The sequence below is a fragment of the Microcebus murinus genome, chromosome 14 (assembly GCF_040939455.1).
Source record: "Microcebus murinus isolate Inina chromosome 14, M.murinus_Inina_mat1.0, whole genome shotgun sequence".
Classification (NCBI taxonomy): Eukaryota; Metazoa; Chordata; class Mammalia; order Primates; family Cheirogaleidae; genus Microcebus; species Microcebus murinus.
In genome coordinates this window covers 34,895,329-35,039,507 of record NC_134117.1, presented here as the reverse complement: position 1 = coordinate 35,039,507, position 144,179 = coordinate 34,895,329, and the positions used below count along the sequence as shown (strand labels likewise).

The window sequence follows — 144,179 nt, the reverse complement described above, 5'->3', positions numbered from 1 at the left end:
AGCTTCCTGCACTGGGCCACCAGCATTCTAATCTAGTCACAAGGGGCTGACAACACCAGTGATTGTTAGCAGGGAACCCTGAGAGGGTGGGGAATGCAGTTAGATCAATTGCAGCAGAGTAGGTTCCAAAGCGAACTAGGCAGGTTGAATTTCTTCGGCCGCATTTCATGTACCCTCAAAGCCCTATGTCAGTGACTCTTATCTGCAAAGAAGCATCATTCAGAGATGGCCCTCCCCACCTCAGCAACTTGTCACTCCAGCCCTTTCTAGCATTTCATCATCATCGTTTTTTTTTTTTTTTTTTTTTGAGAGACAGAATAATTTCCTACACACATACAATCTACCACAAGATGCTAGTCCGTTCCTACAGCCAAAACTATTGGGTGTTTCTACTCACAGCCTGCTTTCTTTACTTGTCTTTTTCTTTCTTTAATTTCCTCCTGTGTCCACACCAAACATGCTGGGCTATACTATATGCTAGAGAGTGTGCCGTTCCTTTTTGGGCCTCCAAAAGGAGCTGTTTACAACCAATTCTCTATCTCTGGCTTTGCTCTACCAACCCTCTCCCTCTGCCATGTCTTCCTTATCTGAGTATTGGCTGAGGCACTTTTCTCCAGTACTCTGTACTCACACTCCTACCCCTGACCACTGGCCCTACAGGTTCATGAAGAAGCAGGAACCCTCAGTTTGGGCTCCTCAGCAGTGAGGTGGTGTTTCCCATCTGCACCACATGTCATCTGAGCTTCTCCAATGCCATTCCTCTGGAAAAAGAGGGACACAGAGGAGCCTGTGCTTCTCCTTTGGACCTCTTGCATGTACTGTTACAGTGAATGAATAGAGACTTCATCACCACTGTAAGTTTGGCTCATTGTTGTGGCTGAGTACTTTGACACTTGGAAGCTTAACAACATTACGTAGGCCATCCTGGCCACACAGTCATTCACATCCAACAGGGTGGCTCTCACGATGAAATGCTCCTGGGTCAATTCTGAGTGATGGAATGCTATTGTCAGAGATGTGACAAGGGAATGCACCTTCATTTGAATGTCACAGCCATGATACCAAAAGATAACCTGGTATCATGTGAAACCTCTCTAGACTTTGGTGAGTGTAAACACAACTCCAATCCCAATGTCTTAGTTTGTGTTAATCCAGCATCCTTCAATGATATCTATACATTTCTGATCTGACTTCCCCATGGTCCCTTATCTCCTGCGCTGACATGAGGCCTAGGCACTTTTGATCAGATCACAAAATTTATCTTCTTTCCACTTTGCACCAGAAACCCATTCTCATCAAACATATTATATTTTTTTTTGTTTTTTCTGGCATTTATGAGGTCATGGAGAGCTCTTTACTTCTCTGGGGACCCCCACTGTGCAAAGTGCTTGCTAAGATATGCTTGCCAGCCTCCAGTCCAGAGGCTTCTCTTCTAGGGAGCAGCCCTGGCTGCCCAATCTGCATTCTCCAGCTCCCCTGGGAATTCCACTGGATAAAAATGACTAGACTTGATAACACCATGCTTATTCTCAGTGACCTACATAGCAGAGTTGTGGTGGGGATATTGTTGAGGAGACACAACCTGCAACCAAAAATAATCCCAAGGAAACCCAATATTGTTTCTTGTGTTTTTTAAATGTCACAAGAATGATTCTTGCTTTCTCCCCCATTCGGTTTCCCCTCACACCACAGATTTTCCCATTTCTCTTTCTCCAAGCTCTGTGAAATGTTTCTTCCATATCTAAGGCACATGTTCTTCCCTGTTTTCTCCATATTTCCCAGATCAGAGGGGAAGAAACTAAAAAAGAAAAATTCTCATTAGTGGTTGAATTTGGGAAGGATGTGGCCAAATCTTGAAAAACTTGCACACTAGTAATTTGTATCTTCTTCCAATTATAAAAAGTGGTCAATGCTGAGCAAATAGATTGACCAACTGGAAGAATAGTGTTCATGTCAAGACAACAGTGTGGGTTTAAATCTCAGCTCCACAACTGTCTAGACATTTGATGATGGAAAATTTACTTACTCTCTCTCTAAGCTCCTGTCTTCTTCCATAAAATGAAATAACACCTAAATTTAGTATTTTGCTGGTGGGACTGCCAACTAGTACCACCTCTATGGAAAGCAATATGGAGATATCTCAAAGAGCTACAAGTAGAACTACCATTTGATCCAGCAATCCCATTACTAGGCATCTACCCAAAAGAACAAAAGACACTCTGTAAAAAAGACATCTGCACTAGAATGTTTATAGCAGCACAATTCACAATTGCAAAGATGTGGAAACAACCCAATCACCTATCAATACATAAGTGGATTAATAAAATGTGATATATGTATACCATGGAGTTCTGTTCAGTCACAAAAAACAATGGTGATATAGCACCTCTTGTATTATCCTGGATAGAGCTAGAATCCATTCTTAGTAGTGAAGTAGCCCAAGAATGGAAAAACAAACACCACATGTACTCACCATCAAATTGGTATTAACACATATAGTAATAACATTAATTGGGTGTCAGACAGATGATAGAGGGTGAAGGGGATGGGTATATAAACCCCTAATGGGTGTGGTGCACACTGTCTAGGGGATGGATCCACTTGAAGCTCTTACTGGGGGGGGGGGGGAAGGACAATATATGTAACCTAAACATTTGTATCCCCATAATGTGCTAAAATAAAAAAATTAAAAATAAAATAAAATATTTAGTATTTGCACCTGGCACACAGGGAGCACTCAACAATTTGTAGACAACCTTCTCCTTGGGCAAAGCTAAATTTTTAGCTGGGACCCCTTACTTTTTGTTCCTGGCTCCCATCCTGAGTTCATGAAAATGCTCCATCTCCCTACAAGGTTATTAGTGGTTCAAGTAATTATGTCCTCCTATTCTGCTCCATTATATGGAATACAGGGAATCATGTGGTCTTTCCTCCACTTTTGAGTCCTTTTAAAGAAAAAGCCAGCAGTGGAGTGTAAACAGACAGAAGATGAAAGTTGCACTGACTTTAAAACCTTCCACCTGCAGGTGAATGAATTCTATTCTTTTTTGAATGCTGTTTTGTCAAATCAATGTAGAATACAGTTAGAGAGTAATTAAATAAAATAGGACCCAGCTTACTAATTTAATACAGAGGTTGAAGCCAATTTGGTTGCCATTGAATCCTAAGATAAATTGTTCTCTTGAGTGGGGTCTAATTGTTCCATAGCCAGTTGCCATGATCTGAGGAAAATGAAGGGAAATTTTAAGCTAAAAATTATGTTTGCTATGAATTTTCCATTCACTGAGTCACAGCTTTCTAACTAGCATGAATAAATCACTATCTCAATTCATTTCTCTAGCTTGCACATGTTGACAAAATGAAAAAGAGGATTTTAGGGAAAGTAAAGATAGCCTTTAGATAAATTAAGCCTTACTGAATTTAACAATAATTACATTCCATAATTTCCATAAACCTGTCAATATAATTCTTCAAAAATATTATTATAGGAATGGCAATATTCTGACATAGTAAAATAACAGATGAGGTTAGCTTATGCTTGGTGATATATAAAATACTCTCCTTCATTATTTGTAATATTTTCCTCCCATATAACAATAACCTCTAATGAGAGTATAGAATTTACCAACTTTTATCTAAAAACTACCAGATTTAAAAAAAAATAACACAGTGATAGAGTAAAATTAATGAGGGAAGAGGATGCAGGTCAGGAAGAGAGGCCTGGCCAGAAGAATTCAGACAATAAAAGTTAAGATTGGAACATGGTAATAAAAGTCTCATTCCTGAACAAAGCAAGATCTGAAATATCTAGACAGATTTTCTACTTAGATCTGTACTAATAGATTAGGTCTTAAGATTTTCTCAATGTCACACACACAGACACACACACAAGTATGCTGGGAAAATAGCTGCACCTGAAGATGTCTTGTCTCCTCATCACATCATAGATTATAGTTAAATCAGCATTAGTAATGTGCTGCTCAAAGCCCCTTCAGGCATATTACTCCTTCTTAGTCTACCATATTAATTACTGTGATGAAATGAGTTAGTAGCCAAGATCATTAAAATATAAAAAGATAAGAGAGATGCACGTCAGGAATTACACATACCAACTTCCTTCAGGAATCTACATGCTTATGTAGATCAAGCCACCTTAGTATCAGGACCTGAAGGATTCACCTGGCCTTTTGTTTTGCCAACTTTTCCTTATATGGAACTTCTTTCTGTTCTCCGAAGAGAACTCTGTCTTCTCAGAGCTTTCTGTCTGTTTCTTACCCCAAAAATCAGGAAGCTGGGTTCTGCTATCTTTACCTGGTATTCTTTTCCTGACATAGTATAATACGTAGACAGAGGGGGCAACTGACTATTATGTGATTAGGAAGCATATGATTAAGAGATTTGTTCTAAGGCAACCTCCATCTCCTACACACCAATACCTCAAATGATGCCACTGGAATCGCTCCTTAGAGTTAACATTCACCTGTCTCCACCTGACCTCAGAGGGTCAACTCAAGAAATTGTCAACCCAAATAAATAACTGATAAAAATCTCAAGCCATGGAGGTTTAATAAGCCAAGGTTTTTAGTATGCACCCAGGAAAAACAGGAACTCTAGACAAGCTGTGGCTGTTGTCTTAAAGGGGAAGTTGAAACTTTTAGCATTTTAAAGGCATACAGAGAGAAAGATAAAGGCTGCGGGGAGGGGATCTGGTGAGATAGTTGCTACATTCTTGTGATGTCCAAGAAATTATAACAGGAAGAATGGCTGAAAAGGGGTAAAAATGTTTTCTGTCCCTCTAAAACTTCCCCCACTATGTTTGGAAATTGAAACCTGCATTCCTGCCTCAGGCCAGTGGTCAGGAGGGCAGGGGAGTGTCCTTTGTTCTTTGTGCCACAGGAGATGGCTTAAGGAAATTATCTGGGGAAGGTCAAGAGATTGTCTTAGCTGAAGATGGGATGAATCAGAACCATCAACTATAGCTGAACAGCAGTAGCCTGACACTGAAAACCTCCCTTTTAAAAGCTCTGTATTTCTGCTCAGAGGCAGGACATTGGTACTTTAAGATGGGAGTCTGACAACCTCCTCATTTGCTGGCAAATTAATAAACTTCTCTTTACTTCTCCTCAAACCACTTGTCCTCATTCTTCGGATGCAGCCTTAGGGACAAGTGCCAAGCTTCTAGTAACAAAATCTACATTTTACAAAATAAGGGAATGAAGGAAACATCAGTTATGTAGATGTCTCCAGATGGGTGGAAGAATGTCTAATTCTGTCTTGTCTCCAGTTCTGTTACCTGTAATATAAACTTGTAATTCATTATTAGTGTGGAATCAGATAGACTTTAGTTTTAGTTCCTAGACATAGCTACAATTTGCATGTCCTTGCTTATGGGATGTTAGCAAAAAATTTATTTAATGAATTATTTGTAGGGCCAATTCTTCACAGGTGCCCGAGGCTATAATTTTCATTTGACAAAGTGTTACTTTATTTTTTTTCACTCCAATGTAATGGGAAACTTGAAATAGGTGAGATTATGACTTTAGGATGTCAGAATGAAGGGAAAACTTCCCCTTTGCCCTTGGAAGGTTAACTGAAAAATCAACTTATTAGGTTGGGAAAAGGAGGAAGGAAAACAGATGCTTTGTCTAGGGGTTTCCACTGAGAAATAGATGACATTAGGAGATGTTTTGTCTACTAGGAGGAACAAGTTGACCAGAAGGGGGGTTTCCAGGAAGGAATAAATGATGTGTCAAGGGATCCCCAAGGACTGAAAAGATGTTTGGGTTACGATAGTGAGTCTCCAAGGAATGACCAACCAGAAAAAGGTAGACATGCCACAAAGTGGAGAAGTGATCAAGCCCACAAATGAGGGTCTCTGGAGCATAAGTACAAGTAAGGTGACAATATCCTCAAGTGACTTAACCTCATTCACATAGTAAAAATCACACCCATCCGCACCATGACAGTTTGCAAATACCATGACAGCCCCCAGAAATCGCCTTACAAAGATAGAAATTGCCTTACAAAGATAGACTATAACCTGACAGAAGGAGTTAGGAGTATAGGTGGCAGAGCCACTGCTCACCTCTGAGGACATTTGAAATGTCACAAAGAGAAGTAGACATGGGTAGTTGTAAAAGAATCAATTTCTATAATAGATCCTTGCATGTTTTTGCCCACTTCTAATTTTTAAAAACTTCAAAAATATATTAATAGAGTAAAACCCCATATGTCCTTCACCTAGATTAAGCAATTGTTCACATTTTGCCCCATTTCTTCCTTTCCTCCTCTCTCTCTCTCCACACACAGGCACAAGTGTTTTATTCACAATTTGAAAGTTTCAGATAGCATATTTATTACTAAATATTTAAACATGCATCTTCCTCTTCTTTTTTTTTTTTTTGAGACAGAGTCTTGCTTTGTTGCCCAGGCTAGAGTGAGTGCCATGATGTCAGCCTAGCTCACAGCAACCTCAAACTCCAAGACTCAAGCAATCCTCCTGCCTCAGCCTCCTGAGTAGCTGGGACTACAGGCATGTGCTACCATGCCTGGCTAATTTTTTCTATATATATTAGTTGACCAATTAATTTCTTTCTATTTATAGTAGAGACGGGGTCTCGCTCTTGCTCAGGCTGGTTTTGAACTCCTGACTTCAAGCAATCCGCCTGCCTCAGCCTCCCAGAGTGCTAGGATTACAGGCATGAGCCACCGCACCCGGCCTAAACCTGCATTTTGTAAGAATAAAGGCATTGTCCTATATAACCACAGTGTCATTATCTCAACTGAGTAAATTAATGTTATTTTAATATCATGTAATATTCAAATTTTTCCATAATTGTATCCCCAAAAGTTATAACTTTATTGTTTCATTTTTAAAAATTTAGGATCCAGTCAGAATTAATGCACTGCTCTAAATACAATAGTTCCCTCTTATCCACAGTGAATACATTCCAACACCCCCAGTGGATGCCTGAAACCACAGATAGTACCAAATCTCAAGCCTTCACTTTCTGCTTTCATTGAACCTTGAGGTCAGGCAGAGATGAGAGAGTAGAGCCTTCTCTGGTCTTTCTTGACATGTGCACAGATCTGCATATGCATGTTGCCTTCCAGATTCCCAGAAATGTGTAAGTTTTTCAAAGCTTGTTATGGTTCTGAATGTTTGTGTCCTCCAAAATTCATGTTTTGGAACCTAATGCCCAATCCCATAGTACTAAGAGGTGGAAATTTCAGGAAGTGATTAAGTCAAGAGAATCCTTTCTCATGAATGGGATTAGTGATCTTTTTTAAGAGGTATCAGGGAGCTGTTTGCCCCTCCACCATGTGAGTAAGCACTCACCCTTTATTCCATGTGAGGATGCAGCTAGAAGGCATCATCTATGAGGGACAGAGTCCTCACCAGACATCAAATCTGGTAGCACCTTGATCTTGGACTTCCCAGCCTCTAGAACTGTGAGAAATAAATTTCTGTTGTTTATAAATTACCCAGCCTAAGATATGTTTGTTATAGAAACCCAAAAAGACTCAGACTAAGCCCATTTTGGACACCTCATTTCTGTTTTTCAAGTATTTTGGTCTCTTGATAGCTCTCCCTGGTATCCTTATCCCAGGCAACTATGAGGATGAACAATGCCTACAGGTTGTCTCTTACAAAAACACCTGGTAGAGGACTTTTTGCCCAAATAGAATTCTAATCAGTCAAATAAAGACAGGCTTTGAAGATGGAGCTTCTCAGGGAGCTGCCACATAGGTCAAATAGTGACAATTCTCTTGGATACAGCTTTTTAGGTAGCTCCAACCCCACTCTTAGGTTCATGGCTGCCAGGCTTCCAGTTGTCAGAGTTATCATAGTTGTGAGGCTATTGGTTGTTATGACTACCATAGAGACGGGGAGGAGGTGAAGGGAATAGGATAAGGTAAAACTCCACAAAGTTCTCTGTGCCTACCACAATTTAGTTATTTTTCTTAAACACTCCTTGGATTATTGCAAGCCTTTCATTATTTCTAGAGTTCTGAAAATTTGCTGTTGGCAATTTTTTACCAGTGTTCTAATTGCTGTTATGGACCAGATTTGGGGACATTCTTACTCCATTATTTCTGAACTGGGCTTCCATGTTAGTTTTCTCAGGCTACCATAACAAAGCACTACAGACTGGGAGGCTTAAATGACACGAATTTCTTTTTGCACAGTTCTGGAAGTTAGAAGTCTAAGTTCAAGGTGTTGGCAGGGTAGTCTTCTTCTGAGAACTTTCTCCTTGGATTGTAGACAGCCATCTTCTCCCTGTGTCTCCACATCATCTTCCCTCTGTACATGTCTGTGTCCTCTTCTCATAAGGACACCCATTATATTAGATTAGGGGCCATCCTAATGGCCTCATTTTAACCTAATTAACTCTTTAAAGACCCTATCTCCAAATACAGCCATCTTCTAAAGTATTGGGGCTTAGGACTACAACATATGAATTTTTAGGTGGATAGAATTTAGCCCATGATACCTTTCATCCATGTGGTTTTTCATAGATTTAGTTTATTTTCACCACTCTGTTGCATTCTCGGTATGATTATATTGCAAATAATTTATCCAGTTTTCCATTGGTAACTTATTTTTCTTAGTGTTCATCATAAATTATAATGGATGGATATTCTTGTAGAAGATTTTTGTCATGCATAAACATGTTTTCTAGGTATATACCTAGGAGTAGAATAAGTGGGACATATGTTCAACTTTAATAGACAATGTCTTGCTTTTCCAATATAGTTGTACCAATGTTGTAGTGCTATTTCATGGTGGTATTAATTTATTTCCATGATTAATGAATTTTATTGCATTTTCATACATTTATTGGTCATTTTAATAGCATGATTGTGAAGGACTTGTTCAAATCTCTGAACATTTTTTATTGGGTTACCAACTTATTTGCTGGTATTCTTAATTTATTTTGGATTTGAACTTTTTGTCTATTCATGTATTGCAATTATCTTCTGTTCTGTGACTTAGGTTTTCCCTTTTTTAATGTTATGTCTTGTTTTTTAATGAAGTTTTTAGTTTGAATGTAGTTCAATTTATCTATCTTCCTCCTTTATTAGTGCTTTTTATTTCTTGTTTTTAAAAAATCTATGCCTGCACTAAGGTCATGAATATATATATATATATATACACACACACATATATATATATATACACACATATATATATATACACACACATATATATATATATACACACACACACATATATATATATACACGCATATATTCCTACATTTTCTTCTTGAATCTTAATTGTTTCATCACCACAGTAAGATCCACAACCAAAGAAATTGATATTGTGTATGTTGTGAGGTAGGGGCTTATATTTTTTTATTTTCCATGTGATCATCCAATTGATCCAATACCATTTCCTGACTATATCACTGCTCCACTGAGCTACATTTGTCATAATTCAAGTGTCTTTATTTCTGTGGGTCTGTTTCTAGACATTTATTCTATTACATATTTCTATTTGTCCTTATTCCAATGCTATATTTTCAATGACTCAAATTTTATGATGTTTTGGTTTTTTATATTTCCACATAACTTTACTAACCAGTTCCTCAATTCTCACACAACTATCATTTGGATTTTAATTGGTATTCTAGTGAATTTGTAGATAAAATTGAAGAAATTGATATCTTTAAAATAAAAAAGCTTCTAATGCATTAACCTGATATATCCCTCCATTTATTTGTCTCTCAATAATGTTTGATCGAATTTTCTATACTTATCTGAAACACAATTCATTAGATTTATTCCTAGATATTTTATGGTTTGATACTTAGCAATTGATAACATATATATTTCATTTGAACTGCTTGTTATCTACAGAAATGCAATAGATTTGTTAATATTGTGCTTATATTTAACATTTTACAAACCTACAAATTCTGTAATTTATTCATAAAAATGTTTCATGTGTGCACAATTCTGCAAATAATGGCAGTTTTATTTGTTCTTTTCCAATTTATTCTTTTAGTTCATTTTCTTGCTTTATTGCACTGGGAAGGGCACCAGAAGAGAAATGATGATTTTTTTGAATATCCTTTTCTTGTTCCTTATCTAAGAAGAAAGTTGTCCATGTCTCACCATTGTTTGATATTTATTGGATGTTTTTCATGCATTCATTTTTTTTTCATATTAAGGAAGATCTTTCTTGTCCTAGTTTGCTAAGAAATTTGATCATGAATTGACTTTTAATTTTATCAAATGTTTTTTCTGCATCTATCAATGCAGAAAATTATATTGCTCCCTTTTTACTATTAATATGACCAACTACACAGGTTAAATTTTAAATATTGAAAATAATATTATATTCCAGAAATAATTTGTTTTAATATTTGCTTTAATTTCTTCTACATTTGATTTCTATATGAGAAGATATTAATTTTTTTTCAATTTCTTTAAGGGTAGGAAATGAATATTTTTCTACTTTAGAGTCAGGGTGGTCTTTTTTCATGAATTTCTATATTTTCTGGACATTTTCAAATTTATGCCATACAGGTGTTCATAATAATCACTTATTTTACTATCTGAGGTATCTGCAATGATGTTTAATTTTTTAATTTTTTTATTCCTGATTTTGATCATCTGTAGCTTTTCATTTTTTCTTGAGAATTCTCAGTAGAAGTTCACCAATTTTACTCATTTTTGAAAGAAAGTTTTTGGCTTTGTTAATCCTTTGCTAATGCATGTTTCTTTTCTATTTGGTTTATCTTCCTTCTGTTGTCCAAGCTAGAGTGCCATGGCATCAGCCTAGTTCACAGCAACCCCAAACTCCTGGGCTCAAGTGATCCTCCTGCCTCAGCCTCCCAAGTAGCTGGGACTACAGGCACCCGCCAGAACACCTAGCTAATTTTTTTTTTTTTTTTACTTTTAGTAGAGATGGGGTCTCTCTCTTGCTTAGACTGGTTTTGAACTCCTAAACTCAAGCAATTCTCCAGCCTCGGCCTCCCAGAGTGCCAGATTACAAGTGTGAGCCACCGCGCTCTGCCTAATACTAACTTTTTAAATGGATGTTTATATCATTGATTATTATGCTTTTTTGCTTTTTTTTAATATCCATTCAAGGCTATAATATTGTCTCTAAGTTCTTTCTTAACTTGTCAACTGAAGAAACGATGGAGTTTATACATTTGGAAAGGAGAGCTTTATTTCTCACAAAGAGTTGCAGCCTGCAGGGCAACCATTCTGGCAGGCTGGGAAGCACAGCCCACAGCAGAAGCTGAGAGCATGTACTAGGAGGAAGAGACAATAGGCACAGGAATTTATGCTGAGTAGGATGGTCATATATACATATTTAACAAACGATAGGAGGAGATATGAATATTTATGAAAGGAGGAACATGTGCATCTGTAATTGAGCTTCATGACCTTTCATAGGTTGCCATGTACAAAAAATGACAGCCTTAGCATGATCCAAGGGGTTTGGCCCTCTGACATCAAAATGTGAAACAGAGGACATGAAAATCTTCACTGCTCATCTTCCATAGAGTGGTCAAAATCACTCCATGGTCAGTGGCCTCTACTCAGGAAGGAATGCTTGTCAGTTGTGCCAAAACCACAAAAAGGGAGGAGCAGCATGAGACAGTTGATTGAAATCAGCAATGGAGCAAACCTTTCCAAAGGCTTGTTTAGCCCTTAGGGAAGAAAGACTCATGATGATTTTCAAGGGATGGGTATAATGAGGTGTGTCTGACCTCCCATCCCATCGTGGCCAGGAGCTGAGTTTTGAGGTTTCTCTGAAGTTCCCTTGGCCAAGAGGAGGTCTGTTTAGTGGTTGGGGGTTTAGTATTTTATTTCAGTTTCTCAGACTGCATACCACAAGATTTTAATTTATCACATTTCCATTGCCATACAGTTAAAACATTTTATAATTGTTTTGTGGTTTCTTTTTAAATCCATTGGTAATTTAGAAATGAAATGCCTGATTTTCAAACATATGGAGATTTACTAGTTATCTTTTTGTGATTGCTTTCTAATTTAATTCCAAGAGGTCAGAGAACATTTGCAAAATACTTATAATTTGTAAGACTTACTTTATGGCCTAGAATTTGTCTATTTTGTGTAACTTTTATCTGTGCTCTTAAAAATAGTTTATATTTGGCAAAATATACCCTATTTGGCATATCTTTACTAATTTCTTAGTCTATGCACATTCAGGCTAGGAAATTAAAATTAAATTCAATTGAAGATGGCAGAATATCCTGGAGGTTCTGGCAGAGGCAAATGCAAAACCACTCTAGAGGTATGCTTCTGCAAGAGTTTCTCAGAAACTCTTTTTTTCTCAGAAAAAACTCAAAAATCCCTAGAAAAGATGAGCTCACAATTTTAAAAACATTTAAAATAATTTAGGAGAAAAAATGCACCACGGAATAATCAGCAAATATCAAATAGTGATTAGAGCCCCATTACTTTTAGATGATGGAAATTTTCAAAAATAAAATATAAAATAAGTATGTTTAAAATGATTAAAAGACAAAAGTGTAAAAATTAAATCTCCAAGAAAAATACAGGCCATTTGGGGAAAAAATAGAACTTCTATAAATAACAATTAAAATTGAGAATTCAATGAATACTCTCAACAGCATGTACATGTAAGTAGTAGATTCTCTTGGTCTTTATCTAAAAATGTCTAATTTGTCTTTGCTTTTATGTAATTATTTGGCTGGTTCAGAATTCTAAGTTGAAAATGATTTTCACTCAGAACTTTGAAAACATTATTCCATTATTAGTCCAGTGATTCAACACTGCTGAAGAAAGCACTAACACTTAAGTGCACATATAGTAGTAACATTGATTGGGTATCAGGCAGGTTGGGGATGGGTATATTCACACCTAATGGGTGCTGTGCACACCATCTGGGGATGGACACGCTTGAAGTTCTGACTTGGGTGGGGCAAAGGCAATATATGTAACCTAAACATTTGTACCCCCGTAATATGCTGAAATAAGAAAAAAAATTTTTTTGAAAAAGAAAGAATTGGTTATCTGGAAGAAAAACCCTCCACAGAATTACTTAGCAGAGAAAATCAAAGCTTTGGAGATTATAAAAACTAATTTTAAAATGTAGAAGTTAAAGTAAAAAGGTTGAACATTTGTCTAATATGATTTCCAGAAAGGGAAAAAGAGACAATAGGGAAGAGATATTATAATAGTTAAAGATATAAGGCTAAGAATTTTCCAGAATTACTGAAAGAAATAGACTTCTCAAATTAATGAAGTTTTGAGGATGATAACCATAAGGAAATCCATGCCACAGTTGACCCTTAAACAATGCTGGTATTATGGGTGCCAACCCCTATATAGTTGAAAATCTACATATAACTTTTGACTCCCCACAAACTTGACTACTAATAGCCTAAGGTTGACTGGAAGTCTTACTGATAACATAAACAGCCAATTACCACACATTTTGTATACTATATATATATCATATACTAAATTCTTACAATAAAGTAAGCCAGAGAAAAGAAAATGTTACTAAAAATATCATAAGGGAAAGAAAATGTATTTACTATTTATAAAGTAGAAGTAGATTATCATAAAGATCTTCATGCTTGTCTTCAGTCTCCATGTTAAGTAGGCTGAGAAGGAAGTGGAAGAGGAGGGCTTAGGCTTGCTATCTCAGGGGTGGCAGAAGCAGAGGAAATTTGCATATAAGTGGACCTACACAGTTCAAACCCAAATTGTTCAAGGTTCAACTGTATTGAGGTGTTACTGAAAAACAATAAAGACAGAGACATTTTTAAAAGCAATCAGACACGAAAGAGAGTTTACCTACGAAGAAACAAACACTGGGAAATAGCTCATTCTCAAAAGCAACTAAAGAGGTAAGAAAATAATAGATGAATATGTTTGGATTGTGGAGGTAAAGTAAATGTGATCCAAGCGACAATCCAAAGGGTGTTTATTCAAGAAAAATCACTGTATCACATTAAGGACAGAGAGCTTTGAGGAGCTTTAATTTGCCCTTTTCCCATCATCTCCTTCCCATCTCCGTGGTAATCTTACAATACCAATTATATACCCAGTTCATTATTATAACAGAGTGAAAGAAAATTGTAGGCATTCTCAAACAAAGACATAGGCAGTTTATCACTTACATACATGTGTCGAAAGAGCAAGGAATAGGTATGTTTCAGGAAGGAAGGTTTTTTGTTTTTTTTAATTCAGGATATTATGAGGGCATAAACATTTCGGTTACATGAAATGCATTTGCCTCTTTCAAGCCAGGGCCACAAGTGTGTCCTTCCACCATAGCTGTGGGTTTACCCACCCCACCCGCTCTACCTTCCACTGGTGGGACTGCAAATTAGTACAACCCTTGTGGAAAGTAATTTGGAGATACTTCAAAGAGCTAAAAATAGAAATACCATTTGATCCAGCAATCCCACTACTAGGCATCTATTCAAAGGAAAAAAAGACATTCATTCTATAAAAAAGACATCTGCATTCAAATGCTTATAGCAGCACAATTCACAATTGCAAAGATGTGGAAACAACCCAAATGCCCATCAATACATGAGTGGAAAAATGTGGTATATGTATACCATGGAATACTACTCAACTACAAAAAACAATGGTGATCTAGCACCTCTTATATTGTCCTGGATAGAGATTGAGCCCATCCTTCAAAGTGAGGTATCACAAGGATGGAAAAACATGCATCACATATACTCACCATCAAACTGGTACTAATTGGTCAACACTGAGGTGCTCATGTGGTCGTGAAACTCACTGGTTCAGGTCAGGTGTGTGTGTCGGGGGGGGGGAGGTTTTGACAGTGTGTTTTATGTTATTTTGTGTTTATGGCTAAATGTTTCAAAGTTAAAACAAGAAACCCTCATAACACCAGATTGCAAGCTTTCATAAAATAATGTCTACAGTTTATTCTACTTTGTAGACTCAAGCTGGTATAATTTCTGGTATAATGTCATGACCCAAAATTGTTTTTAGTTTGTGTTTGTTTTTATTGAATTGAAACTAATTTAGAGAGTAATATTGATGGCAAAATCATTGGATTCAAGTTACGGTAGTCCTTCAGTATTTCCTAGAAGCTTTTTATTGTATTACACAAACACACAGAGACACACAGACACACACACATTTGTTAATGTAGGATAGTTATCAAAGTATTTCATTTTTTGACTTGGATTTGTGAAACTGGTATGGTGAATTGCTTATCAGATTAGGATATTCCATGCCTATTTCCCTTCTGCATTTCCACACCTAATTGCTTGGAACAATTAGCAGCCTAATTCCCTTACTTTCCTGTAAGAAAATAGGCATAGTTTGTTTCTGTTGGTTCCTTTTCCTGCCATACACACCCACTCCTAGTAGAGCTGGTCTTCAGCCAGGCCTAGACAAAGTCTTTCCAGTCTTTAAGCTTTCAAGATCTGAAACTTTGAAACTTAAAAAAAAACAAAACTTCTGAATGTAAGTAAGCTAATATTATACATATGAGAGTTTCTCTAAAAATTCAAAAGAGCAATGAGGAGTGAGGCCATGAGTAGTGTGCCTTCGTTCTAAGAGAGAATCCCTTTTCATGTATTGGGGTTGTGGAATGTGAAAGAAATTCTTTTAGTGGCAATGCCAACATATGCAAATTTGAATTTAATTCCTTAATTTAAAATAATATTTTTAAGCAGAAAGCAAATCCAGGGTATTAAAGGGATACAAACTTTAATGAAATGCTTTTGTCTATCAAAAAATGTTATTTTAATAGTATAGTATTTTTACATTCCCAAGGAGGATAACTTTTATGAAAACCCACAGGAAGTGCATTGTTTTTTCCTCCAGTAATAAAAGTTCAAATAAGTTAATCTTTGCATGTGCCTCTTGCAGGTGAGAGTCATTCTATGAAATTTCATTATCAACCCTCAGCTCTTCTTAAAATTGACTAAGATAATAGTAAATAATTATTAGACACTTAAACAGTGACAGGTATTATCCTATGCTCTTTACATAAATTTTCTCATTTAATCCTCATAAGAACTCCATGAATTAAGTACTGGCTTATGTCCATTTTAGACATTTGAAAGTTGAAGCATCTAGAGATTTACAGGTTGCCCATTATCACACAGCTAGTAAGTGGTTGACCAAGAATTTGCACTCAAATCCATCTGACTCCAGAATTTGTGTTCTTCATTTTAAGTTTTATTTTATTTTTAATTGACAAATGATAGTTACATATATTTATAGGGTACACTGTGATGTTGCAATACATGCATACATGTGGAATAATAAATCAAACTAGTTAGCATATCCATCACCTCAAATATTTTGTGATTTTTTTTGTGGTGAGAGCATTTAAAATCCTCTCTTTTAGCTATTTAGAAATATATAATACATTATTATCAACTATAGTCACCACACCGTGCGATAGATCACCAGAATTCACTCCTCCTATCTAACCAAAATTTTGTACCTGTTGGCCAATGTCTCCCCTCTCCTTGTCTCCCTCCACCCCCACTCTCTAGTAACGGCTGTTCTACTTTTTACCTTCTACTTCTATGAGTTTAACTTTTCAAGACTCTATGTATAAGTAAGATCATATGGTATTTGTCTCTCTCTACACCTGGCTTCTTTCACTTAACATAATTTCCTCTAGGTTCATCCATGTTGTCATAAGTGACACAATTTCTTACTTTTGTATGGCTGAATACTAGTCCATTGTGTATATATACCAATTTTTTTTTAAAAAAAAAAAATTCATCCATTAATGGACCCTTAGGTTGTTTCCACATCTTGGCTATTGTGAATAATGCTCCAATGAACATGGGAGTATAGACATCTCTGATTTTAATTCCTTTGGGTATATACCCAGAGATGGGACTGCTGGATCATATAGTAGATCTATTGTTAGTTTTCCAAGATGGCTGTACTAATTTACAATACCACCAAGAGTGTACAAGGGTTTTCTTTACTCCGCATCATCACAAACTTGTTATCTTTTATCTTTTTGATAATAGTCAATCTAAGTGGTTTGAGGTGATATTTCAATGTGGTTTTAATTTGCCTTTCTCCATTGAAGTGCATATATTTCTGAATAATTTGTATGTTTTAATTTTGAGAAATGGTCCTTTGCTCATTTTTATAGGGTTATTTCCTTGCATACAGTTGCTTGAGTTCTTTGCATATTTTGGATATTAGTCCCTTATTCAATGTATGACTTGCAAATATTTTCTCCCAATCCGTAGATTTTCTCTTGACTCTTTTGTTTCCTTTGCTGTGCAGAAGCTTTTTAGTTTGATACGATTCCGTTTGTATTTTTGCTTCTGTTGCCTGTGTTTTTGGGCTCATATACCAGAAATCACTGCCATGGAGCAATGGAAAATCTCTGTGGCTTTGGTCCATAAATTTTTACATAAATTTTCTCATTTAATCCTCATAAGAACTCCATGAATTAAGTACTGGCTTATCTCCATTTTAAACATTTGAAAGTTGAAGCATCTAGAGATTTATAGGTTGCCCATTATCACACAGCTAGTAAGTGGTTGACCAAGAATTTGTACTCAAATCCATCTGGCTCTAGAATTTATGGAAAAATTTATGGACCAATGCCATGGAGATTTTCCCCTATGTTTTCTTCTAGTACTTTTTTAGTTTCAGGTGTTACATTTTTAAGTCTTTAATCCATTTTGTGTTGATTATTTAATGAGGCATAAGGGTCCATTTTTATTCTTATTCATGTTATTATCCAGTTTTCCCAACGCAATTTATTCAAGAAACTGTCCCCATTGTGTGTTCTTGTCAGCTTTGATGAAAATCAATTGACCATAGATGTGAGTGTTTATCTCTCAGCTCTCTATCCTATTCCATTAATTGACGTGTCTGTTTTTATGTCAGTATCATGTTGTTTTGATTACTATAGCTTTGTATTATATTTTAAAAACCAGTAGCACAGTGCCTACAGCTTTGTTTTTTTTAGTTGAGATTACTTTGGCTATTTGGGGTCTTTTGTGGTTCCATACAAATTTTAGGGTTGGTGTTTTTTTTTTTTTTTTTTGCTTTTTTGAGACAGAGTCTCAGTCTATTGCCTGGGCCAGAGTGTCATGGCATCAGCCTAGCTCACAGCAATCTCAAACTCCTAGGCTCAAACAATCCTTCTGCCTCAGCCTCCTGAGTAGCTGGGGACTACAGGCATGCGCCACCATGCCTGGCTAAATATATATATATATATATATATATATATATATATATATATATATATTTTAGTTGTCCAGCTAATGTCTTTCTATTTTTAGTAGAGACAGGGTCTCACTCTTGCTCAGGCTGGTCTCAAACTCCTGAGCTCAAACAACCCTCTGGCCTCAGCCCCCCAGAGTGCTGGGATTACAGGTGTGAGCCACCGTGCCTAGCCTAGGGTTGTTTTTCTATTTCTGTGAAGAATAGCATTGGAATTTTGATTGAATTTTGGATTTTATCGAATCTAATGATTGATATGGTAGTATGGATATTTTAACAGTGTTAATTTTTTCAGTGCGTGACACAGGAGACCTTTCCATTTATTTGCGCCATTTTCAATTTCCTTCATCAATGTTTCTAGTTTTCAGTATACACATCTTTCACTTGGTTAAATTTCCTCCTATTTTTTCTGATGCCATTACAAATGTGATAGTTTTTTAAATTTCTTTTTCAGATAGTTCATTGTTAGTATCTGGAAATGTTATTGATTTTTGAAAGTCAATTTGTATCCTGTAAGTTTACTGAATTAGTTTCTGAGTTCTAACACTATTTTGGTGGAGTCTTCAGAAGTTTTTTATATAGTATCATGTTGTCAGCAAACAGAATATATGCTGTTTCTATGTTATGCCTCTCATCCCCCAAACTATCATTTTAGCTGTCAGACTAGCTAGGTAAGAGCTTCAAGGAAGAGGAAAATGATAATTAAGATTGTATACTAAGTTTGTGGTATACCAAAATATCAGTATAAACATCAGGAAACTCAATCAATAAGGCAAGTTGAAGACATTCACCTAGTTGTAAGAAACTCAGATTTTAGTTATACTATGAAACATTAAAGAGACATTGCCTAAATTTCCAAATTGGAATGTAAAACTTTGCTCTATGGATCTTTAGTTGGTTCTGGCAAAATTCATACCAAAGAAAATAAAGTAGACTTCGAGACATAAGAATCCCATGTAACATATACTACAATCTTTAGAATATCAAAGGGTAGTAGTAAACTTAAGCACTCTTCAAATCAAATACATGTTTTCATTTAGATGTAGTGATATAGGTACAATTGCCTAGGGTGTAGTTGGGCAACAGAACAAATATAACTAGATGATATTTATTCAGAAAACATAAAGTCATCACTAACCTAGATCAAAGAATGGTGTCTGGGGAGACACAGAATACAAAAGTAAGTTAAATAGATCTGTGTGCTATCCAAGAAATTTACAATCTTGAGTTTATAATAAAATGAGTTAACTGTTGGCAGCAATCTAGAGCTGTATGTTAGATTCATTGATATGCTGGTAATTATCACACAAGTAGTACAATGAGCAAAAGGTGTTCAAAGAAGAAGGAGAAATCACCTATGGTTGGGAATATTAGAGAAGAATCGTGGTAACATTTGAGCCGAGCCTTGAAGGGATGGATAATATTTGGAGAGGAGCTGTAACAATGAAAATCCAGGCTTTAAGGAATAATGCAGACAAATGCATCCTTGTAACTAAGTACCAAGCCTTAAATGAACCCTAACATGCCCATATTAAATGTCTCACTACTTTTTTCATTAATGTATTTTACCAATTTTTTATAAATCTAACCAATTAATCTCTATTGAATGTGCCTAAATGTTCACAACATTTATTTATTCAATTAATTCTTTCCACTATGTGTCAGGAGCTGTGCTATGCCCTAAAGACAGGGAGAAGAATGCCCACCTCCTGTCTTCAAGGGAGTTGGTTTGTTTAGCAGACAGATAAGTAAGCACATTGTTAATCACACACATATATATTAGCATAATCACATAATTTGAAGTTTCCTGGATTTGGGAATAAAAAGTCATGTCTAGTCTATAAGAAAATAATTTTTAATGACCCCCCCAAAGAATCTATTAATCTTCAAGTTAAAAAAAAATAGATCTAGAATATAAAACAAATGGGGGTGAAGGGCAAAGGAAGCCAAATATCTGGAGTTAGTGGAAAAGAAAAATGAGTCAGAAAAGATACTAAAAGAATTTGGGGAGAGTTTTGGTTTGAGTAGAGGTGCATTGAGAAATAGCCAGAAATTCCTGGGATTGAGACAAAGATGATAGCCAAAAAAAGAATTCATGTCAGGAAAAGTGTAAAGAGCCAAATCAAATAAAATAACTAGCAATACCATCTATTCCAGGAGCTGTTATGTATGTGCTACCTTATAATGTGATTTATGGAATGGGAGTTTAATGCTAAATAAATGAATTCTATATGACTATGATCATACATTTAGAAAATATGACATTTCTTCCTCCTTCTAATGGCAGAGCTGAAGTTCACTAATGTTAAAAATTTAAACTTTTAAAATCTATGAAACTGTTATATTTTTAAGTCATAGGAACTTTGTCAAAGCATAATATTTTAATACTCCATATAAAGCAAATGGTGACCAAATAAAATATATAACATTTTGTACCCAATTATCCACATTGGAGAAAAAGAAGTATCTAATGGTAAATAAACAAAATGCACATTAACATAACAAGATTGGATACTGCCAGAAGACAATTTTTTGGCTGCCTATCTGGCAATGACCCTGAATATTCATATTGCATGGAGGTCTGCCCTCTAGTCACAATTGATTAAAATGGTGATGACACCTGACTCAAGACATGTCAAACAGGATCTTTCATTCAAGAATTTAAAATTAGGATTCAGTGGCTCCAGGGAGACAGCTCCTGGAACTTGAAATAAGAGGCCAACGTGGGCCAGGCGCGGTGGCTCACACCTGTAATCCTAGCACTCTGGAAGGCCTAAGCAGGAGGATCGCTTGAGCTCAGGAGTTCAAGACCAGCCTGAGCAAGAGCAAGACTCCATCTCTACTAAAAATAGAAATATTAGCTGGATATGGTGGCACATGCCTATAGTCTCAGCTACTTGGGAGGCTGAGGCAGGAGGATCACTTGAGCCCAGGAGATTGAGGTTGCTGTGAGCTATGATGATGCCACTGCACTCTAGCCCAGGCAACAGAGCAAGACACTGTCTCAAAAAAAAAAAAAAAAAAAAAAAAAAGGTATAAGCAAGACCATCTTCTTCCTGCACAATCTAGGAAAACAACCTGTTTCCATACTTTTTCTATTTCTAGAGCTACCTACATTTCTTGGCTTTTGGCCCCTTCCTCCATCTTCAAAGCCAGTAATCACATCACTCCAGCCACTGCTCCCATCTTTCCTTCTCCTTCTCTCACTCTCCAGCTTCTCTCCTCCATCTTTTATAAAGACCTTTGTGATTACACTGGGCCTAATGCAGGATATTATCTCTGTTAAGATCTTAAATTTAATCACAACTGCAAAGTCCCTTTTGCAATGAAGGGTAACATATTCATTGGTTCTGGGGATTAGGATGTGGACACTTTGAAGAGACCATTATTCTGCCTACCACATATGGTACAGTGACTTAATCCTAGCCCTGAATCAGTATACAGGCATCAGCTTTTCAACATTGTCACCAATGCAAAGATGCTAAGGAGGAATGTGTCATAGGTCTCATTCTTTATGATGACTGCTTTTTGTACATAATAATTCTAGAAGTCACCAGCACAGAAGAGAGTACTGTGTTTCTGATGCACATAATAATTCTAGAAATCACCAGCATAGAAGAGTATACTGTGTGCCTAGAATATACGCCCTTCTCCCCATTCCTCACCACAGGCAATTCAGATTGGCTTACAATTCAGGCATTCAGCAAGCACAGAATGATTATGCAACTTCAAAAGAACAGGAACCCCAGCAAATGGAAAACTGCAATGCACTGAGACTTTAGGAAATAGTACAGACATATCTAAAGAGAGTGACCACAGGAAGGAACTGTATCATGTTAGCAAATCCACTGAGTGCTTAATTTCACTTCTTGTTTTATCATTAGTTTGATTTCTTCAATTGGTTACAAATTTAAATTGTTATTTTGGTTCCACGAAGGGAAGGAAACGTCCATGTGTCTATTCCACTGCAGTGGGAAGTAATGACATTTCTAAATGATTTCATGGTAATAACTGAGAGCTGACACAATCATTCTTTTTTAACAAATACATAATGCAGGCTAACTTGGTGCCAGGAACTAAGGACAGAACTAAGACCAGAACATTCTGTCCATAATCTCATAGTCTAGAAATGCTCACAATAGTCATGTGAGACAGATGTATCTCTCACCTGTAGATAAAAGAATAAAGTCTCAAAACAATTAAATAACTCATGCAAGGACATACAAGCTAAGAAATGACAAGGCAGGAATTCGAGCACAAGTCCACCTGAGGCTAAGGCCCAGCTTCTTCCTAACACACAACATGGCATTCTCCTGGCCTCAGACCCTTTTATTAAAAATACTTCATATTTTGACATTTTGGTTCATATGCTATCAAATGATTATATTGAATAAGACAAAAAAGTCATGACCTTGTAAAAATTTATAATTCCTTTTTTAAATCAATCATACGTAACGGGGCCTTAGAATTCTAGTCTGCTAACGCCTATTAGCCACAGTTATTGTATATTCAACCCACCTTACACCGATCACACAGTTAATGATTGAGAATTACTCAAAAGAATTTTCTAGGCAGCAAATGCTGTGGAGCTCAGAGGGTGTACATAAAGTCATGACATGAAAGAGCTCAATGAAAGCTTCAGGAAGGAGGTCAAATTTAAACTGAGTCTAAAGGGTGGATCAGATTTGGATAGACAGAGTAAGAGCCGCCCAATCAAATAAAGAGTAAAAGGCAAGAAAGATAAGAAGCCCATTGCCTTTTCAAAGGCTGTGAGACAATTAATTTGGAAGGAGAGAGTGATATGCAAAATGGAATGTATGAAAGTCTTCCCAATCCTTCCAGACAACTTATCCTTCCCTCTTTATGTTCCCCTAATATTTCCACCATACAGTTATAATTGACATAAACAATCTAAGGACATACATAATAGTAAAATAATTAGGAAGTAATGAGTTTTAAAATAGATTTCCTTTTTCTTTTCTAATTTTTTTGTAGAGACAAAGTCTTGCTATTGCCCAGGCTGCTCTTAAACTCTTGGCCTCAAGAGATCATCCACCTTAGCCTCCCAAAGTGCTGGGATTACAGGCATGAGCCACTGCGCGAAGCCTAAAACATATTTCTACTGTGGCATTTACACATTGCATCATATTAATAATTGTTTGTGGTATCTTGCTGACTGTTTCCATGGAACTCACAATAGGAGAGAAAAAAAGTTATGGATTGATTGATTGATAGAATCAGTGAATGAATGAATACCTCCTCCATTAGCTCTGAACTCTAACAATAAAGCTTGTGTCTTACCCATCTGTGTATATCTGCATATAGGTTTTCAGTAAATATTTATAAAAATGATTCATTTAGTCATTCTTCAAGGATTCTTCTTCCTTTTTTTCTTCCCTTCTTCCATCTTCCCCCTTTTGAAGCCCTTCCTAATCACTAGCCAGACAAGTGTAACACACACCTGCAAAGTAGGCAACCTTCCCCTCTGCAACCCTTCCCCATGCACAGGGTACTATTTAGAATGGTGTGCTGCAGCCACTTCATATGAGATCCTGAGAGCCGGTTGTGAAATGTTCAGGAATTTTGCAAGCCAGTTGTTAAGCCTCATCATTATTAAAATATAGATGATATAAACTTAAAATGAAATAAATTATATTTCCAAACTCATTAATTCCTAATTATTTTACTATATTTTACTAGTATCTGTGTCCTTGCAATTATTTATGTCAATTGTAACTGTATAGTGGAAATATTATTGTGAGCAACTGTGCATCTCTTCCCAACTCCACATTCAGTGATGTCACATGGAGAGCTTGAAATAGTGCAGGAAGTATTTACAGTACATAAATTGGCAAACACTATAAAACAGAGTGTGATTTATCATTTCATTGTCTAGACCAGGGGTCAGCAATGTTTTCTGTAAAGAACCATTAGTAAATATTCTAGACTTTAAAACCATTTTCCAATTCAGCAACAAAGTTGCTCACATACTGATGAATGAGTGAGGTTCTAGAATATGACTTCGCTGTTCCACTATCACGTTATTCATTGATGTATAGAAGAATATCAATAAACATTCATATCAGAACTACATTCCCTTATCAGTTGTAACCAGTGGTTGACTAGGATACCAGAGTTCAGCAAAAATCAATAAAATCATTTTATGACAGTCAACTGGTTATATGGAATTCACAACAAAAATATTGCATATTTTATTATTATTTGTAAATTATGTGCTATATATATTTTATATCAGTAAAACTTATAAAAAATGTATGTACATATATAGGTGGATGTACTATTCCCCAGATTGCTGGTTGTTAAAGATTTACCAGCACACTGGAACTATCATTCTACACAATAATTTTCAATTGTTTATATATATATATATGTATATATATATATGTTTTCTTTCATCTCAAGATTTTGAGCATCTTGAAAGCAGTGATCATAACTTATTTATTTCTTCAGTCTTAGACTCGGCTACAAGGTTTACTTTTATTAGCTCAATAAAGATGTGTTTTTGAAAGTAATTGTATTAATGATCATAATGACAGCAACTTATATATATTGAGCCTTTACTATGTGATAAAGAGAGTGCAAAGTACATCACATACTCCTTTAATCCTTACAACAACCTGTGAGGTAGGTGGTATTTTCTCTATTTTATAGTTGAGGAGACTGTGATTTGAGAACCTAAGTAGCTTGTTCAAAGCAACACACTTAATAATCAACAGAGCTACGACTTGAAACCATACCATTTTGTATCTCAACCTGAGCCCTCAATGATGACCTTGGAGCTTCCACACCACCTCCCATTTGTACTATTATTTGCTTAATATTTTTTCTTTAAATTGACTCACTTCTTTCCTTTAAATATATTTAGCCTCATTTGTGAAATCACAGGTTGGATAATCTGCCTATGTTTTTCTAAATATATATTAAAATATACACACAACTATAAAATAGAAATGTTTCACCTTTCATGGCATACTGTTGGAAACAATGGTCTTTTCTACCCTGCCCTGAAAAATGGCATCTGTGAAAACATCTATTAGAATGCTTTGTGCCATCACCGTATGCCATCTGAGAAATCTCTTTCTCTGGTCCATGGACTCTTGGTCTTCCAGGTAAATGAGTTAGATGGCTAAGATTTCTCCTAAAGGCCAGTGGCCCTGGTTTGTCAACAGGGAAGATAAATATTATTTGGGACATTAGATTGGTATTTGGGTTTAAGAACAAAAAGGAGGTTGTTTAGCATGCTAGCCAAGCCACTGTCTCAAGTCTAAATTACCAGGACTCTCAGGATTATGGTTTACACCCTCAATTAGATAAAATATTTAAATGCCATTTTGTTTTTCCTTATTCTTTGTCCTCAGCTCGAATTCAATCTCTGTTACTTAAAAGATAGAATTTAGTTATATCTGAGTCTCCTGGTCAACTGTCACCTCATAGAACCCCAATCTCAAAGGACTATCTAAAAGACAAGCTTTCTGAAACCAATCCCATGCCTAACACAGACACTCTGGGAAGAATTAAATTAAATTCTAAGGAAAACTAAAAATTGTTTATGAAATAGCTGAAGTCTTTAAACAAAAGTTCTATCCAGGCAAGCTTTGTTACCATTTGGTCTGCCATACTTAATCCAGTCATCTGTTATGCTCCACTCTCCTGCAGATTCTCTTAGAGTGGGTTAAAAAGCAAGTCAGCATTCTAGAATAGCGTGGCCTTAAAGGGAAGAGGTGGTGTTTGATCACTCACCCTGTCCCTCGACCTTAAGAAGTCATCATCCCTGCCAGGAAAGACATTTCTAGTTTGTTTAAACTATCAAAGATTAAAAGATTAGACAATAGCTTGGAACTTAAATGTGGTTTTGATGAAGAAAACCCAGTGGTTAAAGAAAAATGCTCACTGGATATGGATAGTAGAGAAAAGGAAATTATATTGACTGCTCATCAGCTTCAACTCTCCAATATGTCTCCGATTTAGTGTGTGTGACCAATGTGATCAGCTCAGAGTCCCTGTCACCTCTGAGTAGGCTTCCTCAAGAAGACTTCAGTGATGCTCCCAAAGAAGCTCAGGCCAAATCCCCTTAGCTGCATCACCCGGGGAATAAGACTCCAGTTTGGCAGTTACCATATTGTAGCGCTATTGTTTTCCCGTCTATTGCTCCCTCCAGGAACAGCTTGGCAGGAAGAATGATGTCCTATTTACCTTTATAATCCACTTCCTAAAACAAAAGCTGGCACAGTGTCCCATGAAAATGTTACTCCCTGAAATGCGTGAAAGTAAACTAGGGACCTTCAGAGAGGGCTGGATGTCTTGTTACCAGTTTTATGCCTTGTTATAATTTAAAAGTCTTATCCAATAATACTGTGAGAATGAGGAGGGAAAAATGATTAAAATTATTTGTCCAGTGAAAAAACTGAAACACAGGGAGGTTGGCTTTGACCAGTCACAAAGATGGTCGGGGGCAGATTTAAGAATAAACTTCCAAGCTTAATGCAAATTTGAGTCCCAATCATGACATAAACTTGGGAAATTTAGGAGGCCAAAGAGAACATAAGTTTGATAATCCATAGATCACAGAAGTTGTGAATGTGAGAAGCCTGGCTTAAAAAGAATAATCAATAATTTTAGAGAAAATAATGATGAGTAGCTTTGTTTGTGTTGCCTTAGGTATTCAGATGCCTGAAATTCCATAAGGACTATCTCAAGGACTAGGTTCCATTTGCTCTGCCTTAAAGCAAAATGATTATTTTATCCTATTAACAAGGATTGATTTATCTGATTACCACATTCCTTTGCTAATACTCTTGTTAGCCATTGAATAGAGACCAGGAATACAGAGAAGAGGGGTAGGAAGGTGTGGCTCTGTCTAAGATAAGAATTCTCAATTGTGGATATGAATCATCTGAGGGACTTTTAACAATACAAATGCCTAAGCCACAAACCAGAGTATTTATATCAGAGGCTTTGGGAGTTATACCCCAGCCATCCATATTCTGAAAGCTCTTTAGGTGACTGTAATGTGCATAGAAAATTGAAAACCACTTCACTCGTGAGGCTTAGCATTCATTTAGTGGGTCACAACCAACATTTTATAAAAGAAATGGAATGGGAAAAAAATGACAATATTCTACATAATAAAGGTAGGATATGTTTTGTAAAACTTTTATTTCAGTTGTGGGGTGTGTGTATGTGTGCATACAATGTAAAATATGCTTACTATATGTTGTGGTTCAAAATGTTCAATAAAAACTGATTTGGGTGGATAAGACTCTGTGGTCATGAGTTCTAGCAGGCAGAAGCATCAGGGCAAACAGGTAGGAGGGGCAGTGTTCTCATTTCTGTCTCTATTTCACATAGGACCAGGTTTGTGGATCAGCCATGCTTCAGAAGATTAGAATCACAGAGCTGGAAGGAGCTTCCTTTTTTAGTAAATTATCCTAATTTCATGGATTCACAAATTTCCCTAAGACAAAAGATCAGTCTTAAGTTGGTAGTATAAGGAAAAATTCATGATTCAATGCAAAACTGTGCATTGTCTATAGCATGCTATTCCAGGATATCTTCCTCTAATTCTATGGAAGCTATTTCACAACTCTTAAAATTATGAATAACTGATAGAAATTAAATCCTTATCTATAGACTGGCAAGTTCTGTCCTGTTCAGTAGAGGTTTAATTGACTTCCGTCCCAACTTGGGAGACATTAGGGTTGGTTCCCCATGCACACTCATTTCAGCATTCCTTTATTTAGTATAAATCTATGCTTTCATGACTTGTCCTCTGAACCATTTATTACATTTGTGTAATTCTAACTTTATAAGTTAAATAAAATATTTAACAAGAGCCATGATTTTATCCTTTTTTTTTAAAGTCAACTTTTAACAATGATAATGCTCTCTGTAGAACATGACATGTCTTTTTACTTTGTGGCATTTTCTTTTTGTGGGCCAAGTCGCCACCACTTCCTAACCCCATACCACCCTACAATCTGCCATAGTCCAGCCACAAACAGGATCTGAACTCACCACAGATGTTGGGCCTGAACCTAACCCAAGAAAATCATGCCTATGGTTAAGTAATACCATGACGTACCTATGGTTTCATGTGAAACAGAATATGTGCTGATGAACTCTTAGAAATCAAATTAAACTCAACTTTCAGTACACTTTTCTAGTCATGTGCCTTACTCATTTCAACAAATATTTATGAAGGACTTCCTTTTCTGGCACCGTGATAGAATAGATACATTGAAAAACTTCCTATACCTAGAAATGACAGAAAAAATAAACCAAGCATTTTTAAAAATGCACAGCTAAGCTTAAGAAAAATAGGACAAATGGTGCTGGAACAATTGGACATCTACATGCAAAAAAAAAAAAAAATGAATCCAGACATAAACCTTACACCCTTCATAAAAATTAACTCAAAATGGAGCATAGGCCTAAATGTAAACTGCAAAGCTATAAACTCCTAGAAGATAACATAGGAGAAAATCTAGATGACCTAGGATATGGTAATAACATTTTAAATATGATACCAAAGACAATCTATAAAAGACATAACTGATAAACTGGACTTCATCTTAAAAACTAGTCTGCAAAAGACACCATCAAGAGAAGGAGAAGACAAGCCACAGACTAGGAGAAAATATTTGCAAAATACATATCTAAGAAAGAACTATGTTCTAAAACATACAAAGAACTCTTAAAACTCAACAATAAAACAAACAACGCAATTTAAAAATGAGAAAGATCTGAACAGACATCTTACCAAAGAAGACATACAGATGACAAATAAACATATGAAAAGATGAACAACATCATATGTCATTAGATAAATGCAAATTAAAACAAGATTGTGATACCATTGCACACCTATTAGAATGGCCAAAATCCAAAACACTGACAACACCAAACACTAGTGAAGATATGGAGCAACAGGAACTCGTTTGTTACAGATGAAAATGCAAAATGGTACAACTACATCTGAATGCAGTTTGGCAGTTTCTTATAAAACTAAGCATACTCATACCATATGATCCAGCAATCTTGTTCCTTGCTATTTACCCAAATGAGTCGAAAACCTATGTTCTTATAAACACCTGCACACAGATGTTTATAGCAGCTTCGTTCATAACTGCCAAAACTTGAAAGCAACCGAGTTGTCCTTCAGTAGGAAATGGATAGAAATACCATGTTGAATACAGACAATGGAATATCACTTAGCACCACACAGAAATGAGCCCTCAAGCCATGAAAAGACATGAAGGAAACTCAAATGCATATTACTAAGTGAAAGAAGCCAATTCAAAATGGCTAAATACTATATGATTTCAACTGTATGACATTCTAGAAAAGGCAAAACTATGGAGACAGTAAAAAGAGGAATGATTATCAGGGGCAGAGATTACTATGGCAGAGTGACTACCAGCATAAGCAGAGCACCAAGGATTTTTAGGGCAGTGAAACTGCCCTAAAACATAAACATATATTTATTTATAATAAAATTCAAAACAGCTTATATAATCTGTCCTAAACTTTGTGCATGGCTAAATAGGCTTAAGTCATCACTTAGGATAGAGCAAGTAAACACAATCAATAGTAAAATGCTGAAAACTTTCCCTTTTAGATCGGAACAAGACAAGGGCACTTTGTATCATCTTTTCTTCTCAACACTGTATTAGAAGTCCTAGCCAATGCAGTAAGAAAACAGAAGGGTTAGAAGGAAAAAACAAAAATCTCTTTCATTAGATGATGAAGATTTCTGATTTTCTATAATCTTAGAAAACCAAAAGAATCTTTAAAAATTATTTGAATTCATAAGGGTGTAGCTGATTAAAAGAGCAGAATAATAAATCATTTGTGGCATTCAAGATAACATGAATAACGTGCACTGGCAGACACTTGTGCAAAGATGGTCATGGCAGCATGTGGAGCTCGAAGCTGCAGGAAGTGTTACTTGCTGCCCAGGGAGTCGTTCATAGCTCAGGTATGGCACGAGCCGTGGGAAGCCATTAGAATCTTTCTGTGTAAACTCCCAAGACTTAATTCACCTTATCCTTGTGGTATTTCCTATTGCCCAAGAAATAAAATTTTCTTTGTGATTTCTCTTAAGTCCTTTTAGTCTCAGTCATTGCCTCAGGCTACAGGCTAAATATTTTTTTATTGCTAAATCCTGAATACTTAAGATGTTTCTTTCTTTATTTTTTTTTTAATTTTTCATTAACAAACTTTATCCAGTAACCCCAGAGTTGGTTAGGAAGAAAGGAAACAAAGATGGACAGAGTGCCTCTTTCATGTAAGATGCTGTACTGTACACTTTTACATTTGTATCTCAGACACATAAAAGCCCTGTAATGATAGCATTAATATTACTAACAGCTAAAATTTATTGATCTCTACATAGAATAATTCATTTTATTTTCACTCAAGCCTTATAAAGTAGGTGTATTTGTCTCCCCATTTTACAGAGAGAAATACTAGGCTTAGAGAAGTTAAGAGCACAACTGGGAAGCCATGTCGTTTATATTTGAGCTCTTGTTAATCCTTCCAATGGCCATGCTTTTAACCATGATGCAGCACTGTCTACCTGTAAATTAGAGAGCATTATCTCCATTTTAGAGATGAGGGTATAGGTGCAAAACGTGCTTGGATCACACATTTAAAAAACCAGGATTTAAACCCGACTGTGTCTAACTGTCAAATCTGAGTGCCCCACCTAGCAGCACACCTTGCTGATGCAAAGAATTTTTCCATTCAGGTTTAGATGTGGGACTAACTTCACTATGTTGTACTACAGAGTCTGGGGCCATACTGAGGCTAAATAAGAATGAACTGGGATGAGCCCATACTTCATTATGACTAGAAAAGCCTGTCTGGCCCAAACACTGTGAGAGGGCCCAGTAGGGGAATCTTGGTTTTTCAGACAGGCTGGTCATGAGCATATGCCTTGTGCTCTATGCTTGTCTTTGCTCACTTTCTTCTGGATTCTTCTTGCAAGAGAGTGGAAGAAATTGCTGTTTCCCTTCCTGCATTGCTTCTTTGGGTTTCTCTTTCACTTTGGGTTTCTAATCTGTGACCCAACCAAGGACATGGGAGGACACAAGGCAGGGTAGAAAGTACTTGAGTTTTTAACAAACAGGCCAGGAATTCAATACTCTCCACATGATCTATTCTAGGGTCTCCTCACTCTTTGGATGGTCCTAGCACCAGCAGGATCAGCAAGGTGCTTACATGGTAGTAATATTCATTGGGTGCTGGTCGGGTGAGTGGTGGGTAAACTCACAACTAATGGAGGCGAGTGCACTGTATGGGGGAAGGGCATGCTTGTACCCCTGGCTTGGGCAAGGCAAATGCATTACATGTAACCAAAATGTTTGTACCTACATAATATCCTGAAATAAATAAATAAAAAAAAAATACTATACTGCATAAAAGAAGCCAAACACACACACAAACACACACACACACACACGCACAAAGAAAGAAATGCCCAGACCTACTGAATCAAAACTGCATTTTAACAAGATCTCCAAGTGATTTGTATGCACACTGAAGTTTGAGAACATGTGGTCTACAGCATGATAACTAACACTCCAAGTCCCAATTTCTTTGTCTGTAAAATGGGAATGACAAGCAGGGCATTTTAGAGGCTGATAATAAACCCAAAGCGCCTAGGACAGAATCTGACTCTCAGTAGGTATTTAATAAAAAAGATTAATTACAATTTTATGGTTATTGGTCCCAGTTCTCTCAAGACACTAGTCCATTATTTGGAAACTTCATCTGTTTTTCCTGCTCTACTGGATTTTTTCAATAACATAGAAACATGTTTAGGCCTAAACCCCTCTCCTGATCCTACCTCATCACCATCATAGCCACATTTCTTTCTCTCCTTCCCTCTACAGCAAAGCATCTCGAAAGAGTTATCTTGACACACCCTCCTTATCCCTCTCCTTCCTTTATCTCCTGAACCCAACACTCCGCCAAAGCAACTTACCTCCAGGACATTGTTGATCACCATGCTGCTCAATCCAAGGGTCACCTCTGAGGCCTCATCTCACTTATCAAATGTATCAGAAGCACTTTCTGCCTTAAAAACCATCTTCCTTTTGATTCTAGAAAACCACACTCACCTGATTATTCTCTTGCATTCCTTGCTATTCCTTTTCTTCCTTTTGCTGCTATCTCTCTTTTATATTTGTGAATATTGACATGCTGTAGGGGTCAGTATTGAGGCCAATTTTTTTTTTCTCTGTCTATAATCTCTGTTGACCTCATTCAATCTCATTGCCTTTAATTATGTCATCTACTGGGCGATGACTTCTACATCATATCGGTAGCCTGAACCCTTCCCCTTCCTCTCCCCCCCCCATGTATATAATCAACTACTTGCCATCACCAGAAATCTGCATAGCTCATTCCTTCACTTCCTTAACCTCCTTACTCAAAAATTCGCTTTTGCAGTGAGACCTACCCTGGGCATCCTAAAATTCTAACTGCCCTTCCTCCACACAAAAATTTACATCTTCCTTTCTTGTTTTATTTTTTCTTTTTAGCACTTATCACTATCTACTGTAGTATATATTTTAACTTATATACCTTACTTATTATTGCTCCCTCCTCCACCCCACTTGAATGTAAGATCCACTAGACAAGGATTTCTGTTTTCTTTATTCTCTACCATATTGCCTGTGCCTAGAATAGTACATAACATATAGTTGTTGCTCCAGAGTAACCAAATGAATGCAGGATCCCATTCTATAGTTGAATCAGGATGGGTGTGCCCAAGGTCACAGAGCTAGTCAATTGCAAAGCTGTCTGACACCAAATCTCATCCTCATACTCTATATTACATGCCTATATTACTGCCTCTATTTGAGTTTTTTGTGTGGTCACTTTCATTCTTCAGCTGTCACTTTTGTAAATGATACAAGTGATACACCAGGGGACTCGGTGCTATCCTCTTGAGCAAGGCTACATTCTCTACCAAGGCATGTTAACACACGGTCAAATGATTAGGAAATATGAGGATGACATCTCGCCTGAGGCATGATGTTCCTAAGAGGTCTGTTTCAGGGAACTTGAATCAGAGCAAAAAGGGAAATGAATAATGTTTCCCTTTCATTCCTTCCTGTCACCCCCTCTTTCCTCTGCCTCCACAAACAGTTCTAGGCTATTCTTCACACAGAAAGCATAGGAAGTGGAGTGTTGTCACATATTATGGCTCCTCTAAAAATAAGGTCTGGTTTAAAGCATCAGGATACACACTTGCTTCTTTTCTCTGAATAATTAGAAGTAAATGTCCTTGTCCTTTCCTGCCACTGTAGATGCAGGAACAGGGCTCGTGGGAAGTGAGTATAACTCGTGCTAACATGTTACTCCTAGCTCTGCCATTTTCCAGCAGTGCTGTCTGGATTTCTCTGAGTTTTGTTTTCCTCATGTCTAAAATGTGAATAATAGCACTACTGTGGAGCGTTGCTGCAAGTATCGAAGACAATGTACACAAAGAGCTTAGAGCAAGGTTTACAAGCTGTTATGAAAGTCAACTTTCTTCTGATTGCAATAAAGGATTTGTTGCTGCTTATTCATTCCACCAGGGAAGCACATGGGTTGGTTCCCCTGGGGAAAAGCAGTGACCGAGCTTTATGGAGTCCTGATGTGTGCCATGTTGCTGTAGGGGTGCTTGGCACTATTATCTCTAGTTCTTACATGATGCTGTAAGGTGCGTGGAATTAGCTCCATCCTAGAGTTGAGGAAACTCCGGTTCAAAGTTGGCAAAGAACTGGCTCTGGGTCATTTAGTCACGAAGGGGCAGAATGAGGATTCAAACTCAAGCCTGACTCCAAAGAGTCCCTTACTTGCCCCAGAGCAGCACCCCCATCAGCCCACAGGCCCACACGACACCCCTCCACACCCCGCCCCACACACAATTTGCTCATAATAGACAATCCCAGCCTTGGAAAAGTATCATCACCCAAACAGGAAAATGTATATCCAATGCATTAAATATACTTTTCTAAGACATTTTATATCCATTTTGTCCTCTCCATCCCTGACCCCACTGCCTGTTCTGATGTCCCTACCTTTCACTTGAACCGTTATAATTTCTTCCTAACTGGTCTCTGGGCCTCCAAATTCCCAACCATGCAACTTATCCTCACGTTGCTGTTGGACAGGGCTCACGGAACACAGAGGGGCCCTCTGTTGCTCTGAATTCTTTGCTAGCTCCCAACTGCCTACAGAGTAAATCTCAAATTTCCCATCATGACAGTCAATCATCTTTCCAAGCTCACCTCTTGCCACATCTATCATATCCCCTTTGCTTCTGCCATAGTGAGTTCCCTATTTTTCCCCAAATGTGTTGAACTCAGTCATACTTGTCCATATAGTTCAATAAACTGAAGTGCTATTTTCTGACCTGCAGAATCTTTCTCATATTCAAGTTTACCCTTGCATATGGGAGTATAATTAGGGACAGATTTTCTGGAAAACTATTAAGCAAAATATATCAAAATACTCATGAATATCTAAATCTTCATCTCTCTGCTCCATTTTTAGGAATTTATCCTAAGGACAATTTCAAAGATGAATACAAATATGTATAATGCTGTTTGTGTTGCTAATTCTTTCAAGTTGTACATAATCTAAATTTCTAACCAAAAATAATTTATTTTAAAAATGTATAAAGTATGATACATACATATGATAGATTACTTCTACTGTGTCCTTAATCATGATTTTCAAAATGTTTAGTGCCATGAAAATGTTCTCACAGTATAACAGGTGGAAAAATGTAGATTCAAAACAGTATGTATACCTTATAATTCCAATTCTGTTAAGAAAAAGTATAAATACACATTTATGTATGCATGTGTATGTTCATTAAATAGACTGAAAATATAAAATATATGCCAAATATAAATATTGATTCTCTTTTAGTGTAGAGATTGTATATTATCTTAAATTTCTTCATTGTATTTTTTTATATTGTCAAACCATGTGATGAGCATGTATTCATTATACATAGAAAAAAACTGTTAAAAGTTCCTATTCACTTTCAAGCCCCAGGACATAATCTTCTGAAAACTTCCTTAATTCTTCTAGTCTGAATAAATCCCTCTTCTTTTGAACTCCCAGAGTACCCTTGCTCCATTTTGTCTTGTTGTACAGTGAGTTATTTATATGTCTTACTCCACAGCTGGACTGCAAGGGTCTCAGCACAGGCTCTGGGTTTTCCTCACTGGGAGCAAGCTTTGCCCACTCCAGAGAGGACTTAATGGAATATTTACTAAACATTCCAACAAGGAGATCTTTCTAAAGCATCTTTATAGATGTCACTTTATAAACGATTTGCTTAAGCCTGAGACTCATTGGAACAGAAATAGAAATGAGCTTCTGCAAGAAAACATGTGGTATCTGATGCAGAATTGGAATGTCTGGTTTCTGTTTTTAACTTCCTATACCCTTAATGTTGTCCCCAGGGCAGCCGTGAGCACAAGTTCCCCACAGCCAGGCTGCCTTCACACCACTGCCTCAGCATCCATTTCTCCAGGGGTCCCAGCCCTCACCCTTAAAATGACAGGCCCTTGCCACATGTGATTTGAATGAGGATCTTTCTGGATCTTAGACACTTTCCAGGAGAGTTTCTTGTCCTAATTGTTTGAAGTTGTTTCATCAACAATGCTATGATTTTCAAACTGTCTTGGAAAGGGTAAGTTTTCAAAGTCACATTTCTAGCAATCCTTCTAAGTCACTTACTTCATTTTAGTGAATTCTTCCATCTGACATGGGGAATCCTTTGCCGTTTTTCAGGATATATACTAACTTATTTAATCCTGTCTAAACTCTGACTTCAAGCCCTGATGGATTTTTATGGTATGCTAACGTGAACTAACTATGAGTGTTCCTGCATAGTCTTTGAATTTGATTCTTATATATTTCCTTATAAGGACCAAAAACACCAAAAAAGAAGAATTTCTGAGAAGATATCCCAGGAGGAAAAGGATCAACAATCCTAATGCTCCTTGATTTTGCTTTCTCTGGGTTTCCATCTCAATCTCTGTTTTGATCCCTCCAGCTTTTTCACGTATCTCAGGTGATGTGGCGTAGTGGGTGGATTTGGCATTATATCTGCACGGAAATCCTGCCTCCCACACTAGCTGTTGGGTTTTGGGAAAATTATATTATGGAGTATCAGTGCTTTCATGTAAAGAATGGGAACAATAACACCCACTGGGTATTGAGACGATGAACAAGAAAAGCCTAACGCTGTTCTTCTCACTATGCGTGCCTATGTCAAACATTTATTTGGCAGAACAATTTATCAAGATTTGCTTCATGTTTTGATGTTGATGCCACCAGAGATTTAGAAGGAAGGGTCCCTCCCTGCCCCCTTCCACTCCGCAGCCTATAACCTATGTCCTCTTGACAATCTCTGAGCACCTTCCCTTTTCATTTACTCACTGGCTCTTCTTCTGAGAAGGAAAGTGAACAGCTATTTATAGTATTCCAATCTAGATGTTATAAATACTTCACGAAAGAACTTAGTCACATGTCCCACCAGTTTTCAGGAAGTTTGTGGGTGACTCTGTTTCCAATCCATCTATGAAAATTAGTTGAAACACGAGTCTCGTCTGTTGCTGATTGCGCCATCAATCGGTATTACCGGTGGAAGGGTGGCTGAACCATCCATATAGAGAGCAACAATTTTCAAACTTTGTTCATTGTCACATTCCCATCACCTAGAAAATACTGGCACATAGCCAGAATTTAATAATGAATCAATCAATAAATGAATAGGCAAATGTATTTTTTGACAATGTACCTCTATGGGTAAAACCAAATGTGAGCAAGCTCCCCCATGTATGTACTTTACATATTTAGTTATTATATTTGTGTATTCTTTTATTAATATATTATGTATACTAGAAAATATACACAAAACCAGAAACTAAAAATGATAAGATTAAAAAATAAGTAAGAGTAGAGGTTCTAATATTTTCTTCTCATGTTCCAACAGTCCTTCAGGGGAAGCAGAGGCAGGGGAGAGAGATATCTAGTATTTGAGCCAGCAATGACCCCAAACCATCATTCCACCTCTCATCAATCTGTGCCCAGAAGCTTAAGCATCCACAGTCTACAGATTTCTCACTCTCTTCCTCCCTGCCCGTAGTAAGAAACCAAAGGCCTTTGCCGAAGGTTAGGTCCTGTACTCCTAATATTCACACAGTATTCCTTCTCTGGGAAATCAGCAGGAGGAAAATTATATACCTTCTCAAGAATACATATAGGACTCTATGCTATCTTTTGTTTCTTTCAAAGTGCCTAGGAAATGGTCAAAAAGTATATCACACACACACACATTAGGTACTAAAAATGAAGGACCCACTATAGCATCACACCCCCTCAGCTCCTTCCCCTGCTAAAGAAGAGCAACTCCCAGGAAACATAAAACAGACATCTTTCTCTCTGCTGCCTATGGCCCGGGAAAAGCCAATCTTCCACTAATTCTTCTTGTGAATCTTCTAAATCAGGAGATTTCTTACCTTAGAAGTCTGAGATGATCATTGTCACAGGAAAGGGAGGGCAGCTCTTTAGGGGGAAAAATCATTGCAAGAGAGAGACGAGGGGCAAAGAGGCCAAGAATCACATGGGGCTGGGTGTGAAGGAAGTTGGTACTGAGCTGAAATTGAGAGGTAAAGAGAGAATCTTCATGATAGCAATGGGTTAAAAGATATCTCAACAGCAAAAGCAATAAGAAACAAGAATTTTATAAAGGAATGGGAAATGAGAACCTCGCTGTGGGATATAAATTGGATCCTCAGAGATGTTTTACAGGAGACTTTAATAAGCATTGGAAATGCCTTGAATCACTTTCAGATGGTGTTTCTTTGCGTGAGACTCCATGCTAGACTATGTGAAGCCCCAGCTTTTATTCATTTTATACAAGTGGTAGAGAGGCCCGAAGCTTTTGTTCAATTTTTTGAGTAGTTTAATAACATAGTACATCTGAGACCAAGCCAAATATGACATCCCCTCACTTTGAAACAGACACATAGTGGCTCAGTGCCACCACTTGTTCACTCATGCTGGCCAGAATGGCGGATATATTACTGTATCTGTGATAAATATTTATAAAATCAAATGTATTGATTAATAAATTCTATTTGATAACCAAAGGGAAATCCTTTCAATTCGGAGGTGTCCATGGTTAGGAAAAATACAAAATGGTGGCCACTGGTGATAGAAAACTTTAAAATGTGCCAGGCAGTCATTTAAACCCCATGGCACTATCGATCGAGCAGATCAATTATTTAAGCAGCATGGAATCTGGCTTCTGGGATTCTGTTTCATGTTTATTGTAAGAAGGATGGTTATCCCAGGGAAACTTCCTAAGGGCCAAATAGCAGAGGAGACACATAAAACTGGAAAGCCCCCAAAACCAGACCCAAGCATGTTGTACCCAGATAGGCACTGTAGGCAAAGACCCGATATTAATAATTGGGCCTATGGAAAGCACTAATTCTATAGGAAATAACACCTAGCCTATTTCTTTTTTTTTTTTTTTTTTTTTTTGAGACAGAGTCTCCCTTTGTTGCCCAGGCCAGAGTGAGTGCCGTGGCATCAGCCTAGCTCACAGCAACCTCAAACTCCTGGGCTCAAGCAATCCTCCTGCCTCAGCCTCCCAAGTAGCTGGGACTACAGGCATGCGCCACCATGTCCGGCTAATTTTTTCTATATATATTAGTTGGCCAATTAATTTCTTTCTATTTATAGTAGAGACGGGGTCTCGCTCTTGCTCAGGTTGGTTTCGAACTCCTGAGCTCAAACGATCCGCCCGCCTCGGCCTCCCAGAGAGCTAGGATTACAGGTGTGAGCCACCGCGTCCGGCCACACCTAACCTGTTTCTAATTTGTTTCTTTATGTAAACATTCGCTTTATCAAAGGAATGTTTAATGTTCTCACATAAGCAAGGAGGTGTGTTCAAGTCCTGTGTGATTTATAAGAGCAACAGATAAATAGTGGTAGATACATAGATTAAATAAATGATCAATACTAAAGTATTTTACCAGCAGTTAAAAAGATTAAGATAAAGATACAAACACTGACCTAGAAGATCTCCAGGTTATATTACTATGTCGGGCAGGGAGGGGAGAGAATCAAATTGCAATAAAACATGCTTAATAAGATTCTAGTTATGTTTTCAAAAACCACAAAATAATACTCTACACTTCTATGTAGAGAGAGATAAGAGGTTGTATAGATAGGAGGTTGGATCTTATGAAATTGCTAATATTTGATCATTGTGATCTACAAAAGCAGAATTTTTATATGATCCATCCTAATAATTGTAAAGGAAAAGATGTAGAAGGTTGTCTGTCAAATAATAACCATGCTTATCTCTGAAAAGCAGACTGGGACTAAGAGTCAGTACCCAAGGTGACATTTTTTTTTTTTTCATGTAATCTAGAACATTTGTAAGCCAAGGTGACATTTTGATTATCTGAACTGTTTGAATTTTTATTGTGTGAAGTATATTTGCATTATTTACATAATTACTTCCATAAAGGTGAAATTAATATTTAATTATAAAGGAAGGAATAAAGACAGTCAAAAACGCAGGAAGAAAAACAGCATGTGTCCTGGACGTCCAAAAAAATTGGGGAGCAATAAGGAGAAGGGAAAAGGAAAGTTCTGAGGACAGACGGAAACACTGAGTAAAGGATGATGACTCAGGACAATTTTAAGGAAACATTGCTATAATCATTTCTTCAGTTTTTGCTCTCCACTCCTGAACCTACTTCAGATATTTTCTTGCAAGATTAAAAAAGCATATAAACTCAATTAATTGGAAAAGTAATAATAAAAAAACAAAGACACAGAGGCATATGATTTCGGTAGGCAAGAGGGAGCCAAAGTTAATGAAGCAGCCTAAGATCAGTGCTGTAGGGCATTTCAAACAGATTGTTACATGAGTCACACATAAAATGCTAATTGTCTCCCAGAGAGGATTAACTATGGTGGCAAGACAGAGAACAGAATCACCCACACATTTCATGTAAGTGGTTTCAACATGTGGGGAAAAACTCTGTGAGGCAAGGCTGAAATTCCAAATTCCCCAGTGTCAGCAGTTGGCCACCAACTGGACCCCACAACCATTCTCTTCCAAGTTGTGCACTGGAGCCCACTGTAGTTGTATATGTGTAATTGGACATGTAAAGTGCTCAGTAAGTAAGGGATAATTTTATTCTATTTATAAGGACTTAGCTATTAAGTTTAGTAGCTTGTTTTGGAGTTAAAATAACTCTGAAGCCAATACTAGATACTGGGATTGGCACCTTACATAATTATCTCATCTAATTCACTCTATGATCCTATAGGAAGATCTTATTATCCTTCCTAAAGAGGAAAATGAGGCTTAGAGATATCAAGTAGCCTGCCCAAAAGTCACACAGCGAATAAGCAGAGTGGTTAGGAATTGAATACAGATTTCTCTAAAGCCTAGGTTTTATTTCAGAAGGAAATCAAGTTCAAGATCACCATTTTTTCACCTGCAGCCCATGAACCATTGCAGTAAATTCTGACTGTGTCGTGCCCAGGTCTCCACCCTGGCCTACACCTTTGTCTACCAGTCTGTATCTGTGGTAGAGAATTTAGACAGCCTTCCTACACTTATCCAGACAGGTAAATACTAATCCAAAGAATGTAATAAATACATCTGTTACAAATATGTGTGCATTTACCAATACAAATTATTCCATGTAATACCTTTACAAATCTGAGAAAGAAAATAAAGGTAATTATGCACGTACACAGGTGCAGCCACTCGAATATGTCTACCCACACCAACCTTTCAAACTCTAACTCCATAACACTGTGTGCTATCTTGAACTCTCGTTTGGGTACAGTACCAGCTCAGACCAATGGCACTACTTTGCATACTTGTGCATTTCAGGAAAGCCTGAAATAAAGGAAGTTGTAGGTTGATGATGCATTAATTTATCACTGTTCAATCTAATCGTATTGGGATATCAGATTGGGTTAGCTGAATGGCACCTATCTCTAAAGCCAAAGGGAGAGAAAGAATGAGATAAATAATTCTTCCCAGGTAAATCAGAGTTGGGCTTGTCTCTGGGACACACTGATTGAAGTTAGACATGAGGTTGTATCAGAGAGGGCACCAGGCTGAGAGTACCAAACACTGGAGTTCTTTCCCAGCTTCTTCTCTGTTTAGCCACGTGAATTAAACTCAGTCATTTTCATCTTTAAATCTCATTTCTTCAAATATAAAATGAGAAATCTTGGCTAGATCAAATGATTTAATGTCAATTCCATTTAAAAATAGCGTTTTTATTGTGGTAAAAAACACATAACATAAATTTACCATCTTAACAAAATTTTAAGTGTACAGCAAAGTATTGTTAACTGTGTGCACAATATCTCTAGAACTTTTTTTCATTTAGCATGACTGAAACTCTATACCCACTGGACAGCAAACTTCCCATTTTCCCTCACCACATCCTCTGGCAATCACCACTCGACTGTTTGGTTCTATGAGTTTGATTACTTTAGATACCTCATATAAGAGGAATCATGCATTTGTCTTTTTTGTCATTGGCTTATTTCACTTAATATGATGTCCTCAAGGTTAATCCATATTGTAGGATATGTCAGGATTTCCTTTTTTTTAAAGGCTGAATAATATGCCATTGTGTATATATACCACATTTCTTTATTCATTCATTTGTCCATGGATATTTAGGTTGCTTTCACATCTTAGCTATTGTGAATAATACTGCAATGGAAATGAGTGTGCAAATACCTCTGCAAGGTCCTGTTTTCAATTCTTTTGGATATATACCCTAAAGTGGGATTGCTGAATCATATGGTAGTTCTATTTTTAATTTTTTTGAGGGACTTCCATACTTCTGTTTTCCATAGTGGCTTCACCATTTTATAATCCTACCAACAGTGCACAAGGGTTCCAAGTTCTCCACATCCTCTCCAACACTTGTTATTTTTTGGTTTTGGGTGGTATCCATCTTAACAGGTATGAAGCAGTATCTCATCATAGTTTTGATTTGCATTTCTCTGATAATGAGTGATATTGAGCATCTTTATATATGGTTGTTGTAAATCTTCCTTGAAGAAATGTCTATTCAAGTCCTTTACCCATTTTTTAATCAGATTTTTATTAAGTAATAGGATAAAATGCTTTTTAAACTTAAAAAATTGAGATCAATGTATTATATTTTAGATTTTAAACAGTAGTATCTATCTCTAGGGTGGTTTTGAGAGTGAAATTGGAGAATGATGTCAACCACGTAGTCCAGCCCCTGGCACATGGCAGGTATTCAGTAAATGTTACTCATTTTTTTTTCTTTTACATCATACAACCAAATTGATTTCTTTCTTTTGCAAGCCTCAGGATAAATCTCCTCCCACCATTTTCATGAATATATTTATACTTCTTGTAAATGTGTCATTGTTAATAAGGTAGGTATTTTGAAGCATTAAGAAAGATGCTTATCTGTTCACATAAAATTACTAATTGAGTACAATGCTGTTATAGCTCCAAGCACTCAAATGAATACCAGACAAGTCTCAGGTACATTGGCTTTTCTCATTGTGTCACACATGATTGTGCAATAAAGTGAACTCCAGATATGTTAACCCATAACCATGTACTCTCAGTAGTGCTTATTACATATTTTAGTTGCACACCTGGCATTGATAATAAATGATACAATCACTTGTGTGATGTTGTTGATGACACACACAATTGCATTACAAAGGTTTTCTATTATTTCTCCTCAAAAGTACTAATATTTTATGACGTAGGTGCTATTTTTGTCACCATTTCACAAGTAAGAAAATTTAGGCACAAAGAGTTTCAATTATTCCCAAGCCCCTACACCTAATATGTGGTGCAATAAAGCTCTCATCATAATGTCCTCACCATCCTGAGGAAAAAACCAACATGTCACTGGGTACCCAAAGAGGGGCAGGGGTTACCCCAGAAGGAGCAACTAAAAGGAATAACGAAACCATTTCATCTACTTTTCAGTTCACAAGAGGGAAAGGATAAGAAGAAAGGCTGGAAATAAGAGAGGAAAGTGGAGGTGGGATGAAGTGTGGCATCCAGATACACTAAATGCTACAATGAATGAGAGTGAAATGGACCTCCCGGAACTGCCAGGAGGCAGGATGAGGGAGACCCTGGGAACTTGGGGATAGGAAATTCATTAAAGGATAAGGGAGAAACAGGAAGGAAGAGGGCATAAACCAGCTCACATTCTGCCTGGTCATTTTTCCAGAGGTTTAATGCTGTGTAACATAATCTGTTAATACCACATACATTATCATTCATCAGGGATGCCAGCAGCTTTGTTATAGAGGGCTAGGACTGTGCACAGTGTGAACAGGAAAGTTAGAAATTATGTTTAATAATCATTTATTGATATGAGGCTTTAGGTCAGGCTTGGGGGAAAATATGAAGTTCATACATCTCAGATTCTTGGTTAGTTTTGTTTTGGTTTTGTTTTTTAAATAAAATTGCCTTCTTGGGAAGGGCTGCAAGATGGCTAGCTAAAGGCATCTGATACTCTCCTCCTCTACAAAGAAGAACCAAAATAGAGAGTAGATAACCACACTTTGAATAGATCATCTAAGAGAGAATATTGGAATTCAACAGAGAGGCAACAGGAAATACCTAAAGCAAAGAAAGAGAGGGAAGTAAGGCAGCCTACTCAGCCAGTATCATCTGGGAACCTGGACAGGTGCCACAATGTGGGGGAAGGGTAAGTGAGTGCCACAGCGTCCACATTGACTTCCATATTGTAGCTATAAAAAGCCACTGGACCCTCACGGCCTGAGACCAACATAGGGAGTTGCCTGGAGAACACCCAAAGGCATTGCTCCAGAGGGGACTCATGGTGGGTCCCACACACCCCGAGCCCTAAGCAGCTACAGCAAGGTGTCATATTGAGAGCCTAAATCACAACAGGCTGCATCCTCCCCTAGGCCCCAAGCACCCCTGCTTCTCCACATCTTTGGAGTGCCATTGACATTCCTCTCCTGCAGCCACCACTGTGCTAGCTGCTGCCATCAGGGCTGAAGCACAGCCCGAGCCATTGGCAAAGACCACATCACCAGTAGTAGAGCTGCTGTGCATTTTCACATGACTTGAGAACAAACTCCCTTGCCTGCAGAAACCTCTGCTGCCTCCACAGCCAAAACAGGAATGAATTACACACTTCTCAGCCACCTGCATTCTGCTGCTGTCACTGAAAGCTGCTCCACCCTCCCCAGCAGCTGGACTGCAGCACAGCTGCTGCTGACCCTACCTGAGCATTCTGACTCAGGCCTGGGGATCACCTCAACCCTGCCTATTACAACCAGCAGCTGCATGCATCATTAAGGGGCCTGAAGACTGGCTCACCAAGCCTGGCTTTGTCCCCCCAGTCTGAGAATGCCATCCAGGGGCCTGGAGACAACCTAACCCAGTCTACCACTGCTAATACCTGAGCACTTATCCTGGAGGCCTGAGGTTGGGGCCACCCAACCTGCTGCTACCACCACAGCTGGCACCCACCCACACAGAGCACCTGTGGACCTGGAGACTGGCCTCCTAAGCCCATCACAGCCATCACCAGCACTAGCGCAGACTGCTTGGGAGTCAGAGGTTTGTCCTGCCTTTGCTACTCCCATTGACCATGCCATGCCTGCTGCCCAGGGGCCTGAGAACTCACTCACCCTCCCAGCCCTCTGCTGCCACTACCAGTACCCTAGCAAGCTGCCTAGAGACCCAAGATTTGGCCCACTTGGAACTGCTAACAACTGTGCCAGTGTACATTGTCCCAGGTCCCAAGAACAGCAATACCTGGTACACCCCTCCCTAGCAAAACTTCACCACAGCCTCCATTAACCGCCATAGCCTTAGGCAATGAAGAAATCACAGACACCACTGATGCTGTTTATAGCTGAAGAAATCATATGAAGACTACACTACTACCATCCAGAATCAAAACCAAAGTGCCCTGCCCCACCAACACTATAGATACATCTTTAGGAAAAAGTCTTCCCTTATGAAAGCAAAGTAAAAAATTTAGAAGCAAATATTACATCAGACACACAGATATCAATGTAAAAACAAAATAAACTTGAAAAAACAAACAAAAATATTACACCTCGAAGGGAACACAATAATTCTCTAACAGTACATTTCAATCGCAAAGAAATTTTTGAAATTTTAGAAAAAGAATTCAAAATAAGGATATTAAAGAAGCTCACAGAGCTACAAGAGCACATGGAAAAACAGTACAAAGAAATTTTTTAAAAATTTAGGATATGAGTGAGAAAGCTTCTAAAGATATAGATATTATAAAAAAGAACCAAATGAAATTTCTGGAACAGAAGAATTGATTAAATGATATACAAAATACATTTAAAAGCTTAAAAAATAGACTAGATCAAGGAGAAGAAAGAATTTCAGAATTCTAAGACAGGTCTTTTCAAATAATACAGTTAGACAAAAATGAAAGAAAATGAATGAACAAAGCCTATATGACATATGGGATACCATAAATGACCAAATATTCATATTTTCAGTGTCCCAGGAGGCAAAGAGAAAATGAAAGGGATAGAAATTAATAAAATAATAGCTGAAAACTTCCCAAGTCTACCATGAGATTTAGACACCTAGATATAGGAAGTTCAGAGGTTCCCAAATAGCTATAATGCAAAAAGGTCTTCTCCATGGCATACTGTAATCAAATTGTCAAAAGTCAAAGTCAAAGAGAGAATACTAAAAACAGCAAGAGGAAAGTATCTAGTGACTTATAAAGAAATCCCTATCAGACAAACAGCAGATTTTTCAGCAGAAACCTTATAAGCTGGTAGATGATGGAGGATGATGAGGGAATTTATCATCAATAGACCAACACTACAAGAAATGTTTAAGGGAGTCCTATACCTGGAAGTGAAAGGACAATATCTATCATCATGAAACACACAAAAGTACAAAATGCACTGGTAGAGCAAAGACACAAATAAGGAATAGAAAGACTCAAATGTTACCACTATAGAAAACCACCAAAACCACAATTATAAGCAATAATAATGCTTGTAATTAAGCATTATTATGGGAAAGAAAGGGAAAGAAAAGAAAAAAATCATACAAAACAACCAGAAATCAATTATTAATAATAAAATGACAGAAATAAGCTCTCACATATCAATAATAACCTTGAATGTACATGGATTAAACTTTCCACTTAAAAAATATAGTCTGGCTTAATGGATAAAAAACTATGACCAAACTATAATCTGCCTACAAGAAACTCATTTTACCTGTAAAGATACATATAGACTAAAAATAAAGGGATGGAAAAAGATATTACACACAAATAGAAACCAAAAGCGATCAGGAGTAGCTATATTTATATCAGACAAAATAAACTTTAAAAGAAAAATAGTAAAAAGAGACAAAGAAGATCATTGTATGATGATAAGGGACCAATTCAGCAAGAATATATAACAGTTCTAAACATATATGCACCCAACAATGGAGCACTCAGACATTTAAAGCAAATGTTATTAGATTTAAAAGGAAAGATAGACTCTATTAATAGTTGGAGACTTCAACACCCCAATCTCAGCATGAGACAGGTCATCTAGACAGAAAATTAACAAAGAAACATTGGATTTAAGCTGCACTTTACACCAAATGGACCTAATAGACATTTTCAGAACATTTCATCCAATAGCTACAGAACGCATATTCTTCTCATCCACACATGGAACATCCTCCAGAATGGACTATATATTAGGACACAAAACAAGTCTCATTAAATTTAAAAAAATGGAAATCATATCAAGTATATCCTCAATCCACAATGGAATAAAACTAGAAATCAATAACATGAAGAACTATGGAAACTGTAAAAATCCATGGAAATTAAATAACATGCTTCTAAACAACCACTGAGTCAAAGAAGAAACTATGGAGGAAATAAAAAATTTTCTTGAAACAATTTAAAAAAAAACACCACATACCAAAACCTATGGGATACAGAAAAGCAGTGAGTACAAAAGCAGTGCTAAAAAGGAAGTTTATAGCAATAAACACCTACATGAAAAAAGTAGGAAGATTGCAAATAAACAATCTATTAATACACTTCAAGAAACTAAAAAAATAAGAACAAACAGAACCCAAAATTAGCAGAAAAAAGAAATGATAAAGATTAGAGCAGAACTAAATGAAATAGGGATATAAAAAATAGTACAAAGGAGAAAAAAACCCATAAATTTGGGTTTTTTAAAGATAAACAAAATTGATAAACCACCAGCTAGACTAATCAAGGGGAAAAAAGAGAGAGAAGACTCAAACAAAATCAGAAAAGAAAAAGGAGACATCACAACTCTCACTACAGAAATACGAAAGATCATCAGAGACTATTATGAACAAGTATACGCTAACAAACTATTAATAGAAAACCTAGAGGAAATGAATAAATTTCTGGACACATACAACCTACCAAGATTAAATCAGGATGAAATAGAAAAACTGAACAGACCAAAAAAGTGTAATGCAATTGAATCAGTAATTAAAAGTCTCCCGACCAAGAAAAGTCAAAGACCAGATGGCTTCACTGTCAAATTCTACCAAATTTTTAAAAATGAACTAATACCAATTCTCCTCAAACTATTTCAAAAAATGGAAGAGGAGGATGTTCATGTTCTCTCTACCCCATCCTACAAGGCCAGCATTACACTGATACCAAAACCAGACCAAGACACAAGAAAACTACAGGTCAATATCCCTGATGAATATAGATGAAAAATCCTCAACAAAATACTAGCAAACAGAATCTAACAGCACAAAAAGATAATACGCCACAATCCATTGGTATTTATTCCAGGAATGTAAGAAAAATTCAACACATGCAAATCAATAAACATAATACAGCACATCAGCATAATAAAAGACAAAGACCATATAATCATCTCAATAAATGCAGAAAAAGAATTTGATAAAATTCAACATTCTCAGGATAAAAACTCTCAACATACTAAACATATAAGGAATATACCTCAACATAATAAAGGCCATAGATGCCAAACACATAACTAACATACTACTAAATGGGGAAAAGCTGAAAGACTTTCCTTTAAGAACTGGAACAAAACAAGGATGCCTACTTTCACCCCACCTGTTCAACATAGTATTAGAAATCCTAGCCAGAGCAATCAAGCAACAGAAAGAAATAAAAGGTATTCAAATTGAAAAGAGGAAGCCAATTGTCCCTCTTTGCAACAGATATGATCTTACATCTAGAGAAACCTAAAGACTCCACCCAAAACTTCCTAGTTCTGATAAATAAATTCAGCAAATTTGCAGAATGCAAAAGCAAGACATACATATCACTAAAGTTTCTCTATATTAATGTCGCGCCCGCCTCGCCAGCAAGGAAGACGCGGCAACTGGAGTTCTTCTGACAGCGCTTTATTGGGGAATCTGAAGATAACTAAAGCGGAAGACCCCGAGGAGCTCTCGGAGCGGGCTTATATAGGCACTAAGTACATTAGGCAGAATCTGATTGGCTCACGCAAGAGCCCTCATTAGCATACTTGCTGAGAGACAGGAAAAAGCCCCTACACATGCGCGGTTCACCCTGTTTATCAGTCTTGTGGTATGGGTGTGACCAGGAAGTCGGCGCCATCTTGCAATGGCGTTGACACCGCGCCCCACATATTAATAATAAGCTAGCTGAGAAAGAAATCAAGAGGACAATCTCACTTACAATAGATACAAAAGAAATTAAAATACCCTAAAAATACAAGGAATGTCCAGAAAGAATCCAGCCATTGCTAATATAACAAGAACATATTGCATGGCTAGATATTTTCTGGACAGCCCTCGTAAACTTAACCAAAAAGGTGAAAGACTTTTACAAGGGAACTACAAGACATTGATGAAAGAAATTGAAGAGGATGCAAACAAATAGAAAGACACCCCATGCTCATGGATCAGAAGAATTCATATCATTAAAATGACCATATTGTCTGAAGTAATCTATAGATTCAATGCAATCTCTACAAAAACTCCAGCATCATTTTTCACAGAAATAGAAAAAACCAACCTGAAGTTCATACAGAATCCAAAAAGAGCCCAAATAACCAAAGCAATCCTGGGCTAAAAGAATAAAGCTGGAGGTATCACCTGCCTTACTTCAAAATATATCACAAGGTGATAGTAATCAAAACAACATGACATTGACATAAAAACAGACACATAGGTCAGTGAAACAGAATAGAGAACCCAGAAATAACTTCATGTGTTGACAGAAAACTGATTTTCAATAACGGCTCCAAGAATATATGCTGGGGGAAAGGATACTCTCTTCAATAAATTGTACTGGGAAAATTGGATATCCACATGCAGAAGAACAAACTAGACTCCTATCTCTTACCAAATACAAAAATCAACCTAAGGTGAATTAAAGACTTAAATGTGAGACCTGAAACTATAAGACTGCTAGAAGAAATCATAGAGGAAACATTTCAGAACACTAATCTAGGCAAAGAGTTTATTGATAAGACCTCAAAAGCACAGGCAACAAAAATAAAAATAGATAAATGGGTCTATATTAAACTAAAACTCTTGTGCACAGCAAAGGAAATAATCAACAGAGTGAAGAGACAACCTGTTGAAAGGGAAAAAATATTTGCAAACTACACACACAACAAGGGGATAATATCCAGAATATACAAGGAACTCAAATAACTCAACAGTAAAACAAAAAAATCCCATTAAAAAGTTGGCAAAGGACCTAAGAAGATATACAAATAGGCCAACAGATATATGAAAAAATGCTCAACACCACTAATCATCAGGGAAATCAAAATCACAATGAGATATTATCTTACCCCAATTAGAATGGCTATTGTTAAAAAGACAAAAAATAACAGATGTTGACAAGGATGTGGAGAAAAAGAACCCCTTATACACTGTTGGTTGGAATGTAAATTAGTACAGCCACTATGGAAAACAGTGTGAATGTTTCTCATAAAGCTAAAAATAAAACTACTATAGACTCAACAACTCCACTACTATTTATTCCAAAAGAAAAGAAATCAATATATCAAAGGGATATCTGCACTTGCAATTTTATTGCAACACTATTCACAATAGCAATGATATACAGTCAACCTAAGTGTCATTCAACGGACAAACAGATAAAGAAAATGTGGTATATATACACAATGGAATACTATCGAGCCATAAAAAAGAATGAAATTATGTAATTTGCAGCAATATGGATGGTACTGGAGGTCCTTATGTTAAGTGAAATAAGACAGGCACAGAAAGACAAATATCACATGTTCTCATTCATGTGTAGGAGCTAAAAATATTGATATCCTGGAGGTAGAAAGGAGAATGATAGATACCAGAGTTAGGGAAGGGTGTATGGGTGAAGGAGAGGGAATAATTAAGAGGCTGGTTAATGATTACACACATACAGTTATATAGAAGGAATGAGTTCTAACTTTCTATAGCGGAGAAGGGTGACTGTAGTCAATGACAATGTGTTGTATACTTCAAAATAGGTTGAGGAGAGCATTTGAAATGTTCCCAACACATAGAAATGATAAATACTTGAGGTGATAAGACACCTCAAATATTCTGACTCAATCATTTTATAGTCTATGCATGTAACTATCACATGTACCCCATAAATATGTACACATATTTTGTATCAATAAAAATTTTTTAAAAGAAAATTGCATTCTTGTTAATAAAAGTAATTATTCCCATGTAAGCTAATTGTCCTTTAATTTTTTTTAATTTTGGCAAGTTATTTTGTAAAATAAATTCACGACTTTGAAGCAATTCCTTTATTGTGCTTGGGATGCAATCATTAAAATTCCAACTATGACATTGATTATCTTTCTGACTCTAAATAAATATCTGAACCTTCTAAGCCAGAGTTGTTTCACTGTTTAAACAAGGATAATAAAAATATTTCCTGGCTTTCTCATGGAGTTCTTTGGAAGGTCAAAATAAAAATAAAATAATGGATTTCCGGGCGTCACAGAACGGAGTAGCCAACGGCCTGGAGAGAACATGCCCAAGTTTTATTGTGACTACTGCGATACGTACCTCACCCATGATTCTCCATCTGTGAGAAAGACACACTGCAGTGGTAGGAAACACAAAGAAAATGTGAAAGACTACTACCAGAAATGGATGGAAGAGCAGGCCCAGAGCCTGATTGACAAAACAACGGCTGCATTTCAACAAGGAAAAATACCTCCTACTCCGTTCTCTGCTCCTCCTCCTGCAGGGGCGATGATTCCACCTCCCCCCAGTCTTCCCGGTCCTCCTCGCCCTGGTATGATGCCAGCACCCCATATGGGGGGCCCTCCCATGATGCCAATGATGGGCCCTCCTCCTCCTGGGATGATGCCAGTGGGACCTGGTTCTCAGCATGGGCCTCCTGCTCACCTTTCCTACAACTCCGAACAAACGCTTAGTGCTCCTGGAATGAGGCCACCCATGGGAGGTCACATGCCAATGATGCCTGGGCCCCCAATGATGAGACCTCCCGCCTGTCCCATGATGGTGCCCACTCGGCCAGGAATGACTCGACCAGACAGATAAGGATAGAGGGGAGGTCTCTTTATGTCAGTTTTATATTACTTGTTCTGCTTCACCAGGAGATCATGATGCTGTGACTCTGGGTGTTTTATTTACATAAGGAAAATTTGCTCCCCCTTGCTATCAAAGAGAGAATAGTTTTGAAGGGAAGAAGTAGAACCAAAAAAAGGGCAGTCTTCATTTGTATTGTGAAATGTGAAAATAAAATTGTCAACTCTTTCAGTTAAAAAAATAAATAAATAAATAAATAAATAAAAAATAAAATAAAATAATGTCTGTGAGAATGAGTTTTAATGCATCAATGATACAAAGCCCACTTTGGTGTGGGCTTTCCAGCCCTACAGACTCCATTTACTACAGAGAAACTCTGAGCAAATTTCTTAATTTTTCTAAACTGCAGTTTCCTCAGCTATAATATGAGAACAACAGGAGTTTGTTGAAAGAATTAAATGAGGTAAGGTAAATATAGCATAATATCTGTCTTATAGTGCTCAAGAATTGGTGGCTATCATTCAATTACTCACTCCTTTGGTATTTATTTATTGAGTATGTATTATGGGACTAAGGATGATCCCTGAATTCAAGGAATTTGTTATAATAGAAGGAAACAGGCCATAAAAAAAGAGACAAACAAAGAAGATGTCAAGACCAATACATATAATGAAGACAATTAAAGAAGGAAAGAGAGTGGTAGGGAGAGATGGAGGTGCCAAATGTGTGTGGGGTAATCGGGAAGGCCTCCTTGATGAGGTGCCATCTGAACAGAAACTTGAAGAAAGTAAGAGAAAGAGCCATGGCACTATCTGGAGGACTATTTGGAGGACTATCTAGAGGAAACAGTGCAAAGGCCCTGAGGCAGGAATGTGTTTGATGCTTTTCCAACAATAGCAAAGAGGTCAGCACAACTGGAGGACAGTGTGCAAGTGGGGAGTTGTAGAAATGGTTCAGAGAGAAGCTGGCGGGGGGAGGGGTAACATAGAGCCTTTTCTCTTCTATGGAAAGGACTAGATTTTTACTAATAATAAAAGGAGAAGCTATTGAAAGATTTTCAGTTCAGGCACAGAGGGAAAGAAGGTGACAAGTGAGAAGGCAATTGTCCACATGCATGCCACAATGGCAGTAGGGGAGAAGTGATCAGATCCTGGGTATATTTTTGAAAGAAGAGCTGATAGAATTTACTGATGGATTAAAGGTGGTAGAAATGAAAAGGAGTCAAGGATTTGTTTTTTCACCAAGCAAATGGGAAAATTGAGGTGTCATCTACTGAGATTGAATGACCATGGGAAGGAGTAGACTTTAGTGAAAATAAAGCAAACAAAGAAGAGTTCAATTTTGGATATGTTAATATTACGGTGGAAGGTGCCTATTAGATGTTACTGTGAAGATGTCAATTGGGTATCTGGATATACAAGTCTAAGTCAGTGGACAGGTGCAGTGGGGAGCTACACATTAGGATGTTATCCACCACAGGATTAGATGCATTTAATTAAAAGGTCTGTGTTGATAGAGAAGTGAAGAGATCTAAGGACAGAGCTCCCAGGTCCTTCAAAGTTTAGAGTTTTGAGAAAATGAGGACATATTAAATAACAAAGGATAATGAAAAGCAGCAACTAATGGCGTGGGAAAAGACCCACGGGAGAGCTGGTTGTGGAAGCCAAATGGACGAATAGGTTTCCAAAAGAAGGTAATACTCTGCTACTTCAGTGTGTAGGGTAGGGCAAGGCCTGAGAACTGACCATCAAATGTGTCAGTGTAGGGGTTACCATTGACCTTGAAAATCACTGCTCTGGCAGAAGTAGGGAGGAAAGCTTTATTGAATAGGTTCAAGGGAGATGGAAAAGAATTAGAGACAATGAGTTTAGACAATGCATTCAAGAGATTTTGCTGCAAATAAGAGAGAGAATGGGGCAACTGAAAGGAAAGAGGGGTATCAAGGAACTGTTTTGATTTTTTAAAGACGAGGGCTATTAAAGCTTTTTTGGAAGCTGAATGGGATGATCCAGTAAGGGGAGGAAAAACGAGTGATACTGAAGAAAGAGAACACAATTACAAAAGCCGTATCTTTGAGCAGGAGAGAGGGGATGAGACCCAGGAGACAAATGGAGTGATTGGCCTTACATAGGGATGTGACTTGTCATCTTTAGAAGGAGGAAAGCAAAGTCTAGGCATGCAGGGAGAGAAGAGGTGGTGAGACTACAGGAAAATTCTTCCTTTTCCCCAATGGAAACAGAGAAGAGTGAGAAGGGTAGAAGAGATGTTGGAGATTGAGGAGAGAGGAGAGTCATCCCAGACACTAGGCAGATGATTGCACCAAAGAAAAGGTAGACTGATGACTGGTCAGCACTATACATCTTCTCGAGGTTAGTGGTAAGTAAAAACGTTGGCCAGTGGTATACCAACATTTCTGTTACTAAGTTTATGACATCGTTTAATGGGATTTTTTTCAAATTAATTAATAATTTTAAACGTATTTTTAAGAAGTTTTTCTCAAATAGTGTTTAGTTCTATATTTGTTCCTGGATGTAGAAATTGATAATTCTCAAGAAAGTCATTGTAACAAGTTGGAAGTTAAGCCTTTATCTCATGGATCTTCAGCCAATTTAGGGACTTAGTAATGTAGACACAAAACACTGTGTGGTCATTACTTCATTTATTCATCTTCTAATCTGCCTTTTGCTTTCCTACATTGAACATTTTTATCTTAGAACCCCATCACTCCCAGACTCCCTGTGTCTCTGTCTCTGTCTCTATCTGTGGCAACTAGTACTATCTGATAAGCAGACTTAAGATTGTTTCCATGTCCTGTGGAAGTAACCTTAACCTCTAAAGAGGCTGTAATTTTAACTGGTTCTCTTATTTAATAATATTATGTCCTAGCAATAATATTTAAATTTGTATCTCTGTTCCCTGAAAGAAATACTTGAGTTTCCTTTGGTAAGTCAGTTCCTTACTTGGAAATTCCCTTTTTCTCCCATACTGCTGGAAGTTGAAAAATAAAATAAAATCTAAGACTGTTGTATTTCTTCTTTAAACAAAAAGTTCAAAAGTGTAATCTTATTTAATTTAACGATTATCAACTCAATAATAAAGTACTATTTTGACAGTAAAAGACTTATGTTAGAAAAAATCTTAAACAGATAGAGATTAAACAATGATAAAATCCAAAACATTTTATTGGCTACTTTTTATCAGAGACTAAGTTCCAAAAAATTAATCTAATAGATAGTAGGGCTCCATATATTTCTAACCTCAGGATAAATCTTATCAATACTTAATTTAACCAATATATCTAATTAAGAGAGTAAACTTGAAAATACTCTTATCACTCTAAGAAGAATTGGCAGAAAATGTCCTCTTTATCTTTATATATTATAATATTTTATTCATTTTGTTTTATGAAAAAATACTATCCTGGCTAAATTGATTTGCTCTTTAATAGTTCCTATATTTTACTAGCTCCATCAGACATTTAAACTTTCTCATGCTCTTGGGGAAATGGGTCTATTTATTGGGAAATAGGTCGATTTTATTTGGGGGTTGATTTCATTTTATTTGATTTTATTTTTATTCTCTTTTGAGAATGAGAAGGCTGATTTGTAAGCAGGCAAAGCAACAAAATGAAACCATAAAGCAATGAAACTGAAAATATAAAGCATGTGGTTTTCATTGCTTTCAAAAAAATTTTTTAAAGCCTACATGTTTTATAGCCTAGGGGAATCAACTAGACAGAAAGCGATCTGGCTTTGGTTTCTCAACAAGTCTGACTTTTCTGATACTAGCAGGACTAAGATCAATCACTTGCATATTTTGGAGTCATATGGCTTTAAGGAAAACAAATCATTACAACTGTGAGCACCACTGGAATGAAAGAAGAAGCTACTGATTAGTCAGAAACTTGATTATTACAAGAGCATTTTGATAAGATTTAAACAAGTGGATTTCAGGTAAATGTAGAAGAGAATTTTGAGAAAACATGGTCCCACTTGAATGGGTCTGAATGTCATAACACAGTTATGGCCAAGTTCCACATATATATTAAAAAATTGGATGTTTTATGCAAACTGATATTTGTTGAAAAAAAGTAAGAGAGAGAGAGGAAGGAAGGATGGGAGAAAGGGAGAGAGACAGAGAATAAGGAAGGAAAACAAAAGAAAAGAAAGAAAGACCAGCTAGAAATGAGACCAAATAAAGATGATTTATCACTGTTCAGCAAGTTACTTTTTAATTTTATAGTAAATCACACTTTTCTTATCAACATATATAGGTCAATCTATTTTTTAATGGCTGCAAAGTCCAGCATATGGAACCACTATAAGTTATTTAATCAATCCTCTATTGTTAATTTTTCTATTTTTCTCTATTTTATGCAATAAAATATTATGATTTGATTTGTTTTCTAATTGTCAATAAAGGTAATGATTTTACCATGACAGTTCTATGCATATTATTAACCTAATTTGATTTCTTTATTAAGTTATTAGCTAATTGTTTTCTCTATTGACTTTTAGAAAAATACATGAGTGTATATGTGTTTCTTTATATGTAATAGATGTTAACCCTTTGTAATCTAAATTGTAAATTTCTTCACAGTTAACATTTTAATTAGTTTCATAACATTTTTAATTAGCTTCATCAGTCATTACTTTTCTTTACGATTTATGGTATGTATTCCATACTTATAAAGGGTTCCTTCACTCAAGTGAAGTATTTGTATAAAAATACTTCTCCAATATTTTATCATTTCATGTAGTTTTGCATTTTATATTGAGCTATTTTACCCACCTGGAATTTATTCCTAGATAGCATGAGAATTTAATTTTTTTCTGAAATTGGTTGATAAGTAATTTTACTTTTAGAAAAATGCTTATGGTATGGTGATTGACACACGGGGTTTTTGAGTCATAAAGATCTTTACTTAAGAGCCAACTCTGCCTCTTTTGTACAGTGTGACCGTCAGCAAGTTATTCTTTAACTCAGTTCTTTTATCTGTAAAACATGGGTATTAAACCACATATCAAAGAATTGTGAAGAATAAATAAGAACATGAAGAAAAGCATTTAGCATGGAACTGGGACATGAAAAGAACTTAATGAATATCAGTTATTCTCATTATTATTATCTGATTTTGAAGTAAGAGTCACCACAATTATTTTCTGTAATGTTAGAAACATCTTATTGTTTAATTCTTTTATTCATATGTTAGTTGGTTGGTTGATTTGTTGCTGAAATTAGCTAGTTGTTATGTTTGGCTTGGATTATACTGAGAGTAAGGCAAAACAATTTATCTAGACACCTCTTTTAACTTTCCCGGCACATATCATAAAACCCATTGTGTAATGGCTCCAGTTTGCTGCTAAGAAATTAATGCCAAAATTTCTATTACTTGCTTCATATTATATTCAGTGAGAGTCCAACTTCTAACTCATTTTCAGTTTAGTCATGAACCTAAGGTTGAGAGGTGGCAGAAACTAACTATATCCTGTTTATTCTCTTAATTTTTCTTGTAACTATTGCATTCTTCATGTGCTTATCTGTAAAAATTTTTGTCTCCTCCACTAAATTAACTATAATCACATTAAGTGCAAAGACTCCATCCCTTAGCACCATGCCTGGCTTACACTAGATGCTCAATAAATGTTTCATGAATGATAAATTGAAAGTCCATCATCCACCTAATGTATTCCCTGAAATTATTTAAATTTTAAATAATCTTGCAAGATAGATGTTATTATTTCCATTTCACAGATGAATACATTGAGGTCAGAGTTAGTGAAGCTGCCAATGAGATTGAAAGTAAGTTGGAGACTTGGTAGCCTTGGCGCTGGTGGCGGAGGCAGAACTGGCCATGGGTGGAGGATAGTAAGTGCGGGTCTCAGCTTGGCACTTTCCAGGGGCTGTTTCCCATTCTCCTTCTTAGTAAGGCCAGTCTTAGAGGTTTCCTTTATGTGAAGTGGAACTAGGACCTGTACCAAATAAGATAATTAGCTTTATTCCTGTCCCTTTGAAGCTAAAATAGACACTCGTCATTCTTGCGTGCAAGTGACCAAGCCTTACGCTCCACAAATGCAGCCAGAATTCCAATCTGTCTAGTGGTCAACTCTCCAGTGACAAATAGGTTAGAATCTAGTTTCAGAAAAGAAAAAGGGACTAAGTGTCTGAAAAAAACTGACACTGCCAGCAAGATAAGTTATGTTTTCTTGTGTCTGCAAGCTTTCTGCTCACCCAGGCTCTGTGCTCTGCTCATTTGTACAAGGTGGTCTACAAAACCAGACTTGTCAGGAAACTGAAACTTGGAACCAAACAAGGTAGGCCAGTTGCCAGAGCATGCCTCAGCACTGCTCTGTCAGCAATACAACTTGCATAATCGCCTGGTTATGAAACACAGCACATGAATTTAAATGGATGGCAACGTTAAGTTTGATTCCATGTCATCTAGGAGCGAGTTCTTGATTGGAATTTCCAGTTGTGGTTCTACTGCTAATGTTATGGTTTTAGAGATGGGAGGAGAAGTCAGAACTAGCTCTGCTTGCAATAATGCAAGCTGGGTGCTATTTCAAGGGGAAGGTGGAGTGGACAGAGAGATGCTTCTTCCAAAATTTGACTCATTTGAGAGAAAATGAAGAATTTGTAGCTGGAATAGAGGAATTCAATTTCAAGAGCCTTATCAGGTTGAAGGGATCAAAGTTGAGGAATGAGCGTAAGGGAGGAAGCCACATCTTTAGAACTAACAATAAATATGAAGCTCTCCACAGAGGACACGTCTGCACACTCAGGTCTCAGTTTAAGTACTAGATCCTCTGTGAAGCCTTCCCTAACTTCCCCTTGCCCCTCAACACTGGACCTGTAGAGTCACTGTGTGCTTAATAGCATCTTCTCCTACATCTATTATAGTCCAGATTGGACGACATCTTAATCATCAACTTACTAGTCTCTCCCCCTACATGTGTGAAAGATTCATCAGGGCAGGATTCAGATCTCATTCACCATCATAACCCTCACACCAAGCTCAAAGTCCGATGCACATAAGAGCCTCAGGAATGTGTGTTGAATAAATAAACAAGCAGTGCCCCAGGCTACACAACATAGTGACAATCCCACTGAAAAGCATCAAAGCCAAAGATGTAAGGGGAAGTAAAAGAATGGGAAGAAACAGCAAGAGGGAAGAGTTGAAGGAGGAAGAGGAGAATGAGAAGAGAAGAAAGAAGAAGAGGATGAGGAGGAAGAGCTGTAGGGGCAAGAGGAAGCTGAGGAGAAGAGAAGAAAGGGAAGGCGGGGGAGGAGGAAGAAGAAGAGGAAGAAAAGCTGCTTTGAAGAGGAGAAGCAAGAGTAAACCCTGCCTCATGGAATATCCTGGCAGACATGAGCCTCGTAGTCTTCCAGATGGAAAAGAAATGCAGAATAAGAAAAAGGATCCCAAGCACCTTCCAGTCCAGTCCTAGTAGACAGAGCCCTGCAGTGGGAACGGTGGCAGCTGTGAGCAGTCCTGGTGTGGCCACAAGGGACATCTTAGCAGAGCAAGTGCAAGCTACCTATTCGCATCTCACCACTCTCTCCGGCTGAGCTGAGGAGCAGATAACACTCTCAGAGGAGTTCCAGGGTCAATGAAGTTTGAAGGGAGAAAACTTAAGGAGTTAAAGAGATTAAAAAAAAAAAAAAAAAAAAAAAAAGAACCAATGTGGCACTAGGTTTGAATCCTACCTCCCTCACTTACTAGTCAAGTAGCCTTTGGAAAACTATTGCATTTCCCATAGCCCCAATTTTCCTACCTATAAAGCAGCCATACTAACACCTTCATCTATGGGTTGTAATGAAGATTAAATGAGATAATATATAATTAACATAAAGCATCTAACCCAGTAGTCTCTTGGTATGTAGCAGGTACACAACAAATACTTGTTTCCTTTTTCCTTCCTGGTTGAGCAGAGGGTTTATTTTCTTTATTTTTTCCTACACACATTTGGAATTCAAGAAAGCCTGGAAAGGAAATATCTGTCCTACAGACAGGAGGAGAGTTAGGAAGACCTGTTGCTGGGATCTGTCCTCAGTGCTACCTTGTTTTAGACTTTTTATCCCAATAATTTAAAAGCAGTTAGAGAGAACCCGAATATCAAAATGTGTAAGAAACAAAAAAGCCAAGTTGAATAGGACTATGAGTGATGGTAGCATTAGGATGCACAAAGATCCTAGTCAGCTGGAGGAAAGGGGCAAATCTGAGAGGATGTGATATAAAAGAATAAGTGTAAGCTCCCACACCTGGTTCTAACAAACAACTCAGGTATATAAAGATAAACATCCTACCTAGATTGATTGAAATTGAAAATTATATTTTTGATATGGTTTGCACTAATTTGTATGTAGCATGAAACCTCAGCCAAGAGCAATGACATGAAATTTGGCCCTTAGCTTTAGTTAAGTTTGTGGGAAGAGTGAAATGAAGTCTGTGCCTTCATGACTCACATAGATGAAGTTGTCTCTTTTATTTTTCCCAAATATCTTCAGGGTGTTCTAACGCAATACAGTCAAGAAGATTCAGAGAGCAAAGCAACATGCCCTATCCTCATTTGTAAGTCTTGTGTTTCCTGACAAATGCTTTCTTATAAGTGTAAGAAATACTCGGAATCTAGACTTGAAATCCTGGAAAAAAATACCTGAGAACCATCATAACAATTATAACCAAAGATCACTGCTATTACAGAGCCAAATATCATGTGATCAATTCTTTGAAGATCAGATTTTTGGGCAGTGTCCCTTCAAACAGTAAAAACACAATTTCTGCTCTGTTTTCTTGGATAGTTTCCCTTGTTTCATTTTCCTTAATAAGTCCCTGAAGTACAATTGTCTTTGGAACTATTGCTGAGAAATAGGAAACAATGTTTTAACCAGATGCTTCAGTTAAGTCGCACAAAAAACTCTGGCTATTGGAGAGGTTGTGGTAGTGTTAACTTGGCTAGGCTACGGTGTCTAGCTCTTGGGTTAAACACTAAGTTAGATGTTCCCATCAAGATATTTTTCAGATGTGATTACTGCCACCAGTTGGCTTTAAGTAAAAGACATCACCCTTGATAATGTGGGGACTTCATTCAATCACTTGAAGCCCTTGAGAATAAAAACAGACTTCTCAGAGAAGAAGGAATTTTGCACCAAAACTGTAAGTTAGAAATGCCGCCTGAGTTTCCAACTGTCTAGTCTGCCCTGCATACTGAGGACTTGTCATGGCCCACAAGCACATGGGCCACTTCCTTAAAATAAATCTTGGCTCTGTGTGTCTGAAGAACTTGACTGACACAGAGGTCACATCACATCTTTATTTGAAAGTGGAGAAGTCTTTTAAGTAAAAGTCATTTAGATAAGTTTCTCAGGCATCAGTTTATCAGGGATGAGAAGCAGCAGGTGGTAGGTAGCTGGTGCATGATTAGACCTGCCTCATGAAACAGAGGCACATAGAATAGCTTCCTTGGAGCAGAACTGAAAACCAAATTTGCCATAGGTAAATTGACACTCACATGAGTAATAGTGAAGTACTCAAATGCTTTTTCCCAGATTTTTTTCTCATAGCTAAGTGCACACTCCTTGAAGCATATTTAGTAGCCTTTGAAACCCCGCACAGCTTCAAATGTATTCATTATTTCCTACATATCTTTACTCATTTTTGAAATGCTTATTGAATAGGGCAATGATTCACTCTGTCCCGTTCTGACCTTGGACTTCTGTGTCTGTAGTTGTGCACTTGAATTTCACATGGTTAGAACACGCTCCCACTTTTTAGTCCAGATGATTAAGGCTATGGTAGATTCTTCCACTCTAAAAGGCAGTGTGATGCATTGTCATAGTCATAGGCTTTGGACTGCCTTGAACCTGGGTTCAAATTTTAGTTCTGCTTATTATTATCTTGAGCCCTTTTCCCTTTGTTTGAAGAAACATGATAATGCCTGCTTGTACAGTTCTAAGTATTAAGTGATGATGGAAGCTCTACCACTGAAAAGCACAGAGGGGTAACTTCATGTTGATTCTTTTGTTCTCATTCTGGGATTTAGGTCTATCTTGCTTTTCCCTGTGCCAGTTTTACCTCTGTGGGCAAACATTTTCCCACCTATACAAGAAAAGATTGAAACAATCCGTGTGAGAAGAGATCTCTGCTATGAAAATGAGTCTGAACAATTGCATGGAGTTGAGATTGGAAAGGAAGTAGATTAGCACAGTCAAAGATTCAAGTGAACCTCTCCCAACTCATGGCCCTTCCCCAGCCCATCCCGGAAATTAAGCACAATAGGTCCACAATCTCCAATTGGAAACAAAGCCCTATGGGGCTGCGGCCAGTCTGAAGAAAGGAATGACTTGCAGTTGCATTTGTGGAAGGAACCTGTATTGATTTATGACTGGACCATAACCACAGCCCCAGAACAATCAGATACCAAAACTGGGGCTACCACCTTTCCGTAGACAGAAAAAAAATCTGTTCAATGCCTGGCATCACATGACTTCCCTCCAAAAAGATGTTTGGTCAGAAATGCAGCTGGGTCAAGCACAAGAAAGTCTAAAAGCAGAAATAAATCAGAAGCAGATGTTGGAATATTATTTGAAGAGTGATGTTAATCATGCAAAAACAGTTCTATGGTCCAATAAGCTTAGAAAGTGTTGCAAACTAAATCATCCCCTTGAAAATTCACGTTTCACAAAAACATGTTAAGGGCTCTTCCCTCAATCACTGTGTTTGACCAACACTGATCTTCTTTCAACCACACCAACATATCTCAGGATTTCTGAATGAGCAGTCCCCTGTGTCTCGAACTCTCTTTCTTCTAATCCTAACATGACTGTCTCCTTCCTATTATTAGAATCTCAGTTTCAATTGAACCTTGTCAGAGATGCTTTCCTGAACACCAAATTTAAACCAGCTATCCTCCCACTCTATCATATTTTAGTGATGCCAATTTTAATTTTATGCATGTTAAGCAAGCTCTGTGTAAACATGAATTTTTTCTTCCCTGTTCACCACTGGATTCGCAGTGCACACAAGTGTCTGGCACAAATTTAACACTCGGAAAGTGTTTGTAAATAAGTTGTTGAATAAACATGTACTGTTTCACAAAATGTAGCTTATAAAATAATATCCAGTTTCAATCTTTTCTTGTATAGGTGGGAAAATGTTTGCCCACAGAGGTAAAACTGGCACAGGGAAAAGCAAGATAGACCTAAATCCCAGAATGAGAACAAAAGAATCAACATGAAGTTACCCCTCTGTGCTTTTCAGTGGTAGAGCTTCCATCATCACTTAATACTTAGAACTGTACAAGCAGGCATTATCATGTTTCTTCAAACAAAGGGAAAAGGGCTCAAGATAATAATAAGCAGAACTAAAATTTGAACCCAGGTTCAAGGCAGTCCAAAGCCTATGACTATGACACTGCATCACACTGCCTTTTAGAGTGGAAGAATCTACCATAGCCTTAATCATCTGGACCAAAAAGTGGGAGCGTGTTCTAACCACGTGAAATTCAAGTGCACAACTACAGACACGGAAGTCCAAGGTCAGAGCATGCCCAGGAATCAGTGATGCCCTTTGAGTACCAAAAGCTCTGAGTTAAAGCTTCTTAAATTCTGCCTTTTGAGAACAGTGCCAGTCCCAAACCTAGAGTCAGGATTAGCCTGCAGATAGGAGTCATGTGCCTCTCATTTGAAGGGTTTCTAATGTGGCACCAAGAAATTAGGCAGTTGCAAATTAGGCGATTGCAAATATCTAGGCCAGGAGTTTGCTTGGAGCAGACTAGGAAGCTGAAAACCATCTGCAGATGTTCTGGTTTACTTGTTTACACAAATGACACGCAAATAGTCAATTTATACATCATTCATTCAACAAATACTCTAGTGCTTGCCACATCCCAGGCACTGTGTCATATGCTGGTGACACAGTGGTAATGGGACAGACTGAATCATTGCCCTATTCAATAAGTATTTCAAAAATGAATAAAGATATGTAGGAAATAATGAATACATTTGAAGCTGTGCGGGGTTTCAAAGGCTACTAAATATGCTTCAAGGAGTGTGCACTTAGCTATGAGAAAAAAATCTGGGAAAAAGCATTTGAGTACTTCACTATTACTCATGTGAGTGTCAATTTACCTATGGCAAATTTGGTTTTCAGTTCTGCTCCAAGGAAGCTATTCTATGTGCCTCTGTTTCATGAGGCAGGTCTAATCATGCACCAGCTACCTACCACCTGCTGCTTCTCATGCCTGGTAAACTGATGCCTGAGAAACTTATCTGAATGACTTTTACTTAAAAGCCTTCTCCACTTTCAAATAAAGATGTGGTGTGACCTCTGTGTCAGTCAAGTTCTTCAGACACACAGAGCCAAGATTTATTTTAAGGAAGTGGCCCATGTGCTTGTGGGCCATGACAAGTCCTAAGTATGCAGGGCAGACTAGACGGCTGGAAACTCAGGCGGCATTTCTAACTTACAGTTTTGGCGCAAAATTCCTTCTTCTCTGAGAAGTCTGTTTTTATTCTCAAGGGCTTCAAATGATTAAATGAAGCTTCCACATTATCAAGGGTGATGTCTTTTACTTAAAGCCAACTGGTGGCAGTAATCACATCTAAAAAACATCTTGATGGTAACATCTAGCTTAGTGTTTAACCCAAGAACCAGACACTGTAGCCTAGCCAAGTTAACACTACCACAACCTCTCCAATAGCCAGAGTTTTTTGTGCGACTTAACTGAAGCATCTGATTAAAACATTGTTTCCTATTTCTCAGCAACAGTTCCAAAGACAATTGTACTTCAGGGACTTATTAAGGAAAATGAAACAAGGGAAACTATCCAAGAAAACAGAGCAGAAATTGTGTTTTTACTGTTTGAAGGGACACTGCCCAAAAATCTGATCTTCAAAGAATTGATCATATGATATTTACTAAAACAAAAACACTGCAAAATGGCCACCCTAATTGTTGCTGGCTATTATAATAGCAAGGGCACCCGCAAAGACTGTTACTTATCACAGGATGTGGGCTTCCTCAGCAAAATCAGACCTAAAGAAACTATAGAGGATACATGGACTTTAGAAATCAAGGAGGAGGAAAAAGAAAGAGAAAGAGAAAGAGGAGAAGGAGAGGAAGGAGGAGAAACATTAAAGTGGAAGAAGAAAAGGAAGAGAGGAAAGATGAGAAGAAGACAGGCAAATAAGTAGAAGAGGAAGAGGAACATAAGAAACTCTTTGAAAAGTAGAAGGCCATTTTGAACTGGGATGTGTGTGAGTGTGTGTGAGTGTGTGTGTGTGTGTGTGTGTGTACTGGCTGTTGCTGCAGATGGTGGCTGCAGCCCAGGGACATGCAGCCCTGACACCTTGAAAGGAAACATTGGAGAAAAACAGAGCAAGTTCCACTGTTGCCTCTCCCCTCTCCATTCCCCTGAGACAACCATTGCCTGCTCACTCTCAACAGAAATCTGTAGCAATGGCCGGAGAACAGATGCAGGAGTCTTTGGAAATAAGATCATGGCAGAGCAGAAGTCTAACTTCGTGAGGAGGTGAAGAAAACAAGTGAGACTGAATGGCTTTGGGAATCCATCCAGAGGAATGGATTCCCTGCAAGCACCCGGGGCTGATGTTTTAGAATCCAAGATGACATCCTGTCCCAGCCCATTCTCTCTGAGGGTTTGAAAACAAAGCTCTGATGGTGGTTGAAGAGTCATTGAAGGGTCGCTAGGTAAGCGATTCTAAAGGAGTTGATTTATTGTGGTTTGAAAAGTCCTAGGATTCATATCCTTCTCTACCCTTGACCTCACCAGAGTTGCAACAGGCTAGAGCAAGATTTCTCAGCCTTAGAACTGCTGACACTTTGGACCAGATAATTCTGCGCTGTGGGAGGCAGTCCTGTGCGTTATAAGATGTTCAGCAGCATCTCTGGCCTCTACCTAAAAGATGCCAGTAGTTTCCATTTGTGACAATCAAAAATGTCTCCAGACAATGCCAGCATCCCCTGGGGTGTAAAATTGCCCCTGGTTAAGAACCACTAGACTAGAGTATGGCCTCCGGTCCTTCCCCAGTAAGAGGGACCAGAGTAGCCAACATGAACAAGAGATATATGAGTAGGATGACGACCTCAAAAGAAAAACAACAAACTGGAAAACATGTATTAGTGAAAGTGTTAGAACTGGGAGGAAAAAGTAATTTAAAGTGAGAAATAACTAAAGGAGAAAAGAGAAGATACACTGGAAAATATGAAGAGGGATTACCTCTGGGCAGAAGTACCAGGGGGCTAAGAAACTGGGGCATGTTCCCCTTTTTGAAAATATTTTGTTGTAACATGCAGCATATATACAGAAAACAATGCAAAACATATATGGGTAGCTATTTTAATGGTTAAAAGTGAACATACATATAACCACCAATCAGGTCAAGAATTGAACATTGCATTTCTTCCAGACCAAAACAGCTTCTCTTTCCCTACAGGTAGGCATTACCCTAATTTCTATGGCAGTTATTTTTTTGCTTTTCATATCTTTACCATTAAGCATGCATCCCTAAACTACATAGCTTAGCTTAGCCCATTTTTGAAATTTATGTAAATAGAACATTATTGTATGTATTCTTCTTTTACTCGATGTTAGGGTTTGTAAGATTCATACACGTTACATGCACCTGCTGTTTGTTTATTTTACTGCTGTGCAACAATGCATCTCATGAGCATACCATAACTTAAGTACTCATTTTATTTGGGTTATATCTATTTCAAGTTTATAATGAGAAATGTTGCTATAAACATCCTTGTACATTCTCCTAGTGCATGTGTGTATACTTTCTTTAGGGAATTTACATAAAAGTAGAGTTGCTGAATCATAAGGTCTTCATAAGTTCAACTTTAATGAATAAGCCAAACAATTTTTCAAAATAATTTTACCAATATACACTCCTGGCAACCACAAATGAGTATTATCTTCACTCCATATCCTCCTCCATACTTGGCTTGTCAAAATTTTGTGGTTTGTTTTTAAATTTTTGCTAATCTAAAACATATGAAATTATATCTCATTGTTGTTTGATTAACAACATGATGATTAATGAGGCTGAACATTTTTTATGTTTATTGGGTGTCTGAATGCCCTTATTAGTGAAGTTCATTTATCTTCTTTTTGGCCACATGTGCCATGCACTTTTTCTTTCTTTCTTTCCTGCATATCAAATCCTCTGTCTAATATAAATTACCTTTTGCATGAAGTACATCCTTTTGAATTTTTCTTAGTTGGGATTTGCTAATTACTAAATTTCTCACATTTAAGTTTTCTGAAAATCCCTTTACCTTTGCTTTCTTTTTCTTTTTTTAAGAAACCATTTAAAGGATTTTGTTTTATATATATTTTAGCTGGCTAAAAATTCTGGGTTGGTACTCATTTTTTCATTAAAACATTAAAGACACAGTTCCACTAGTTTTTGCCTTCTATTGTTGTTTTGATTAGGTCAACAATCATTCTAACTGTTAACCCTTTGAAGATAAGATGCCTTTTCTCTGGATTCCTTTAAGAGTTTTCTCCTTGCTTTTGGATTTCTGTACTGTCATTGTGATGTCTAAATATGAATTTTAAAAAATTTTCTTGCTAGCAGAGGCCTTTATATTTATGAATGGTTGGGTGTCAATGGCTCTGGAAAATTCTCAGTCATAATCTCTTAAAAGTTTGTCTTTGCCTTAATTTTCCCTTATCAAACATGCATTAGTCCTTTTCAAAGTATTCTCCTCATATTTTACATCTTTGCTATATTTTTCATGCTATATTCTGATAATTTCTTCTTCTCAGTCTTTTAATTTACTAATTCTCTATTCCACGATGTCCAATTTGTACCATACTTAAGTTTTAATATTAGTTCTTTTATTTACCATATCTGTAAGTTCTATTTTTTTTCCAAATTTTCTCTGTGGTTTTTATAATCGCTTGTTCCTACAGATACTTGTCAGCCCAATTAATTTTTTAAACCTAGTAAGCATAGTTATTTTTCAAATTGTCTCTAAAATTCCAACGCCTGAAGTGAGTAAGACTCATTTCCTGATGTTTATTGTTTGTTGCTTAATAGCCTTGTTTCTTTGTATACCTGTTAAATTTACCTGCAGGATAGTCATTGCTTTTGAAAAGAAATTATTTGTGAGGGTTCCTTGAGGCCTACAATTGAGTATTCCTCCTTCAGAGAATCTTTACCACTGCTTCTGCCAGACATCTTGGGTGTTAGCAGCTGGTAACAACCACAACTCAAATTCATTGTTCAGTGTTTCCTGGCAGGTCCATTCCTTGCGATATATGAACCCAAGATTCACATCCAGATGACAGCCAGTCTACAAATTCCTAGGGATGACTTTCTTGTTCTTTGCCGTCTTATTTTCTGCCTCTATCACAAGAGCCTTCTCTAGAGTCTCCTAGAATTGAGAAGGGAAGGGAAATTTTAGCCCTGACTCCTTTTTGTGCTAAGAGTCATGTCTTTTGTGGACCCCATTTAATGCAGGGCAAGTTTCCTATAAGATTTGTGAGCTACAAACTACCTCAAAATTTAGAGGCTTAAAACAACAAACACTTATTTCCATACGCATGGGTCTGTAGGTAATGTATAGATGGGCTAATTTAGAATAAGAGTGGCTGGCAGCTCTGCTTCAGGTGATACTTTGACTAAGTTTAGCTTTCAGCTGTTGGTTTGATTCATCTCTACTCCATGTGTGTTTATTCTGGGGCACAGACAAAGCAGCAGCAGTGACACAGGGCATGTTCTCTGTAGAATCGTTAGAGTACAAGACAGCACACCTATTATACCTTCGAATCTATAATACAGAGTGGGGATATCCTATTCGTCTGTGGACTATCTTTTCACTATTTCATCCCCATCCACTGCCAACTTACTACTATACTTTATGTGAAATAAATGTTGGTATAGCACTCAAGTGCCAGACTGTTTAAAAATACTGTCCCATTAATGTTCAGACTCACCCTAGAAATTCAGTATTATTGATGTTCAGAGAAGTCAAGTAACTTGCCTAAGGTCATACATCTTATACATGCAAAGTCAGGATTTTGTTTATTTCCAATATCCAGGTCTTCTTCGTCATCCTTATGGCGATAGAATGCAGAGGATGGTTGTTTAGGTGCTCACTGGTGTGGAGGGTAGTTCCTGGGAGTTGAGGGGTAGAGGCATGGTAAAGAGTGTTTGTACCACAGCTCACTCCTACATCACAATTTGTTCTCGGGACTACCTTAATGATTCTTATTCTTTGAAGCAAGTGATTAGTATATAAGGAAAAGAGGAACAATGCCCATTATTTAACAATAAAAACAAGGATCAAAAGCATAAAGCAAATTGAAATCAGGGGTTATGTATTTTCTTAAAGTTTTTATTTAAATTGAAGCAACTGCTGGAAAGGTCAGAGAATTCTCATCTACTGCCATGCTCATCTCATTAGAAAAACAACTTGCAGCTACTGAGAGAGTGAGAGAGAGATTTTTTTTAACCACTTAGCAAGAGTTACACAAAAAACAAAAGGGGATAGGAATGACTGTTGGAAACCAAACAGCAATGGTGGCCATATGGCATTTCTACCATGGTGCTTGTAGACAGAGGAGAGGAAGAGAGCAAAGAAGAGCAAAGAAAAGAGAATGATGTTAGAGGGCACAGTATATGAGACACAATTAACAAGTGTCCCTAGAAGATTAAAATATGAAAAGTAAAACCAAAGTTGACATTTTTGAAGATTACACAATTCTAAACTGAACAGAAGTTCCACCTAAAACAAAATGAATCAGGTAGATTGAAAATAAATATATGGACAAAGTAATACCAAGAAAATGTAAACAAAAAGAAAGTAGGGATCATTAGCTTAATAATCAGACCTGGTGGAATTCAGGTCAAAAAATATTAAATGAGACACAAAAAGACACTTCATAATGCTAAAAAGTATAAATCATTATTAACATATAATAATTGCAAATATCTGTAGATAAAATAGTATTGCAAGAACACTTAAGAATACAGGAAATATGATGAGTAATAGGAATTTGATAGATATGAGAGACATTAATTCATCTCTTTCAGTCCATAAAAAAATAAGTGTATAAAAAGTAAGAGTAAAAGTAAGAGAGATTATAAATATAGAGAAGATGAGCACTATGTCTCATTCATCTTCAATCTTTATAACCTTCCCTGGCACTTAATTATATATGACTTTTCCTCAATAAAGGTGGAAATCTAGGAACTGCTACTTTAAATCCTTTAAATACTTTAAATCCTAAAGGTGAGATTTCTTTTTGATATATGTCCTAATATTAAGTAAGGGTTTCTCTGGCTTATAGCTATTTTGCCTCCCAAACCCACTCATCTCAAATTATGTTAAAGGTAACCTCAGATAAACATGGCAGACCACATAATGGCAGGGCAGAAAGCAGATAAGGGGCTGGAATGCAGTATATGTGGGTTTGAATCACAGATCAGCCCCATTATCAACCATGTGACTTTGAGCGAGCTGAGTAATATTCCCAAGCTTCAGTTTTCTCCACTATAAAAATAAGAATGATATTAATAACTTCCCCATAAAATAGTTGTCAGGATTAAATACTATAATGCACATAAAATACTTGTCATCCTCCCTGGTGTGTAGTTAGAACTTAATAAATGTTTGCTATTTTTGTTAATTCCCCAAAAATATCACAAGCCCTAGGAACCGGCCAATAAAACCCTTGACCTCCATGTGGAAACCAGCTGGAGTAATGTCTGGAAGAAGAAAAGTCACACAGTACTTTCAAAAAGTAATAAAACATTCGCATTAGCCTGAGGAATGCCAAGTGTGATGGAATTACCCAGTTGTGGTTTGTGCTTCATTCATGGTAAATACATTCTAAGGTGTGCACTGCACGGCAGTGATATAACCCAGAAAAGCAAATTAAGAAAAGGGCATAGGAATTAAAAACCTCATGGGGAACCCATGAAAAGCATTCAATCAAATGTTTTCAACACTATTCAGAAACATCTTTGCAGCAAAAAGCCTCTTACATTTCTAAGTATTCAGAACTATCTTCTGTACCTCTCTTTCCTTTAAAAATGAGGCTAAATTAAAATTAAATCAATTTTGCTTATTCTGCCAAATTTATTCTAATCTCTCCTATATAAAATAGGAGAAGTATAACTTTTCTTTATTGAAAAACACTAGGATGAGAAGAATCTCCCTCTTCAAAGTGTATGTTAAAAATGAGGATGTGAGTGAGATGTGCACCATCTGGGGGATGGTCATGCTGGAGACTCAGACTTGGGGGGGGGGAATGGGCATTTATTGAAACCTTAAAATCTGCACCCCCATAATATGCAGAAATAAAAATAAAATAAAATAAAATAAATGAGGATGGTCTGTCTTTTGTTAACCTTCCCATGGTTTTGACTATTTCTTCCATGAACAGTTGGAATGTCCAAGACAAATTCTCTGCCTTGAACAGTATTCACCTCTGAGAAGCCATGCAAAATGAATGAATCATTACCACCACCATGAAACTCCAAGCTCATTTTTTCACACTCCTAAGAAGGCTTGATCCTTTGGGGTGAGGAATATGGAGGAAGACTAGCCTGTGATCACAACCTCAGATCTACTCCAAGGCCAAAATGAATGTCCTTCCAGGAGACTTTAGGTCAAATGCTGCCAGTTCAAAGTGAGGTATGGGCGGGTCCTGGTTTGGGCTTCATTTATGTATTTATCCCATTTGTTTCCCCAGTGGGAAGAACACAAAGAAGCCATGAAGGGAAAGCTTTCAGCATTCACCTCCAACATTTGTGTCAGATAGAGCACACACACATCCCAAGATCAGCTGGGGATAAGGTGGCACAGTGGCCAAGGAATCTAGGGAGCCATCCTGAACAGAGTCGGGAGAAGCAACCTCAGATCTCAGAGAAGGAACCTCAGTCAGATCAGAGTACAGGAAAGTTTGCTGTGGGCAGCTAGAACTGTGGTCCTATGCAGGGCTTCATATCTATCAGGTCATTAAATATAATATGAAATGTCCAATTTTGAATCAGAAGTGTAGGTCATTATATCTCAAACAAGAAGCAGTACAATTAATGAAAGTATGGGCCTAAACTATCGACACAGTATTGCCATGTTAACGGTAGCTTGTTTATTCCTGCAGCGAAGAAGCCTGGAGAGCAATTTCATCACAAAAGGCGTTTTCCACAGCTTGTTGAGAATTGAATATTTTTCCTTGCAAGAAGTGATCCCAGGCCTGGAAGAAGTGGCAGTCAGGTAGGGGAAGGTCTGGTGAATACGGTGAGATGACAGAGAGTTTCCAAGTCCAGAGTCTGTAGTTTGCTTTTTGTGATATGTGTGGTCTTGCAAGAGGATTACCTATCTCTATTGACCAATCTTGGCTGCTTAATCATAAGCATCTTCATCATTTCATCCAATTGGTTGAAGTAGATATTGCTGTAATCGACTGACCAGGTTTCATGAAGCTGTAGAGGATAATACCAGGGCTAGACCACCCAACAGACACCATTAGCTTTTTGTGATGAATATTCAGTTTTGGACTGTGTTTCGGCACTTCATCTTTATCCTTCCATCTTTATCTGTGCTGAATGCTTGTGATTGTCAAAAAGACTCCATTTTCCTTCACATATAGCAATGCATTGTAGAAATGGTTCGCCTTTATGTCATGATAGCAAAAAAGGCAACACAATTCAACACAATTTCTCTTCTGACATGTGTTTAATTCATGGGGAACCCATCTATCCAGCTTCTTTACCTTTCCCATTTGTTTCAAATGTCCAATATTGTTGTAATAGCAACATAAAACCTTGCTGCTAATTCATGCGCAGGTTGAGATGGATTTGCTTTCACTACAGCTTTCAGCTTATCGTTGTCTGCCTTGGTCTCAGGTTGCCCACACTCGTTTTCCAAACTAAAATCACCAGAATGGAAATTTTCAAACCATGGACATACTGTGTATTCATTAGCCACATTCTTCCCAAACACTCCGTTGATATTTTGAGCTCAAAATAACACGAATTTTTTGCTTATCCATTGCTTCGCAAATATTGCTCTACAAAAAAATGAAAGATAATCATAAGCCAAAACATGTTTGCAAGACTTAGGATGTACCTTCACAATAAAAATAAAATAAGAAGTGTCAAAGTGAAATGTCAGCTGTCAAACTTAGTACTTAGGAAAATTGGACTTGAATAACCTGTTTTTTTCCCAACTTGTCTTTCCTAAGGACATATATAAATTTATCAGTAGAGGGCGCTGTTGCTGGATGTGAGGAACCTCACCCAGGTAACTTAAATCTAAGACATTCTGGGAATCAATGCCCACCAAAGGATGCTAAAGGAGACACTCATACAGAGAGAACAATGGAAAGACAGGGCAAACACAGGGATGCCAACATTGTTCCAGTCCCCTGACTATGCAGGATAAAATAGGGAGACACTGCAAGATGATCCTAGATTGTGCTACTCAGTAGTCCTCTGGAGCTATCTGCAATCCATTCTCACAAGATAGTCTTCACTCTTGGGAAAATGTTATAAAAGCATTTGTTACTTGTCACAACAAATAGCAGATTTGAAGGCAGGACAATCTTATCTGGCTTTAACTCTGTCGTAAGTTTTCCAAAAGCCGATTTTTCTTTAGCACGTTTTGTAATACATGATACATTTTTTAAGCAGCATTCTCCAAAAATTTCAATTCTTGTCATTATTTCAAGCACATTTTTTAACAGAGAAAATTATGGTAAATGAGGTTTGCATCTGGAACATGTATGCAACCTGAGCCAATTCCTCTCTTCCCCTACTCACTGTAGAGTCTCTAAATCTTGAATCCTGCATGCTGTTTATGATGGCTACCTTATAAATATAGAGATTGGGGTTCTTTCCAGGTTTGTGTACTGAACAGGGAGTAAGAGGCTTTGATCAGAAGAGAATCAAATGGTTTGTTGCAAGATGGAGAACTTTAGGGACACTCCAAAAAGAGGCAAGTTACTCATGTCTTCAAGATTCTGTGCTCTAACCCCCATTGCCTATTCTGACCTCATCTCCTGTCTCTCCCCATCTCCTATAACCAAAATGAAAATCAGCTCTCAGACTCATTATCCAAGACAGAGCAGCAAGATCTCCTCTATTTGCAACCTTTTCTGTGAGGATTCCATTCACTTCCATGTCTTACCTGAAACCTGGCCCTCCCCTGAGGGTACTGTTTCCCCCACATCCCTCCTAAATGCCACCCCCTCCAATATCCTGTACACTGCATCTGAAGATGGATAAGCAGGTGCTTTTCTTGCTCTGTAATGCTACTTCCAACCATTTTCTCTTCTTCCTTCCGAAAACGACTGGCTTTAATTCTCTTGTCATCAGAGTGTACCATTCTCCCTCTGTCTTTGTTTCAGTCTTCTAAAGATCCCTGGGGCAATACTTCTCATTCCTTGGAGAGATTAGCTCCTGGCCCATAATCATTCTCTCTAAAATTCTTGATGATTTTAATATTCACTAAAAAAATTGGTCTCTCCAATCCCCTATTCTTTGAACTTCACCACCTCCTCTCTTCCAATGGTCTTGTCCACCACAAGATCAACATCAGTCACTCACTTCCGTAGTGATAACCTAGATATTGTCATTACCAATAACTGCTTTCCCACCAGAATCTAATTGCAACCATTCCATTTTTTCAACCACTCCACCACCTATCTTTGCACCTCATTCTCCTTAACAGCCCAGGGCCATCAATCCTCTGACCCCCACCAGTACCCATGACCCATAGATTCTTCCCTCTTCTCAGTAGCCTCATTCTGTTGTATTCTCAATAGTTTCACCCTATTGTATTCTCAGTAGCCTCACCCTGTTCCTCCTTCTTAAGGTTAAATGTCATGGTTGGCTAGTTAATATAATCAGCCCCTTGCATTCTCCCTCATTTTTATTACCCTCTATTGTTTGACCTAGTTGCTTGGCAAAACCCCAAGCTTTGTCCATACCAACTCTCCACCTACTCCCACATGACTCCTTGAACTGAAGAAAAACCCACAATCATGCTGACTGTCCATGCTCTAAATGCATGACCCCTAACCCCAGGTGGGACCCCAGTTGTTTGGCACTCACACTATTTTTCTCCTAACTCATTCATTTACCCACTCTTCTAGATGGTTATTTTATTCCTTCTCCTCTTTCCTCAAACTTCCTGCCACTTTTCCTTCATTTTCTCCCTCAGTTAATGATTTTGATTTCTATTCCAGTGAGAAAATAGAAGCAATTATAAACTTACACTACGGCCTCTATCCACCTGTTTGCATGTCTACCCATATTGCTTCCTTCTCTCCATTACTGTGGAAAGAACTCCCCGTGCTTCCAGCCGAGGCTAGCACCTCCGTATGTACGCTGGGTCCCCCCACTTCTCACCTCCTCAAGGATACACCCCCAGCAACTCTCCACTTTCCTCCATCAACAATTCTCGTAACCATACAGTCTGCTGTTACTTCACCTATTTTTTTTAATTTCTTCACTTTTCTCATTTCTCTCCTTTTTATAATAGGAAAATTCTGTGAGACTTGTCTAAAGTCAGTCTCCAATTTCTCTTCCATTAATCTCCTGGGCCCACTCCAATTAGACTTTCTCTCTGACCACTCAGCCAAAATGCCTCTTGCTGGGATCACTAACGTGTCCACATAGTGAAATCTAGTGGTCGGCGCTCAGTTGTCTTTCTAACTTTGCTTCCATGGTCCGTTCTCCACACAGCAGCCAGAGGAAGCGTGTTAGAGTCAGAACAGGTTTTCCTCTGCACAAGCCTCTCCCGTGGCTTCTCATGGAAGGATGAACCCTAAAGTCTTCAGAATAGTCTACAAGGATCTGCAAGATCTGGCCTCTCTGACTCTTCTACACTCTCAGCCCCTCACTTCACTTTAGCCTTTTGGTTCCACATAGCTATGAGCCTGCATCCACCTCAGAAGCTATTATCCTTGGGATCTCTCTAATCAGGATTCCTTCCAGTTAACTGTGTGATTCTCTCATTTCCTTTAGGCTATTATCCAAATGTTACTTTCTCAGGGTAGCTTTCCCTGGCTTCCTGATATAAAATTGCAATGACAACCCCCCCCACCACCACCCTGGCCAACATGGCCTCTACCCCTTCCTTGCCTTATTACCCCCCCTTAGCACTAGGTCCTCTCTCTCTCATATTGTGTAGTTTACAGGTTCATCTCGGTTATTGTCTGTCTTCCCCACTACGATGTAAGTTTCAAGAGGACTAGAATGTCTGTTGATTCACAACTATGTTCTGTTGTTTAGAACAGTGTCTGGCACATGATAGGTGCTCATTTGGTAAATGAGTTAATAAATTAATGAAAATTGACCCACCTATGTGCTCAGCATTGAGGGCTAGAGTGGAAGCAGAAGGCCACTGATACACAATTCCTGCCTTTGAGGCATTAATAGTCTTGAAAAGGAGATGCTAAGTGAACACAAATCACCATAACACAAGGCATTAATTATGTATTAAGTGCCATGACAAGGGACAGACTAGGGGCAACAGAAATTCCAAGGCAAGTCGAGAAGACTCAAAGTGTGGTGAGCAGCCGCTTTGTGTCCAGGAAGGCAGGCTTAGATTTCATTAGCCAGGGTTGGAATGACTTGAGAACACAATCTTCACACTGGAGTTCAAGTGACTACATTTATTTATTCTAAAAAGACACTGGAGATTCAGTGGTGGACATGTCACACATGATCCTTCTCCTAAAATGAAGTTTACGGCCTAGTTATGGAGAAAGTTATGGCTTCAAACTGGATTAGCGATGTCAGTGTAAGCATCTAAATCAACTCCACAGTTCAGAGCTTAAGGAACTATAAAGTCTGTAGTAGAATTCAATTCAATCTGCTAAGAAAGAGATCTGAGGGCTGAAATTTTATGCTAGGTGAACTAAATAAAGCTTTAATTTATGAACATAACTTTTATCCCAATGGCTCAGAAGAGCTTTTGCATTCTATGGCTGCCTAAAAATTGATTTTTTGCCAAATTCTATGAAAGAATTTGGGTTAATTCTATGAAAGAAAGAAGGATTCATTTTGGTGGTGAGGTGGGGGACAAGAAAAGGAGAGGCCACAGTCCCAAAAGTGTACCTCTATTGAGTGACCCTTGGATTGATGTAGGAGAAAGAGGCCCAGTGCTAAGAAGTAAGATATCATCAAAGAGTGGTATTTATGATGGGGAAGGGACCTGCTAATGCCGACTAAGGTTATCCGGGCCAATTTTATGGAGGAGATTGAATTGTTGACAGGCAGGCTTACAGAATGAGTTTAAATGGGGAAAAGAAAGGAATAATTTGCCAGAGCTAGACAGAGCAGAGTCATAGATGGTGCTCCAAGCTCTTAGGGAGAAGGTCAGCTTCACAGAACTGTAAACTAAATAAAATCTTAAGCTACTTAGCTGACTCAGTAGAGCCCCTCTTGGCCAAGGAAACCCCAGAAATACACTAAAGCTGAGTTGCTGGCCAAGAGAAGGGAGGTCAGACGTGCCTCTTCTTGCCCTAGTCCCCTTCTCAGAAATATCTGTTACAACTCAATAACCAGCCTAAGGCTATACAAGACAAAGCTGAAACCACACCTGCAAGACCATCAATTTAATTTATTCAACATGTCACTTGAGTTTCAGTAAATGTCTTGTGGCTTGTCTCTAAATAACAGACATTCTTTTTTAATTTCAGAATATTACAGGGGTGCAAACACTTTGGTTACATATATTGCTTTTGCACCACCCACCCAAGCAGAGTTACAAGTGCGCCCATTCCCCAGACATTGCACATCGCACCCATTAGGTGTGAATTTACCCATCCCCTCCCACCTGCCCAACATCCGATGAATGTTACTTCCATATGTGCACATAAGTATTGATCGGCTAGTACCAATTTAGTGGTGAGTACATGTGGTGCTTGTTTTTCCATTCTTGTGATACATCACTTAAAAGACTGGGCTCCAGCTCCATCCAGGATAATACAAGAGGTATTAATTCACCATTGCTTTTTATGGCTGAGTAGTACTCCATGGTATACATATATCACATTTTATTAATTCACACATGTATTGATGGGCACTTGGGTTGTTTCCACCTCTTTGCAATTGTGAATTGTGCTACTATAAACATTCTAGTGCAGATGTTTTTATTATAGAATGTCTTTTTTTCCTTTGGGTAAATACCTAGTAGTGGGATTGCTGAAGCAAGTGGTAGTTCTACTTTTAGTTCTTTGCAGTATCTCCATATTACTTTCCATAGAGGTTATACTAGTTTGCAGTCCCATCGGCAGTGTATGAGCATTCCTATCTCTCTGCATCTGCACCAACATTAGTTGTTTTGGGACTTTTTGATAAAAGCCATTCTCTCTGGAGTTAAGTGATATCTCATTGTGGTTCTGATTTTCATTTCTCTGATGATTAGTGATGTTGAACATTTTTTCATATGCTTGTTGACCACTTCTATGTCTTCTTTTGAAAAATGTTTACTCATGTCCTTAGCCCACTTTTTTTCCACACTGTAATATCTTTAATTAAGTACAAATAACTTTTTAACATGTTATTATGTTACATGGAGACCATTTCACCCACTGCTCTGTTTGGCTGCCAGTCTCTTATCCCTCTCTTCAGCAATGGTGAGGCGGATACCTTTTCCTCGAGGAAGAGAAATCCATGGTTTGTTGCCTTTGCCAATAACGAAAATGTTGGAGAGGCGAGTGGCAAAGCTGTTGCCATTGGCATCTTTCATGTGAACCACATCAAAAGACCCGGGATGTCTTTCTCTGTTGGTGATCACACCAATTCTCCCCAGGTTAGCGCCTCCAGTCACCATACACAGGTTACCAGTGTCAAACTTGATGAAATCAGTAATCTTGCCAGTCTCCAAATCAATCTGAATGGTGTCATTCACTTTGATGAGTGGATCAGGATAGCGGATGGCGCGAGCATCATGAGTCACCAGATGAGATATTCCTTTTGTGCCCACAAAGATTTTTCTCACTTTGCACAACCTGTACTTGGCCTCCTCAGGTGTGATACAATGAACAGCAAAGCGACCCTTGGTGTCATAAATCAGATGGAAATTCTCTCCAGTCTTGTCAATGCTGATGACAACCATAAATCCAGCAGGGTAGGTTACATCAGTTCGGACCTTGCCATCAATTTTAATGAAGCGCTACATGCAGATCTTCTTCACTTCATCTTCTGTCAGGGCATACTTAAGCCTGTTTCTTAGGAAAATAATGAGTGGGAGACACTCTCTCAGCTTGTGGGGACCAGTGGATGGATGAGGAGCAAACACACCAGTCAGCTTACCCAGCATCCAATGCCTTGGAGCTGCTACACACTTCAGATGCTTCTTGGGACCACGGGCCATGGCTGCGCTAAGCACGGAAAGAGCCTTAGCCCACTTTTTAATGGGGTGAATTTTGTTGCTATTGTTAAGTTATTTGCATTCCTTATAAATTCTGGATTCTAGTCCCTTGTCAAATGTATAGTTTGCAAATATTTTCTCCCATACTGTAGGTGGTGTGTTTACTCTGTTGATCATTTCCTTTGCTGTACATAAACTTTACAGTTTAATTAAGTCCCATATATTTATTTTTTGTTTTGTTGCCTGTGCTTTTGAGGTCTTAGTCATGAATTCATTGCTTAGACCAACATCCAGAAGGGTTTTCCTTAGGTTTTCTTATAGTATTTTTATATTAATAGTTTCAGGTCTTATCTTCATGTCTTTAATCCATCTTGAGTTGATTTTTTGTATGTGGTGAGAGGTATGGGTCTAGTTTTATTCTTCTTCATATGGACATCCAATTTTCCCAGCACCATTTATTGAAAAAGGTGTCCTTTCCCCCATATATGTTCTTGCCAACTTTGTCAAAGATAAGCTGACTGTAAGTATGTAGCTTTATTTCTAGGTTCTCTATGCTGTTCCATTGATTGATGTGTCTATTGTTATAATAATACCATGTTGTTTTGGACACTGTAGTGTATATAATTTGAAGTCAGTCAGTGTGATGCCTCCAGCTTTGTTCTTTTTGCTCAAGATTGATTTGGATATTCAGGCTCTTTTTTGGTTCCATATGAATTTTAGAATTATTTTTTCAAGTTCTGTGAAAAATGATGCTGCTATTTTGATAGGAATTACATTGAACCTGTAAATTGCTTTAGGGAGTATGGTAATTTTAATGATATTGATTCTTCTGACTCATGAATATGGGATGTTTTTCCATTTGTCTGTATCATCTATAATTTCTTTCATCAGTGTTTTGTTATTGTTCTCTTTGTTGTTTTTCACTTTCTTGGTTAAATATATTACTAGGTAACTTTTTTGCAGCTATTATAAATGAGACTGCCCTCTTGATTCTTGGTTAGTTTGTTCTTGGTGTATAGAAATGCTACTGATTTCTTTACATTGATTTTATATTCTGAAACATTATTGAATTCATTTATAAAATCTAAGAGTTTTTGGTATAGTCTTTAGGTTTTTCTAGATATAAGATCATATCAGCGTCCTGCTGATAGATTTGAATAGATTCTGCTAATAATATGGCTTTCTCTGTAAGAATATGATTACAGAGTTGCTCTGTTATTCTTTCCAAATGATATTGACTTCTCCTGAGTACAATTTGATACTTTTGGAGGCTCTTCCAAGTTTTGAATAGAAATATGTCAGAAGTGCCAATCCAGGCTACAGCTGCAATTGGGGTCATCTTGCCAGGCTTTACCCCTGCAATTCCTAGCACAGAGTATGAGTTCAAAGCCTACAGGCTGGAAGCTACCACTCTGGGTACCATTAGGGCACTAGAGGTACTTCTAGGGCTACCCTCATGATTAGTGCTAGGGTTCTTAATTTTCCTAGAATTCACTAAATCCAGAAGTTCAGTTGTCACCCCCAAGACAAACAGTTACCTTTCATCTCCTGCACCTTCCATCCATTGTAGTCAGAGTTTCTCAAATTGTGGCTGGAATTACAGTCTATGAATCTATGTTTTTCTACAGTTTCTCCTGGTGAAACTGTATGCATTCTAAAATTTATTAAAACTTATGCATTCTAAAATTGAAGAACCATAATTTCACAGATTCTTGAAAACCAACTTCTAGGATGCAACATGAACTAGACCTGATGATCTATAAGGGTAAAGCTTCAGTGAGCTGGAAGATTCATTAATGTTATGTATTTTATTCATCATCAGGACCAACTAGTGAGAGGGTCCTCTCCCGGCAGACAATTATGAGGATATCAAGTAAACATCAGATCCACATCATTCTCCTCAATACGCTTATAATACTTTCCTTTGCTCCCTTGGTTCTAGATACTTTTGGTCACTCAGATGCAGATTTTTTAAATGTATTCATTTATTCCACAAATATTAATCAGCACTTACCAGGAGCCAGGTCTTGTGCTTGTCATCAATAATATAGAGATGAATAAAAGAATATGCTTCCCATAAACAGGTTTACAATCTAATCCTTTCTTCCTGTTCTCGCCTAGAAATGGCTATAGAACAACCACCTCATTTCAGACAAAGAAATTCTAGAAATTCTTTAGTCCACTAGTCTTTCACTGCATTCCTTAGAGCCCTGAGGTACCTCAGAAGTTCCCCAAAGGCTATGTGTGTGGCAGGTCAGGAAGGTTCCATACAACTATCTCTCATTCAACCATGACAACTCCAGTTTTCTCTATTTTTTTATGACACATCTACATAGGATTTCAGTTAACACAAGAAAAAGTTTGTAAAAGAGCCTAGAATAGACACATTTTCAAGTATTTATTTCCAACAAACAGTTTCTAACTCTATATTCAACTCTCCCCTTCTTGTTTTCTCTTGATGTTTCTGATAAATCAGAGATAATGCCTCAAATCGGTGCTTATTTGCATAACTCTTTTCCCACCAGCTAAACTTTAATAAAGGTGTTTTCCCTCAAGAAAGCTGAAGGCAATAGGAATACTAACTTCCAGTGGAGTAACTGTCCTGACATCTCACTTGGAAGAAGTTTTTGGAACCATGACAAGCCACACAAGGAATATTTGAAGCCACAAACTTTAATTCACCCATTTCCTGAATTGTCTCTTTCATTCCAACATGCTCCATTCTTAGTCTGGGCTAACCTCTTTGCTTAACTTTGCATTGAGTTATAGATCAGTGCCAACTTCCAGTGAATTGAAAACCTTTTTCATTTTCTAAAATAATATTTGCCTTTCACATCAAGAGTCTAGCTTCAAGTTCATTCAATTGTTCACAAGAGCCTAGATGTTGAAAAAAACCAAAAAGAGCCTCTTTATTTGTCATCAATTAATCGTGTATAAATACATATGTTTCTATCAACATATACATTTAGATAAAAAAAAGACTTGTGTTTCATGGGAGACCACATTTTAAGACAGAACTTGTAGAGGGGACCATTTGTGAGTATAAGCACAAATTTCCCAGAGAGGATAGTTATTTCCAAATCCCTGCAAATGAATTTAGCATCATCATCTGACTTAATGACATTCAATAGGCTGGGCTGTTTGCACTTTAGCTACCTATCACTCCATAGGTCAATAGGGGTCACATGCTTACATTGGAGTGTGAATATCTGCTTGGTCTTGGAGTAGTTCTTGTTGAAGCAATTTTTAATAGACAGCAGTTAGAGTTCCTCCTACTTACTGTTTATGTTGGCACTTGCTATTGAAATAAAAGGTTATAAAAAGGGCTATTTCTTGATAAGGCTATTTACAGTCATAGATTTATTCTACTGGAATAGTCACTCAACTCTGATTAGTCTAAAATCACTATAGTAATTTGGAGAGGTTTTAAAAGATCTCACATCATTGTAATAAATCTTTTTGTTTAAGACTAGAGAAAGCAAAGGATTTAAGTCTCCATGACCTCCAAATGGATACAGTGGTTGCTATGGACATCTGTGCAGAGAAAGCTCAAATGGAGTTTAGACTCTTATTTGTTTAGTGAACATGGACATCATGTTTAACATCTTTAGCCTAAGATTCTAGATCCCTTTTTTGCAGGACAAATAATTATCTAGCTATGCAACCTCACAAAGTTATAATATATGTAAAAGTTCCTGACTGAAAAAGCATCCTATAAAATCCTTTAAAAATGTAAGGAAAGTACAATATTTTTGTAACTATTACTGAGGCAGCTAAATGAAGTCATTAACTGGGCCCAACCCACACCCTAGACCAGGGGTCCTCAAACTTTTTATTTTTTTTTTTTTTTTTTTTTTTTTTTTTTTTCTTTTTTTTTTGTTCTTATTGACAGGTATGGAGAGGGTCCTCAAACTTTTTAAACAGGGGGCCATTTCAGTGTCCCTCAGGCCCTTGGATGGCCATTGGAGACTGTGGTGCACATTCCACACATGCGCACTATGGGCCCGGGATGAGATGGCTGCTAAGCAGGACAGGCAGCGGCAGCAAAAACACCTGGTTGGCCTGATAAATGTCCTCAGAGGCCGTAGTTTGAGGACCCCTGCCCTAGACCTTTCTCAGTTGCACTAAAAGCTAATGTTCTACTGCCTGCCACTCCCTTGAGTGCAAACACCTTTATTAAAGCTCAGCTGATGGGAAAGGCCTCAATGGACCAAAGATTTGGGGAAGCTGACCTAGAGAAGAAGGAAGCATACTCAATTGAACACTGTTCATGTCCTTTAGCTTACCTCTAAATTTGTACTTTCTCTTCTGTTTGGATAAAGGGATATTTCATAGCCAAAGGCACAGAGCAGTACTAAGAGGTATTTTCTGGAAAATGAGACATGAAAAGGCTTATTTCTTGGAAGACTGCCTCTAAGACTTTTAGTGGTCTAAGTATTCACAAGTCCATGAAGCAAATCTCCCAAGATGAACTTTAAAACAGTACCTGACTTTTTGCCTGTGGTTTGGCAGCATATTGCCAAATCCATCCAAGCAATTTCTTTCACAGCAATTTTTTTGGAAGGTGGCAGGCAGGTAGGGGCATGTGGAAAGCAAATACTCAAAGAGTAGTACAAATGCAAGCTTATTTATCACCACTATGTTGAGAAAATCATGCCACATGGTGAGAGATGATGTGATCAGATTCCTTCAGGTCATTTACTGAGAGTTCTAAAAGCATGGAAAGCACTTCCCAGAATGATTGAAATGAGGAATGCTCAGGTGCGGGTGTGGTTGTCAGCAAAATCTTCTTGCCTTTCAATACAACACATTAGCCTCTCCAGGGCCTCCTCCTACAGGTCTGCAAGTTGCCCATCTCAAACCTCTAGCGGGGGCCATTCACATTGATGCCTATGAAAATGCCCCTCCCTGGGCTTGTTCGGTGTACAGCCTGCATGGATATACATGGCAGGCCTGGAGAGGGAAAGAAAAGACGGGAGGTAGGTGGGGAAACAATGGCTTTACTTAAAGTTTGAATTTGTATCTTGGTTTTTCCATACACACTCTGGGTGGTTATGGGTAAGTCACATAACCTCTATGAACTTCTATTTCCTCCCCTGTAAAAGGGCAATTGTGAAAAAGATCTTAAATGTCTGCCAGATTAAATGAGAGCCAAGTAGATAAAAGTGCCTAATATGTGGAGGGGACTCATTAAATGATATTTTTAGTATTAACTCACAGTTTGCCAAGTAGATACTAGAGAGTCAGGCATCCTTTATCAATAAAGAGAAGAATAATAATGCCTCAAATTTCAGTGGTGCTTTATGTATTTCCATCAAACTAACCTTTTTATAGGTACTATTAGTAGATCCATTTTATAGATAAGGTAAGTCACTTCCCCATAGTTACAAAGTAAGTAAGTGAAAAAGTCAATACTCAAATCCCTTCTTGACTATGTCAGTATACGTTTATTTTCTCCTTTTTTTCTCTGATTTAAAACAAAACTACGTAAAACAATAATTATAAGTCTATGTTAATGGCACACAACATGTAAAGATATGATTTGTGATAATTACAACATAAAGAAGGGACAAAGCCATATAGAAAAAAGGTTTGTATTCTGTTGAAATAAAGTTGACATAAATCCAAACTAGTTCATTACAAATTAAAATTTTAAGTATAATGCCCAGAGCAACCTCTAAAAAATAACTCAAAATTATATGTAAAAATAAATGAAAGAGAATTAAAATGTTACACTAGAAAATATCTATTTGACACAAAAAAAATGTAATAATGGAGAAATTGAGGAACTAAAAATAAATATGTAAACATATGTAAAATAAACAGTAAATTACAGAAGTAATTTACTGATATGGAAGTAAATCCTTCCATATCAGTAATTACATTAAATGTAATATTTCCTGGGATAGGCGAAAAACAAATCTCAGTGAACTGCAAAAGATTAAAGTTGTACAAAGTAAATTCCATGTGCCCTTAAGAAGAATGTATATTAGTTTGCCATTGAATGGAGTGTTCTACAAATGACTCTTAAGTATTTTGGGGTTTTAGGTTTTTATTATGTCTTCTATTCCCTTGCTTATCTTCTGTCTGATTGTTCTGTCCACTACTCAAAGTGGGATATCAAAGCTTATGTTAAACTATTTCTCCCTTCAATTCTGTCAGTTTTTGCTTCATACATTTTGGGGCTTTGTAATAGGTGCATATATGTTTATGATTGCTATATCTTCTCAATGGGTTGAGTCTTTTGTCATAATATAATTGTCTTTTATAAAAATATTGATCTTAATACTATTTTGTCTGATATTAGTGTAGACACTCCAGCTCTCTTTTGGTTTGCTTGGAATATTTCTTTTCATCCTTTTACTTTCAACCTATTTGTGTCTTTGAAAATAAAGTGAATTTCTTATAAACAGCATATAATTGGATTAATTTCAAAATCCATTCTGCTGGCTTGACAAGGTGGCTCATGGCTCACACCTGTAATCCTAGCACTCTGGGAGGCCAAGGTGGGAGGATTGCTCAAGGTCAGGAGTTCGAAACCAGCCTGAGCAAGAGTGAGACCCTGTCTCTACTAAAAATAGAAAGAAATTAATTGGCCAACTTAAAATATATAGAAAAAATTAGCCAGGCATGGTGGTATATGCCTGTAGTCCTGCCTACTTGGGAGGCTGAGGCAGGAGGATCGCTTGAGCCCAGGAGTTTGAGGTTGCTGTGAGCTAAGCTGATGCCATGGCACTCTAGCCTGGGCAACAGAGTGAGACTCTGTCTCAAAAAAAAAAAAAAAAAAAAAAAACAACAACAACAACAAAAAAAAACATTCTGCCAATCTCTACCTTTTAATTGGAAAATTTAATTCATTCACATTTAATAAGTACAGAGAATATATCAGTAATCAAAAAGCTCCCAAACAGGAAAAACCCATGTCTAAAGAGCTTCACTGGTGTATTCTACCAAACATTTAAAGAAGTACCAATCCTTCTCAAACTATTTCAAAAAATGGATGAGGAGGCAACACTTTATAACTCAATCTAGAAAGGCAGCATTATTACCCTGATACCAAAGCCAGATGAAGAAAATACCGAAAACCACAAATCAACATTCCTTAAAAAATAGATATAAATACTAATCAACTAAATCCAGCAGCATTTTAAAAGGATTATATACTGTGACCAAGTGGGATTTATTTCAGTGTAGTTGAACATCAAGCAATGTAAAGCACCACATTAATAGAGTGAATGGAAAAATCTACATGATTATATTCACAGAAGCAGAGAAAACATTTGACAAAAATGAAATACCCTTTCATGATAAAAACACTCAACAAATTAGGAACAGAAGGACCTTCTTCACCATAATAAGGAGCATAAAAACCCAACAGATAATATCACACTTAATGGTGAAAGACTGAAAGCTTTTCCCTTAATATCAGGAACAAGACAAGGATGTTTGCTCTTATCACTGCTATTCAACATCATATTTGAAGTCTAGTCAGGGCAATTGGACAAGAAATAAAGACATCAAGATTAGAAAAGAAGAAGTAGAAATATCTCTATTCACAGATGACATAATCTTCTAAATAGAAAACCCTAAAGAATCCACAAAACAACCATTAGAGATAATAATTGAGTTCAACAAAGACCAATGAACTTCAACGGATTACAATTATACAAAGTATCAAGACCATGCAATGGAATGAGTGCGATGTGTACCGTATAGGAGATGGACACGCTTGAAGCTCTGACCTGAGTGGGGAGGGAGGGCAAGGGCAATATATGTAACCTTAACATTTGGTACCCCCATAATATGCTGAAATAAGAAAAGAAGAAAATGATTCTATACAGAAAAAAAAAAAAAAAGACCATCAGTGGGGAAAAATAGTCTTTCCTACAAACTGCTAGGACAAGATAGTCACATGAAAAAAAGATAAAGATGAACACGTATCTCACACCATACATAAAAATTAACTCAAAAATAAGCCATAGACCCAAAAGTAAGAACTAAAACCATAAAACTCTTAGTAGAAAATATAGAGATAAATTGTAATGAACTTGGATTAGGTAATGGCTTCTTAAATATGACACCAAGAAGCATAAGCAATAAAAACTAGATAGTAAGACTTCATCAAAATTAAAAGCTTTTGTGTATCCTCAAAGGATACTATCAGGAAAGTGAAAAGACAACCTACAGAATGGAAGAAAATATCTGCACATAATGGATCTAATATGGATCTAATATCAAAAATTATAAAGAACTCTTACAATTCATCAAAAAAGAATTTTAAAGGGCAAAGAACATGAATAGACATTTGTTCAAAGAAGATATACAAATGAGCAGTAAGCACTTAAACAGATACTCAACATCATTAGTCATCAGAAAATGCAAATCCAAACCACAATGAGATAATAATTCACACTCACCAGGATAGCTATAATGTATTGAAAATGAAAATAACAAGTGTGGGGAGGATGTGGAGAAATTAGAACCCTCGTGCATCCCTGGTAGGACTGTAAAATGGGGTATTCACTTTGGAAAAGAGTTTGACAGTTCCTCAAAAGTTAAACATCCATTTATCAGATGGCCCAGCAATTGCTTTCCTAGTTATACCTGAGGGAAATGAAAATATATGTTCCCACAAAATCTTGCACACAAATGTTTACAGTAGCATTATTCATAATAGCCAAAAAAGTGGAAACAGTAAAAATGCCCATCAACTAATGAATGGATAGACAAAACATAGTGTATCTATACAATGGAATATTATTTAGCAATGAACAGGAATGAGTATGGACACATGGGACCAGATGAATGAGTCTTGAGTCATTACACTAACTGAAAGAAGCTAGACAAAAACAGCCAAATATTATGTGATTCCATTTATATTAAATGGCAGAATAAGCAAATCCATAGAAATAGAAAGCAGATTAGTGTGTCCCAGGAGCTGGCAGGAGCAATGAATAACTGGCAATGAGTCTGGTTTTCCTTTGGGGTGATACAAATCCTCTAGAATTTGACCAAAATGAAATTAAATTAGAAACCAATAACAGAGAGATATCTAGAAAATCCTCAGATGTTTATAGCCATTAACATTATTCTCATCACCATGATCATGGTTATTTATTATTACGTTGTAAGTGCTGGTTGAATTGAAGTGCTGAGCATTAGGCCAGAGGTGACATAGACTAGTCCTGAGTGACCTGATGTGCTGGGCCGTGCTCTGATGACATGGGCAGAGAGAAGCCCCAGACCATAGCAGGCCACTAGGGAGTGTCAAACCAGAAAGAAACGCTGACCTTGAACAACCAGACCACAGTTCCCAGCTGGCAGCTCAGCTACCAGGACTCATTCTTGGGACCCCCCTCTGAAGTCCCTTTCCAGTCCCCTCTTCCTTGCCCTGCAGGAGGGCTCACCACCCCACCTCGCCAGAACTATGCATGTCATACCTGTGCTGTACACAGAACTCTCCTTTGCAAACTTCTTTCATTTTCTTCCTTTCATCAATGAACCCCAGCAGTGGTGGTCCTCAGTCTAGTCTCAAAACATCCCACTGAGCAGCCCCAGTGGTGGGCAAATGGGAAAAGCTGCTTATGGAAATGTCCCCTTGACATTTACGATAATGTAAATCCTGCTTGTAGGAACGTATCTTCTTTCTTCAGAAAGATGAACACGTTCTTAAAGGCGAAACTGTTCCAAGCGACATTTGACTCACTTTCTATGGGAGCACGGGAAGGAGATGTGACAAAGAAAAAGATGAGCTCCTGATGGATGGCAGAGCACGGTGGTGACAAGGGCGAGTCTGGAACCAGTCCACCTGGTATGCGTCACAGCTCTGCCACTTACTAGCTAAAAGATGTGGGATGTTTCCAAATCTCTCTGTGCCATTCATGGGGTTGCTGTGAAGAAGTAAATGAGCTGTAAAATGAGTCAGAGGAGTCTGGTACATAGTAAGTATTTGATAAATGTCAGGCAAAGAACAAAGCAAAGCAAAAACAAAGGAGAAACAGCAGCAAGAGAGACATAGCTGGAAACAGACGCACAGAGACAGGGAAAATGCCAAGAGTCGTCAATTAGGCAATGAGCCCAGCAGAGGAAGCCGCGCTATGTGTTAGGAGGCTGCTGGCATCAGCTGGGACCTCAAGCCCACAGAGCACCCGGAGTGCCCCTGTGGGACCCGTTACCCACAAGAGATCTGTTAGGAAATAAGGATACGCTGCCTAAGGGAAGGTTTCCTCCTTCAATCTAAAGGCAGAAGGATGCCACAGAACCTTTATCTTTTAACCAGTGTTCTTCTTGAATACAAGAACCGCAAAGGCATTTAACCAGCCAAGAAGGGGGATGTAATGCAAAGTCATGGGATCAAAGGCAGGAAGTCTAGCAGCTGTTGAGCCTAGATTCTGAACATGTAGAGCTTCCAGAAGCCAGGGAAGCTGGCTGCTCTCAGAACTCTCGTTTCCCCACTCTCTTTCCAGGAATGTGTGTGTCTCTCATTTCTGCTGCCTGAAAATCTGCTCACCCTCCTTTTGTTCTACAGATGAGCTTTCTTTTGCATTACCATTTACACGGTACTAATTGTAGCCCCCAATGGTCACCTTGACTCCCTCAAATACATATTCTAAAACCCCAGGAGATAGTTGTATTGTTCCTACATGGATCAGATTTCAAACCGTGCGACAGAAAGCTGTGGCCACGATAGAGGAATCCTATAGTACGATAAGGACTGCAGGGACCCAACCTGTGTCTTATGTTGTATGTCTGTGGTAGGGGTTGGGGAGGTTCTCAGAGAAAAGGGTCTAGATTTTGCAGACTCCCAGACATGTCTTCTTTCTCCTGAGGGGCTGTCTCTGATAGGTAGGAGTAAGGATGGGCAAAGGATGGATCTTAGATTGTGTGTGTGTGTGTGTGTGTGTGTGTGTGTGTGTGTGTGCGCATGAGAGAGGAGAGAGAGAGAGAGAGAGAGAGATGTTATCATTAAGCCCTCTGCCATATTTCTTTGTAGTAAATTGCCTTCAAAGCTAAAACTCAGAACTTAAAATCCTAGGATAATTTATCGTTATCACCACATCATCTAGTATAATGACATACTATAAGCTACACATATTTAAAGTGCACAATTAGATAAAGTGTGACATTTATATACACCTATGAAACCATCACCATAATAATCAAGATAGTGAACACATCCATCATCCCTAAATGTTTCCTTGTGCCACTTGGTAATCCATGTTCCTTGCCCCTCCCCCACCCTAAACAACTACTGACCTACTTGTTGTCACAATTTACTTGCATTTTCCAGAGTTTTATATATAATGGAACCATACAATACACATTTTTTGGTCTTCCTTCTTTTATCCAGCATAATTATTTTAAGATTCATCCTTGTTTCTACATGTATTAATAGTTCATTCTTGCTAAGTTGAATTCCATTGTGTGTGTGCTTTCTTAAACATTTTTTTTAAACAAGTTCAAAAGTTCACAGTGATAGAATAAAAGTTTATACCACTCGTCCACAACAGTACGTGGCAGGATAGAAGGGCTGTCCAGAAAGTATCCAGCCATTGTTAATATGTTAATTTAAAAAAAATACATTACATGGCTGGATACGGTCCAGACAGCCATTGTAGATCTTAGTGGAATTTGAAATGAACACTTTGCTCAAGTTGCTACAAGTTAGCAGAACTGCTTCTGTTGTGTTTGTGCAAATGATTAGCAAAGAATGTAGGTGGAAACAATTCCTAAGTGGTGTCCCATAACTGCCTTCTTAATACTCAGCAGGAGACACCCCCCAATTTGGACCCAGACAGTGGGAGAGAAGTAGCAGAGAGGAACAGCAAGAGCAAAGTTCTTTGAATTCTGCTGTAGCTGTGTGACCTGAGGCAAGTCACTTCCCATGTCTGAACCTGTTTGATTAAATGGGGAAACTGGACAGTGGTATCTCAGCCTTAGCATTCGTAGACCCTCCTCGCCTGAGGGTGGCCCCACGTGAGCTGTCTTCCCTTGGAGATGCTGGATCTGAGGCACGTGGGACCCACTGCCAAAGTGAGCAACCCTTCCCTCTCTCCACCTCACAGGGAACCCAAACTGTCTAGTAGGGGATGACATTTTTCCAGGTAGTGTCCAACCACAAGAGCCTTTTTCTTCAAAAAAAAAAAAAAAAAAAAAAAAAAAAAAAAAAAAGCCCTTTTCTGCCAATTTCTATCTAGCAGGCTGCTCTTGTCTTGGTGCCAGTCCTTGGAGCTAAAGAGAGAAGCGCCCTCTACTGGCGGGTCTCGGGCTGACACCGCCTCCGCCCGCTGCTCTGGCTGTTTCTGCCGCCCGTGCAGGCCCGGGGCCAGCTCCCTGTTACCCTGCTCCTCTGAGGTGTCCCCACGTCCTCCCCTGCTACATTGCTGGAAGTCCCGCCCCCAGATTCCCCTGAGATTTAGCAGAGAAGCAAGAACCAGGGCGTCGAAAGGGGAGAATGCCAGGAAGGCGGCTGGTGTGGAGCCAGAGAAACTGCGGCTGGCTGGAGCAAGTTTGAGCACTGTCCCCGCAAGGCTGGAGGGGGCTCTGAGCCCTGGCACCTTCGTCGGCTCACACATGCCTGGACGCCGCCTTGTCACACTCAGCATACAGAGCGTCGCTAGTCCACTCAGCATCCACGGCTCCATCCCATTTGATCTTTCTGGCAGCCTTAGGAAGTTGATTGGGTTCTTTGCAAGTGTAAGGCCCTTGAAGGAATCAGAGATTGTTAAGACATGGCCTCTTTCTTCTTTTATAAGCAGTTCTCTCCAATAGAGACAGCAACTGCCTCAGTAGAAAGCAGGGAGTGAACTTACTTTAAAAGGCACCAGTGATGTACTGTAGGCAGAAGAGGAGAGGGGGGGGGGAATTCCCGCTGCAGAGAGCATGCGAAACTCGGCTTTTCCTTTGGTGTGTGCCATTTCAGCTGCAGAGTGGCCACACCGCCGAGCAAGCCTTCGTGGACACGGTGGAAGAGAGGGAACCTAGGTTTCTCCTCTTGTTTTGCAAAGTGATCAGGAGGTACAGAAAAAGGAAATAAGCAAAAGTGTTTGGGGGAATGTCCTGGGGCTTTCATCTAAAGAACTTCTGTTCACACTAATTTGCTTTTTTTCTTGACTTTGAAAAACCATTGAATGCATGCCAGCTGAAAAGTAGGGGGCTGGGGCAGAGAAAGAGAGAAACTGACTGACTTTTTGGTTTGCTACTCATGAAAGAGTTAACTTTGATTATATCTGTAGTGGAAATAAGTTAATTGAATGTGAATGGAAGTTACTTTTTACTTTGCACTGTTCTCTAGTGTTTGAAATTTGTCCATGAGCATGTGATACTTTTATAATAAAAAAGAGCTTTTATAATAGAAGAGAAATCCCTTCCTTCCTCTCCATCCTATCTACACTTGTTCTGGTACATGCTCATTCTCTCTCACCTGTAATCATAACACCTTTGTAACAACTTCTAACAAGAGGGACGATTTACAGAGTGTTTGCTATAGGTGAGGCAGCTTGCCAAGTTCTCCAAATGTCATCTTTCTTATTCCTCACCACAATTCTAAGGGGAGGAACTACCACCCCTTTTATACAGATGAGGAAATTGAGCCTTAGAGAGATTAAGCAACTTGCTCAAGGTCACAAAATTAATAAGCGGTGGAGCCAGGGTTGGAATTCAGGCAAAACTTGCAATGGTCTAAAATGGGATCACTGCCACTATTTTCTGCTGCCAATAAATGTCTTAGACCTGATCTAATCATATCACACTTTTGCTTAAAATCTACAGAGCACCCTCCCCACTCCCACCATTGCCCAAGTCCAGTTTTCAACACATTCATCCATCTAAATCAACAAACAATAGCAAGCCCTAACATCTTCATCAAAGCAATTTTACATGTGATCGCTCAAAATTTCTGTGACATGGGCAAGAGAGAAAACAGTTCTAAGTAATTTCAACGTCTTGTAAAGGGGCAAGACAGCAAATGTTTATTGTTGGGCCCCAAAGCCGAGCCTTAGCTCAAGTGTCCATCTCTCTTTGAGCTCCCTTAACAAACGGTTAATAACCACCTTTACAGCACTGACTGCATTAGATTAGATGCATTGCTAGCCTGACTCTCTTTCCCAGTAGACTGTACCCCCCCTCTGGCACAGGGAGTATGAGCTGCAGCCATGGCCTTAACAGGAAGTTGGGATGGACTGGCAACGGAGGGTGGAGAAGAACAAGAAGCAATGGATGAAGAAAGACATGAGTGATGGCAAAGATGTGCTTCTAGTGTTTCCAGGATTTATGCAACACTGAACTAATATTTATCAAGAATTAGGCATAGTGCTGGAGGCAGAAATAAATGGTAAAGAGGACAAAAATGTGTGTGTGAGGGAGAGAGAGAGAAAAGGGTGTATGTGTGTGTATATTAATATATATATAGTGTGTGCATATTAGTGTCTATAGATATACAGCATGTTTTATGTTTACATATATAATTTATGTACATATATACATATATAGTGTGCTTTGTACATATATAGTGTACATATATGTTATATGTACATAGTGTATAAATACATGCATGTGTACATATAATAGCATATAGACATACATAGTTTGTGTGTATAGTGTGTGCACAGTGTGTATTATAGTGTATGTGTATATATACCATGTACATGTGCACATATACAATGTGTGTGTACATATATATGTGAGCACACATTGTGTGTGTGCATAGTAGAATGCAATGCAGTAGGAAATTTACACAGTACATTAGGAGATGGTAGGAAGGATATTCATTACACACAATATAGATATTTTTTAATAAAAAGAGAAGCTCCTTGAGGCTTACCTCCCTGTGGTGGCAAAAGAGGAGCCACTGAAGGGAGAAGAATCAGCTAGAGAAATTAGGAAGGAAAGGAGTTTAGAGAAATCTCACTACAGCCAAGTGAGAACCACATTCTAAGATGAGGCTGCTTAGTAAAAACAAATACCTCCAAACCCCCCCCCCCAAAAAAAAAAGAAAAAAAGAAAAAGAAAAAGCCAAGGAGATGAAAAACTACTGGGAAATAAAGCTCACTCTATTTGATAATTAGGATGTTAAATAGTGGGGAACCCAGAGGAAAAGGTTCAGGAAGGGGTGGGAGTGGGATGATTCAGAGGTAAGGAAGTAGAATCAAATAAACACAGACTTCTGTCTCTTTCCAAAACTTTTGCCTTGAAAGGATAATGGGCGAAGCAGCTTATGACTGAACCGAGATCAAACACTCACTTTATTTGGTTCCCTATAAGACAAGAGAGCTCAAGCATGTTTGTGGACAAAAAGTTACAGCCCCGAACTGCAGTCCAGCACTCACATCAGGAAGCATCTGTCACATCAAGCATGATATGGCCAGGACCTCCAACCCATCCAGCACTTTGCATCTAGTAACTCAAAAATCCCTTGCAACAGCTCTGTGAGGGAGGTTCTGTGATTATCCCCTCTTCACAGATGAGGAAGCTGAAGCACATAGAGGATAAGTAACTTGTCCAAAGTCACTCAGCTAGTAAATCCAGGACCCAGGTTCCCACTCAGGTAATCTGGCTGCAGCAGTAGTGCTCTTAGCACAGGTGCAATGAGAGATATAGAAAATGCAGTCCTTGGCCTGCCTCCTGCTTCCCCAGGTCCTGCGTAGATGGCCTAGGGCTACCTTCCTTGCCTTTCTCCCCTGCCCAGGGAGAGGTTTTGAATCCGGGGATATCCATGCCAAGTAGGCAATAGAAATGCTTTGTTTTAGGGACAGTGGCTCTCAGCCCCTAGCAACTAAAAGAGGCTGTTGGTGTCACAGGGTTTGCATCTCTTTGGCAGTTAAGAAGGTTATCATAAGCATTATCAGAAGAGCAGTAGAATATATGCTACAAGACCTAAGTTTGAGACAACTGGCTCCAATTCTTAGTATTTTGTAATCTGTGTGGGTACCAATCCTCCTTCCATAACATAGGATTAATGATGATGATGATGATGGTGATAATTATCCTATATCCCTTAGGCTGTTGTTGTAAGCAGCAAGTGAAACAATGTGTGATGGTGCATGCAGATATGAACTGTTTATTATTATTATTATTAACAAGCTCTCAAACTCTCTGCAAAATTGCTCATCCTTTCCACTCCCCTAGTTCAACTCCCAAGCCATTAAAAACTTAAAAGACATCAATTTGGGGTAAGTATTTCTAAATCCTAATACTTTCCATGTATGCAACTTGCCCCAAATCTAAAATTCCCTTCTATGGTGAGTCAACGTGACACATTTTTACAGTTTTATGCAGGTGAGCTGTGATAACCTGTCAATACCTAAGATTACAGTGCCTGCAGCTGCTCACAACTAATAGTTGTACCACACATTTCACACCTTGCCTGTTCAGCCTTCTTTCTGCAGGTACCATGTGTAGCATGATGATAATACACTCCCTCCAATGTGGCATTTCCCCCTCATCTCTCATTTCCCCTTTTCATGGCTTTCACTTTTATAAATCAATGTCATCTTTAAGCCCTGCTGTGGACAGAGCATGAGGTGACTTCAATCCAGAAACTGAGGGAACACACTCATTAAAGGGCACTTGAGTACGTTGGCCGAGTGGCCAGGCATTCCAGCTGCATTCTGCCAAACATCTGGAGGGCCTAAAGACATTTTCCAGGAGTCTCATTTGGCAGACTGTGGAGACCAGGTGTTTAGATGAATTTGTCACCTTTAAACAAGATAGTTTGGTTCATATATGATGAGCCAAGGATTGTATGCAAAGCTGCCATTCTTTATGGTTTTCGGTCTAAATTATTTTGATTTTTAACTTTGCATGATATAAACTACATTTCACAAACAAAGTTAAAACAATTAGGCAGCAGCCAGATGGGGTGCATGACGGGTGCCAGGTATGTGGTCAGTAATACGGACATTTATGGTCACAAGCAATCTGCAAGAACATCTGGGACACCACCTCCTTTTATGTATGGATGAGGAACCAGAAATTCAGGCCAAATTTCACTTTTTTTGCTGTTGTTTATTTTGAGGAGGAGTTATACATGTTGCATGTATGTCTTAATTAAGAAAACGGAATATACAAAAATTCCAGATTGCAGAGGTAAGGCTGTGATGATCATTTGTGCTAGCTGAGCATGGCTTCACGAAGAGGGGGGCTTACCCGGAACCCCTTTCTGTATTCAGCAGCAGCTCTAGTGGAAATATGTGACTTGCCAGTGTTTCAGAGCAAGGCACTCCTCCACTTCTGTCCATTCCCCAACACCTCCCCCCAGTAATCAAATGTTTGCCCTGTGTTAATCTCTCTGTAAAACTTTACAGAGGAATTCTATCATTTGCCTGTTATGCAGAAATCAGCTGAAAAGCATTCAGAACAAGAGTGTGTTTCCCTCTGTGAAATCTCTAGACCAAAATAGACAAACAGACCCCTCCTCCTGCCTCTTTCTCTCCTACAACTCCTCCCAAAACGCCCCACCACCAGATTCCACTCTTCCGAGGTAGGCCTGATGGATGCCATCCCAGCTCCCTCCACCCTCTTTAGTTTCTATCAGCCAAAATGCCAGCGAAACAGGAGCCAGTACTTATTTGGTTAATATTCTTATTTTTTCTTTCTTAAAGCACAAATAACATTTCTTTCAAAATAAATATACAGTTCTATGAAAAAAATAGAAAAAAAAAGTGCTATAATCTTGGTCACTGTCCAGCAGGAACATGTTTCATCGTTTTTAGAGTCAGAAGTCAAGATCTTCCATAAAAATATGTTCTTTTAGTCAGGCTCTAGGGCACTTTCAAGCCTAAGAATTCCTTATTCTACAAACAAATCCTTTTAGAGATGATTTAAATATGCTAGCGATGAAAATGCCTCATTTATAACCAGGAATCAAGGCTATTGAAGTGAGCTAGAATTTAACACCAACAATATGACTGTATTGATACACAACATTATATAAATTACTTTGTCAGTTGCAAAAATACATCACATTTTATCTATAACAGTTTTCTTCAGTTAATAAGTTAGTTGCTTTAAAAAAATATAGCTCAGGTGTGTTTCTCCTGATTCAAGTGTGAAAGGCAAAGAGGCACCCACCACAGCGGCATCACGACGCGGGCACTGGCGCGGGGCGCAGGGTTCCCAGTATTTTGTCCCAGTGAGTGAAGTAAGGGGCGAAGTTGCAGTTGAACTGCGTGTGGTGCAGGTCGTGGTGCGCCACGCCCCCGTACCAGCCGAAGGGCACCAGTCTGTGAGTGGACCAAGGGAAGTCGTAGCCGGAGTGGTCCTCCACCGACAGCCAGATGTTGAGCACGTGGAAGGTCAGGACGGTGAGCGGGTGGCACCCGAGCAGCGTGACGTTCACCATGTCGAAGAAGCCCAGGGAAAACAGCTCCCAGATGCTCATGTACTGCGTGGCCAGCGCGAATGAGGACGGGTTCTGGTGGTGCAGCTTGTGGAAGGTGCGGTACAGCCAGGGCACCCGGTGGTGCAGCAGGTGCCACAGGAAGAACTCGGTGTCGAAGAGCAGCAGGCACAAGACGACGTGGTGCACCAGCTGGGGCAGCTCCGGAGCTTCGCGGGGCAGGTGGGCCGGGCTGCGGGCCCAGTGCAGCAGCGTGGCGGGGAACACGAACACCACGTGCTGGTAGAGCGTCTGTCCTAGGCAGGGCAGCAGCTGCCGCGCGGACGGCGAGAAGTTGGGGTGGATCTTGTAGCGCCGCAGCTCGGGCACCCAGGGGCACAGGCCGTCCAGCACCACGAAGGGCAGGCAGAAGCCCACGTAGGTGGTGATGGAGAAGATGACCGGGAAGAAGGGCGACTGGATGAGGGCCTCCCAGGTCCTCAGGCGGTCCCAGAGGGGCTGCAGGAATAGCTGCTCAGAGCCGCGGAGGATCTGGGGCTCCGAGCAGCTGCAGCAGTTCATGGCGAGGCTGTGCCAGACAGCTGCCGTGGCTCGCGCCCCACAGACTTTTCTTAGGACTTGCGGCCCCGCCCCGAGTGATGTCAGCCCAGCCGCCTTTCTCCGGTTCCCAGCAGCGCGGAGCTTGAATAAACAACCCGGCAGAGTCGCGCGGCGGCGTAGCTGTAAATATTCTCATCTACAGACGCATCTAGCTGGCTTTCGCCTATGCACGCACGCAGTGACACTTAGTAACTTTTCATGTACATGCAGAATGATGTTCCGATTTTTCAACTGACATGCAATCGACACACAATGCAAAATACAGATCTACAGCTTGGAGTTTCTATGAGTTTCGACAACTCAGTTCAACCGTGTCATCAACCGCTCCCGACCTAGCGAGTGTTTCCTTTGCCACCAGAAAGTGCTCTTTAGCAATCAGCGCAGAATTGCTTGTATTTTTAGATGCGTACGAATGACTGCATCGATGTGTTTTCATAAAGACAGAAGTATAACTCCATGCTTTAAAAGCTTTTTAAAGCCACATGCCACGTACTTCGGATCTTTTATGTCCGCGCACCCGGCGGCGGTCAAGCCAGCAGCGAGCCGCAAAGGATCCCTTCGCAGAGGGAACCGCAGGTCCCCGGCCGCCGCCGCCCGCTGTGCCGATCAGCGCCGGAAATCACCCCCGACGGGTGGCGGGATGGGACCTCGGCCAGTTCCAGCACCTCCCGAGAGGAGCTTCGGTGCCGGCGCGCGGCTGCAGGGGCGACCGTCGGCGGCGCGTGCCGGGCGCCCAGGCCAGCGACCCCACCGGGAGGCACGGCGGCCAAGAGGGGGCTCCGCGACGGCAGGGCTTCGCTGGGCGTAGGGGAGGGGTGGGAGACGACATGCTGCATTTAACTCCCAGAGCCTGAGCCAGTCTGGCTACAAAGCCTTTGCATCTCAGTTTGGGGTGGAAGCAATTAGATCAGTAAACTACCTACTTTGTTCACCACGGGAATGATGCGTGCGTCCCTAAAGCCCCCCTGGGAGACTGTTGAAGGAGCAAGTGACGGCCCCCTACCCTTGCCGGCTTCCTGGCACCAACTTGCCCCCAGCCCTCCACCTCCCTCCCCTCAAGCCACTCCTGGCCCAGAGGGCTGGGCTGTGGGCCTATCTCCATCCGCTGCATTCTTCTTTCCTTCATTTCTCCGTGTTAACTCACTTGGCTGGTTTTTGCTTTGTCTTCTTTCCAAACTTTTCTCTGGAGACTCCACTAAAGGTGCAGATGTTGCACAGCTGTTCCTGCTGCAGTTGAATCACTCCGAAGACTTGCCTCTTGCTCTGGACATGGCTGCATACGCCCTTTGTAGCCTCGCAATCCTGGCTGCATTCACGTAGTTTTGTTTCATCATTGGAGCTTTTCGCCGCAAGAAATCCTGTGACATTTTGGCTCTGTTCTTTTCCAACTGGCTTTGACGCGGCTTATTTTGAGCAGACCACGAATATCTCTGCACTCTTGTGGGGCAAGGAGAAGACTTGCTAATATTCTGCCAACTTGGAACGCTTCATTTTTTAAAATTTGCCACAAGAGGGCACTCTTGGCCTTGCTGGCAAAAATCTTCCCAAGCTCCCTACTACTTTTCTTTTTATAAGGAGGCTTTCTCTAGAGCCTTCCTCTACAAAAGGTAGAGAACTTCGTTGCTTTATAAGCCAGCTGGACTCTGGAATGCATCCCTTGTTCATTCCTCGGTCTATTTTCTGGTGTGTGGGAGCCTGACTGACCATGAGCTCTCAAGGGCATCTCTGAGAGCCTCCACGACAACAGCCAGAAATAGAGAAACCAAGTCAAGTCACCTATGGCACCAAAGCCATTCTCTGGCAAGCTCTCTCCCTCTACTGCTAGAAAAAAACAAAAACACCCACTCACTGTCCCTTTCTTTTCATCCCTACCCTGCAGAGTATCTGTACCTGGTTGGCCAAACCACTTTGCCTTGGTTAAAGGTGAAATAAGGACTCTTGGGGGGGACCTATGTCCTCAAGAAGGGTGGAATTCTCCTAAGGATGCTCGCCTTTTGCATCTAGGACAATTTTATTCTTTATACGGATGCCATGAAAAATCACACTGATTCCAGCTTCAGTCCCTAGATCCTCCCAGATGTTACTTGTACATTCATTTAACTAAATAAAGAAGTCTGTCACTTTTCACACATTGTGTTCATCACATATTTTTATTGACTTACCATATTCCAGGCTGTGTTAGATTCTGGGTATACAGAGATGAGTAATATATGGCCTATGCCCTCAAGCTCACAGAGTAGTGGGAGAGATCACGTTTGGGGCTCATATAGATGTTCTGGGGGAGGCCTCTGGTGCGATCTGTCTCTGCTGGCTTTGGTTGCCATTTGGATGGACAGTCCTTGAACTCATGGTCCTGCCTGCAGCCAGCCACACAACACAGATGCAGGTAGTCACCTGCCTAGTCTCCACTCACAGCCTAATGTGGACCACATTCACAGATAACGTTCAAAGCCAGTGTTTGCAAACCATGCCATTCTCTCCTCCCCATGGAAGAGGAACATACATTCATGAGCAGTATCAGTGAGGTTTACAAGGAGGACAGAGGAAGGAGAGATGAGACAGGAGAGCATAAGACCTGCCAAGAGAGGAAGGAAGAAAGAGAAGGATAGAATGGCTATGAAATAAAGGACAAAACCCACACACAAAATCCTTCAAGCCTATGAGGCTCACTGGGTTTTATTGAAAAGTTTAAGACTCTTTAAATGTTACAAAGTATTATTCTGCCTCTACATGTTAGCCAATATCAAGTATTGTTAGTGCAACTAAAGTAACTATAACAAGATCAATTGTCATTCTGTCCATCAGACAGTATTGTAAAGAAACAATGTTGCAAGAGAAGCAAACAAATATAGGCTTCTCAACATGGGGATGCAAAGCAAATGTATGAAAAATATGGACACATATAAAACTAAAAAACAGAATTAATCCCTGAGCTGAGGCTTCATCTGAAAACAATCAGGTTCACATTTCATTTGAGTGAAAATGAAGTAGGACACTTCTCATGGGTGACCACAGGGCTTTGGCTTCACACATATGTCATCACTGAGCCATAGCAGCTGGTTTAAGTACATTAATCTCAGGAAAAGTAGTGGTATGGTCTCCCCACAGGGCTTTTCTTTTCAGACAAGTAGAATTATGGTCTGCCATGAAATTTAGAGTTCGTGAATATAGATGGTTAAGTGTATCAGTCTTCAAGCTATTTTAAACTAGTTTCTTTTTTTTTTTTTTAATCAGTGCAATTTGTTTTTGAAACTTCCAGCAAATTATTTGCCCTGAGCAATTTAAACATGTGCTAAATAACGGCTGTCACAGTTAGATTTGACAAAATTCATTATGGAATCTTGTAATACTTGCACAGCTGAGATATGACTGGATTTGACTATGCACCTGCTGCATGAAAACATGAAAAAGAAATGTCATTTAGATCCCTAGATACAAGACCATTAGACTGGAGAGCCCTTTTTAAGGCAAACACATGGGAACGGAGCACGTGTGTTAATTTGTTCTGCGTGTGGGTAAAAAGTCAATATGGTATATTTTAAGTATAAACAGAATGGTTATAATGACCTCTTCACCTATCAGTGATATTTTTAAAAAACTTAAAGAGACAACACTATGGCTGAGACACTATTTCCATATTCAGCCATAATTAAACAAAAAGTAGCTAGGGTGTTTCTAGGTCTAACTAGAGGGCATCTTTAATATCACCATTTTCTTGGATATAAAAATATAAAAGACCTGGGAAAGGAAAACAAGTATTTTACAGAAATTAAACACACACATTTTTGCTTGACTGAATCGCCGACTCGTTGGTACATTTCCCAATAGGCTTTCACGGATATTTCCTCATTAGATTAATAATTTCATTATACAGCCGCCAAGGGGCATCCAAGCCCCAGATAAAATCGAGATGCTCCCACTCAGGAATGCGCTTGTGGTACACCAAGTTGGTAATCTCAGTCAGCAAGACATTGATGTCATTGACGTCCGCAAGCCAGTCCTGACCGCCACTCCACACGGCAGTGGGCACAAGCATGTCTCTCACATTGTACAAGGGGGGGTAAGTCTACGATAAAAAGGAGCCACATCACATTAAGCACAATCTCTACTAAACACTGTCTAGTAAGTTTAATCTACATCTATGAGACTAAATTTTGAAAATCCTTATCAGCATACTTGTTGAGTTACCATCACCGGAACAAAAAAGAAATCTAACCGCAAATGAAAGAATACTGCGTAGAACACTGCTAGCTCCGGAGCTGCTACCGTATGCTGGGCACCATGACAAGCGCTTACTCCCCAGTGAGGAAGGTGTAGTTCTCTCTGAGTAGTGGATGCAAAGCAGTGGAACCAAGCGGTTGGAAGGAGTTTTGAAGTCATACCCTTCTACCTTCTCTCTTTGGGAATAAGACAAGCCACAGAAATTCTACAAGCCTCAGTTTCCTCATCTTTAAGTCAGAGATAATCACATCTATGTCACAGGGACATTCTAGAATAAGAAAAACATAGGCAGAGTATCTCAATACTTGAGTGCATTTAGCACTCAAAAAAAATGATAATTTTTATTTGTACAGGGAAAAAGAGGCTTAAAAGATATAATTTAGCCAAGACTCCCCACAGCTACCGGGTGACAGACCTAGTACCATCGGAGTCTGAAGTCTGTGTTCACTCTCACCCTGAATGACACACGACAGTGCTGGTTCTTACTTGGAGCTGGGGAAAGAAGAGAGGAGGCCCAGTCCACAACACCAACCACAAAGCTTGGGTTATTTTGGGATGGACTCAGGGGAAGAAAAGACTAGCTAGTCAACTCTCCCAAACACTTCCCACAGCACCTGAGCTAGACCAAAATCCTGATAGGCCAGCTTCCCTGATGAGGTTTTTGGGGCCCACGTTAATTAAAAGACTGAAAACTTTACCTGGTTGTAATGAAAATAATTCTTGGCACTGCTTCCCCAGTCAAAGGCTTGAAACTTTTGAAATTTAACAGTCTACAAATAATCGGGAAAAAAAATTTATTTGGCATAGAAGTTTAAGATAACATCACAGGTTGTTGGAGCTAGCCATATCCTCAGAAATCAGTTTTATACTAATATCCAGATTTACTCTTCATTTCCAAACCATTATTGAAAATAAAATTTCTCATTGCATGATTGGAAGGTAGCTACTACCCTGATACAAGATATGCTTTAAATTATACTTATCAATTGCATAAAATTCTTTTTGATATAATAAAAGTGTGATATTACATACTAATGGGGATTGCTGCATGATAAATGTTTAGCATCTGCTTTTGCCATTGCAAATGACAGATATTAAACACATGTGGTATATTCCACAGAACAAAATATAGATTTTCAGCACCTGTTGGTGCATCTGTTCTCCATCTCTCTGTCAGTGAAAATACATCCGTGCAAACTATTCTGCTACTGCATACAGACATCAGTTCCTCACTTTGTCATACCTTTCAGCATTCATATAAAGCACCAGGACTGAGTATAGAATAAAAAGGAAAAACTTGCCTATAGCTCAAAATGAACTTCAAAACTTAACTTTTGTGTTCAAAGTCACTTAGGACTTCAAGCTACCCATTTGAAAAGGCATCTCAAAAAGAGGGAAGTGTGAACATTATCTATAATAACAAAAACAAAAGCCTGGAAACAAGCTAAAATCCAATAATAGATATTTGGGTAAATAGAACATATGACACATCAATATAAACAAACAGTATACCACTGTCATAAGCGTAAATAAAATAAAAACAGGAAACCATTTACAAATAGTTTTCATAAATAATACTAAGTGGAAAAGTAAGAGAATAAAATTGAATATGCACTAAAGTTATACTTCTATGATAATCATATGTAGATAAAGATCCGGAGGAAAAGCTTATAGTATTAGGGTAGACAGTTTTAAGGTGAAACTTCAAAAAATATTTTTAGGTCTTGAATGGTAACTAAAATGTAAATAGGTTCAGCTTTTCTAAAGTACAATATGTATCAGAAGTCTTAAAGATAAGCCTACCCTCTTACCACTAAGTCTATTCCTATGAATGTATCATCCTAAAAAACTCTGCCTAATATATACAGACATATCTATAATACATGAATATTATTTCCAGAATGGTTTGCGATTGCAGAAAAAGTATCATCGCAAATATATATATATATAATTTTATTTATATTATATATATTATATAAATAAAATTTAAACAACAGAAAATTGTCCTTTATTATGAATATTAATATGCTAAACATTTAGTAACTGACCTAGAGAGGCATTTTTATTCTGGCAGAGTCTGTCCCCCAGTGCCCATTCTTGCCTTCTTCCTTTCTGTAATAGGATCCCTAAGCTTCTGCTAAGCCCATGGCCACAGAAACCACATAGAAACCACATCCTCATCCCCTTGTGAGCAGGTAGGCCATGGCTATACTGTTCGCTTTTGTGCTATCTCCTTCATGCAAAGTCACTAAGCCCTGGGCTTCCTCTCTCCCTCCTTCCTGTAGGCTGGAAGAGACACGGAGGTGACCTAGCTTCAACCAGGCAGAAGAGGACAGCACCCCAAGGACGGCAGAGCTACGGTGTGGAGGGAACTGGGTCCCTGCATGACCTCATGGGGCACAGCCACACCTCTATCCTCAACCACCAGCCCGGGCCACTGCTCTGTGGGCTGTATTATGAGAAAGAAAGAAACTATTTATTGAGCAGCTGTATTTTGGAATCTCTGTTACAGCAGCTTAGCCTGGGTCTAACAAACACAATGCTAGTTCATTAAATGAAAATTTATTAAAAAGTCCATGTAGTATGACCCTACTTTTTTAACAGAAATGATTATAACAAAAATGTATGAGATTATACCAAAATATTAATAGTGCTCATTGCTGGGTGCTAGACATCCAAGTGATTTTTTTCTTTTACTCACATATTTTCTACAATTTCCTAAGACATATTGCATGTATAATAAAAATTAGGCTGAATGTCCTTTTTACTGTGTTTTTAAATCCCCACAAAATGTACATTTTTGGATATTTTTTATTTTTTTTCTTAAGCAAGAGGTTTAAAATAATAGAGGACATCATAATCTGCTAAGGTACTTATTAAAATGCAGATGCTAGAGACACACCCTAGGAACTCAGATTTTTAACAGGTCTTGGATAGGCCCAAGAATCTGTATTTTCAACAGCATGTTAGGTAGTTCAGAGCAACACTGTAATGATACGTTCGGACCAGTCTTCTTCAAACAGGAGTGAGGACCTGGGCTCTGGGCAGGGCTAGTGAAAGGGTGAGACATAACAATAAGAGTCTTGGCTCTAGGGAACTCTGTAACTCATCAGGATTATAAAGAGAACAGAAAGATTAGTAAAATAAATTTGAAAGCCCAGTAAAGAACTAGGTTTGGAATTGTTAACAAACAAATGCTAACTATTTAAGCAAAAGGTAAACTTGTAAATGTACTGTGAATAAAATGGCCTTTAAGGGCACCCCTGAACTCATACCATGAAAGACTTCAAACACCATACCTCAACTGTGGCCTCAGCCTGCTGCCTTCCAGGCTGGCCACCTTCCACAGAAATCTCTCCCACAGGCACTAGGCTGCCTCTCAGAACCACAAGCAGCCAGTACCTGGAGGGGCAGCCCCTTGCCTACAGCCCAGAGGAGGGACAGCCAGGGGAAGATCCTATAAAACAGCTGCACAAAGCAACCATTTTATTGACAAAGAAACAAAGGGGAGTCACAGTGAGCAAAGGGGCAGAGGGCCAGGCTTCCTTCTGCAGTGAATCTGTGTTTTGCCAACATTCATGAGGCATGTTCCAGGCTGGCTGGAACCTAAAGCCACAAGGTCACAACTGGGCCAGAAAGCAGGGCTCTGGACCATAGCCTGCAGCCTTTGACCCTGGCCAGCTGCTGGATGAAAGGGGCTGGAACCAGAGCAGAAGCCTGGACTGTAGCCAATCCCGTGGCTCGACTATACTAACCCCATCCTCTGTGGGGGCCTGGGACAGGGAGGGTGAAGTAACACCAGTCTACAGTATGAAATAGTCTCAGGACAGCCTTGGACTCGACATTGCCAAGGGCCCCAGAAAGCCCAGGTCTTGTGGTCATTTGCACTTTGCTGAGGTGTGTGGTGTACCACACATGGCTGTTGGGGGTCACCAAGCTCAGCATCTGCCCCAGCCTGGCTTGGTCACCCTCCTTGCATCTCTGGGAGTGCACTAACTCCCGAGGAGATGGAAATTGGGCCTTTTTGGGAAATGTCCATTAGTCAAGAGTTTCCAGGTATACTCAAAAATACAAGAAAACTCTGGTGACAGGGTATATATATATATATATATATATATATATATGCCAAATTACTCTAAACAGAAATGTGACTGAGGAGAAAAGCAGAAACCTGGAGGAATGTGAGGGTTTCTGAGGGTTTCGGGGCATTCCTTAAGTGCTGAGGCTGTGCTGTCCAGCACGCCATGAACTGCGTGCCTTCCAGCTGCCCCTCTTCTAACACACAGCAAACTCTGGCACTGAGGGATCAGCATTAAACATTCAGCCTTCCGGTCACTACAGCAAGCCTTAGGCCAGGCTCTTCCTAGTTCCTTAGAGATGAGCCCTGGGGAAAGGTGAACCATCCACTCCCCACAGACAAAGCTCCTGGGGCAACTGAGGAAGGAGACTAAAGCATCAGGATGTCCCAGATCAGTGACTCCCAAACCTGGTCAGGCAAAGAATCTACTAAGCAGATTTTTTAAAAATATGGATTCTTAAGAATGTACTAGGCAGATTTTTTTTTTAAAATACAGATTCTCAGGAATAAAAAGAAATGAACTACTGATATATACAACAACATGGATGAAACTCAAAATTATTATGCTGAGTGGAAGAAGCCAGACAAAAACAAGCATATACACGATTGAATTTATACAAACTCTAGAAAATGCAAGCTAACCTACAGTGACAGAGGGCAGATCAGCTGTTGCTCAGGGATGGGGGGAGAAGCAAGGAGGGAAGTGTTACACAGGGGCAGGAGAGAACTCCTGGGGGAAATAGATATATTCTCTACCTTGATTGTGATAATGGGCTCACAAGTGTACATGAGTGTCAAAAAACATCAACGTGCACACTTTAAGTATCATATGCCACGTATACCTCAATAAAGTTGTTAAAAAATACAAAAGTACAGATTCTCCCATCCAAATGACTGAGATACGTGAGTCTTTGTTTTTATAAGCCTAGATGGTAGCCAACTCAACAGTTCTGCTACAAGCCCCACTCTCATTGCTTTTTTTTAAAGCAACATTTTATCAAAAAGTATACTTTTAAAAGCAATTCAATGATTCTGATGTAAGCAGTGACTGTTTGATGTTAGGAAATTACTATCTAAGACACCTATAACATCGTGGTTTAGAGTTTAAATGCTGAGTTATTTCAAATATAAAATGAAGTTAGCTGGGGAAAAAAATATACAAAAATATGTCCTGAGGTGGAAATAAGTCACTGACATATTGTTAGATGGAAAAAGAAAAGCAAGTTGTAAAATAGTAAGGAGAAAATTAATCAATTTCTACATCTGCTATTTCTATCCATGTCTTAAACTGTTTTTATCCTGAAATGCATGGAATGATATGCAGCAAGAGGGATAGGGTAGAATGCAGAGACTATTTTTGGATCTACATTTCTTATCTCTGTGTAGGGTTAGAGAATGATTTTATGCTCATTCTAATTTTTTTTTTTGCCTAGATATAATTTCTATATTTTCTAGAATGGACATGCATTATTTATGTGATAAAATGATCAAAACTATATTTTAAAAGTTAGTGGCTCCTATTCATGCCTGTGATTGGCTTAGCTCTGTTTATTCACTGATGTTCTAAGCATATTGCGTTCAGCAGTTCCTACCGCCAAAGCTGCTCTAAAATCATGCTTTATGACGCAACACAGAAATAAAATAAATCTAGGACTCAATGAAAAACAGATGAAGGGGAGGAGAAATGGAAAGGAAGGAAGTGAGGAAATATAGAGCATAAATATGAAACTGAAGCGGAGGGAGGGAAGGGGGAAAAAGACAACCCCGACAGCTGTGAACCTCTGCACAGTATGCCCCTCCAAGGATAACAAAAACAACACAAACACAATATGACAACACAAACCCAAAATGACAAGGACCCAGGACTCTGGGGAAGAAAACCAGATCATATCTGTAAGCAGACTGTCCTTCTATTTGGGAAGGGTTGGCAGAGGGGTGCTTCATGGAGCCCCCAGACATTACTAATGTGGATTTTACATGAACCACAACTGCACTCCTAGAATACCTACCTGGCCCCAGTGTAACATGTTCTGCACAGAAGTCCCGGCAGGAGAATGTGTTGTATACACATCCACTCTCGACTGCAAAATAAATACATTGAAATAAAGAATGAAAGTAGCATTAAGGTGACAGTGATAATAAACATTATATTTTGCCCTTCAAAGCATTAAAAACTATAGAGCCATAACCTCAAATATTTAAGATCAGGAGTAGAAGAAATACTTGGACTACAAATACATCCTGTAAAAACACATACAACCATATGCCTAAAGTATGAAGGAAATGCAACAGTGTGGTGAGCATAAGGCCATATGGGTTGGGATTACATGTCACTTTTATTTTCTTCTTCATGCTTTCCTGAACTTCAGAAATTTTATACACCTTGCTTTAATTATCAGAGAAAAGAAAACTGTCACTTTAAAAAAATTTTTGCAGAGCTTTCATTCCAGAAGTTCAAAACCTGTTTTCAAAATGCAACACTACAAACTACAAATATATTTAGAAACACAAGCATATTGCTGGCTGAGGTTTTACATTTTATTAAATAAATAAATAATACATACACACGTGTATGTTTGCATGTATATCTATAGATAAATGTGTGTGTAAATGGCCATTCTGAATTTAAACAAACAGTAATTTTTTAAAAGAAACAAATCATTAGAATATAAATATTATAACAAATTGGGACAGATCTCCTTATTCCACAGTCCCCATATAGATAGAATGTAGGAAGTTGCCAGCAACTAGTCTGAGGACAGCAGCAGATGGTGCAGAATTCCAGGCACCTGCCAGAGTTGATTCTTGCGCCTTTGAAATGAAAGACCCTCTAGAGCTCTGATGAGGTCATCTGGCCTCTCCCACATCATCCAACACAAACAAGCGCATTCACAGATAAAATAAAATCACTGGAATTTTAAATCAAGCTTTATCATAAACATACATACCATATTTAAATTTCTCTCATTAAATCCACACAGAACAAAAAAGAGATTTCCACAAAGATCCTTCAGAATGACATGAGTGCAAATGTGGGTAGCCAGCCACTTCAACAACGCACTCTGGGGAAGAAATTCCTTGTCCCCAAATAAGTCCTGCAAAACAAAAAGAAACGCAAGAATACTTCAGCACTTCCTTTTGGTGCATGGGCCTCCGTGACCCATCTCAGAAGCAGAGACGCGTGCCAAGTGTGTCCACACACGGCCTCAGGAGAAAAGGCAACCAGTGGACATTCAAATTGGATACTTAGGCAATAAGCTCATTAAGGCAAAAACTACATATTACAGATGTGTATTTAAATTCTCAAAATGAAGAGGAGGCAGAAAACCAAATAAGCTTACAATAGACTTCTACAGCAGGCAAGGGCCTAATGATTCCTCATCCCAGGGCCAGCCCAGAACAGTTACCATCTCACTCTGAGAAACAGCTGACAGGTGACTGACCGGCAATGCCTGCCAGATGTGTGTGCATCTAATTCCATGCTACTAGCCAGTGGTCCAAATCCAACCCACTACCTGTTTTTCTTAAAACATTTTTTATTGTGAGAGAAGATCCATAGCATGAGATTTACCATTTTAACCATTTTTAAGCATTCAGTTCTGTGGCATTAAGTACACGCACATTTTGTGCAACTACCACCACTATGTACCTCCAGAACTCTGTCATCTTCTTAAACTGAAATGCTATACCCACTCAACAATAATTCTCCATTCCCCTCTCCCCTCGCACTGCATGTTTTTATAAATAAAGTTTTATTAGAACACAGCCACACTCATCTCTCTACATACTGTCTCTGATTGCTTTCATGCTATAATGGCAGAGTGGTGTAGTTACAAAAGGGACCAAATGGCCCACAAAGCCAAATACATTTACTATCTGCTCCTATGATATAGTAAAATATATATTTGGTCTTTGACTCTGTTTCCTGGCATACAGCTCCTAAAATCTTTAGAATCTCCAAAGAGATGTCTTTTTGTATGTTAATGATCAGCTCATGGCTAGCAGCCCTTAGGTAGCTTCAGGATGGGAGCCAAGGCATGATTGTAGGGTTAGGACTTTTAGTCCCACTCAGTGACTTCCAAGGATAGGAGAGGTAGGCCGAAGGTCAAGTTGCTGGCCAATGGTTTAATCAATCATACCTATGTAATGAAGGTGCCATAAAAACTCAAAAGGACTAGGTTGGGAGAGCTTCTAGATAGCTGAATACGTGGAGGTTCCTGGAGGGTGGCATGGTTCCAGAAGAGCATGGAAGCCCCAAAACCCTTGCCCCATACCTCACCTTAAGCATCTGTTCATATCTATCCTTTGTGATATCTTTTAAAATAAACCAGTAAACATGTTTCTCTGAGTTTTATGAGCCGCTCCAGCAAATTAACCAAACCTAAAGAGGGGATCATGGGAACTCCAACTTGAAGCCAACTGGTGGAATGTTCCAGAGGCCCAACTTGCAGCTGGTGTCTAAAGTAGGGGGAGGGTAGTTTGGGGATGGAGCCCTCAAACTGTGGTATTTGACACTATCTCCAGGTAGATAGTGTCGTAACTGAATTAGAGGACACTCAGACGGTGTCACTGCAGAACTGAATGTTTGTTGGTGTGGACAAATCCTCCACATTTGGTCACAGAAGTCTTCTGTCTGTGTTGATTGTCAGTGTGTGGTGTGAGAGCAGAGGGAAACGTGGTTCGAGTTTTTCCAAACAGGACCTTTACAGAAAAAGTTTGTCAACCCTTGGCCTACATTGTTCCTAACCAATGGCCACTGAACCTGTGCTCAGGTACTTCCAGGGCTTTAAAAACAAATTTGGCCAGGGGTGGCTACATCCCTATCTGCATGTTCTGGTCACTAATACAGCAAATCCCATTTTATAGGAGAGTCACGCCTGAGATCAGAGTATAGTCCATATTTCCTATTAAAGTCTTTTAAGTGGCCCATGAGATATGTCATAACCTGATTGCAAGTATATAATTCCGTACAGAACTTCATGTGTGTGTAAACGTACAATACATAAAGCATATAAAATGCGTGATTAGACCGTCTAGCCTCAGTTGGCTTAAAACTCCTTCTCGTGAAAGCTGTTTCCTCCTTGAACAGAGCTTAGGGTCACAGAGCTTGAGGGCTAAGCCCGGATGAGGTTACCGGCTTGTGATTAGGTGCCATATTACAAAATATAATGACGACGGTGTCTTTGGGTGGCCCTCGGTGTGGCTGGGGACCGGCATATGGGAACAGCACGTTTCCTGCGTCCCACATCCTGCCCGCTGCCATGCACGGGCTCACCTTAAGGAATAAAGGGCAACTCCGGGAACGTGAGCATTACTTTCCCGCAGACCTCCTGGTGGCAGGTGGAGCTGCACGGCCTGCGAACCAGAGCACCCGGCCCCGGTGCGCAGCTACCCGGGACCTCCCGTGGCAGGGACGGAGTCTCCCTCCAGAGGCCAATTCTTCAGACCTGAGGAGGAAATCTGTGGGGAGGGGAGAGGGATCCCAATACCTTAAAAAGAAGATCCGGAAACCGTCCTAATTTGATGACCGGGCTGGTAGAGAACGCCACCGAAGCCACAGGAGCCAGGGCAAAAAACATTTTAATCTTTTTGGCCAGCTCGGGGATCTGTGAAAATGCTATGAAACCTGTGGGAACGAAAAGAAGAAGACAGGAATTCGTCTTCTGGGACTTCCCTCTCAAAAAGGCAAGGCCGGGCATTCGTGACGCCCCCTAGCGGCAGCCCGACAACCAGGCAGGCAGCGCCGCCCCCCGGGGAGCCAAACACTTGACCTGGGGCCCCCTGAACTGTGTGCGCTAGCGCTGCACTTGATTAAACTAGTAAATCAAGTATTTCTTAAGTGCTTATTGCAAATCTCAACCTAGATTCGCACTGGAAGAAATCCAGGTATGGAGAGCCAGAAAGTCTTCCCTGTTCCTTTAACAGCGTGAACCCCAGACCTTCTTTCTAAGAGCTCCCCACCCCTTCATGCCCCAAAGCCCTTCCAAGAACAATTCATAGGCACATCTGAACCACCAGAGACTCCAAAGGAGCTCCTGCATTTAGAGTCCCCTGGCTTTAAATATCTTTTTACCCTCTCTGAGGTCACTTCTTGACACTTGGCCCCAGAATGTCACTTGAATGTCACTTTAGAGAGTAGTAGGTTGTATATACCCATCCCTTCCTCCCCTCCACCCCCCACAGCCTCCCGACACCCCATTGTTACGCCTATATGTCCACTTAGGTGTTGATCTGTTAATACCAATTTGCTGGTGAGTACATGTATATACAACCACAAAGAGTAAGATGTGCAACGTTTGGGGGATGGACACGCTTGAAGCTCTTACTCGAGGGGGGAGGGGGCATGAGCAATATATGTAACCTTAACACTTGTACCCCCATAATACGCTAAAATAAAAAAAAAAAAACGAAAAAAGGAGAGTAGTAGGGCAAAGGATAGAAGTAGACAAGCATGAGAGAAGGAATATGAATGAAGACAAATGATTCACTCCATTTTTCTGAGGGTGAGACAAGTTAACCCTATATATTGTGACCCTTAAAAACATTCATACCCCTCAGATAGTCTCCTTCTAGGAGTGTATTCTAAGGAGATCATGTGACATAAACACCAAGGTGTTAGTCACAGCAAACACTAGAAGGGAGAATTAAAGAAATTATAAGACAGGTCCCTACCCCCTAATTAAAAAAAACTCTTGCTTGCTAGAATTATGGGCAATTTTTACTTTCTTTAACCTTTGCTAAATTTTATATTTTTCTTTACATTGAACATACATTACTTTTATAATCAATATAAATTAAAAATGCATATAGCTTTTGAAACTGTTTGTAAATAAAGTATAACCTGTCATCCTTGTACCTGTAGTTAATTATTCCACTTAACTTTCAATTTTTCTTTCTCTCTCCTTCCTTCCTTCCTTCCTTCCTTCCTTCCTTCCTTCCTTCCTTCCTTCCTTCCTTCCTTCCTTCCTTCCCTCTCTCCCTCTCTCCCTCTCTCTTTCTCTCTTTCTCTCTTTCTCTCTTTCTCCCTTTCTTTCTTTCTTTTTTGAGATAGAGCCTCACTCTGTTGCCCAGGCTGGAATACAGTGGCACCATCATAGCTCACTGTAACCTCGAACTCCTGGGCTTAGCATCCTCCTGCCTTAGCATCCCAAGTAGCTAGGACTACAGGCATATACCACCATGCCTAGCTAATATTTTTATTTTATGTAGAAAATGCTTTGTTGAACTCCTGACCTCAAGTGATCCTCCCATCTTGGCCTCCCAAAGTGCTGGAAATACAGGCATGAGCCACTATACCCCACCTAAGTCTCTGAACTTATAAAATTTCTTGTTTTCTACCTTCTCACATCCCCATCTTGCTTATCTACCAAAAAACTAATACAATGTGGCTTATATTAATTCCTTCAATTTGAAGAGACCCTTATATCATGAATTTCCAGAAAAGACCAACTATTACTAAATTGTTTGCCCTGTTCATTATTTCTGTTTAGCATTTAAAAATAAATGCATTTGAACTTTTTAAAATATATCCCTTTTTAGACAAGTGCAACCTCTGTAATAAAGACATTATATCAACTTCAATCTTAATTACATACATACCTATTGTGGTGCCTTGAGAATGACCCACATAATACACTTGCTCTTGGCCAGTCTTATTCAGAATGAAGTTAATAGAAGCTGAAAGATCATACTTTGCCATCTCATCATAACTGTAATCCAACAAAGGAATTCCATCATTGAAATAGTACATAAAATAAAACAGCACACAAATACCAAGCACACAATTTGAAGAGTTATCACAAACTGAACACAGACAGGTAAACGGGCAATGAGTTCAGGAAACTGAACATTATCAGAACTGTAGAAGCTCTCTTGGGCTCCTTTCCAGCTGTGCCTCTTAAAAATAACTCTTATTCTAATTTATCATGCCATAAGTTAGTTTCACCTGTTTTCTAATTTTTCTATAGGCGGGATTATGCAGTATATATTTTTCTGTATCTGGTTTCATCCATGTTGTTGCATATAGATGTAGGTTGCTCATTCTCATTTTATTATGTATATATATCACACTTTATTTGTCTACTCACTGCTGATATGCATTTGGGTGCTTTCTAGTTTTCTTCTATTACAAGTGGTGTGGCAAAAACCATATTCTTGTACATGCCTTTTGGCAAAAACTCTCATTCTTGTGTGTTGTCCGGGGAAGCTCTGGTCTTAAAAAGATAAGCCAGCCTGGAGGCCTCCACACTGCTGACATTTTTTAATACCTGGGAGCAAGACATAGTCCTGAACCCAGGTGTGCATGTCTATCATCAGGAGGTAGAGGGGTCACCAACAATGTGCCATGCTCCATGGAGGCTCTTTCCCTGTATCCTCTCCTTTAAGCTTCCAATGACCTTATAAGGTGTTTATTATCCCCATTTTACAAATAAAGAAATCGATACACAGAGGTCTTATGCAACATGCCCAATGTCATACAGCAACTAATTGGTACAGCCAGAAGAAAGAGAAAGAGAATTTCTATAAAGAAGAAAGGTGAACATTTGGAGTACATGTTTATAGAGGAAGGAAGAAGGTTATGGGACATTTACCTAGGAGCTCCCACACCACCTGGAATGCCAAAATAAGAATCTCTAACTAAATCTAATTATTAATGTAATAATTTACTTATAATTTACCTTAATGCTAGTTTTAAATTCCTAGCAAAGTTTAAAACCTTTCAAGGGACATCAGTTTTCCCTGTCATATAAGTTCAGAGTTACCCATCTGCTGAGTTACCCTCTTCTGCTGAAATTCCCATGTGCCCGCCCTAAGGGTTCTAGGGAAATATACTCATGTCATAATCAATTCAAATATACCTGAAAGCCCAGAATTCATCCTGAGAAACTGAAAGGGTCTTGTGTTTTCGAGACCAGGTGTTTCCCCTGCTGTTTCCCATCCACACATCAAAACCAGCATCAGCAAGAATGAAGCCCAGGCTGCTGTTGGCAAGGTTTGTGACCCAGTTACTGGAATCTGCCAGCAAGCCATGCTGCAGAAAAACAGCTGGTTTGGGACCTGAAAAACACTCATGTTTAGGAAGTAGTAGCACCAAGCTTCAAAACAAACATGGTAACTTGTTAAGCAAATCATCCTTAAAAGCTCCCAAAGCAAATAATGAAATGGAAACAAATTAAAATATTGAGGTAGCAATGTATTCCTATATAACATAACTAAAGGATTTTTCTTTTAAAACAGTTCTGGCAAACTTGCAGCAAAACTGGACTGTTTTTGCATGTCTAGTAACAAGACACAGTAACTTAACCAGCAAAGGAAAAAAATTAATACATTTTTGAGAACTTACAAAAATGTTTCTACAGTTTACTGTAGTAATTGCATTTCTCACAATAATTCCTAAAGAAATAAATCAAAAGAAAGAAAAAGATCACAGACACCAAGATAACACCATACACCTACAGAATGGCCAAAATCCAAAACACTGGCAATGCCAAGTGCTGGCAAGGAATTCTCACTCACTGCTGGTGGAAATGCAAAATGGTGTTAAATAGCACATAACCTTGGAAAATAGTTGGGCAATTTCTTACAAAACTAAACATACTCTTACCACACAATCCAGCAATTGTGCCCTTGGTATCTTACTCAAAAGAGTTGAAAATGTATATCCACACAAAAGCCTGCACACAGATGTTTATAGCAGCTTTATTCATAATTGACAACATTTTGAAGCAACCAAAATGTCTTTCAGCAAGTGAATGGAGACATAAACTGTGGTACATTCAGATAACTGTTCAACCCTAAAAGGAAATGAGCTAGCAAACCACAAAGACATGAATGAAGCTTAAATGCATATTACTAAGTGAAAAAGCCAATCTGGAAAGGATGCATTTTATATGACCTTCTGGAAAAGGCAAAACTATAGAGACAATAGAAAGATCATGGGATTGGGGGGAGAAAGGGATGAACAGGCAGCGCACGGAGGGATTTTAGGGCAGTGAAACTACTCTTTATGATACTATAGTGGTAGAGACATGTCATTATCCATTTGTCCAAACCCATAGAATGTACAACACCAAGAGTGAACCCTAATGTCAACTCTGGACTCTGAGTGATAATGACGTGTCAATGTAGGTTCATCAAGTGTGACGAATATGGTACCATGCTGTGGGGGATGTTCATTATGGGGGAGGCTATGCTTGGGGGTGGGGGGGGGACAAGGGTATATGGGAAATCTCTGTGCCTCGTGTTCAATTTTGCTGTGAATCTAAAACTGCACTAAAAAAAGTAAAGCCTCATTAAAAAAAAACTTTTAAGCTGAATAAAATAGTGAAATTAAATAAAAAGGACTACACACACATGTAAACTCCTAAATATGTGTGTCTTCCGTATGTGAGCGCAAATTTTATTTTCTACTCACCTATACCTGAGATACAGCAGAAAAGCAAATATTTGTGAGCCAAAGAAACCTGGCCTCAAGCTGCTTATACAGTGCTGAGACCATTCCATTATTTATCAAACAAGCCTTTATTGAGCACCAATTATGTGCCAGGTATCCTTCCCAGCACTGGGAACACAGCAGAGAACAAAAAGAGGAGGAGGAGGGGGAAAAAAGAAAACTCCCTCATGAAGCTGACATTATACTGACCATGAGTTTTAGACAGTTTGGAAAGACCTGGGTTCAACTCTGTCCTCTCTAAGTTCTAACATGACATCACCTTGGACAAGGTATTTAAACATCTCCTGAAATTAATATCATTCCTGAAAGAGTGGAAATATGTACTTTCTAGGGAGTAGTGAGATGTGAGCTATTACATGAAAAGTTCTTAGCAAAGAGTATGACACACAGTAAGAGTTCAACATACATTAGCTCATATTACCACGCTGCTTAGCCAGTCTGAGTCTCAGTTCTAGAAATAACTGTTAGAGGAATAAATGAGATAATTAAGTGTCTAGCAAAGTGACTGACACATAAGTCAAAGGAAACAAACAAGAGCTCCCTTTGCCTTCTGCCCATTCTTTACAATAGTGAAACACTGGAAATGAGCCAATTGTCAAGTGGCCAAATAATTAATTGTAATCTACTTGGTACAATTAAAGTCATCGACCATGACAAGGACTGTGATTGCACAGAAAAGCTTATAACATAGCTTGCAAAGGAAAAAAAAAAAAAGCTGAATACAAAATTATAGACTACTCTGCACTATAGTTATGCAAAAATAATGTATCCCAAGTAGAAGAAATGTAAAATTTCAAGGAAAGATAGGAAGAATCATTTGTTGGGATGATAAGACTGGAAGTGAACTGACAAATTTTTATTTCTGTTAATGTCCTAATAACTAATGAATTGTTTTTAAATGACAGTTCCTCTGATGCCAGCTGGGCTCTGTAGACAACTCCAGGAGGCACTGTTCCTATGCACAATGGTGCTAATGATGCCGCTGGAGTTGTGAAATGGGGGGGGGGCCTGTTCCCCTCCTGTTGGAAAATAGTGGGACCCCAGGCCAAGAGTCCAAAATGACTCCTGTGATTTTCTAGTCACAAAACAGCAGCGCTCCCCAATGCCAGGGCCAGGTAGGCATTGCTTTTAAGAGCCTAGAGAGCAAATTGGACATGCTCAGGGCTGCTTCACGTGATCATTTCTGCCTTCAAATGTTCATTTCGATGTGATATTAACAAGACTAAATTGACTGCGAAAGTTCTATGTACACGGCACTGTGGTAGCTGCAGCATCTTATATGCACAGGCTTCCTGCCTTCGGTGAAGATGATCATTATCAAGCTGGGAAAAGAAGAAAAATAATCACAAAAGTTCAAAATTATAAACTTCAGTGTAAGTGACGATAGCTACCAAAATTAATTCATCGTTATAGTTGGGAAAATGTGTTTTAGATAACAGCACCTCCAAAGCAGGGCTGCCTGGATGGACAATTACAGGAGGCGTCATTGTCCTGTGGTGACCGTACAGTGCAATGTGAATGGTGCCCGGGGATCACATAATGTGGCAGCTCTGCCCACTGATGGTGCATGATATCTTCTAGAAAGAGAGGCTTCCTTGCTCATGCTATGGTTCCTTTGGCATATAAAGACCCTTTCACCCATAAAAGGTGCTTTGGGGCTGAGCGATGAGGAAGGTGACTTGACCTTCAAAGGCTAGGAGCAGTCACAGAAACCACGGCAATAATCTTCCCTCCAGACAGAGAGAGCGAGGCAGGAGGAAAGCCCCGCAGGTGGCCAAATTCCTTGGCATTTGTTCCAGCCTGTGCCTCTGTAGTTGACTCTTACTGGAACCCCTGAGGCTGCTTAGCCAGCTTGTCCGGGAGAGTCCCTGAGAGAAAGGCTGGAATGGTTTAAAGGTGGAGAGGGCCCTGGGGCAGGGGTAACTGAGAGAGAAGGAAGTGGGTAATGTGTGGGCAGCCAGGCAGGACTGAGGCTGCAGGGCGGGGCAGGCCAGCCCACACAGCCCAGGCCTCAGCTCCCTACCTTTTCCAGGCAAATGTTTAAAATTTCCCTTAAGTCTCCCTGTACTTCCCTCTCTAACCCCTCAGGAGCTTCAAAGGAGAAATGTGGGAGTCTACACGTTGAAGATATACTCGAAAAGTCTTTAAACACCACCAGTAAATAACTCCCCGATTCCCAGGAGCACAAGGAGCCACTGCAGGTTTCCTGCAGGCAAGGGGAAGCTGAGGAACTGCAAGTGGCCGACTCAGGCGGCCATGTGCTACCCAGAACTGTAAGTGGCCGACTCAGGCGGCCATGTGCTACCCAGAACTGTAAGTGGCCGACTCAGGCGGCCATGTGCTACCCAGAACTGTAAGTGGCCGACTCAGGCGGCCATGTGCTACCTCTCCGCCTGAGGTGGTGGAGAGGCTTCCAACATCTGTAAAGACCCTATTTCCACCCACACCTACCATTTACTCCTGCAGAAGGCTTCTCTCAGGGAGTTACTTTATCCTTTGAAGGGGCATCTTAAAAATTCCTAGACCCCTCACTCTGCACTCCCAAAGCTCCTGCAGTGGCCCCATCAGTTACATTTCTGTGGATCTGGCTTTGCCAAAACAACCACTGCTGCAATCTAGGTTATAAAGAGCCCATGTTTAATAGAAAAAGAAATGAAGAAAACACCAGTTTAGTTATATTGAGATAAACTATTTACATTAAGAGGTTATGTGTGGATATTTATTATCTCTAACTCTATGCCACAAGCCGGACACAAAAAGGAAGTGACCTCTCAGGGAGAAAGAGAATGTAGCTGTGCACGTGTGTGTACACACACACACACAACATACACACAAATCACACAACATACACACAAACACACACAACAAGTGCGCGCACACACACACATAGACCTCACTGAGTAGACCCAGAGAGGCAGCAAAGCTGTCCATGGTAGAAGGAAAGGGGGAAAGCTATAGACAAATCTCACTGATTTAAGACATCTGTAATAGAGAAAGGACAAATCAAAGCCACTTTTTAAAAAAAATTCTCCTTTTTGTTTGTTTAGGTTCTCCCATTCCTCACTCTAAGCAGACTACAAAAGCTCAATGAACAACAGATACCAAAAAAATGGCTCCAGATGGGAAGGAAACAATGAATCTATTCTTTCAAAGCTAGATGTTTTCAAATCTGGAGGACCTGTGCGGAGCACTGCAAAGGGTTGCAGAAAACATTGTTTTCCAGTGGGAAATACCAGCAGATGAGGGAAGGGACTGACAAAGAGAGGTAAATGCCTGACAAGTGGCACGGCCTTAGAGCAACCCGAGGCCACTCAGCTGTGTCCTACTCATTCACTGGAAGAATTTTTTTCTGAGAACCTGCTGTATGACAAGCAGTAAGCTAGAAGTTAAAATATCAAGAAATGATTCAAAAACACATGTCACGTCTTGTGTAAACCTTTGGTGGTGCCTACTGAGTATTAGCTACCGTGCTAGCTGCTGGGGACACAAAGATGGGCAACCCACACTCCCACCCCCAGGAAGCTCCATCCTAGCAGAGGAGACAGACATGCAATCCTCTTCTGGCCCAGTCTCAAAAAGGCTGGAACACAGCCCAGGAAAGCCCAGAAGAAGGTGACTCAGCCAGAGAAAGAAACATTTGGGCTAGATCTTAAGTGAGAGACAGATTTCCCTTCTGATGAAGAAATGGAGCTAGACGAGCAGAGAACTGATACCGCACCCGGGCCTCAGCTGATGAGCCCTGAGCACACATGAAAGGCTCCCTGCCTGAATCTGATGCACAGCTATGTCAGGGGACCACTGGGAGTGTTCAGTGTCTTATCTGACCTGGGCAAAGACAGGGTATACAGGACTTCATGGGGTGCACACCTTTCCAGGCTAGGCCAGCATCCTTTCATCCCAGAACAAAAGGGTTCCTCTAAGGAAGGAGACACAGAGGGTATAACCCATTGAGTTTCCAGTGCTAACAATTCCATCAGGCATGACGGATCACCAACAGAGAGAAAACAGCAACAAATTCTGCGGTGTTAGCTTTACTTTTAAAGGTGGGTGCTAAACTGCTTGCCCCTTCCCTCGGCATTGGGTGAATACAAAAGGGTGCTGGAATAGAGAGGGCACTGGAAGCAGCATGCCCCACACACCTGTCTGCCAGCTTCTCTCACCTGCCCCCATGGGGGAAGGTATCATGTCATTCTTTCCCATCTTACCACCAATCAAGGATTTAAGGATTTGCTGGCAAGAGATGTTTCTCTCTAGGAACCTACTGCCACTCACATCTATTTTTTAATCAGATTTCTTGTCACCTTGCTCAGAACAGTTGGCTGAAATAATGGCTAGCTATAATATTATATTGCATGCTTATGTGCTCTAGGTACAGTATGGAAAATCCTAGTAAGTTGGTATGTCTCCCATTTAACAGAACTGGGAATTGTGGCGAAGAGAAGTCATGTAACTTGCTCAAGGCTGAACGAGAGCTAGAAAGTGAGGGAGTTGGATTTGAACCCAGGCATATCGGATACCTTGGGCCAGACTCTTAACTGCCTTGCTAGGGGAAAGACGCTTAACAAGAGGGAAATCATTCTAGAACACACGGAAAGCCTTCTGAGAATGACAGGATGAAGGCAGGAAGCTATTTTGGGGGGATGAGAACCAAATGCTTGAAGAAAGATATCTCTAGTAGACGGAAGGGATAGAGAACGGGAGGAGGGACACCATATTCTATCAGGGACCAGCCTGCTCAAGACACTCAGGCAGCCTGAGGCCTGGTCCAAGCAGCAAACCAGCAGGACAGGACAGGGGCTGCCTTCCCCAGCCGAGACCTACAGTTGGCTCCAGGAGGGCTAGGGGTTCAGGGGAAACACTAGAAGGTCCATTTCTTGGCCCTGAGAGGGCAAGTAACTTCACCATGGTCCTAAATAGTGCAGAGCTGACAAAAAGAAGCAGGCCAGTGACGGTCCACCACAATGCCGCCTGCCTGATCAGGCCCCAACGTGGGTGGATACGAGGAGGGGATTAGTCAGGCTCTGAAACGGAATGTGCTGAGCCCACGGTCCCACAGGAGGAAGATGACTGGGTAGGTGGGGAAGTTCCTCCTGCCTCCCAAGGAAGGCATTGGCCTTCTCTGCCTGGACACCAAGTCCAGATGGGATGTCACCACACTCTGAAACAGCTGTGAGAAACCAGCTGAGGTCCAGGGCAGGAGCAAAATAAAGAACAAGGAGGAGGTCAAACACCAGGGTGTTAGCAAGAAAGAGATCTCAGTTCTCACTAGCTATGATACCTTGCAGGATTTACACAAGCTCTCTAAAATATAGGCATCCTATTCTGCAGTGGGGATGATGAAGCTGCTGATATATAGCAAAGCTCAATAAATAATAGTCTCTAAGGGTAACAATAATAAAAATATAGTCCTTGAACAACATGGGTTTAAATTGCATGGGTCCACTCAAATATGGTTTTTCAATAAATAAGTTGGAAAACTTTTTGGAGATTTGCAACAATTTGAAAAAATTCATAGATGAACCATGTAGCCTAAAAATATCAAAAAATTAAGAAAAATTTAGGTATGCCATGAATGTATAAAATATATGTAGACACTAGTCTATTTCATCATTTACTACCATAAAATAAATATAAGTTATAAAAATTAAAATGTACCAAAACTCATGCAAACACAGACCATACATGGCACCATTTACAGCTCAGAGAAATGTAAACAAATGTAGAAAGATATAGTATTAAGTCATAGCTTCTTAAAATTAACTGCAATACATACTGAACTACTGTAATAATGTTGTAGCCGCCTCCTGTTGCTATTGCCATGAGCTCAAGTGGTTCGTTCAAGTAGCTGCTTAAAACAGAGTGTGATGCTAATCATCCCTGTGTGAGTAGTTCATCTCTCCAGTAAATTGCATATCACAGTAAAAATCAATCTTTCATGGTTCTTGTATATTTTTCAGTGTGCTTAGTGTAATACCATAAACCTGGAATAACACCATGGGACCAATATGAAGTATCACTAGTGAAGCTGGAAGCACTCCCAAGAAGCAGAGAAAAGTCATGACATTACAAGAAAAAGTTGAATTGCTTGATATGTACTGTAGCTTGAGGTCTGCCCAAGATAAATGAATCCAGCATAAAAACTGTTGTAAAGAAAATAAAAGAAAAGAAAGAAATTCATGACGCTGTCACTGAAGTTACACCAACAGGTGCAAAAACCTTGTAACTTTTTGCAAAATACCTTTTTATCTCATGTTAAAAATGCATCTTTTATGTGGGTGCGGGATTGCTCTAAGAAATGCATACCTATAGACACTAATATGATTTGAGAAAAAGTGAAATCAGTATATGACAACTTAGAACAAAAGGAAGGTGAAGGATCAAAAGCTGGATAATTTAATGCCAGCAAAGGATGGTTTGATAATTTTAGAAAGTGGTTTGGCTTAAAAAAAAAAAAAAGTCAAGATAACAGGAGAAGCAGTTTCTGCTGACCAAGATGCAGTGGATACCATTAAGAAAATCACTGAGGAGGACCAATATCTGCCTGGACAGATTTTTAATGCAGATGAAAGTGCCCTATTCTAGAAAAGAAATGCCACAAAGGACATTTATTAGTAAGGAAGAGGAGCAAGTGCCAGAATTTAAGACAGGAATGTACAGGCTAACATTTGATGGGAATAAGACCACCAGGGCTTAGGGCCCCCATTTCTGAGGTCGTGGGAGGAGAGGAGGTGAAGGAATGCTGCCTGAGCAGGAGCCAGAGATAAGGACAGAAGTTAACTGCCTAGTTGGGGGACGTTTCAGCAATCTGGGAGTATAGCAAAGCAGGCTCCCACCTTAAAGCCTGAGGGGCCTGATGCCTAAAAAGCCCCAGAGCAGCTTGACATGAAAGCCACCCACGGATGTAAAGGAAGATGGCAAAATTCCAGCCCAGGAGAAGGGATGCCAGGCTCCAACTCTTAAAAAACACCAGGCTGAGTTCCTTCCCTCCCCTTTCTCAGTAGAATGCCTCAGTTAATGGGGAGCTAACCTCCCAATAAGAAGTATTAATCTCTTTGTTCCTCAATCAAATGGGCCACAGCTGCTGAGTTCAGAGACACTATTTGTCTCTGAACTTAATGCAGGGGTCCTCAAACTTTTTAAACAGGGGCCAGTTCACTATCCCTCAGACTAGAGGGCTGGACTATAGTTAAAAAAAAAAAAAAAAAACTATGAACAAATTCCTATGCACACTGTACATATCTTATTTTGAAGTAAAAAAACAAACAGGCAAAAACACCCACATGTGGCCCATGGGCCATAGTTTGAGGACGCCTGCCTTAAGGCGTAGTTGTGCTTAATAATGAGCTATGTGTTTCTGCTTCTATAGATAAAAGAGTAATTATCTAAGACATCTTGTGACTATTAGGGGAGACTTGAAACTTCTACACATTGTAACCCACGAGCTTTTCACGTGAAATCATTGTAATCTGTAGCATGAAAAAGAGAATAAAAATGGGTGCTAGATTTCAGTCAGTCAGTGCCACCTGGCTCACAGGAATGCTGTTGGTCCCGATCTCCCCGCACCTTTCAACTTACTTTTTGTATCTGTGTCTTTGTCTCTCCTGTCTCTTGCAGTGTACACTGCCCGGAGACCTGGTTATATCTGGGGCATTGCAAACCCCCGATAAACACTATTATTTTATATATTAATAAATGCAGTTAGGTCTAGGATCAGGACAGCCCTTGTCCATAAAGCTGCTAACTCTGAGCCTTGAAGGGAAAATTTAAACACCAGCTGCCAGTCTTTTGATCATACAACAAGCCTGAATAACAAGTACACTTTTTCTGGATTAGTTCCATCAATGCTTTATCTCTGAAGTCAAGAAGTATCTTGCCAAGAAGGAACTGCCTTTTAAAGTTTTATATATATATATGACAATGCCCCTAGCCACTCAGAACCCTGAAGGTGTCAAAGTGGTCTACTTTTCCCCAAACACAATGGCTCTGATTCAGCCTCTAGATCAAGGGGTCATAAGGCTCATTACACACAGTGCTCTATGGAAAAGGATTATCGATGCTATGGAAGAGAACTCCAATAAAGAGAACACCATGAAAGTCTGGAAGGATTACACCATTGAAAATGCTAGAAAAAGCCATAAAATCTCTCAATCCCAAAATAATAAACTCCTGCTGGAGAAAACTATGTCCAGATATTCCACATGACTTCACAGGATTTATGACAGAGCCAATCAAGGAAATCATGAAAGAAACTGTAGACATGGCAAACGAGTTGGGGTGTAAAGGGTTTCAAGACATGAATCTGGGAGAACTTCAAAAACTAATAGACACCACCAGAGAAATTAACAGAAGATGAGCGATGGAGATGCATGCTTCCAAACCAGTGCTAGACGATGAGGAAAAAGATGTAGAGAAAGCAGTGTCAAAAAACAAATTGACATTACACAATCTGGCAGAGGGGTTCTGATTATTCAAGATTGCTTTTGACTTATCTTGCAGCATGGGTGCTTCTATGATACAGGTGCTGAAGCTAAAGCAAATGGTGGAAGAAGAACTGGTACTCTATAGAAACATTTTTAGAGAAATGAAAAAGCAAAAAAGACAGAACTTACAATGTATTTTCATAAAGTTACACCAAGTTTGCCTGCCTCCCCCTCCCTCCTCTACCTCTGCCACCCCTGAAACAGCAAGACAAACCCCTCCTCTTCCATATAGATAATGAGGATGAAGACGTTTATGATGATCCACTTCCACTTAATGAATAGTAAATATATTTTCTCTTTCTCATGATTTTCTTAATAACATTTTCTTTTCTCTAGCTTAATTTATTTTAAAAATATGATACATAATACATAAAATATACAAAATGTGTGTTAACCTACTATTTTTGTTATCAGTAAGGCTTCCAGTCAACAGTAGGCTAATTTTGGGTAGTTAATTTTAGGGGGACTCAAAAGTTATATGCAGATTTTCAACTGCTGGGGAGGCCATTACCCCTATCCCCAACATTATTCAAGAGTCAACTATACATGTAATAAAATATTATTAGAACATAAGTGGAAATCTTTAGTCCAGGTACTATCATCATAGTTACAGTAAGAGTATCCTAAGTGTTGAATATGTGTTATGTACTATATTAAGCACTTGACAGGCATTTACTCAGATAAATTCCTTAACAGCTCTCTGGGTTGGTGTGATAGGTGGAATAATGTCCCCTAAAGATATCCACATCCTAATTCCCAGAATATGTGACTATGTTACCTTACATGGCAAAAGTAATTTTGCAGATGTGATTTAGGATCTTGAGATGGGGAGATCTTGAGATGGACTTCCAGGTAGGCCCAATGTAATCACAAGGACATAAGGTAGCCCTTTCTGTGTGATGGCAGGTTCTAGACAAAATGGCAATGAGGACCCTGCATATGATGCACACACATTCCTACTAATTCACACTGAGTAATGCAAAGTCACAAGAGCCCTGTACTTTATACGGTACTAAATGTTCCATGGCACTAGACAATCCAAGGAAGCTCAATACCCAGCAAAGTGAAGTCCTTAGCACTGGAAAAACCCAAAGTCCAAGGACTGGTGCAACCATCTGAAGACAGACTCTAAATCACCAAAAGCTCTAGGGCTTAGAGCTTTCCTGAATCTGTTCCACTCATTAAACAAGAACCTAGCAAGCATTCTGACATCTGGATGATTTGTCACTATTACTAGTATTTATCACAACAGCTACTAATCATGTGTCAGGCATTATGTTTTGTTTTAAAAGATATTAAGATCCACCCACATTTGAAAGATGAAATAACCTATGTGTGGAGAGAGAAGATAAATAACCTGCCCATGAACACTCAGCTAGCAATGTGCCAGAATTGAAACCAAAGCCTGCTTCATTCCAAAGTCCTTGTTTTTAATCAACGTTCTAAAGAAAAACATCATATAAAAATAAAGTATCAGAGGAGAGGGGGTGTGCATATACGTATTCAGTTTGTGTCCAGCCATTTCATAGCAAGCCATGCACCATTTCTTAAAACTGGCTCTATATCGAAATCACCAGGGAACTTATGAAACAGACATATTCTTGGTCCTGGCCCTGATTCAGAGAATCAGGTACTACAAGGACAGAGCCTGGAAATATTTGTTTTTGATAAGCTTCCCTGGCTATTCTGATTCAGCCTATCTATAGCTGTGTTCAAGCTGGTATTCCTCTAACAAAGGAGTACAGCCAGGCCCTGCTCCACCGAGCTGGCCCAGAGAAGAGCGTGCCACCTGCAATGCCCAGGAAGAGGCCAGCCGGACACTGGCCAGCATCTAACAGCTCCCTGAAGGTAGTTCTATGGCCTCCCTGTCAAGAATGATTAAGAGTAGACCTTCATTTATCCAAAGCAGAGAGCTACTGGTGAAGTTTTATAGTCTAATTCTAGTTTGAACAGTTGGTCTCATAAAACAGCCCCAAACATTATCAATAAATAACTTTGCTAGGAAGCCGTAGCCATCTGCCTGGTATCCACTGGAGTGCATAAGGACAGGCTCATCTCCTATGCATTTATCCCAGGAATGTGAGCAATAGAAGCTGGTGTGCAGGTCATCTAAATCAGACACTTTCCACAGTGTGACTTTATCATAAAGGACACTGCAGCAGTCCCCAGGCCTGAGGAGAGCACGGTGGGCAAGGACTCCATTGCAGGCTGTGACTCCTGTCTTCACCACCAACCAGCTGCTTTATCTTGAGCAAGTTAATGAATCCCTACAAACCTCTATTTCCTCATCTGTAAAGTAAGGGGTAACGAGAGTTCTTATGTCCTAGACTGCATGAGAATTCACCTGGTGATTCACACAGGGCACAGGGAATCACACCCGCCTGTCCACGGGACACGTTCAGAAAGAGGTGTGGGCTCTGCCACAGTCCAGATCACTGCACTCACGCTGCACAGTTGTTCTGCTGGAAAGGAGGAGACCTACGGGAGTGAACACAAGAGCACCCCACATCACACAGCGGGGAAGAAAACCGTCCCATCCCTCAGAGTGCTGTTCTCCCCACCACCAGCAACAGAGTCACTCTGATCATTAAGCAACACGAAGGCAGCAGCGACCTGCTCCGTCTTGGTCACTGCAGCGCCCACAGCACCTAGTGCTGAATCTGGCACATGGCACACATGAGATAAAAATTTGTTAAATAAATGAAATAATGAAGGAATAAATAAAAGGGGGGGGGGATCACATATTCTCTCCACACACACAACGTAGACCATATACCCTTTCTGGGGCATTGTTTTAGTTAGTGTTTACCATGTACCCAGGGTGATGCCAGGCCATTTACATCATTCTTCCTACTTTGGGGACTCGGAGGCCTAGAGAGAATAAATAATTTTCCCCATGACACACAATTAGTATACGGTGGAGCTGGGAACCAAACCCAGGTCATGTGATACCAGAGTGCCTGTCATCTCCATGCCAAACTGCCTTTCTGCCTCCCCTGGCCCTCTCTGCCACCACAGCCTGTCCTCAGACAGCTTTGCATTATAGCTACTTGAATTCACAGAGCTTCGCTATAGGCTGAATGGTGGAAAATAATGTAGCTCTGGTCCATGGAGTGAAGCACCTGTGGGGGACACCTGGCCAGAGGTGATGGCATTGGTCACCTGACCCCTAGACATGGTTCTATCTAGTACATTTCTCACTTCAGCAACTTCTGCCTGTAGTAAACAAATCTCAGCATAAGAATTTTCCTGCTTTCCTTATAGCTTAGAATACAATCCCTGTCAGGGAAGAATGGGTCCTGAGGAAACAGACATCAGAGCTTACCATCAAATCCATGATGATATGAAAACATTAAAAACAGAAACCACAGCTTGCATTTATACTACATAAAATGCTTCATAGGCCTTATTTTATCTCATTTTTATAACAACCTATGAAGTGACAAGTATTATCCTTCCTCTCTAATGATGAAGAAAGTAAAACTCAGAGAGGTGAAGAAAATTTACAACATCACACAGCTGGTTAAAGTAGTAGAGCCAGAACCTAAGGCCAAGGCTGGCCCCTGTTCGCATGCTCGCCTTAACCACTAGGCAATACCACAGGAAGCCCCCAAGTTGTGTTTGTGGGAGACACTGAGCCTAGAAGTAGGGAATCCTTACCACAGTGTAGCCTTGCACAAAGAATACCATAAAGTTTCAATGCTTTGCTCACTCCAGTCCCAGGAAGGCTGCAGGTGCTTGCCTGGGTAGACTACAGCCTTGGGCTGGAGGGATTATCAGGTAAACAGAGTCAGAAAAAGCTTTGGCCCCCACAGAGCTCATGGTCTGGTGGAGGAGGCAGAGGTCATACACATCATTGCCTATGTAGGTTAATGCTTATTGTCTTCACTGCTATAGAAGAAAAACACGGATAGCTATGAGGACACGTGGCCAGGGGCCTGACCTGGTGTGAGCAGCTGGAGAAATCCTCCGTAAAGTGACATTTAGGTTGAGGACAGAGGACAGGTCAGAGTGGGTAACAAAGAGGAAGAGAAAGAGGAGGAAAGGGGACAGGACAGAGCACTCTATCCCCTTCCATTCAGCTCTTTGCTCCAGCCTTCCCCTGGGTATATGAGACAAACTGCACAGTTGACACTAATGTATGCTTCTCGGCTAGGCAAAGGGTCTGGACACCATCTCCTACCCAAAGTGCCATCAGAGCACCAAGCAAGCCTAGACCTCAGCCTGAGGCACCAAACTCAGGTAGTGATTAATGAACCCACATCTGTTCAGTGCCACCAGGGGCAAAAATTTATATCCCAGATTATCAAGGCTACACCTATAATCCTAGCACTCTAGGAGGCCAAGGGAAGAGGACTGCTTGAGGCCAGGAATTCGAGACCACCCTGAGAAACACAGCAAGACCCTATCTCTACAACAAATTTTAAAAGTTAGCTGAGTGTGGTGGCACTCACCTTAGTCCCAGATACTCAGGAGGCTGAGGCAAGAGGATTGCTTGAGCCCAGGAGTTTGAGGGTGCAATGAGCTACAATGAGGCCACTACACTCTAGCCCCTGGCAACAGAGTGAGACCCTGTCTTAAAAAAAATTTTTAAAGGAATGAAGAGTTTCTGTAAGGAAAGAAAAATAAGAAGAATCCAGAAATCAGTCAGAAACCTAAAACAATCAAAGCAAAATACAGGCCAATGGTCATAAGCCACACTGTGAATACTTAAAAAGCTAATGAGCAACCCTCAGGGAGTCTTTGCTAAGGCCTGTTTTTGCATCCTGAAGGTATCTGCTCCAGGCCTTCACAGTCCAGAAAGCTACTTCACCCGCAGGGCCAGAAGATTCATAACTTTTCACATACAAATGTTCCACTCTTAGTGCTTTGACAAATGGCCAATTTCCTAGTTGGGTGAAGACTAAACATGCCTTGTTGTTGTTGCTATTTTATATATTTTATGCAAGACCAGCAGCATGTATTTCCTTGTTTTAGCCAAAAAAATATATAGTCTGACTATCATGGGATCAACTTGGTCAATACTTATTACATAAGACCACATTCTCTAGGTCAAAGAACACAGAGTCTGTAGTCTCAGTTGTTGGGCCATGGCCCTTCTACCAGAGGCAAATCCCTTTCCCTCTTTGAGCCTGGCTCTCTTACCCAGTAATACGAGGGTGTTGGTCTAGAACACAGGTTGCCAAACCCCAAAATTTTACCTTGGAATCCACCAGGGGAGTGTGTTAAAAATACAAGCTCTCCGAATCCCTGGCCCAGGCAGGAATCAGATCCTTCTAGCACTAACACCCCATGATTCTCTGAAATAAGGCTGAGCAGACAAAAACAGAACCACTTCTCTAAAAATGATTAATTTCTGAATTTCAATTCCCTGAAGGAGTCAGCAAGAAGCAAGGGTAGATCAACACTTGATAAGGTTGCTTAGCAGTGGGAAACAGTACACATTTACTCCACGGGTGGCCAAGGGCTGCTACTGTATAAAATGAGGGTGAAAGGCATTGAAAACAGCTAAGACAGAGTATTAAGGAAAGGCGTGCATCTTTATTCATTAAACCCCTGAAGATTGTTGAATGGCAAAATCACATAATCATGGCTGGGTTTTAAGAAGCTTAATCCTCCAAAACCGTATAGGACAGATGAGAACAGGGAGGCCAGCAGAGAGAAGAGCAGCTGGTAAATCTTGTAAGTGAACATAGGCAGAGGAGCCATGTGGCCCAGCCCTGTGTTCATAAAAAAAAAACCTCCAGTGATCTCCAAGTAAGACTACGGGTACAGTTGAGAGGCCACTGCCACAGGACTGAGAGAGGCTCACCCTTCAGCTGTAAATTCAGGCTCCACGAGGAACATGACAGCAATAAGTAAATAATTTTTTCATAGATCTTGTAATTACTTGCAAGTAGTACAGATGTTTGGTGTTATGTTGTGTATATATTAAAAGCATTAGTTTCTTAAATTATAAGCAGACTGAATATCCATATTCTTATTTTGAAATTCTTTCTTTTTTTAATATATGGAGAGCCTTGGAAATGGAAGTAGCTGAAGACTCTCTCAGCTTCTGACTTTATTTCAGGTGTGCAGGAAAAGCAAAGAAAAAGATGAACTGAAGCGATTTACTGTGAGTAGCGTAGAGGAGACCTGACAGCTACTTGAGGATTGGAGTAAAGAATGATTCTGCAGTTTCCAGCCAAGGTCATTAGGAGGAGGGTGGTGCTATTAATAGAGGAGGAAGTCAGAAGAGGAAGTGGCGATGCATGAGAAGATGAGTTCTATTTGGGATGTGAAACATCTATTCTTTTTGACAACAACATCACTCTTGAACAGGAGTAAAGGACAGTAAAGAGCCTCTGTCCCAGGCTCTGCCTTGGACCATGGAAATGTAAATTATCAGAAAAGCACCTATGCAATTCTCAGGAAAATCACAATTCCTTTATAGCAGCAGTCCCCAACCTTTTTGGCACCAGGGACCAGTTTCATGGAAGATAATTTTTCCACAGATATGGGGGAGGAGGGGGGATAGTTTCAGGATAATTTTGCAGCTGCTCCCCAGCACTAGCATCACCGTCTCAGCTTCACCTCAGATCATCAGGCATTAGATTCTCATAATGAACGTGCAACCTAGATCCCTCATATGTGCAGTTTACAGTAGGGCTTGAGCTCCAATGAGAATCTAATGCTGCCACTGATCACTTGCCTGCCACTCACCTCCTGCTGTGTGGCCTGTTAGGAATCAGGTACCAGTAACAGTCCACAGCCCAGGGGTTGGGGGCTGCAGCCTTAGAGAACTAAGTCATTCATCACAGATTTCCTTGAGAACTCTCCTCTGAGGTTAGCTCATGACAGGTATTATACACGTCATTTGTCCCCTAATGACAATCTCAGGGGTGGCAATCTCAGAACAGAGAAAGAACATGGGGATCTAATGCTATGACAGATTTAGCTTAGAGTACTTTCAGTCTATGTTCCCCATTCTGAAGACCAAGAGTTTTTTCCCCACCCTTCAACACCCTTGCCTAAAAAAAACAAAAAACAAAACATAACAAAAAGTAAAATAAAGAATATAACCTACAGAACCTGAGATTCATAAGAACTATACAGGAACTTCAAGATCACCCTAGTCAATTGACTGCTTTTACAGATAAAGAATGCAAGACTCACAAAGGCAAAAGCACACCATGAATCAGGGCAGAGCCAGCTCTACACCAAGGTTCCCCGACTGGTCTTCCTACCACCTGGGAGCGTATCAGGACTCATGCCCACCTTCCTCATACTCTAGGGCACTGCACTCTAGGGCACTGTCACCTGCAATGGTGTGATACACACAAGTAGGGCATGTGGCCCTACGTGTTTTAATTGCTACGTGGAGAAAGAAGCCTGGAGGTGGATATAGAAAAAGGAGAGGAAGTGAATTCTCTCAGCATGAATTCCCTCATCCTTATTCTGAAATATGTTTAATAGTTTCAAGTAGTCTGTCTAGAAATTCCTCAATCTGCATTGGAAACCTCAGTTTTGCTTGAGTTATAAAATGAGTGAGAGAAAAAATATATATACATATATGTATATATTTACATATATGCTTTTTAAGCCAAAGTACAAGGACTTCATATATTGGTGAGAGTAATTATTAGCATGAGTGCACATAGAAACAATTTAACAATATCTATCAAATGCATACATCCTCTGACCCAAAAATTTTATTTCTGGAAATGTATCTTATACCTAACTTGCACACATAAAAGGTTATTTACAGCAGCAATATTTGTTAGCAGAAGACTGGAAATAGCACAAATGCTCATTAATAGGACACTTGTTAAATAAATCATGATACAGCTATATTGTAGAATACTACATATCTGAAGAATAAGTATCCTATTAATTGTATGAAAAGATCACTAAGATATTAAGTAGAAAATCCAAAGATGAATACACTCCCTTTGTATTAAAAGGGAGGCAAGGGAAAAATAAAAATCTATGTTTTTATTTGTTTCTAATGAGATTTTTGGAGATAAAAAGATGAAAAACGAAGAGATTTTAGACAGATACATAAAAAATTGGAAGTGGGGAATGAAATAGGAGGAAAGTATTTCATCGTGTATTTTTTCATTCTCTTTGATTTTTGGACTACATGAATACATTACCTATTCGAAAAAGTAAATAATCTTCAAATAGCAAAAGCTATCTACTTAATATTCAAAACATTTCATTAAATAAGATGCTTCTTTAAAACAGAAAACAGAGATTTTAGCATATCCTCAAATGAATCCAATCTTCGAAACTTTAAGCAAAATATGAAATTAGATGACTCTTGTCCTTACTTTTTTAAAAGAAAGTGTTTTTTCTATGCCTTGCAGAAATGTGACATGTTTAGTACTTTGTTCTAAAAATAATCCCATTTCAAATGTTTTCAAGATAAATATGAACTTGGTTACTGATACAAAAACTGATCAAATTCCAGCAATGTTGTTACTTTTAAGAGCTTTCCTATCTCACCACTGAAAACACCCATACCTTTGTCAGAATGGTCCTTCCTCCCATGAGGGATTCGGTGAAGGCACAGGATATACCCATCTTCTGTCTCAACCAGGTGTTCCTCACTAGGGAATCCCCAGTAAGAGATTATTTCACTCTGCAGAGAAAAAGGACAATGGAAATTCTGTGGACAGAATCTGACATCATCTCCCACATTAGCAGGCAAAGAAAGGAGAAGGTAAAATGTCAATGACTTTCTCCATTCTTAATTATTTAAGTAATCAATTGTTACTGAAATTTTGGTCTGCTCAATCTAGCAGCCAATGTTCCATCACAAGAGTAAATCCTCTACTTGTTCTACCCATGTGTTCTACCCACAATTGTTTGGGTAAATGTTGGTTTCATCATTCTAGGATTGAAAGGATTTAAGTTTATTATCCTTATAGGAAAGAATTTTTTAAAAGAAAAGATTTAGGACAAGAATAAAGAAATTTTGTATCATATAAAAACCACCATGCTCAGACCCCATTTTGCTCAGACTTTAGAGGTGAGACCCCTCTGAGCCCACCAGCATAATAAAAAGATTTAGGATAAGAAATAAAACCCTTTATCAGGTCACTGGATTCACTATGAATTTCTCTCAACGTCCCTAAAGTTGCCTGACTTCAATTGGGTGACTGCATCATCTATTTTAAAGCTGCTGTTTTCTTGTATAATCTGTATTTTCCCAATATTTTGTTTCTAAATGAAGTATTCCCAGATTTCATTATTTTACTTATGATTATTAACTTTGAAATATTTTAATTAACATACTAATCAAGTAGTTATTTCTGCCTATTTGTTTTTAAAAATTTTTTTTCCAGACCCTTTGACTTTTGCATTGAATATGTTTTCTGGACATTGTTAATCACAATCTTTGTTCAATGTATTCTAAAACCAGCATTCAGTAATAGTAATGTTCTTGCAAAGCTTGGACACTTTTTTATTATTCTTTAAACAAATTCAGTAAGACTTAAAAATTAAATTAATTAATAAAAACTATTGTTTATCTCATTAAGAAGTATATATATTGGTAAAAATGAGGTTTGTTAAATATGCATTTCCTGGTGAGAAAAGTCTAGCAAACTGGATCTAAGATTCAGATAAAGTGAAAAGCACAGTAGCTATAAAGAGATCAGAGTTGTGGCTTCATGGAGCCCATATCACCAGATTTAAGAAAATAACATTTGTCACGGATGCATTTGAAAAGCACATGACTTTGAGAAACTTACCACATTCATGTTTGCTTCAGGATCCACAGCTGCCCGTGTCCCGCTGGACCCCTCGGAAGGCAGCGTCCCAAGGACCAAACAGACCACCAACACCAACAGCTGCATTTTCATTCTGTATAAAACAGTCTATTGTTATTTGCCCGAATTTAGCTACACAAAAATATGTTCGCAGGTTAATGCTCCCATAAAACATCTGAGTCAGGTTTAGGGCAAGTAAAAGTTAGGTGAAGGATGAAAACGAACCAAATGGCTCCAGCCATATCTGGAAGGGAGAAAATGAGGAATTGTTTTTTACTAAGAAACCTCCCCAACCTCAGTTTATGTGATCTTTGGGGTCCAGCACACCCACCCACCTACTCACCACAAGGCTAAGAGATTTTTCCTGGAGAAATAACAGAAAGCAACACTTAAAAGAGGACAGGTTGAAAAAAAGGAAGTGCCACAAAATTCCAGAGCATATTTTCTACCTCTTCCCCTCCACTTGTGATTTAAACATTTTTAAGTTTGGCCAATATTAGCTCTTCCTCCCACTTATCTACCCACTTCTCTTTTTTGCCCAAAATCATATGTCAGCATTCAAATGTGTCACTCAAGGGAAAAAAGTGAAATGAAAGAAAAGAGAGCCTGCAAGATAAACAGAGAGGAAGAATTCAACCCTTCTCTCCAGAAGCACTCCAACCATCAACAAAGACCATCCTAGTTTCTGGCAGTGATGGTTCAAAATCACAGCATATATCTTCAGACTATTAAAGGTGAAGTGAAGTGACTCTCTTAAGAACACCCAGATGGTTAGAGGAAAAGCTAGTATTAAGGCCCAGGCCACCTATTCTCACTCTTTTTTAAAAAATAAATATAACCACTTAAAAAGAAGCACATATGTATGCCCATACAAAGACGTGTACATAAATGTTTAGAGCAGTTTTAATAATGTATAATTAGAGTTGTAATAGCCAAAAATTGGAAAAACTCAAATGCACCAAATGGGCGAATGGATAAACAAATTACGGTATATGCATACTACCCAGCAATAAAAAGGAATGAACACAACATAGATGAATCTCAATTATGCTAACAGAAAGAAGCCATACCAAAATAAATAAATGCTATCTGATCCCATTTATATAAAACTCTAGAAAATGCAACCTAATCTATATTGACAGAAAACAGATAATGGTTGCCTAGGGAGAAAAGGGGTAGGAAGAAAGGATTACTAAGGGGTATGCACAAGGAATATTTTGGGGGTTGATGCACAGGTTCAAAATACTGAGTGCACTGATGGTTTCACAGGTGTATACATATGTGAAAACTTACAAAATTGTACAATTGACATATGCCCTGCTATTGTCTGTCAATAATACCGTGATACTGCTGGCTTTTGGTTTTTTCCTTAATAGTACTGTGCTTAAGCCAAATATTTCATAAGTCTTAAAAACGGGTTCTTAGGAAATTGTAAAAGTGACTTGACTCCTTTCTGTTAATTCAATTTCGCCTGGAATTATTTTTCCAAGCAGTAGTGAACCCTGAAATTCTAGATGGGAGCAAATGTTATCTTCTATATTCATTGGCAATGCAAGTCCACTGCTTTTACTTACAAGTGTGTATTTCTTTATGATAGCTGAAAGGATTGTACAGACCTGGGCTACTTGCTATCATAAATACAAGCTCCCCAAAGGCCATTGGTACTAGAGAATAAGGAGTAGACTGAAAAGAAAAAAAAGTAAAGGTATAGCCACAATCAAAAACAATGAAACATCTGTTGGTAGCTGCTTTCTAGTCAGAGCTTTTCCTACAAACCCTGGACCAGCTGTTCAGAGGAATCTGCATGAGGGTAAACAGCTGATGCTACTCAACTGAAAATGACACCGGGTTAAGTGTTCCTTCCAACACAACACTAAGTTAGTTTCTCAACATAGAAGTCAAGATTCTCACAAAGTCAGAGATCGAGTGAGAAGTTCAAAGGAGAAAAAAACCAAACCACCACAAATCTCCAGGCTGGGTTCAGTATGCTTTGCTGGGCTCTCCTATCACCTTTATTTCAGTTCTTTAGACTTTGTAACAATCCAATTAAGTCCTTATCCGCCTTCGTTTCATGCCAGCCCACAGGGCAGAGCCCGAGTCTGATTCAACTTTGTACCCCCAGGACCTAGCGAATTGCCACGCACATTATCAGATGGACAATACAGGTTTTGAAAACTGGGATAGGGACTGTCCAACAGTTCAGTGGCAAAAGAAAAGAAAGCCCAACGCGGCCTGTCATTTATTTGGCTTTCTAGTAACAACAAATTAAGCTCTAGAGCTGCGCCAGACACCGTAGGCGGCGCTTTCGAACCTGTCAATTACTCCACCAACCCTATGGCAGTACTGTGAAATTCATTTTTCAGGAAACTGAGGTTCATCCAGGCTAAGTACGGGAAGCAAAGTGTCAGCCGGCGAAACAGCAGTCGTGCTGGGGTTTTAACCAGCACCCATGCCCAAGTCTGCTCTCTACCACGCCATTGGCTAACAAGAGGGGTAGGGCGGGCTACCCGAGGAGCTAACCCGAGGAGAGGACGAGGAAAGAGGAGAGCTAGGAATCAGGCTGTCTCCACAGCCAGGAATTCCTGCTGACCCCACAGTCAGGGAGCGCTGGGTAGCTTCGCTGACCAGCCACAGCGCCTGTCCAGGGAAGTGGAGTGCGCCCAGGGCAAGATGGGCAAGTTGAGAGAGCCCCCGACTCCTGGGGGATGCCTGGGAGATGCCTTGGGCCACTGCCCGCAGAAAAGGTAGTCTACATACAGGTAGCCCAGGCAAGATCCCCCGGGTCCAAATGCTGAGGGTCTTGCGGGCCTGCAGGGACACGGGGGCGCGGCCCTCCCCTGGCGCCAGGTGGTGGCCGGCCGGGTACCAGCTCCCACGCCGCACCCGCACCTGGCTGCGCAGCGGGGCCGGCACTCACCTGGAGAGCCGTCCTCCCGGGCCGCTGTCCAGAGCAGCAGTGCCAGCTCGCAGGGGCCGGAGTGCAGGGAGGAGGCCGGCAGGGGACCCGGGAGGCCTAGGCGGGAGGGCGGGTGCCTGCTACTCCGCTCAGGCTATTCTTGCAGCCAACCAGAGCGGCGGGCCGCCGGGATGTGCCGCCGAGGCTCCGCCCCCGCCCGGCGCCGCGGCTTCCAAGCAGCCGGGGGGCCCCGCGAGCATGCGCCGTGGGCGGGCAGGAGGAGCGGGCCCCGCTCTAGCCGCTCGCCTCCCTCCCGGTCTCCTAGCGGCCGCCTCCTGCTCAGCCCCCGGAGCTCCTGCTGGGCTGGCGCTCTCTGCACCTGGCACAGAGCATGTGGGCTCTATAAATAAAAATAAATCATATGCTCCATATGAAACGCTTAGCATTGTGCCTGACGCGAAGCAATCTTTTGTACATTTTATTTTTTATTGTTAAAGATTTGTGGAAAGAGGAAGAAGCATAACAATATTCCATATGTACATATTATTTATTCATCGTTTAATTCACCAGAAATTTTATGGAGCACCTCCTAAATGCCAGGCATTAGTAAGACAGTGGGAATATAGAAACCAACCACACAAGGTCCCTGGTTCACCTGCGTACATTCTAATGGGAAGAGACACACCATGAAAAACTATATAACACATGAAGTGGTGGTTAGTGCTATGAACAGCAACAACAACAAAACCAGAGAAAGGGACAATGGAGGATGCTGTATTATGTATATGGTAATCAGGAAAGGACTCTCCAATGAAGTGACAACTGAGCACAAACAGGAAGGAGGTGAGCCATGTGGGCACTGGGGAAAGAGCATTCTGGGGTTAAAATTAGAAGTGCAAAGGCCCTGGGACAGTAATATTCCTGGTGAATCTAGCCAGAGTAGTGAGGTCTTTGTGGCTAAAACAGAATATACAGTTTGGAAAGTAGTAGGACATGAAGTCCTAGAAGAAGTTGGGTGCCCGGGGGCTTGAACCAGGATGCTGATAGCAGTGGAGATGGAGAAAAATAGTCAACTCTAGATATGTTCATAATGTGTAGCCAACAGGATTTGCTGGTGGATTGGATACAGTGATGACAGGGAAAGCAGTGTCAAGGATGGCACTAATGGGTTTAGTAAAATGGAATTGCCATGAATTGAAATGAAGAAAGTACCAGGAAGAGCAGCTTGAGAGGGAAATCAAGAGTTTGTTCTAGATGTGTTGGTTTTGAGGTGCCTATTAGAGAACTCTACCAGCTCAGGCCATGTCGGGAAACAGAAACCACTCTAGGCATTCCAAACAGTGAAAATGGTTACCCAGGTAAAGACATTGCTGGGAAGCCAAATAGGATTTGAACAGTCACCACAGAGATTATTAGCAACCATGGGAAGAGCTGGGGCAATATTGGAAGAAGGAAGTTTCTACCAGGGACCAGAGGTTGGGCAGCAGTCTCTGCTAGAGACATTACCTAAAGCCAAAAGAGAGGAGCTAGAAATATCTGGGCTTTCCTTCCCTGCTTCCCTCCAATCTTCCCCAAGTCCCTTCTATGCGTTCAATGCTGCCTAAAGCTGGCGGACATGGGAGCCTAAGAAAGGCAGCTTGCAGGAGTCAGACACCCTACACCCCACAGTACAGAGCAGAGCAGGGGAGGACAGGGAATGGATCTGGAGGGAAAAAAGGCAAAGATCAGCAAATCATCCACATGGAGATGTTGAGTAGGCACTAGGATACAGAGGTGTCATATTCAAAGTCAAGTTCTAGGGTAGAGATAGAATTTGGGACTAATCAGATTAGAGACAGTATTTAAAACCATAAGACTGGATGAGAACTCCTGCAAATTGAGCATAAATAGCAAAGAACATACATAAAGATTCAGATGACATAAAAGCTGAAAAGAAAGTAAGGTTAGAGGAGAAATGAATGTGTTGTACTTGACACTAAGTGAAGAAAAAAATTTCAAAAAAGAAGACATGACCAGGCCAGACAAGTGACAATGACAGCTTGAGTGAAATGAGCACTGAGAAATGAGCATCGGATTTAGTGGCACTTCTGTGTGCCAGACATTGTGCTAAGCCCTGTACATAGAGTGTCTCATTCAATCCTCAAAACTGCCTTCATATCCCCATTTTACAAGTGAGGAAACTGAAGCTTAGAAAAGTTGAATATATTGCCCCAAATCACAAAAGTATAAATGCAACCCAGGCAAACTAAATCCAGGTTTACTATGAATGAATGAATAAATTAAAATAAATACAACCAAGTTTCTTCACCCAGATAAGGGAGGATGTTCCCCTCTTCTTGTTGGAGCCATTGCAATCCACAATGACTTGTAAATGACCCATCCTATTACTATGTCAAACTTACTAAGAGAGAGAGAAAGAGAGAGAGACTCTCTGAAAGAAAATAATATTTATTCAGCAGTAGCATTGCTATGGGAAAACATGCCATTGTACACTATGTGTATTTTAAAGAAGTTGAGGCAAGGAAAAGTTTTTAAAGACAAAACAAGGAGGATTACATAAGTTGTTTTGAATCAATTATCCTTGGCTACAAAGATTAATAACAAGAGTGGCATCAGTCCAAGGTTGGACGGGCAGTTGCTGGACAGACATCCTTGCCGAAGCATTTCCTGTGTAAGTTACAGCAGTCTTTGTGCAAGGTTATAGGTTTTGCAGTCCTTTGTGATAAATCAGGCATACATGCATGAGAACCCTCCCTTTATGACCTTCCTTGGATCCATTTGTCAGAGTTTTAACGCAAGTGACTACATTTTGATTTTGACAACTTTTTAAAACTATAAAGAGAAAGTTTTACAAAAGAAAGCAGTAACAATGGTGTGTGTGTGCATATATGCAAATGCACGCATGTGTTTGGGATGGGTACTGCATAAGCCAGACTGGTGGATTGAAGACAGAAACAATACTGGTAGCAATTCTGCTTCCAACCAAGATGGAATAAGACTGATCAGATTTACTCTCCTACCTTAAACAACTAGGGGAAAAAAGTATACAACAATGGTTTTAGACATTGGACAATAGACTGTGCAAGAGAGCAATCTCTGAGAAAAGGAAAACAAATGAAAGGAGCCATGCAATGCTTCAGATAACTACTGCCTGGAGAGAATTTCCAGGCTGCAGTGCAGGGAGGGGAAGTCCAAGCTCCAGTGGTTTCTCTGAATGAAGGAGACAGGTGACAATTCAGGAAGGCTAAGGCAGTTGAGTTGCAAGGCAATGTACTGGAGCAGAGAGAGCTGGCAAATGAAAGAGAGAGAGATCTGGAGCTCTGCAGAGGGTTTCCCTCAAGTCTTTGACTATTGGTCAGAGCTTGCATGTGAAGAAACTGCACTAGACCAGGGAAAGAACTACCCACAGATGGTGAAATCTTTAAGGCTCACACAAAACTTAGAATGATTCACTTTACAGCCAGAGTGGGAAAGCCTTACGATATACAAGGCACAAGGTGGAAGATTGATAAAGTTATTGCCTCAGTATTGGAGCAAAATTAGCCCTTGGTTAAGGGTACTTAAAATAAGAGTACTGAAATAGACCCTCAGTTAATTTTCACCAAGGTGCCATGACAATTCAATGGGGAAAGAATAATCTTTCTAACATATGGTGCTAGAACAATTGGATAGCTATTGCAGAACAGTAAACCTAGACCCTTACCTCACATCTTACAGAAAAATTAACTCAAAATGGACCATACACATAAATTTGAGATCTAAAACTATAAAACTCCCTGGAAAAAAACAAAAGAGAAAACCTTAGGGAACTTGGATATTGTCAAGGATTTTTTTAAAATATATAATACAAAACACACAACCTATAACAGAAATAAGACCAGCTGTGGATAGTGGCACAAGCCTATAGTCCCCACGACTTGGGAGTGGGGGGAACTACAGGAGGAAGGACCCAGGGGTTGAAGGCCAGCCTGGGGAAGAGTGAGATACTGTCTCTAAAACAAACAAAAATGAATAAATAAAATTGTAAGAAAAAATATCCACAAATTGAACTTTTTCAAAATGAAAACTTATTCCTCTTCAAAAGATACTTTATAACCACAATGAGATACCACTTTATACCCACTGGGATGGCTATAATAAAAAAAGACAGATAATAACAAATGTGGGTAAGGCTGTGGAGAAATTTGAACCCCCACACACTTGTGGTTGGAATGTAAAATGGTATGGTCACTTTGGAAATCTATGTGGCAGTTCCTCAAAAGGGTAAACATACTGTTGTCATATGACCCAGCAACTGCACTCCCAAATATATACTCAAGAGAAATAACTTATGTCCACATAAAAACTTGGACACAAGTGTTCATGGGAGCATTACTCAAATAGCCGAAAAATGGAAACAACCCAATGTCCATCAACTGATGAATAGACAAAATGTGTTATGTCTGTACAATGGAATATTATTCTATAATTTAAACATTAAATGCTGATCTAAGCTACAACATAGATGAATCTTAAAAACAGTATGCTAAGTGGAAAAAGACAGTCACAAAAGACCATTGCATTTATATGAAATGTCCAAAATAAGTACATGTATAGAGAAGGCAAGTAGATTAGTTGTTGTCTAGGAATGGTAGTAGGCACAGGGAAGAAGTGGGTTAATGGCGAAAAGGTTAATGAGGAGAGGAGTTGGGGTGAAGAAAATTTTCTAAAATTAATTACGACAGCAGTTGCACACGCTATATGCTGAATACCATTGAATTGTTTACTTTAAATCTTAAGCTGCAAGTTTATAAAATGATAAGATGTGCTCCTTACAATTTAATAATAATAAGACTAAAAACCCAGTCAAAAATGGGCAAAATGTTTGAACAGAAACTTCACCAAAGAAGATACACACATGATAAATAAACATGTGAAAAGTTACTCAACATCATTAGTCATCAAGGAAGTGCAGATGAAAACCAGGAGATACCACTATTCCACCCACCACGATGGCTAAAATTAAAAAGTGTTGGTGAGGATATGAAGCAGCTGGAAATCTCACACATTGCTGATGGAAATGTAAAATGGAACAATCACTGTAGAAAAGAGGTTATAAATACATCTACCATATGCCCAGCTATTCTACTCTTTAGTATTTACCCGAGAGAAATGAAAATATCTGCACACAAATGATCATAGCAGCTTTATTTGTAATAGCCCCAAACTGGAAACACCACAAATGTGTATCAACAGGTAAATGGATAAACAAATTGTGGCATAGTCCTACAATGGAATATTATTCTGCAATAAAAAAAATAGTGAACTAGTAATGCACACAGCAACATGAATGACTCTTAATCATGCTGAGAGAAAGAACACAGACCAAAGGAAAAATAGTACATGTATTATTTCATTTATGTAAAAATCTAAAAATTGTGAATTAGTCCACAGTGACAGAAAGATTAGTGGTTGCCTGGGGAGGATTTTTTTTAAGGGATTGGATTACAAAGGGGCATGAGGAAACTTGTTGAAGGAATGAATATGTTTATTATCTTCATTGTGGCGATGGTTTCACGTGTATATATATTAATAATACATATGTCCAAACTCACCCAAATATACACTTTAAATATGTGCAGTTTAATCTCATCAGTCATACGTCAATAAGCCTGTTTTCAAAATACTAATAGCTACCATTTATTGATCCCTTACCACGTGTCAGGTATAACAATAAGTACATTACATTTGTTACCTTGTTGAATCACGAACCACCCAACCAGTTGTTTTCCCCTTCTGCAGATGTGGACATAGAGGCTCAAGTCATGAAGATAAACTCAAGTAGCCTGATGCCAGAGATCCTGCTATATTATTCACTGCCTGAGAAATTTAACCTGTTTCTATTCATCACTTATTTTTTGAGTGGCAGGCATTCTCCTGGATGTCGGAGATTCAGAGCTGAATAAGCATACTTGGTTCCTGCACTCAGAGGATAGATAGTGTAGGAGGCAGGAAGCCAGGGAACCAGAGCCTCAAAACAGAAGGCCCAGCTCTCCTGGTCTGTGGGTGAGGGGTTGGCTAGGTGTGGAGGAAGATAGGCTGAGCCAGTCTTTGGCCTTTGAAACTG

The 144,179-nt window shown here is 39.3% G+C and overlaps 3 protein-coding genes and 1 pseudogene across 4 annotated transcripts; 1 reads left to right on the top strand and 3 right to left on the bottom strand.

The window, feature by feature from the left end:
- The first annotated feature begins 51,319 nt into the window (after positions 1-51,319).
- On the top strand, positions 51,320-51,957 carry LOC105871651 (U1 small nuclear ribonucleoprotein C). The gene has a single exon (XM_020280569.2). It carries the CDS (start codon positions 51,362-51,364, stop codon positions 51,896-51,898), a length of 537 nt encoding a protein of 178 aa, XP_020136158.1. The 5' UTR covers positions 51,320-51,361; the 3' UTR covers positions 51,899-51,957.
- A 26,452-nt stretch (positions 51,958-78,409) lies between these two features.
- Positions 78,410-79,271, bottom strand: LOC105871645 (small ribosomal subunit protein eS4, X isoform-like; annotated as a pseudogene).
- A 14,975-nt stretch (positions 79,272-94,246) lies between these two features.
- On the bottom strand, positions 94,247-98,284 carry CH25H (cholesterol 25-hydroxylase). Its single transcript, XM_012765116.3, has one exon. The coding sequence runs from the start codon at positions 98,149-98,151 to the stop codon at positions 97,333-97,335; it is 819 nt and encodes a 272-aa protein (XP_012620570.1). The 5' UTR covers positions 98,152-98,284; the 3' UTR covers positions 94,247-97,332.
- Positions 98,285-101,400: 3,116 nt separating this feature from the next.
- LIPA (lipase A, lysosomal acid type) lies at positions 101,401-138,250 on the bottom strand. Of its 2 annotated transcripts, none has more exons than XM_012765122.3 (10): positions 138,095-138,250; positions 135,160-135,271; positions 133,928-134,045; positions 115,348-115,546; positions 114,089-114,198; positions 111,979-112,115; positions 109,438-109,584; positions 108,499-108,570; positions 103,110-103,181; positions 101,401-102,256 (listed from the first exon to the last, which is right to left on the bottom strand). In XM_012765122.3, the coding sequence occupies exons 2-10, from the start codon at positions 135,268-135,270 to the stop codon at positions 102,023-102,025; spliced, it is 1,200 nt and encodes a 399-aa protein (XP_012620576.1). In that variant the 5' UTR covers position 135,271; positions 138,095-138,250; the 3' UTR covers positions 101,401-102,022. The 2 variants fall into 2 exon arrangements, with proteins under 2 accessions (XP_012620576.1, XP_012620584.1); XM_012765130.3 differs by lacking the exon at positions 138,095-138,250 and adding an exon at positions 135,521-135,647.
- Between the last annotated feature and the right edge of the window lie 5,929 nt (positions 138,251-144,179).

Excerpts from the sequence above, each read along its gene's own strand:
- CH25H (XM_012765116.3), bottom strand. The coding sequence starts at position 98,151 with ATGAACTGCTGCAGCTGCTCGGAGCCCCAGATCCTCCGCGGCTCTGAG.
- LIPA (XM_012765122.3), bottom strand. The coding sequence starts at position 135,270 with ATGAAAATGCAGCTGTTGGTGTTGGTGGTCTGTTTGGTCCTTGGGACG. Across the intron at positions 115,547-133,927 it reads GAAGGACCATTCTGACAAAG|GTCCCAAACCAGCTGTTTTT; the intron begins GTATGGGTGTTT and ends AGTGTTTTTCAG. Across the intron at positions 112,116-114,088 it reads TTCTCAAGGCACCACAATAG|GTTTCATAGCATTTTCACAG; the intron begins GTATGTATGTAA and ends TCGTTCCCACAG.
- LOC105871651 (XM_020280569.2), top strand. The coding sequence starts at position 51,362 with ATGCCCAAGTTTTATTGTGACTACTGCGATACGTACCTCACCCATGAT.